Here is a 107868-nt window from a genome sequence, read left to right as displayed (position 1 = left end):
AGTAATTCAGAATAATCTGAAAGCTGCAGCTGATAGACATAAATCATATGTTGATTTAAAAAGGAAAGAGATTGAATCTCAAGTCGGAGATAAAGTGTTCTTGAAAGTGTCTCCGTGGAATAAAGTATTGAGGTTTGGACGGAAATGAAAGTTGAGTCCTCGATTCATTGGACCTTACGAGATTACTAAGAGAGTAGGACCAGTAGCATATCAACTAATTTTGCCACCTGAAATGGAAAAGATACACAATGTCTTTCATGTCTCAATGCTTAGAAAATATCAATCTGATCCATCCCACATTGTGACTCCTGAGAAATTGAAGTTCGACCAGATTTAACTTATGAGGAAGAACATGTTCAAATATTAGCTCACGAAGTCAAGCAACTAAGGAACAAGACTATTCTTGGTTAAGTCTTGTGGATGAATCACAAAGTAGAGGAAGCAACATGGGAACGTTAAGAGGACATGAGGATTAAGTACCCTACCTCTTTGCATAATGAAAATTCGAGGATGAATTTTTCTCAAGGGAGAGAGTTGTACATCCTCAATACCGGGTTAGTGACTAAATTGTAAATCTCAGATTTGGTGGTTAAAATAAATGAATGAATAGTATAAAGATTTATGTAAATTATGTGTAGGATGGAATTGAAAGGAAGAAGGAATAAAAGGACAATAGAGTAATTGCAAGGAAAAATAATTAAAGAAGAGATAAGTATGTATATAAGGATACACGTGGAGGAAGGGGAGAAAACACCCAAGACTTTCAGAGTTCTCTTCTTCTTTCTTCCTTGTGCGTGTGAACCAAGCAAAGGTAAGATTCTGATTATGAGTTTCTTGTTAAATTTAATATTGGGTTTTGATTATTAGATGATAACTAAGCTTAAGGAAAGCTTAAGTATCTTAACATCAAAGGATGATGGAGTTAGGAGAGATTTAAGATTTGAAGTTCTTAAATGAAATCTTGGAATAGAGTTCATAATAGAATGAAAGTTAAATTTGACTTGTCATCAATCTAGTTAAGATATACGAAGTGTTAAAAGTGGAATTCAAACATGTTGAATTATTGATAATTCTAAATTACATGAATGATAGAATTTGGAGGGTCAAGATGAAATAAATGAGTATAAATTGGTTTAAGGATGTGTACGAGAGTTAAGAATGAAAAAGGGGATTAAACATGAAGGATTTAATCCAAAATGAATGAATTTTCGGGTTCAAAAAAAGGATTCTGGAAGAGTGCATCGATGCATTTCATAGTTCATCGATTCATCAAGGTTAAAACCCAGAAATTGTTTGAAGGTGTATCGATGCAGGTAGTGCATCGATGCACTCTTTTAAATAAAAATATCGAATGCAATTAGTGCATATGCATCGATGCATCCCATTATAATAAAACATCGAATGCATTTTATGCAACGATGCACAAGTAGTGCATCGATGCATACCTTCATTAAAGAGGAAATCGGCATTTATCTTAATCTAAAGAGTGAACTATTAGACTTTATTATCTATAATACTGATATAGATCCATGTGTGATTATGTAGATACTAAAAGTAAGCTTATTCTGGAACGATCAAAGGATTAGAATCGAATCAAATCAAAGCTAAGGTGAGTGCATACTATAGTATAGTATAATGGAATAAGACTTGTGATAAGTCTAATTCCTATATTGATTTTCATAGTACAATAGTTGTGAACATGCATACGTGATAATTATTGTAATACATGCATAAGGCATATATATGTTCATATGATTGTATAAATGATGTATATATATGAATATATTCAATACACATGTGATATGATATGTGATATGAGAACATGACATGAGCTACATGATCCAAGAGAAATGACTGAACTACATGATCACAAGAGAAATGACATGAGTACATGAACATAAAATATAAGAATAATGCCCATAGTATACGATATGAGAGCTATAAGTGTAATTGGCATGCCAAGAGTCAAGGGTATAATAGTCCTTCGGGATGTAGTGGTCCTACGGGACATATATGACATCCTTCGGGACGAATACTGAACTAAGGTTCGGTGCCCATGAGGGAATTGATACGAGCTGTGGGGCAGCATTAGTGCATAACCTCGATGCACTCATACCTATTCTCAATAATATACATGGGCAATTGAAATACAAAGTGAAAGTGAAAGGGAACAAGAAGGTAAGTTTTGTACATGCATGATATGATTATATGTTATTGTGTAATAGATACATGCATATTGAAATGTCATGTAGAAATGGTAAGAATTATTCATGAAGATATTGTTGCATATTCATTATTGCCTCACTAAGTCTATGACTTAGCGTGTAAGTGATTTACACGTAGGTACCAAGAAATAAGAAGATTCAGAATAGCAGTGGCACAGACATCAACATACTAAGAATCAGATCAGAAGTTGACAAAGTAGGTATTTTGTTGTGTATAAAGTGTTGGTATGTAATAATTGGTTAACTATGAATGCTCTGATCGATTTTGTATTAAGTGGTCTCTTTATGTAAATTAAAAATTTTTTTTAATGAAAGTTTTAAATTCACAGGATTTTTCTTTAAGAATCAAAGTTGAAAGTCAATGTGACATCTCGGGCTTGTATTCGGGTCGAATATGAGTTAGGGGTGTTACAAATTTGTTCTTTCTTTTTGATAAAGAGATAATCTTATAACTCCCTATCTTTTGATTTGACTAAGATAGAACAAAAACCCTTTTACAAAAGGTGAAAAGAAGTAAACAAATAAACCTCTCAAAGGTAGGGTGTTTACAAGAATTTAACTTACAAGAAAAAAATATTTATAAGAGAATTGAAATAAAGAGTGAAAAACTCTTCTCTTATGTTTGAATGCTTGGATAGGTGTTCTAACCCTTCTTCAAGTGTCTTGAACTTGTATTTATCTGTTGGAATGAAGTTGTGGCCATTTCTAGTTGTTGGGGATGATTTCTAGCCGTTTGGGGATGAAATCTCTGCAAAATAAAACTGTCCAGAACAGAGGTTATCAATACTTTTAAAGGGAGTATCAGTACTACCTTTATTTATATTTAAATCAACTAGTTGTTACTAGCCGTTGGGGCCTGATGGTATGGATACTACTATATAAAGTAGTATCGGTACCCCTTCGGGTATCGGTATCATTTTTGCATTATGGAATTTAAGCAATGTTGTAGTATCGATACTACCTATTGAGTATCGATACTTCCCTTACTTTGATATTGGTACCATATGAACAATATCGGTACTGTTCATGAGGTATCGATACTGTAAGAACAATATCGATACTTCTTATACGTGAAAATCAGTTTGTGCTCAAATCCACTTTTAAGGACTTTGAATTATTTTTAAAAATTTTGAAAACTTTGAATAAATTTAATTTAAGTCCAAAAACATTTTGTCTTAAATTATTTTATCAAAACATAGTTCTACAAAATTATTAATGAATTGAATGCTAATTGTTGCACAAAATATATTTGGTCAACATAGTATATTTATATACAGTAATTATTTATGCTGGTAAAAAAAGTACAAATGAAATCAAAACATTGTTTGTGTTTTATTTGAATATGTTAACATTGGAAACCTATAGTTACAATCTAAATCTTACACTCTAAATCTAAGTACTAAATTTTAAATCTTACACTCTAAAATTTAAAGTCTTAAATTTTAAATGAGACATATGATAATATTAAAATAACGCTTGTGATTAAAAAATTTTAATGTTAATGTATTAAATATATTTTAATTTATATAATAGATAATTTTTAAGGAAATTTATTTTTTACTATGAATATATTTAATTATTTTTAAATTTTAGTTATTATAGTTATTTTATATTATTTTTTACAATAAATATAACAAAAGGGTATTTTATGATTTAATGATTAATATTTTCAAAGAAATAATAAATATTTTCGGTTTTCAAAAAAAGAACTAATAACAATAAGGGTAAAGTACACAAATGGTCCTCGACTATAAGATATTACTTTGTTGAGTCCCTCAACTATTAGAAGTTATAAAACCGACTATAGGAAATTGTTTTGTTGAGTCCTTCAACTATTACAAGTTACAAAATGATAATTTGACTATTTATTATGTTCCAATCTCATCCTTTCCGTTAAAATTAACAGTCGTCTCAGTTGGATTATTGCATGGTGATTGAGATATGATAGTTATTTGAGATTATGAGATCAATTTTTTTCATATATTAGCTAACATGTTAATGTCTAGCTCAGACTACAATTATTTTTTTAACGGAAAATGAAAAATTTAGAACATAATAAATAGTCGAGTGAATATTTTGTAACTTTTAATAGTCGAGAGACTCGACAAAGTAACTCCTATAGTCATTGGACTATTTTATAATTTTCAATAGTCAGATGACTTAATAAAATAATATACTATAATAGGGGACCATTTGTGTACTTTACTCTTAACAATAAATATCTGGAGATACAAAATATTAGTATTCCAAGTATCAAGTGGACGACAACAGAACCATGGCCACCGCAGTCCTCCACCTATCACCCAAACCACCAACAGCCTCCGCGCCAAGCTTCCCCTTCCCGACCTCACCGTTCTTGAAACCCAAACTTCTACCACTTGGCCCCATCAAAATTAATAATCCGATTGCCAAAACAATCTCATCTAACAAAAGTGGAAATGGCAGCAACACACCTCCGTTGCCCGAGACAGAGTGCCCTGTTCCTTACGAACAACAGCCCATAAACGAATACCAATCCCTCTCCACATCTTTCCCTTTTTCTTGGGCTTCGGGAGACCTTGTTGAATTCTGCTCTCGCTTGTTCGCTACCGGTGCCTCTTTCTCCCTTGTTGCTCTACCAGTAGTCTGGTTCGGTTCGGCGGGACCCATATCCGAGCCGCTGAAGCCGGTTCTTGCTGCCGTTTCGAGTGGGATTCTTTTGGTAACAATCGCTGTGTTAAGGGATGTACTTGGGTTGGGCTTATGTTGGGAATCGCTTGCTCAGTGCCACTGTCGAATGTAAGAAAAAATCCTCTGTTTTTTTTCTTTCTACGTTGTTGTTCCATGCAAAATCTTGTTACTACTTTGATCGTTTGCTTATGGGGTTTCTCTTTTGCATGGCTTGCAGATGAAGAAACAGGGGTGGTACGATGGGCAGGTATTGTTCATCTCGTTGAATCAATAGCCGCTTCGTTTTATGATAATCTTCTGTTTTCGTTTTCACCAATTAATAGCAATTTTATTCTAAGGCTGTTAGTAGCTATATTGCAATGGGATGGATACAGTATTTGGTACAGTCTTGGTCCTATAAATGTATAACCATTACTGTAGGAGGCTATTAGCAACTACGTTCATTGCCTGCATCCTTAATTACAAGTAACCTAGTAATTCACTCGTCCACTTTCATTCCTAAAGAGTTTAATTCAATGCCCCCTATGAAATTGAGCATGTTAATGTTAAAAGTTTATTACATTGAAATACCTTCATGTAATTTGGGACTTTGTGAAAACATGTTTTCAATCCTTACAAAAACCGATTTTGCATAAGCTTGTTGTCAATGACGCAGGATTTTATATTAGATGGTACAAATTTAGGAATTTATATTAGAAGTTTAGATGGTGCAAACTTATAAAATTTTACGGGTGTGAAATTAGATTATCAATAGAAAATACAAAAAAATACATTCATACATAAACTATATGAGAATTTGAAATCTCCAAGAGTGCGACTGCACCCTAGCACCCCTCAGTTCATCCCTGCAGTTGTTGTTTTGTTTGTTTCACAATAATGATTCTTAATGTGCAAACTCAGTTTCCTCACCATCATATTTCCTCCACAGATATGGGTGAAGACTACTGAAGTTTTGGCTCGTGATAGGCTTCTTGGTTCATTTACAGTATGTATGCTTATATTGGTTATCTGGACCAGACGTTTTTCACCTCTTACTGTATGCTGATTAGAACTCTGCAAATATCTAATGACATTTTTTCTAGAGCTTCGGATGATTTTATTATTTGGGATTTTTTCTTAAAGAATTGGAGAGATAATCCAATGATCTTTACACTTACACTATAAAAAGCAACCTCTTTTGTATCTGCTACTAGAACTAAAGCTGTGATATGTATTGCTTCTGCAGGTCAAGCCGGTGTTGATCAGATTAAAATACACTCTAGTTACCCTAGCAGTATCCTTACTTGTATGTGTTCTCCCCCTCGTAAACTTTGATCAGGGAGGCCAAGAGGGTTCCTACATGTCTAAAGATACTCGGGCAAGAGCTATACCGGGAGTTTACGACGATGATTCAGCAAGATCATTTGAGCCTGATGCATTCTGTGGTGAACCTGATCTTCCCTAGTTCAATCCTTGTATTTCTGGTTTTACTTTGTACAATCCAAGAGTATATATCCTGTCTCCTTTCAGATCTTTTTACCGTAGCTAATGTTCTTTGTTTATTCAGAAAAGAAATGGGAAATTCAATAAATATTTTTACTAGTAATTGTTCAATGAAAACATAACAATTTCAGATGTAGCAGTTGCTAAAAAATTCATTAAAAAGCAGAAATTACTTGGGTGGACAAACTCCCCCTCTCTCTCTTTTCTTCTTTCTTTTGAGAGAGAGAGAGAGTTGGGAGAACAATCTTAGACAACAAGTTCATCGGAAAAAAATGCACTCAATTCCAAATCTTTACTGTACACAACATTGTGAGCATATTTCTATAGAGTCTGGACTTCCATTTCTTCTAAAAGCTTTTGTATCCGACATATATTCGGATATGATCCCCAAAGCTAAGCTCAAACCCGGTTAGCATAGAAAGAGACTTGATCAAAATGATTTGGTTACCCTCACTTGCAGGCAGTACTTCAGGTTGGATACACTATATTAACTCATCTCCACCAATGGCACATGAACCTAAGCTTCTTGGAACCAGGATGATCCACTAAATCAATGGTTTTGTACCCTTGAATCGCATCAAATCATTGTAGCATTTTGGCCAGCATTACTTTGTGTTACTAGTCTTCGACTCCGGTGTTGTAAACAAAACTGGGAAATAAGGTAGTAACACACCTATAGATTGATGATCAAATAAACGATAGACACGATAAGTACAATCGAAGGAAAATAATCATCAGCGGGAGAGAAGGACTATTACGATGAATCAAAGAGAGATTAGCAAGGTGGCTAAGACAAATACAACTCAAAGCGTGCCAAACTAGAACGTAAGCGAAAAGGGAAAGATTATAAATGTGAAAACCAAAGGCAGCTAAGTGCCAAAGAGGTGAAGCAAACAAAATTAGATTGGGAGTGCAACGCTAAAAATAGGATTTCATCACCAACTTTAAATGAGAAAGAGTCATGTTCTTCAAGAGGCTAGGATGACGAAGCACAAATGCTTTCCATTCTTCTTTGTTGATCTGACCGTCCTTGTCGGCATCCGCGTCAGCAAATGTCTGCAGAAAGACGAAGATCCGGTAATCCATTGAATGCTTTACAAAAACCCACCAGCAAAAAGCAAAGAGTTTAAACTTCGGAGAGCTCACTTTGTCAATGATTTCCTCAAGAAGGTCATCCGACAATGTCGTTTCACATTCCATCAAAATGGCAATTACCATTTGCTTAACCTGCAATCAACCAAAAATTAATTAGTCCTACTATTGCAGGAAATGCATTGTCTCAGTCATTCACAGGACACTGAATTCAGGTTAGAACTGCTTACTCACTTCTTCTCGCTCGATAAAACCTGTTTGTCTCAGGTCATACAACCTAAATGCAACTGCAGACATTGACAAGGATGCAGATAAGCCAAAGACATACATTAATGGTACGAAGCAAAAGATTTCTCAACAACCCTTACAATCAATTTTATCTTCTACAGGGGAATACGGATGAAACACGTTGATTGCATGGACAAATTCATCGAATTCGATAACACCATTTCTCTTCTCATCGAAAAGATCAAAAACCTGCAATATAGAACACATCAAGACTTAAAAATTAACTCAACTGAGTACATTACAACGATAACAATTCCTGAAATCCAAGCTGAACAATTCATCTCCTCTTCATGCTGTACTCTGATTGATTTCCAGTGTCAATCATACCATATAGAAAGAAAGAAAAAACTGTTTTTGCAAACAAAAAAACTTACCCTGTCAAGAAAAAGATTGATGCCGTACGGTGCATGGAACAATGCTAATTGAAGCTCTTCCTATAAAGCAAAGAAAAAAAAACACTTAAATTTTACTAATATTTTGACATTTCAATTTAATGGCATTATAAACAAGTACCTGAAACATATACTTGAAGCAATGCAATCACATAAAATAAGCCATGAAAAGAAAAATCATAATCAAATTTGTGACTCCAAACTACCTTTGAATTTGAATTTTACCTTATGAATCGATCCGTCATCAATTATTGAGCTGCTCAACTTCTTGAACAGTTCGTACAACGCCTCTATTTCATTCACCGAAACTGCATCATAAGATTCACAAAGAAAAATTAAAAACTTGAGTTTGAATATCTGATACGTGTATGTATCAAATGTAAGCATACTTGATTTTTCATAAGATTTTTCCTATGTATGAAGAATCACATCATATACATTCCTGAGTTAAGTATCTCACACACAAGGAAATGAATGAATGAAAAGAAAGAATACATCGGGACTCATTGGCGAGCCGAGTAAAATCTGCGAACCCACACAGAAATTTCTTGGGTCGGGGCCGGAACCCAAAGCAATTTGTCGTTGCAAAAATCAAGAAATCGATCACTGCAACAATCGGAATCATAGTTGCCGCACAGATCGACTCTCCAATCGTCAGGGAACTCGACCGCTGTTCATCATAATCAAATGCACGAAAATAAGCAATGAATCAACCACATCTCAGAACCCATTACACACAATAACAAAATCATTAATAACAAAGAATTAAAAAAACTGCAATTTGAGAAGTTATTAAAATGACTAGAGAAAGAAGAAAGATGGGTTGTTGAGAAATACAAGGAACAAGCTTTTGCTGGTTGAACCCATGGCTTCAGAGAATCACATATCAGACACAGAGCTTATGTCCTTTCTCGTATTGCTGCGTCTTTAATTGAGAAAGGCCGTGAGAAGTATGAGGAATGCTGAATAGATCAAGTTTTCGACTTATACGAAACCCGTATAGCTTGTCGACTTCTCTTTTCTTCCTTATGGATTTTATCTTATCCCCCGCGGTTTACTTTTATGTATGCGTCTCGTTGAGTTGGATGAGGTTGAAACGCAATGGCCACGTGTCTTTTTTAAATGAAATAAATCATATTTTAAAGGGAAAACTAAGCGTTTAGTACCTAAATTATCATATTTGATCCATTTTATTGCCTAAACGTTCATTTTTTTTAAATCATACCTAATGTTTAGTTTTTAATTCATTTTAGTATATCGCTAACTTAATGAATAAACTGATGTGACATAACTTCGATGGACGTACGACAAATCTGAATGGTGGACAACGAGAAAACGACGAGTCGACCAACATAGTCTAGTTTCAAGTTCATCGATCGATGGACCACAAAGATCGAAGGATTAAGAAATCGAAGAGTCCATCATTGATTTGGGGAGATTGAGGTGTTTCCCGGTAAAATGGAGCCCGAAATCACATTTAGGGGGGTTGAAAATGTACTAGATGAAAAGCTTGAGCCTCATCGGTTGAAGGATACGACAGCCGGCGAGCCCATTCGTTGAGTTTTTAACGGCGAGGTACTAAAATGAAACAAAATTAAACGTTAGGCATGGTTTTGAAAAAAAATAAAAGTTTATGTATTAAAACAGACTAAAACTGATAGTTTAAGTACTAAACACATAATTTATCCTATTTTAAATTTAAAAATAATAACATTCTTTTAGAAAGTAATATATGACTGCCAGCTACTTAGGTTTTTTTTATTATTTTAGGTGAATAACACCCGGGTTGAATTAGAAAAAAGTAATTAAATAAAACATATAATGTTTATAATTAAGGGATACATACTTTTAAAAGGCATATTAAAAATTTAGGTAAGTGAAATTATATAAAATCATAGTATTAGAAAATAATTATCATAATTATACGAGAATTTAAAATTTATAAAGGTGTTTTTATCTCAAACATCTCTATAATTATATTTTATTCATAGCCTTCTTTATAAATATTTTTTTATATTTTAACTTTTGTACGTCGATCGTGGTATTCATAACAATTTTTACGTTATTACTATTTTTAACATTTAGGAGGACATAACTGAAAATTTAATATCATCTAGACCAATCATTTTTCCTTCTTTTTTTCAATGTTGAAACGTGAAAGGAATAAAAAAAATCAGCAAATCTTGTATATACCAAGTCTAAATACATATTTTATTAGAAATAATGCAACTGTTTAATAATCACTTCGATTAAATTAAGATAGAATTAATGATTCGATTTCGTGGACAATAATAACATGGTATATGCGTGTCGTTGTATCTTGTTAATCCTTTTGCCACATAATTAATTAATAGGCTAAACTACCATGTTATTCAGCCAACTATAGGATGTCCTCTATTTTGGTTATTGAATTAAAGACTTTATAAATTTTATCACTAAGGTTGAAAATTGTATCAATATGGGCACTCTAATTAATGGAATCGTTGATGTGATAGTTATATGATTGATATGATAATATGCTTTATCTTGAATATTTTTGTATTCTATCCAGTTAATCGTTATTCTAAATAATTCAACGCATTTAATCATTCAAATTGTAAATTTTATTAATTTTGGCCCCAAAAACTCTTTTCCTTTCTTAAAATATCATTTGTTAATTTCTCTCTTAAATGAAAACTTTAATTATCACTTCTTATTATCATTCGTCCATCGTTGTGGGTCAAATATTATTGATCGACCATGATTTCTAATCAAAACCTACCGTCAAATAAAAGTATTGTTTTCTTTTCTTTTGATTTAGTTTTCTTTGTCATCGTTTAATCTACTTTTATCTTTCTTCACTCTTACGATAAGGAATGATATCAAATGAAAGGTCTCATTTTCTCTTGTTTTCCATAGTTTAGTTTTCTTTTAAAATAGCCAAAAAGAATTCTCGAAAATGAACTTGGTTCTCGATTAGAATCAACTAATGAACCCAAAAGGATCCGAGGACTACTTTTCTTGTCTTATTCTTCTTTTGGACTTTGATGCTGCGTTTCTTTTGAGTTTGTAGACCCTTGTGGATTTATGTTGACCTGGCTTTGAGTGTTGGTTTTAGGTTTTACGATGATGCTTTAATTGATTTCGGAGGTTCTAGAAATGGAGACTTGGGTTGAGTAAAACTCGACTCGACTTGAATCGAAAAAATTCGATTTGAATTGATTTCAAGTAGTAATCTCATAAACTCGACTCGACTCGACTCACAAAAAATTCAAGTTCAAGTCGAGTTTTAAAATATAGCTCGAATAACTCGTATTCTTTAGTAATTAGTGAATTGATTTTCAAGTTTGAGTCGAATACCTCATCTTTGTATGTTTATATGTATATCACATATGAAAAATATGAATAAATATATATATGTATTGTATATGGTTATAAAAGACCATTTAAATTGCAATCAAATAGTATTATAAATATTTACAATTAAATTTAAACGAAAACTCGCATCGACTCGAAAAAATAAAGTTTGAGTCATAAAATATGGCCTTAAATTGAAGGAGACAGTTGAAAATTGATATGAGCAATGGTTTTGAGAAAGTGGTTTGATCTCGAGTGAAGTGATTATGAGCTGTGTGGTGGAGATTGGATTTGAAAGGTGAAGCTGATGGTGGTGTTTAATGATCAGTGACGTGGCGGAGGTTGGACCAAGTTGATAAATTTTAGAATGTAGAAGATCAAATTTATGGAATTATTTAAAATGGGGACTAAATTGATATAATATATAAATATTAAGAATTAAATATACTATTATACCAATTTAATAATTGACACATCAGCAATTCACAGTGACTATATTGATATAATTTTGTAACATTAACAACTAAATTTGTAAGATTTTTAATTTGGCGATCAAAATAGAATGTGCTAAATAATTGGATGGCTAATAGGGTATTTTTACCTTAATTAATATTATAGAGCTTGTGCATTTTCTATGCAATAAGCTCAAAGTCAAAGGCCAACCGTCATTGGGCAAAAACACCGAGAGTGATGATAATGACATTATTAACGTAAATAAATAAATAAAAGTGATTCTCTCTAGTTATAAATATTAAGTTCGTAATAAATTTGTGTGGCTCAAAATTACTTGGTCCATCTTTTACAATCAAAACCTCGAATACCTAAGGCAGCGTCATAATTCAATTATACGTACGCTGTTGGTACTTTCAAACGGACCTTCCAGACAGCCAATGTTAAAGAGAGAATCATGTTCAATTTATCATTCAAAAATGATAAGTACACCTCACCTACCCTTATGAAAGAATTGAGATAAAAAATGGGCCAGGCCCTGAAGTCGACAATGTTCAGCTGAACCATGTGATTACAAATTCTAAAATAGTTGACCATCTCAACTGGATTTCAATGGTTAAATTGCCTGAGCCAGCTGCACTAATCTTTTGCTGCCCAAGAGGCGTACGGTCGCGTTCTTCAGCAATAATGAACGTTATAAAAGCAGCAGGTAGTAGGAAATCCAAAGCATAAATTCACTACCCACCCTTGTTTATTATTATTGGCGGTTTCTCTAGTAAATAATTATTCCAATGATTTATACAGATGACTTCTCCTTGGCTAAAACCTTATGGCTATAAATAAATGAATTGACAATCTCTCCTCTCTCTTTTTTCTTCTTTTTATCTATTGCTTCTCTATCTACAACCCTAGTAATTCATGCTTTCTCTTTTTCCCTCACCAACATGAAAGATGTTACAAATCGCCTTATATAGATTACAAAACGTTGATCTTGCCCTTAAACTTCCAAAGAAATCCGGGTTTTAATCGGTTTCAACTTCAACCCCATGCTTTCCGGCGAAAGAAGCTCCGGAGAGATGCAACACGGACTCAAAGGGCTTCTAGGACTAACACTTAGAGTCGCTCTGTATAAGCCGAATCCTGTAAGAAAGTACTCTATTGGTATCAACATGGCATGGGGCTGCTCCTCTGTCACCATTGACCCACATGCTTGAACCTGTACGTTCCACCGTTTTCATCTCGTTAGCTCAATGCCATATGTTTTTTTGCAAGCTATAGATGTACATGATATTAGAACATGGGTTAGGCAATTAACTGTTTGCATATATACCTCCACTAAGGCACTATATCTTCTATCTAATTTCGATGTCATGTGAAGCGCCTCGGAATGGAAAGGAGAGTTCTCGCCAACAAATATTAATGAACGGCAATGCAGTTTTCTTAGACCTTCGCTAAGGTCGGGTCTCCTGAAAGATGGTAAGTAAGAGATTAATGCCGGACCAAAAGCAGTGACTGCATGCATGCATTGGAAATTTTTCTTTTTCTTTTTCATTTTCCCTGATAAAACCTAACTAACCACGTGTATCTACCATGGAGATAGGCTTACCCGTTCATTGCTTCGAGAAATTGCCAAATATTTATAGTCTGCCTTTCATCTAGCAACTGCAGGGGGAAAACACGATTCGAGTCAGAAAAATGCCATGCGACAAAATAAACTTATTTTATAATCCCAGTTGAATAGTAAATAATAGGTAAATATAAGGAGTTCAAGAACCAACTCTTCTGCATGACTTAACTACATCTGATTCTGGTACTTGAACACCAGCACGAACTTCCTGCCATAGTCATTCAGAACCTCATCACTCAACAAGTCAATTCTAGAAAGCAAAACGGCATATGTTTTTGGAGCCGAAAACTACCTTACTGAAGTATCGCTTAAGCAACAACTCCTTTACCACACCACACATGCCATAGAAATATAGCAAATTTGACATCACCTGCAATAATATGACAATGCATCAAAGAACATAACTATTTAACCACCAAAGAGGAAATAAAAAGGTCCAGAAGAGGAACCTTATTTAACAACCACTCTGTCCATGAGGGTTCTCTGCAGAGGGGTGAAACAAGTATTAACCCAAGCACACGTTGCCGGTATTTCATCTATTAAGACAATACAGAATAATTATTTCCAAGATTACAACAGAATATTTTGTTCTTTATCTGGACTGGGAAATGGAAAAAGATAATTTTTGTTTTCTTGGCTACTTGACTTACAGCAAATAGGGTAAGAATATATGCTCCAGCTGTAACCCCCATACACATTACAGCACCAAGCCTGCAATTAAAAAGAAGATGAAGAATGGAAGAGTTAAATAAGGAATAAGCTTGCTTGCCTTTTTTTCTTTTCCATATAAATAATTAATGATAGTAACATATTGAAGAAAATGACAGCTTAAGAACTTATGCAAGGGCAGTAGGTGCATCGATTTATATCATTTTCAGACAACTACTACAATAATTACCCACCAACAAAATAAACTAAAATGTTGGAAAAGATTACAGTAAAGTAAAATTCTAACCAGATGACACTTAGAAAGAGAGAAAATAAAGAAACTGTGGAATTATATGATTACCCGAAAAAGTTGAGAACCTCAACAATTTGATCTGCCAAGTCATCAACAGAAAGCATAAGGTCATCAGGACCGATGGGGGCAGCTCCCAACTGCAATATTTCTTGAAGGAAGTACCGGATAAGAAAAGTGTGAATTATAGAATTCAACCAATATTTTTTTATTATTAAAGCATGAATAGAACTGACCTCATGCCCTGGAGGACTTATATGATATATGCAAAAGTTGTGGAGGAGTAACGAACTAGCTTCTGGACAAAAGAACAACCCATGAAAACAGGAGGTATCTGCAAAATCCCACAACCAAAGTTTAGGTAAGAAACATGAAGTATCCTTGGATAAATGGTCTTGCTCATTACGGAAACCAAGAAATTATAATGTTATGAACTTCAACATATTACATTGACATGTAAAACTTTAGCTCAAAGCATAGAAATAGTAACCGTTTTTACCCAAAACTACGTATATGTTTAGGGGGAATAATTCAAGCATAGAAAGAGCAACCGTTTTTACCCAAAGCTGTTGGCAAAAAGATCAAATTCCATAGACTCTGAAAACAGATATGTTGTCCTAAGAGGAAGGCATAAGGAAAAGAAGCAGTACAATGAGGTTTCTTGCATTACTTACGATTTAGAGCTAAATCAGGATAGGTAACAAGAGCCGGCTTATCTTGGTCTCCAAACACAGCAACTGAAACAGCACCATGGTGAGTTCTCACAAGGTACTCCTGCAGATAGATTTTACAACGCATTGTTATTCGTTTAAGAAACCTCCTCGAAAGCGAAAAAAGATCAAATCAAATTAACATATAACATATGATCAAGTAAGGCAATGATAGTCTAATTGACATGAATTTCATTCACTTTAAAAGGAGACGTATTCAAGCATAGCCCAAGCTAAGTATATTCTAGCAAGATAGAGTTAGCATGTATAGCGGAACATTTTCAGGAGACGTAACTGTTTTGCTCATTTAGGCATATTCTGCATAATCCAAACTCCTAATTTGACAAGACGTTGACATAACACTATTGAAATTACCAGTCTCAAGAAATTTCCCCAGAACATAAAGCAAATAAATAAACATTACGAGTTTCAAAACATCATCGAGTGTAGTTTATTATTATTGTAACTAAATTTAATTTATCTGGGTGTTTCTAAAATGAGAAAAGTTTAAGAAGCCATTAAGCAATTGACCATAAAGAACAAATTATGTTATCATTCAAAATTAATTGTAGCCAAAACGAAAATAAAATTGACTGTTACTGTAGAAAATGAATGAATAATTTCAATATATGCTTTAGGACGAAAAGAAATATATTAGAAATAAACATTGAATCCAGCTTAGCTAAGCAAAAGACTAATAGGCGCGCATTCAAGCTTTAAGAAGGAAAGCATTTCTCCCACTTTTTTCACCTCCATCCCCGCATTTTCCCGGTAAACAAACAAGAAGATAAATAGAAATGCAGGTTACCTTACTGCCGAGAGAGAACGTTTCCATATCAATGGAAACCGAGTCGCTAGAATCTGCCATCTCTCTCACTCAAAATGAAGACGCATTTTTAGAATTGGCTTCCATGCCTTTTATACCAAATCTTTCAATTTGTCCCTCCTTTTATAAAATAAATTTTGATTTTTTTAAACCATATTAAAATTAAAATTTTTGATATCAAATATTCGAAAGTATATATTTTAAACTGAAAGTTTTAGCTCGACCGAGTCACCGACGCTTGATTTATCACTATTAGAGACAGAAACTCGCAAGGGTACCGTACAATACAACCGGACCTTAACCAGTAACTCGGGTTAATTTAACCGCAGTCAAGAGGCGGACAGTTTCTTCAAGATTACAATAGTACCCCATTTTTAAGTTCCATATAAAAATTATAGTATTTATTTTTTAGAAAATAAAATTATATCATCTTTTAAGAAATAAAAAATGTATTTATAAAATTTTGTTCAAATAAATAATTATATTTGGAATGGTAAAAAAATCTCCATGTAAATCTGTATTAATCTGTGATTTATCATTTAATACTTTTGAGTTAATTGTATTAAACATTTTAAAAAACTCTAATTTTATATATTATTTTTAAAATATTTTAGTTATATCCTTGAATTTTTTATTTGTATTAACCATATCTTTTTATTATTAGAATTATTAATTTAATTAATAAATGCCACATCATTACAATACATGTTATATAATAATTGACATGATATTGTTTAGTATTCAATAAATATTCTACACGCGTAGTATTTTTAGTTTCTTTAATAATAATATTTAATTTATTTATCGATTAATTTAAGTCAAATTTTAATTTTTCAATGGTGAAAAAACATTTTTTTTAAAACAAGTTTGAGAAACGTAGTGGAAATCAATGAAAATCTTATATAGGGTTACGTTTTTGGTAATAGAACTGCAATCGACATCACCGGTGATTTTCCTGTGTTGAAAGCAACATCAAAACGCTCGTCTTGTTTCCTTCCATTAAGCTCGAATGACCCTTTTTATTGGCTACACTATATCAGATTAGATTATAATAATACCCATAAAATATGATGTGATATTTAACAATGAGATTAATTATTTTAATAACATAGTGTTTTAATTGGTATATATTGATAGTTTAAACTTGTAATTATAATATTTTAAAGTTTGAAAATTAATATAAAATTAAAGTTATTATTTGAGAATATTTAGTACAATTAACTTCTTAGTTTATTACTTAAATTTCATGAACAAGTAAAAAATATTATAATGATATTTATTACTACCTTAAAATTGATTTTAAATTTTTAAAACTAAATTAGTCTCTTTTCAACTCGTGTCATTAATTTAATCAAATATTATACACATATACCATATATATAATATAAGTAATAATTCAAAGGCATTTATAATTTAATTTTAAAAAGATTTTTGACATTCTGAAATGAATGTATCTATTTTTTTATAAAAAAAAAACTCAACTTGAATACTCGAAAAGAATTTGGAGATATGATGAATTCATGACATAAGAAGTTATTAAAAAAAATGCTTAATTCGAAATTTAGCCCTGTAAGTATATCTTTTATTTTATACTCTAAACTACTTTTTTCTTGATTAACTCCTAAACTATCATTTTTGTCCCAAATTACTCAAAAAATTAAAGCAAGCAGTAAGAACTGGCATGTGAAAACATTACTTTTTGACAACGACATAAATTATTAAAGGTGAAAAAATGTATATTATAAGGGTTAAATTTGATAATATTCACTGGCAATTTATATTCATCCAATAATTTCAAATCAAAATAAAACCTTTTATTTTTATAATGTGTATAATCCACTTACACATTATATATTTTATCGAATAGTTAAAATTAATTAAATTTAAAAACTATAATCGAATTTTTAAATTAAAGATAATATATATATATATATATAAATTTATGCATATATATATATAAAAGAGATAAACATATATAACTCATAAATTAAAAAAATATATAAGTTACCCTAGTTTTCTCTTATTTTTCTTTGATTATTGTTAGTTTCTTTCTACCTTATTTTTGAGACCGAAGATGACATCAATTTTAGTGTTGATCTTCGACGGTTGATATTTATTTATTTTTTATTTTATTACATTGCATCTTTGCTTTTTTTTCTTCTTTTTTTAATTTTTAAAAACTATGCTCTTATGGCTCGTTTTCCTCTGTCTTTATAGTTTGTTTTTTCTACCTTTTGACATCTTTTCGATCATTTAGTTGTTGTTTAGTTTATCATTTTTCTTAGTGTTGGATTTAACATCACCACGAATGATCAAATAGCATTTTTTGTTCTCATGTTGATATGCCATGGTTTGGACCTTCAGATTGAATTTGGATACTCGATTTGCGATTGTGGATAGTTTTATAATGTCACTCTACTTTGATTTGCGGTTTATCAATTTTCTTTCAATAGCTTGATCCTTTTTTATGATTTATTTACCAATACAATCAAATATGTTCATACGTTCGAGTTTATTTGATTATATTTTTTACATTTTCCTTGTACGATCTTAAGTAAATAGTTTAGTTTACGATTACAATTGTAAATATTTATTGTAATTTAAATATTTTTAATAAAATTACCGTCTTCTATAAAATAAATATATATGTATATATAATTCATATAAAGAGGCATGATTCCCAAACGTTATAAAACTTTAAAAAATATTTCAGCTATTAAATTCAATTAATCAATGATCTAAAACATATGTAAAAGTTTTAAATTATATAATACGTTAGTGGATTACAAACTATATATATATATATATTCATGAGAAGAAGAAGAAACCATAGAAAACTAGAAACAATGGGCTATAACTAAATTGCAGCTAATATCCTTCGTATGTCATCGCAGATAGAATATCGCCATCCCATTCAATTTTGCTAAAGATATTTTATTTGTTCTTTAAGTAACGAGTGAGTTAAAGAACATTGTCACCAAGACTATGACATTTTCTTCTAGTTTTCCAAGCCATGTACTCTTTAGTATATAATTTTGTATTGTTTAAAATACGATATGTACAAATGTTATAAAAGTTTAATATTTTCAAATTAAATAAACAAGTGGTAGATTTTTATATTTTAGAGTGGTCTAATTAAAATATTGTTCAGTTTAAAACGCAATTCTATTCAAAATAAAAGTAATCTAAAAATAAAATAATTTTTATGTATGATTTAAGACTCAGTAGGAGTCATGCTATATATAAACTAAAGAAACTCACCTATAAATGGTCAAATTTACGAATTGTCAAAATATTCGAGTCTAACGGGTTATAACTTAATTTTATATGATTAGGTTTTTTAAAAAAATTAAAATTCATTTCAGATTTAATGAAGGAGAGAGTCAAATCCTAACTAGTGATTGACCTAGAAAAGGTGGGTGGGTGAGGTTAACCTTCCTAAAAATTTCAAATTCTCATATATTTTATATTAAAAATATGTTTTGGTCTCCTCTAATTTTGTTTTATAATTTTGTTTGTATCTGATCAGAATAAAATCAATTTACAATAAAAATTCTTGACTTACCATATTAAAATAATTATTATAACATCCCTTATATATAATTATTACAAAATCATTATATATATTCAATTAACTCTCTATCTTATTAAATACAAAAGCAGTTATATTGAATTGAGTAAAAAAAATGGACACCCAGTGCCATCTTAATTTAAGTCTATGGTAAGAAAAATATATTAAATACATCATAGTAATAATGAAGTTAATAGTCAAAATAATTCATATCTCGGATCTATAAAATTAGTATTAATTTCAACCCATAAAGACCAAATAGATCAAACATTAATAGTATGGCTTTTATGTTATTGATATTTATTATCATCAGCGTTACTCATTGATTGATTTATTTTTAATGCAATTATAAATGAAAATGTTTTACAAACAAATGAAGGTAAATATATATACATTTATGATCAACATATTTATTATAGGAAAAATTCACCAATCTTGGTATATAACCAATTAAACTTATAATATATCGGTAAAGAACTTAATTTTAATCTTAATCGATATTAAGTTTTGATATTGATCTCGATCAACTTCATTTTCGTCGTATAAAAATTGTTATTGTTAGTAGTATCTCATAATATATATATTCACATTGTGTCATTATTATGTCATTATTTATAGAATCTTTAGAATTAATTAGAGCAGGTTGTATAAGAAAATCAAATTAGGTCAAGGGTATATTTCAGCATTGTTGCTTGATGACAGAACTTAATCTCGAATCTTTGACTTAGAAAATGGCCAAGTTAGTGTATTTATATTCATATGTATGTTACAATGTCATTTTTATCATTTAACCCAACAATCTCGTTTATTTTAATTTGCAAAACATACTCGAAATATATTTTGTTACATAAAATATTATAAAAATTTAGGACTCTGTGTGTGCCTCTGATGTGATCAGTATTGATAGCTTTCTGGTTTTCGGAGCCTTTCAGTTTCATGCTTTTTGTGTTTTCTTCAATCTGGTATTGATTCAAGGGGTGAATTATTGTGATGTTAGGGTTTTAATTAAAGCTTTGAAAACAAAGCAGGAGTTCTCTTCTCAATGGTGTTTTTCATGGAAATACTCTCTTTAATCAAATCTGGAAGCCTATTAGATTTTCCATATTCACGACTACATGAAACCAACGGACTGCCTTTTGTAAGCTATAGATTAGAGATTTTTTTTGAATTAATCACTGGTATCCGATCTATTGACCGACTAATTCAGACTGGGTAATGCAGAGATGAGGGCGGCCCTCCCAAACTAGTTTACTACATTGGCAAACGCCAATATTCGAACACCTGATATTGTTTAAGGGACCTAGTACTTCATCCCACTAAACCAACTCGTTGTTGGTGATGCAATTAGAGATTTTAATTAGATAAATACATTATATTAGAAAACCTTTTTAAAAAATAGCTTATATAAATATAATAGTTTATATTATATAATATATTTTTATTTATAAACCAAAGTAGGTTCCTTTTAATAACTTTTTTAATATTATTAACCCAATTAGAATATTTTTTTTCTCTGCCACTCATGATCATTTCTCTCCCCTTTTCTATTTTTTCTTCTTCTTTTTGTTGTATAAGAGAATAACGTTGTCACCTATAGTCAAATAGTTATCATCTATATTTTATTATAATTTTTATTGTATTTTTCTTATATTATTTTATTTATTTATTAAAATTTTACTTTTATGTGTTTAAATTTTAATGTCAGAATATTTAACGGATCTTCTTCTTTTTTTCACTGAAAATGATAAATATTTTTTATGTTTTTAATTTATTTTATACTTTTTTCAGAAATAATTTTAAAATTATATTTTCCGTTAGTATTTGAACTCTCGATTGATTCTCTCACATTGACAAGTGTTTCCAATTGTCTCATATAAATTGCGTTTGAATTGTGATAAAATCATTTCTCAACATGTCGCCATCATTATTATATTTATTTTTATGTTAGTATTGATAATGCTTATATTTCGTATCGACAATCGTGTTTGTTTATATTTTATACATTTTCAAATTATTTGACTGAAATTTTTTAATCCTGTTCAATATATGATCTTATTTTTATTATTAAGTGCTTAGTTTATGTGCTTTAATGATTATAAAATATAATTGATAAATTTAGTATTTTTATTAATTTTAAAATAAAATAATATTTAAATATATTATTATGTAAAACTTATCATGTAATTTATATATAATATAATTATATTGATAATACCTATTGAGGAATTAAATTATTTGAAAAATGAAAGAAAATGAAAAAAAAAATAAACGATGCATCATTCAGATGGTGAGAATTGTTATAAAAATTAAAATAACTCCGCAAAACCGTCATATAAGGATAGATTAGTAAATAATAAATTTAATATCATTTTATAAATTAGTAAAATATTGTCGGTGAAATTATAAGTGGAATGGAGTGTAGAGAAAATATTGTCGGCGAAATCATAAGTGGAATGGAGTCTAAGATGCTAGACCAGGGTAGAGCTTAGCTTGGCTTAGCAAAACTGTACGAATTTTGACACCACGTGGCGCCTACGTAATGAAAAGAAAAAGTTGGGTGATATTTCAGGCTAAATTACATAATTGACACCGTTTGTTTTTAATTTTACTTTTCTAACACCGTTCGACCAATATTTTCAAAACTAGCACCCTTTCTGCTGAGTTGGCAAAGGCGCGTCCCCGGGGACGCGCTTTACCCGTGTTTTCGCTGAGTTGGATGCCACGTGTGAAAGGCGCGTCCCCGGGGACGCGCCTTTGCCATATCAGCAGACACGTGTGGAAGGCGCATCCCCGGGACGCACCTTCCATTAAATGTCATAAATGCCCCCATCCGTTTTTCCTAACTACCCTCCTCCTCCCCTATATAAACCCCCTCAACCCTCACTCATTCTTCACACCAAAATCATCTTCTCCTCTTATATAACTCAAATTCTCCAACTATATGAGTTTTAAATTTGTTATTAGTGGTAAGAAATTTATTTTTATGTTAGTATTTTTTTAAATAGTTATTATTTTTTATATTATATATTTATGTAAATATTTTTTTTTATTAAAATAATATTTATATATTATTATTTATTTAGAATTATTAATTTTTTTGCTAATTATATTGTTTTGTCTACAGTTATAATGGAAAACGAAATGCTGTTGCGATTGGATATTGATCATATCTCCAGACATTTTAGCGATATGGTAATATTTTTATAATTAATGTTAATATTTAAATTTATTTTTATTTTAAAGTTATTATGAATTTATATTAATTTTTACTTTTTATAATATATATTATTTAGGATGCTGATCGTATTTTAGAAACTTTTATTAAAAATCCACGTATACCGACACCGGAACGTATTTTGCCATATTTGGCTTCTGTTGGGTTCGGGTATATTGCAACAATTATAGGCGGTTGCAAACTCGAACCTGTCCTAATTTCTGCACTGATTGAGAGGTGGAGGCCCGAGACACACACTTTTCACCTTCCATATGGAGAGGCAACAATTACATTGGAGGATGTCTCTATGCATCTGGGGCTTCCCGTCGACGGAAATATGATGTGTGGTATGGCGGATGGTGATTGGCAATCAATGTGCATTGATTATCTTGGAGCTGCTCCGCCAGAGTTTAATGGAGGTAGAATAGCTTTATCTTGGTTGAAAGCTAATTTTGAGGTTTTAAATGAAAATGCTTCAGAGGATCAAGCAAAGGCATGTGCTCGGGCATATATTCTACGAATAATTGGAGGAATATTGATGCCCGACAAATCTCGCAACCAGGTGCATTGTATGTGGTTGCGGCATCTGATCGATTTTGATGAAGCTGGAAGATATAGTTGGGGTGCTGCAGTTTTGGCATTTCTCTTTAGAGAAATGTGTCGGGCGACGAATTATAAGAAAACTGCTATCGGTGGATGTCTTCTGCTTCTACAATCATGGGCGTGGTTCCGCATGCCTTTCTTATGCCCGATCGTGAATGAACCATACGTATTCCCTTATTGTTGAGGTAATTTTCGAACTAAATTTTGATTTAAATATTTTCAATTAAATAGGGTGATATTTAGTTTTATATTATATTTCATAGGTGGTCGATGAAAAAAAGGACCATAAAAGTATACCTACTGGGTTAGAGGAAATTCGTTTACTTATTGATACGAAAGCTGGGTCTGAGGTATGTTTTTAAATTTGTTTAATTATTAATATTTTAATTTAAAATATTAGATATAATTAGAATATTTATTTATTTGAATTGTATATTTATATTTCAGTTTCAGTGGATACCTTATGCGAGCGATGAAGTGAAAGCTTGCATCCCACCCCACCTTAGTGGGTCATTAGAGGTATGGATATCGGTTATACCTCTTATATGTTATGCTATTATTGAGTGGCATCCAGTTGATCGCGTGCTCCGTCAGTATGGTTGTACGCAATATATTCCTGGAGCTCCTAGAAATTTAGACGACGTGCATAACATAGATAGACGGGGAAAGAAAGATGTTAACTGGGTGGTGAGACACAGAGATTGGATTGCGCTTTGGGAGAACCGATATACACTGTTGGCCCCTCGACAATATTACGCTGAAACTGGTCATATGGTTACGGATAACTATATGGACTGGTTTAATGAAAATGGGAAGCCGTTTCTACTTTCGGCGGAAGCACGAGGGGTTAACATTCCTAGGCGCCGAGAAAGACGTCAACCGTCTCAATATCATCGTCCCCCGACGCGTGGACGGAGAGAAGGCGCTACCGGTTCTGCATCAGTCCCACCACAACATCCTTATTCGTCGATGCCGCAGGGGTACATGCCCAGCCCTCCACTTCATATGCCAAGCCCACCAGTTTATATGCCATCTCCGCAGGGTTACATTCCGAGCCCGCAGGGTTACATTCCTAGCCCGCCAGGTTACATGCCTAGCCCGCAGGGTTTTATACCATATGGAGGTGCATATACGACTATGTTTAATGATCCAGCATATGCTTCATATGCATCTTATTTGGCTGGTGGTGCTTCTCCGCAGACACCTCAATCTTCATCTGGATCACATACATCGATGCCAATGTTTCCACAGTTTCCACAGTTCCCGGGGAGCGGTGGGATTGTTACTAGAACTCCTCCAGGGTCGTTATTTATACAGGCCCTTCAGCCCCTTCAGCGTCATCTACACCAAATGAAGAAAATGCTGCTGATGATGATAGTGAAGATGAGGAGACTGAAGAACAAGTTCCACGAAGAAATCCTCCACGAAATAGGCAACCACCGCCATGTGGAACTCATTCGAGAAGACGACATCGGTGATCCAGTTATATTTAATGTTATTTAAATAATTAAATTTCAGAATTTTATGTAATTTGGTTATGTTATTTAAATGTTTCATGGTTGTTACATACATATTTTTTAATGTTATTTTTTATTCACGTTTAACATTAAATGTTTGATAAATGTTTTTAAAATACAAATTATATTATTCGAAATTTAAAATAAAAATAAAAATAATATTATTCAAATTTAAATTTAAAATATAAATTATAGTATTCGAAATTTAACATTAAATTTCAACTTAATATTCCAATTGTATTCGAAATTAAAAGTTATATTCCAATTATAGTTCACAATACTTAAATTGAAATTAAATTTATCCATACATATGATTTTATCATTAACATATATATTAAAACGTATACATTAAAATCAACTTATGTTGAGTTCATCGATCGACGAAATCAAGTTCAATAGGAAGGCATTCATCTGCAAATGCTTATGATCTCAACCCACGTGGCTTCACCAATAATCCATATGGCAACATCTCTTCTACTTCAAGGGGCAGACATTCATCTGCCAATGTTTTCGACTTACATATGGAAATGCCAACGAGACGACAGTCTATTCACATCCCACATGATACAATGGCCTCAAGTTCAAGGGGAGGACACGCAAGCGGGAACTTATTTGACCTCAACATTGGATTATCGGAGGAACCCTCATCTCCACCAGAAGAACCTCTTCGGGAGCCAGGTGCAGATGGTGCTGAAACGGGATTATTCGTTGAACCTGACTCACCACAGTTTAACGTACATTCTGATGATGACGAGGATGACGTTCCGATAAATACAACACCAGCCGAACTTCCTGCACATATGTATGAGGCTGATTATGATGCAATGTATGAGCCTGAATTTCCAGATCTTCATGATGTTGGCAACTATGGACTTCAATCATCAGTCAATGACGGTAATTTACATATTGGAATGGAGTTCGCATCGAAGGAGGAAGCAATGATGGCAATAAAGAGTTACAATATTCGTAACTCAGTTCAGTCCCGAGTTGATCGATCTAACACGGAGAAATATGTCTGCTACTGCGTCCAACGTCACAATGGATGTCAATGGATGGTCCGTGTATCAAAGAGGAAGAGGAATAACAACTTATGGGAACTAACCAGATACAACGGTCCTCATACATGTTGTGCAACAGGTATAAACCAGGATCATCCCAACTTGGACTCCAACATTATTTGTCAAGCAATCATGCCCATTGTGAAGCAAAGCTCTCATATAGCTGTTGCAGTGTTGATTTCTGCTATACAGTCACAATATGGGTACACTGTCTCATATAAAAAAGCGTGGTTGGCAAAACAGAATGCCATTTGCAAACTTCATGGCGAATGGGATTCCTCTTACAACGAGCTGCCCAGTTGGTTTCATGTTGTGCAAAGACTTAATCCCGGGACAATTGTTGAGTTCGAAACTCAACATCATTACGTGAATGATCGAATGGTTCGCGATCGCTGCCAATTTTACCGAGTCTTTTGGACTTACCCTCAGTGTATTAATGCAGTCAAGTACTGTAAACCAATTGTCCAAATTGATGGTACTTTCTTGTATGGGAAATACAAGCAAGTTTTATTATTGGCTGTGGTCCAAGATGGAAACCGCAATATTCTTCCTGTTGCGTTTGCCCTCGTTCAAGGAGAAGACACTGAGTCTTGGGCTTTTTTCCTTAAAAATTTACGTTTACATGTTGTCACCAAGGAACGACTATGCATTATTTCAGACCGAGGAGCCAGGATAAAAGCAGCAATGGACTCTTTGGGTACAATGTATAGACCTCCACATGTTCAACATCGTTATTGTGTCCGTCATATTGCTGCAAACTATTACGGAAAATACAAGAAGAACGATGAACGTCAGTTAGTCGTGCGGATGGGTATGTTACTTTTTTCCAATTTTTCTATCAATTTTATTACTTATTTATACTTCATATTAATATTACATATTCCTAATGGCTTAGGTTACGAACTCTTACCTCAAAGGTTTGAGTCGATGCTACAAGAGCTGTTTGGCAAAAATAAGAAGGGGTGCGAGTACATTATGGACATCAGCAAAGAATGTGGACAATGCATATGACGGGGGTATCGCTATGGTCATATGACAACAAACTTGGCTGAAGCAATAAATTCAACCTTAAGGGGGCGCGTCATTTACCAGTCACGGCGTTGGTCAAAACGACTTATTTTCGTTTGGGTCAACTCTTTGCAAAACTCGGTGGACAAGCTCTTACTTGGATGCAAAACGGACATATTTACCACCCAAGACTATAGCCGTTTACAGAAAAAAGTGGCTACATCAATGGGATGTTAGTTACAAATTTTTCTCGCACCCGTGAATTGTTTCGTGTAACCGAAATGCCACGTCCGCTGCAAGGGATTGAAGCTAACTCTTTCAGAGTTAATCTGCAAGAGAGGTGGTGCGATTGTGGTTTCTTCAAGCACTCAATATCCATGCTCTCATGTCATTGATGCTTGCTCACATTCGCATTTGGACTACAAAAATTATGTTGATCCCGTATACCAACTTTCACAAGTTTTCAAGGTATATGAATTGAGTTTCCGCCCATAGGAAACGAAAGAGACCCAAATGAGATTCAAACTTGGCTTACAATTGTACCAGATCCATTGCTATTGAGGGACTCAGGTCGTCCAAAATCTACTAGAATACATTGTGATATGGATATTCGGGAGAAGTCACAGAACAAAAACGATGTGGGCATTGTAGAAACATCGGGCACAATAGAAAAAAATGTCCAGCTCTGTTATCATCATATAACCGTTAACTCTTATGTAATTAAAGTTTTTAAATGAATGTTTTTATTTCTAATAATTTAATGTTATTGCATTTATATAATTTGTCAATGTATGTACACCTAAATAATTTTTTTTAACTTTTAAATACATAAATATATTTAATATATTTATTTAATATAATATTTAATATATTAGTTATAATTTTTTTTAAAATATAATAATTCCACCTTCTAAGTAGAGAAAAATATTAAATTAAACAAATTAAAAGTTATTAAAAAATTTATGTATACGATGACACATTTCATGTTCTGATTAGAGGATTAAATTTATTAAATTAAATTTTCAATAAGACTAATTTTATAAAATATGTAAGTCTTGAAGATTAAATATGTAATTATACTAATTTATTAACTTATGCATCAATATTTTCGTTAAATATTGATATGAGATGACTAGATTGATTGATAACATTTAATAATTAACTGATAAAATTAATAGATCGATAATCAAAATCAAAATACTCGAAACTTGATAATTCTTACATTATAATCGAACATTTTACATAATATATTATTAATTTTATAATAATAAAAATAAACTATTTATTATATAATAAAATACGTGTCTGCTGAGTTGGCAAAGGCGCGTCCCCAGGGACGCGCCTTTCACACGTGGCATCCAACTCAGCGAAAAACACGGGTAAAGCGCGCCCCCGGGGACGCGCATTTGCCAACTCAGCAGAAAGGGTGCTAGTTCTGGAAATATTGATCAAACGGTGTCAGAAAAGTAAAAACCCGATATTTCATGTTACTTTTTATTTTAACGGTTTAAAGTTCCACCGTTACAACTGATCACATCACGGGGTGAGAGACCACGTGTCGGTTTCTCAAAGGCAGAGAGCTACAGCTGACACATTATTGAACTACAATGACATTGGGTTGGAGTGATTTCTAGACCATAATAATGTGTATGTGTATCATATTTTCTAAAGTATTCGGCCTTCTTAAAATATATATTTAATGGATGGAGGGAGAGCGTTTTGGGGTTGGGAGTCGGGACCTACAATTAATTACTTAGTCTTCTAACCTCTTTTCTTTTTTTACTTTTATTTTAATTCATGCAAGCCCATATCCAGAATATCAGTGTCGGTGATTAGATTTTGGATAGGGTCGTCAAGTTATTTAAAATTGATCTAATTGGGTTTTATAAGATCAATTTCAATTTTTCAAAGAAACAAAATTTAGGTCAAGTTTTGTAAATAATAAATTAAGTAGGGGTTAGAAACTATAGCAGTTCAGTTACTGCATGATTACTCTGTGTAGATCATACTACAATGAACTCAGATTATTCTTCTACAATGCCATATTATGAAAGATTACTTTGTGATAAGCCATCATCCAATGGTAAAATGCTGACTTCTTCAGCCACAAAAGCCTTCCAAGACCCAACATTGATAAAACGACGACAGATATCGCGTGTGCAATAAGGCTGTGTTAGTAAATTACAACCGCAAATTGAAAGAAAGGTCACAAGCTGCTTCTCTATGCGGTTAAATAGAGTTATCACTCCAGTCATAAACTGTGGTCAAGCTGCTGGCTTAATAAAAAAAATTATTGTTCCATGTCTCTCATATATGCATCCAAACTCGGACTGTCTACCTCATTCCCACAACTAAAGCCATCACCGCCAAAGGAAAAAGCTTCTCCCTTCCCAAGTTTTCACACAAGTCATACTTGATAAATTTAACAGGTATTTCCCCTTCAGCGGTGCTCCCTTCTTTGCGTTTTCTTACACCATCTGTTGCTGTTGATTTCATCAAGCAAGGAGCAGACAAGTGGAACAGTATCCATTGAATCAATCATTTCTAGATCACTATCAGCTTTCTTGTCTTCTTTCCTCTCATGAACCATGCAAGAAAGATTTTCACCCAAACATTTGCCGCTTGTCTTATCAACTCGGATCTCATGTTCAACTCGACTTGCAAAGCAGAGCCTTGGCATAAACCTTTGAAATGTCACAGTCAAATATTCTCACTCCTTGATCCTCGACAATGAGTAGCCACTCTGCAAATGAGACCACCTGATTAGACATTTAAGAAACCAAAATCAAAAGAGTATAAGAAAGAAGAATTACAAATCATGAGCGACACATCCAATGCCAGGGTTTGCTGGTCTAGTGATTAGTGATTACATACGCTCCACTTTGGACAATGGTAAGAACAAAATATCTTCTCATCATCACATAGCATGTTGACATTCTTATCCAGACCATCCATTGAAACAAGTGCTGAAGCCCCGACAAGAGAGAAGAAATGACGAGCATAGAGATAGCAGGCAACTCACTGAGAAGAACTAAAGGAGTGGAAACATTCAGGCTCCTTGCTTTGTCACTCATCCCAGTCTGACTGGTAACCCACTTGATCAACTGAGAGGGCAGCCAAGATTCAGAGAAAGCATTAAAGTAAGAGATAGCTTTGGTCTGGTTACCATTCTCCCTGTGGCCTTAGATCATGGCTTGTGAGATTTGTTGGATGGGATATTCTAATAAAAAGCAATTGCACCAAGCCTTGATCTCCACATTCAGAATCATACATCAGTGACCGTATGGCATTGTCAGCAACAAAGGACCATGTCAAAACAAGATCTTTTAGTTGTTTGCCAGGTAGCAGAATTCCTCCTCGTGGACCGAGGAATGTATGGTCCATCTTTATAACAGCATCATACAGAGTCTCTCTTAAAATAACTTCATTTCCATGGCCCTATAAGAAAATGGAGGTTAATTCAAGTATCTAACAAGCACAATCAAATATTCACCATACATGCTAAATAACTGAGAAGCTCATAGCGCAAAGAGATAGTTTGAACATTTCAAATGTCCAAGGATTTAAAAACAACAAAAAGACAACTAGCTTGGAAGGTTTTGTTTGGTCCTAAAACTAATATTGAGGGAACTTTTTTTGAGGGAAATTATGTTGATGGAAAACAAGCTATTTTCGGTGTTAGATATAATGCAATTCTAAACAACCACTCATAGGCACAAATAATGCTAGGTGATGATGTCAATATTCAAATATCAGTTTAATGCAGGTCTTTGCCAGCAGGGAATGCCTACTGCTGATTGGATTGTCAAAGACAACTTTTTGCTGATTTGCAGCATTGAGATGGTCAAGTGGCCTGCTCATGAAATATGAAAAATAGGAACATCTTTCTGGTCTGGTCCTCTTTCATAAGACATGCAGGCAACTGGCATAACAAATAGCTATAGATCTTTCCAGTTTTATTTCAACACATTGCCATTGTACTCTCTATACTTAATCTTCTACTGTTCAATCTTCATGTAAAGGAGAAAATTGCCTAGTTCTACAATTTGAAACCAAGAAGTTGCCCTGTTGAATAGCAACAGGCTTTTTCCGAAGCTTAATTTTGAATAGTAAGTACAGATGCAATAAAAATCAAAGAGAGGAAAAAAGAAGTGACAGGTGAAACCGGTTCCAACAACATCCTGAGAAAGATATCTGTTACACAACAATGAATTGGAACTAGTAACATCAGCATCAAACAGGGGAAGGATAAAAACAAAACCTTATCACAAAAAGGAGTACCTTGCTAGCAGTAGGCTTGGAATAAAAAGCCTTGTCAAACAGAAGAAAACATCAGATTCCATATTGTGGCTTTATATGAAACGTATCAATCAAATGTTTGTCCACAAGGGAACAGAAGAAAAATGATTGACACTCATTCTTGATAGAAAATTTCTATTGTCACTCGTTGCATTTCAACACATGCATGCACAGAGATGGACCGAGGGAGGGGCGTGCGAGGGCAGCCGTCTCCTTGAAATTTTCAAATTATCATATATTTTAGATATTTCTTTGTATTTTCTATTGATAATATGTTTTTGACTTCTAGAATTTTATAAATTCACTCCCTAAAATTTTAAAAGTTCAGCCCCTTAACGTAAAATCTTTCGTCCGGCCCTTCACCTGCAATGCTGACATACTCGTACAAGCATGCATACGCAGGGCATGAAACTATGTAACCTATATGTGCATATATACGCCATACATGGGTCAATGTTGTATATCTACTTAACTGATCGTACGTTTAACAACATGAGCTCGATATTTAGATTTTTGCTTTATAAAAGAAACAAGGAAAGTGTAATAAGTAGTGTCGAGTGTCGCGACAATGATATAATTAGATATCAAAGTCAAATTTGGTGACCTAATAAATGATATGAGAAAGACAAGCCAATTCATCCGTAATCCCTATCGAACTAGAAAATTTACTTACCACTGGTAGAATTAAATGACGTTTAAACTAGTTCAGAATAATTAAGAAGAAAAAGCTTCAATTATACATGTAGACATTCATTTTCGTCTATATATTTTTATTTTTTTTTATTATGTATATATATATATAGTTTGCAAACGGTTTTTATATATTATATACAACGGTTTTTGAATATATATATATAGTTTCTAATTTTTTATAATATATAGTTTTTAAAACATTTTAGAAAATATATATATATAGTTTTTAAAATCATTTTGAAAACTTATATATATATTTTTTAAAAATATTTTTTAAATAAACTTATATAATATATAGTTTTTGAAAATATTATTTTTAAAACTTATATATATATAATTTTTTTAAAAACATTTTGGAAAATTATATAGTTTTCAAAACAATTTTTTTGAAAATTATATAGTTTAAAAAACATTTTTGAAAATCTATATATAATATTGTTTTTTAAAACGTTTTTAAAAAAGTTTATATTATATAATTTAAAAAAATATTTTTATTTTTTTATTTTTTTATTTTTTATACTTATATATAGATATATATATATAATATTATCTTCAGGTTCGAATAAAGGGTCCAATGCAACGGGTCCAGACAATCCAAGTGGGCCTGACCCAGCCTAACCAACATCCAAAGTCAGCTAGGGTTCCCACGCAATGTTCAGTCAACAGCGCCGCACGCAACAGTCATGCCAAACAACACAAGTGTCCGGCCGAGATCCTCGGGACTGAACTATCTCGGGGTACTCGGCAACAACCCACCACGATCCCAAGAACTTCGAAACCCAAACGGCCAAAACCGAGCTATAAAAGCCTCGGTGAGGCCAACAGTACGGGACACGGTCGGACCACACAGAAATGATCATCTTGAACTCACAATACCAAGAACAACCATCACACGATAGTACCAACACAAAACAATTGAGGACCACCGGTGAAAAACAGGACCATCGAATCAACAGTGGATCATCGAGCCACCACGGACTCAAAAACAACACACAACAAAATAAACCCAAAGGCCGAAGCCCCACAGCAGAAAAATCCAAGCAAACATATACAGTAAGCAAGACAAGGGAAGAAAACCAACAGTCACCGTGAAACGGTGAAACAACGACGAAAAGGTAAAGCGTCTCGGCTTAGATCTACTCCGATCTAGTGGCTCTTTTATGGTTTTGAGGACGGATTCGGCTTCGGGTTGACGGGAAGAAGCTTCTAGGTGAGTGTGGGTTGCGGCCGGAGCGATTTCTGGTGCGGTGGAGAGGCCACCAGATGGTGGCCGGCGTTCGACCAGAGGATGAGAAGTTGAGAGCATCTGAAGAGAGGGGGAGAAATTGAACACAACAATACCCACGGTGAAAGACCGGGGACAAACATCAAGCCATCACAAACCATCATTGAGCCATGATAGACCCAAAAATAACCAACAAGATATCACAGAGGGAGGCCAAATACAGCACCCACATCAACAACAAACAAATCGACCATCGAGCAAACACAAAACCATCAGATAACACAACGAAAGTCAAGCAAAAAAACCAAGAACAAACCAAAACAACCAAGCGTCGAAGCAAAACCAAGTTCAAAGCAATATATAGCAAGAAAAAACCAAAGCATCTACCGAAGAGTCACGGGGAAAGCGAAGAGTTTTCGCCGAAGAGGGTAAGAACCGAGACTTTCAAGGCTAGATCTACTCCGATATAGTGGTTTTTCCTTGCTTTGAAGACAGATTCAGCTTTGGGGTGGAGGGAAGAATATTCTAGGTGAGTTTGGTTTTTTTCGGCCGCCATGAGCGGCGGAGCGACAGCAGACTTGAAATCGGTGAATTGGCCGACCCGGGAGAGTTGGGAGAACTCTTTCTTTTTGTTTGTGTTTTGCAAATGAAACAAAAAGCTTTTTTTTGGTTGGTATATAGATGAAATTTATGGGTAAATCGCGTCTTAAACCATCCCATCTTAGCCGTGTTTTCATCTTGGTCCCTTTGGGGGCCAAAATTGATATTATGCCAATTTGTTAAGCATGTTTTAATAATTTGATTAATATACCGTTTCAGTCCCTCAAACTTATCTGTTTCTTTACACTTTGGTCATTGGACCATTCATTTTAGTTTATCTTAATTTTATTATTAAATCTTATTCTATTTTAATTTAGCCACTTTTATTCCTTATTAGCCATTTCTATTTTAATTTTCACGTTTTGATCCTTTTTGGTTTTTAAACTCTTTTGTTCCCTTTTAAAATTTAATATTTATTTATTTTATTTTTATTTTATTTCGTTTATTTTCCTTTTTTTATTATTTTCATTTATTAAATTTTAGCTATCTTATTTAATTATTATATTTATTTTTTTCCTTTTTATTTTTTGTTCTTACAATCTAACAATATTTTTGACATTTTAGGGAAACTTTCAATTAATCGAAGGTAAGAAATTCGAATCGGTTTTTTTTTTAAATTCTAATTTAAATTCTAATTTTTGCAATTAAGACAACCGACAAATTAATGGTACCGAAAGGGCGGTTCAAGGGTGCTAATCTTTCCTTGACCGTAACCGACTCTCGAACCCGACACGTTTCTGGTACAACGCAGATCAGGTAAGATGGTGTCCAACCCACCTAAATTTGTTTTAAAATGGTCGGTGGTGAGTCTAACCCAATCAATCCAAGTCGAAGCCCAATTCCGGACCCAACCGAAAGAAAGTTCCGACAATACAAATTTTGAAATAAAACTTATCCGCTGAAAATGAGAAATAAATGAAGATAAAAACCGCAGAAAAAAGGGGGAAATACCTAGAAAGTGAAATTTTCGAAACCCAGTTATCATTTTATCGAAGCAATCATGCACATCCTTCTCCAACTCCAATTTTTGAATCCCATTTCCAAATTTCAAACACAATATCAGCAGAAAAGCCTGACACATAACAACACCAGCCAAATAGCGAGTCCCGCATCCTGCACTGATTACTTGCGAGTTTTTCATTAACAAGTGGAAAAAACACCTTCAAGTCATCTCTCTTTTCACATTCCTTTCCAACTCTATCTACCATCCAGACACGCAACAAATCACCGAGATGCGAACTCAAATGTCGTTTCCATCATCGTCCATACCGCGGCATATGCTAATAGCTCGCAATCCCTTATAACGAACTCTCCACTTCCCTTCTTAACTCTTTTTGACCAAAAGCTAAGGGGTAAAGCTCATAAATAACGGGAGCGAGTACGGCGATTCTTTTGACGGAGTTGCAGGAAGTGGAGCAGGAAACTAGAAGCTGGAAAAGGTCTTTGGAACTGGAGATTGAGCTCGGAGAGTTAAATTTGTTTTGTTTTTTTTTACAATCAAAGCGTCCATGTATTTTAAGTTGAAAGAGAAGAATATGGTTAGATAATTAAGTTTAATTCTACATAAGTCATGACATTAAACCATTACCTTTTTGTCATTTAATTTATATTATATTAGATAAATAATTGAAACGCAACATTTTTATTAGCAAACGATAATATAGAGAGTTATGATTCTTACACTTAGTGTAAAATTTTAGTTTTACATTTTTTAGGATTGTTGGAGGAAGTGAAATCAAATGTTGAATCAATAGTAGAAAATGTGAAGATATTCACAGAGAAAAAAATAATGAGTTAATCTCAACATTTGATTTCCCCTAATCCAATTATCCTAAAAATGTAAAATTTAAAAGTTTTCAATTATTTTAATAGAAATAATATTGAGTTAAGATACATTAATATTGTTCAACATTAACAAATTTCTAATAAAATGATTAAATTAAAAATAAATTATATTTTTTTGTTTTGTTTCTATTTTGGTTACTTAATCATTATTTTTGTAAATCATATTTAACGTTATATTTCATTCTATTTTAGTTATTTGTCTTTAATTGGAAATAGTAACGTGACATGATATAGTAATAGTTTTAATCCTTAAAATCTACACATTATAGCAACTCAATCTTACTTCAAAATAATTAAAATTCTCTAATTTTCATAAAAAAATTAATTTGATCCAACCTAAAATTTCAAAATCTCCCCCTAAAAATCGATCGATCGTCGTCACTCGTTTGTTTAATTATCATAGTCGCCTCTTCATGTCAGTTGCACACCCCTTCTCAACTCCCTAGAACGTGACGATAAACGAACCTCTATGAGGTCGGTTGTGTGTCTAAACATCGTTGCACGCCCCTTTATAGATTTTCAATGAATGATTGGAAGTTGAGGCTAGCGGACGTCGAACAACTAATGTGGAGAGATAAACTTACGGGCACAATCGAAGGATTATGTATGGAGGGTGTGTGTTTTTGCAGACAGAAAAACGACGATAATGGCGAACAAATTTACGGGCACATTGTAGGAAAATACATCCGGTTCTAAAGTTGGTCGAATCCAACTCTTCGAAATGACACATACGAGAAGGATGACACTCCTATGACTGTTGACGCTTGCAGAAATTATGGTACGTTTTTTGGGTTGATGTTTTAAATTTGCCTGACTTTATTTATATTGTAGAATGACATTTTTATTTTAATTAATTATTCACTTTATTAGGAAAAATTGAGGGAAAAAAGATGGAGTATCATGTTACTGCTTCGAGTCAAGGTATTGTTAATGATGATGACATTGAAAACCAAGCTATTAATGACGTTTTGGGTCCTGAAAGATATGGTCGGGTGCGCTGTCAAGGATCATTCATTACTCCCACCAAATATTTTGGATCCAGTTCATCACAGTACATGTCATCACAGTCTCGATCTTCCCACAAGAAGTTTGTCGTTTAAAAGAAAGTTGGCTGAGATGGATCAACAAATGGCTAACTTGAAAGCGGAAAGAAGCAAGGGAAGCAGAGAGCAGCAGCAGAAGCAGCCAGAGCAGCAGCGGAAGTAGAGAAAGAAGCACACAACAAAAGAGAAAAGGCGCGGCAGCACAGAGAGAAAACATATCAACAAGATGTGAAGAATTTGAAAACGACTCAATGATATGATGCTGATGATTCAAAAAACGAAACCTCAGAATCCACCATCGTAGTTCATTTATGTTATGAGCATTCTAATGAACCTTGTTTAACTGAACTTATATTACGTTAATGAAAACTTTTATTTATATATTGGATTTGATGTGTTTGTTATGGATATAGAGTTTGATGTTATATTGTTTTGTTGTTGGATAATGGAACATGATAAAAAACAGTTTTGGGGTAATCAAGCATAATTTTTAGGAATGTTAATTATGTGTTATTTAGCGGCGTTTGTAACAAAAAACGTCGCAATATACCATACATTCAGCGGCGTTTGTATCCTAGAAATGCCGCTATATACAGAACTTTACCAGCGTTTTTAGCAAAAATGCCGCAAAAATCAATACATACTGCGGCGTTTGTGAAAAAACGCTGCAAAACATCAAAACTACTGCGGCTTTGTGGAAAAAACGCCGCAAAAATGCAAAAAATCAACACCTATTGCGGCATTTTTGAAAAAACGCCGCTAAATATCATAACCGCGACGTTATCGAAAAACACCGCTAAATATCAACACCTATTGCGGCGTTTTTGTTTAAAAATGCCGCGAACTTTAGCGGCGCTTTTTAACGGCGGTTTTCGCGGCGTTTGTCTTAATGCCGCATGTTTTTTAGCGGCGCTTATAAACGCCGCTAAAAGTAAAAAAACCCGAAAAAACCTGTTTTGTTGTAGTGAAATGGAGATGTTACAATACAGTGGTGAGAAAAACAATCATAGGAGTTTGGGGGATCGTCGGATGAGTGCGACGATGATGCGATTGTAATAGTGAGCAAAGCTACAATGAGAGTCCAAGGGAATCGTCGAATGACGAATAAATGATGAACTACGACGTGAAAACAGTGTTTGCAGCTATGGAGAACACGGGTGATTGTCAAAGATGAAATTAAAATAAAAAGGGATATCCACATAATAAGTCCCCAAGCTTCAAAAGTTAAAAAAACCCTTCCAAGCTTCAAAAGTTAAAAAAACCCTTAAATTATTATTAGATTATTAATCAATTATATATAATGATGAACTACGACGTGAAAACAGTGTTTGCAGCTATGGAGAACACGGGGTGATTGTCAAAGATGAAATTAAAATAAAAAGGGATATCCAATAATAAGTCCCCAAGCTTCAAAAGTTAAAAAAACCCTTCCAAGCTTCAAAAGTTAAAAAAAACCCTTAAATTATTATTAGATTATTAATCAATTATATATATATTACTAAAATATTATTGAGTTATTAATAAATTAATAAATCATTTCAAATTAAACTGATATAATTTTTAAATTAAGTACTTTTTTGAATCATGATCAATTTGATAGAATATGAAAGTTTTTAATACTGAAACTGTTACTATACAAATTTCATGTCACTAGTTCTGTTAAGTCAACGATTAAACCTAATGATGAGTGACCAAAACAGAAATGAATCATAATGTTAAATATGAAGTTAAGAAAAATAATAATTATGTTACCAAACAGAAATAAGTTAATTGGTGGGTGACTAAATAGATAATTTAGGCTTAAATTTCTGGCTTGTTAAAAATAAATGATTTAATTATAATAATTTTGTTTGGTGATAAAATTATAAATCCTTAAAAATTGAGTGACTGTTTAGTAGTTTAAACTAAAAAAATGAGAGGAGAGGAACAAAGAGAACATAGTAATCTACGCAAACATGGCCTTAACGTCATTCCCCAATGTTTCAAAACCGGACCGAACATTGAACCGGTGAAGGTACTGATTTACTGATTTAATCGGGTTCAACCGCAGTTGAACCGGATTTTATATATAATATTTTTTTATTTTTATATAATATCAAGCAATATTAATATATATGTAACACTTTTTTTAAGTTTACAATATTAAAAGATAAAATATTACAAGTCGTAACATGGTATAAATGAAAAAACCATAAAATCAAATGAAACAAAATGATTCAAATCAACTACAACATAATATTTAAGGTAAAACTATTAAATAATAAATATAATTATATAACTATAATAAAAAAATAAAATTGAGGTTTAAAAAAATCATAACAAATGATGTCATTTGGTTTAATTAAACAATCCCACATGGTTAAAAAACATAGAAGAGTATCCCAAAAGTTTAAAGAGTAAAAATATGAGAACAAACAATCACACATGGCTAAGAAACATAGAAGAGCATCCAACTTACTTCTATAAATAATATAGGTAATTTGACATTCAAAATCATGGAGCCTTTTGGTGAGCACAAAGCGAATATTCTTTCGTTCAATTGAGCTCAAATTTTAGGCTTCAATCGAACTTCTAATTTTTTTTTGAGTTTGAGCCTTTTTGATTTCAAGTTTAATATTATATTTCGAGTTGATAATTTTTAGCTCGTGAGTTTTGAGTCGAGTTGAGCTTACTTTAAGTTTTCGAGTTCGAGTCGAGCTCAACAATACTCGAATTGACTCGGCTCGTGAACAAACGATCGTTGGTGGTTTAATTTTTTTAAAAAAAAGTGAACATGCGATTCAAACCGGTTTTACGGTTTTCAACCGATTCACCCCGATTTTCCCGATTTTCAACCGGTTCTGTGCTAATCCGATTTTGAGAGTTAACCAACCGACAGGCCACCGATTTACGGTTCAACCGATCGAACCAACCGATCCGATCCGATTTAATAACATTGCATTCCCCATATTAGAGACGGGAAGGGCAGGTCATTAAAATTGAAAGAGAGAAAAGTCGACGTCGTTTAGCATCAGGTAGCGGTCCCACGGAACATGAGTTAACTATTTTATAAATAAACAAATAAGAAAGAAATAAAGAAGAAAGAGGGAGAGTGTGGGGAGATACATCCAACAATCCTTCAAAAAAGCTACGTTGCATTTCCTGCTTTGTCGTTATCTTTTAATCTCCAATTTTTTATTCTCCCGAACTAGAAAAAAAATTGTGAAAGTTTTCAATCTATGGAGAGACTAGCGAGATGATGGCAATAAAGAGTGAAACCTCGTCGCTGTTCATTTTCTGTAAAGTTTATTTTCCTTAAAAACATATATATAATCTATGTTCATTATTTGTAAAAAAGGGAGAAAAGGAAGACATGGATAATTTATCAGTGCGGAAGCTGTTGTTTCTTATCTATGTGATCGATTGAGAGCTTGCATTTTTGAACGAAGATTGCTTCGAATCGACGAAGTGTTTCGATTTTTTTGTGAATAAGTGTCAGATCGGCACGTTGATGCTTGAGTTTTCTTTATTTCATTTCTTGAGCAGGAATCTGTTTAATTTTATTCCTTATTTATTTGGTGGGGGAAAACAAGAGCAACGGTGGTGCCAAAGCAGCCGTGGCTCCGGTTGGAGGACCACAACAGCTGGACTGGAAATTCTCGCAGGTATTCGGAGAACGGATGGCCGAGAGGAAGTACAGGAAGGTGTAATATTTGGATTATTCAATTCGATTTCTCTTAGGGTTAATTATGCCAAGTTATTTATTAATTATAATTTTAGTAATTTTTTATTATATAATCGCTTTTCCACATTGCTATTTTTTTTCCATTGTTTAGTCGGTTATACCGGAGTTCAATTTGATATAATTCGGTTGGATGAAAGTAGAATGTTTGGATTTAGGTCTAGCTTCATCACTAGCTTCTCAAAGTGTGATGTGAAGCAATGGCGTCTAAATCATGTTTTAACGATTGTTCGATCAATATTGAAGTATGCTTGCTGAGTATTCCATTGTTGTAGTAATTTCTTTCACATTGGAGGTATTATAGAAAATGGAAAAAAATTCTAAGTGAACTAATCAATGATCTGGCTTAGATCTGGCAGTGCGTGTCGCTTGATCTATGAGTTACTGTTGTTTGAGCCAGTGGGAAGTACATTGTGATGTAAACTGTTTTGGCTGGGTTTTTATTTTTCAATGATGTTGTCCTTTAACTATCCCCATGTTAAGAGGAAAAGAATTGGAACATTTTGAGTAAGTATTACTTTCCATGATTCTAACAGTGGGTATAATGTTCTCAGTACTTGTTTGTCTTCATGTTATGCTTCATCTGCTCAGTTCATTTTTTCCTTCTTTTCCAGTTGATATCATATCTGCTATGAATTTGATAGAACTGGCGATCACCTTGCTACTGGAGATCGTGGGGGTCGGGTGGTTTTGTTTGAAAGGACTGACACTAGACATGTATGTCTGCTCACTGCTTTCCTGTTTATATTTCTGAAACTATATGTTGGTTCGTGCTCCAGTGTTATATTGCATTCGTGATACATTTCTTTGACAAAAAATGTAGCATGTTGGACAACGGAAAGAACTTGAAAGATGGATTATCCAATGAATAGGCATCCTGAATTTCGGTATAAAACAGAGTTTCAGAGCCATGAACCAGAGGTATTATTGCATAAACATAGGGATTATTTTAGTTTACATGCTAAAATATTCTGGACTTGAATTCCATTGAAATAATTAACTTTATTGGTTTGACTCAGTTTGACTATCTCAAGAGCTTGGAAATTGAGGAGAAAATTAACAAAATTAGGTGGTGCCAGTCAGCTAATGGTGCTCTTTTTCTTTTGTCTACAAATGACAAAACAATAAAGTTCTGGAAGGTAGGTAAAGACATTTTTTATTGAAGTTGTACACAGATTAGTACCCCGACAATCACTCTGTATAACACCAGTATCCCAAAAGCAGCAATGCAGCAAACCTACGAATCAAACCTTGTGATATATTTGTTTCTCTACTGTCATTTCAAATCTGGACAGGTACAAGAAAGAAGGTAAAAAAAGTATGTGACTGAATGTGGACTCCACGAAAGCCATGGTAAATGGTTCTATTGTTGGTTCAAGTATATCAACAAGCTCCAAGCAATACATGAGAATGGAGGATGCATAGGCAATGACTTGTCATTCCCAACTACGGGTTTCCCATCTTTGCGGTTGCCAGTGGTAGTGTCAACCAAGAATGCTTATTTCTAGGAATGATAATAAAATATAACATATTTTATTTTGTTAAACTGCAATGGTTTGGCCATGTTCGATTTATCAACGATATTGTATAAATGATTGCTAATCTAACATTTAATGCTTCTGCTTTAGGTAACCAGTATTGAATCTTATGGCGAGATGTCAAGAATTATGCATGCCCATGACTCATATAATTCCATTTCCAGTAATAGGTCTGTGTACTTATTTTATTTAATCTAGCTACAGTCTTTTGTCTCCCTCTGATCCTTATATAGGGTACATTCTTTTTGGTTTCCATCGAGTTTCAGCTTTCTTGGGGTTTAATCTTTTTTGTTGTTGTGGTCTAGGGCTGGTGCTTGACTTTTGAACCTGACAACTTGATCTTCTAAGCTTCTTCACGATTTTTCCAATTTAATTGTTCCTTTCTTCTTGATTTGTAGTGATGGTGAAACTTTTATTTCGGCTGATGATCTACGAATTAATCTCTGGAACCTGGAAATTAGCAACCAAAGTTTTAACATGTGGATGTCAAACCTGCAAACATGGAGGATTTGACTGGTGGGGATTCCCTTTTTGATTGGCAATTTTGGATCCTTTTGGATTTATTATTCTTTTATATTGCATATGGTTTATTGGTAAAAGATCAATTCTTTCTGGTTTCCCTATTCATCTTGCTTTCTTTTATTTATCTGCAAGTTTTTCTTCCCCATTTCACCATCCATCTTCTTCCTTTTTTTTTTTTGAGAGGGTTGATGTGGGGCTGACGGGTGGTAGGGCCCATCTCACTCTTTGGGGTTTTTCAATCGTCTTTCCTATCAATTTTATGATGTTTTCCTGTAAACAATTTCTACTATATGTATCTGTCATGTTTGCATAATTCATTGCTTCACTTCATATTGCAGAGGTGATAACCTCAGCAGAGTTTCCTAAGCATTGTAATATGTTAGCTACAGTAGTTCAAAGGGTTCAAATCGTCTTATTGATATGCGACAGTCTGCACTCTGTGATTCTCACAGCAAATTGTAAGTGGCCTTTGCAATTTCAGTTTTGATTGGTTTATTTATTATGGTGGATCGGGGAATCATCATTAGCTTTAACCACTTATTGTATTTTCTTAATGTTACAGGTTTGAGGAACAAGTTGCTCCTGGCACCAGGTCCTTTTTCACGGAGATCATAGCATCAATCGTATTAAGTTTGCCAAGGATGGGAGACATATTCTAAGTCGTGACTACATGACCCTTAAGGTTGATAAGTTTCTATGAAATCAATTCCTTCTCTTTCAAGCAGCCATTGCTGTTTGTCATGCCTTTCGGATATGATGCTTGTATAATAGCTGAATCTCTACATTTATATATCCTCCCATCTCTTCTATTGTTCATAACAAGGTTTGATTTGGCTGTCAGTTGTGGGACATAAATATGGATCTGGTCCAGTTGCAACTTTCCATGTTCATGAACATCTTAGACCTAAGGTAAACATATTCTTGTGAGATTCTTCTGTTGGCTTTAGATGGGGGCACTATATTTATTTCCTCATGATGGATTTGTTTTTATTTTGGGATCTTGAGCAGCTTTGTGATCTCTATGAAAACGATTCCATCTTTGACAAATTTGAATGTTGTCTTAGTGGTGATGGACTTCGAGTGGCTACTGGGTCGTACAGGTATTGTGTGTGTTGGGGGGGGGGGTTGTATAAATATTAATGGTAGTATGTTTTAATCATCTTAAATTAAACATCCACTACGCTAGGATCTGGACATTATTATATATTGTAGCATCTTTTGTGATTTCAGCAATCTGTTCCGGGTCTTTGGTTGTTCTGAAGGTAGCAGAAGCAAACAACACTGGAAGCCAGCAAAAACCCCATGAGGTATGTTCTGATGTTCTTGGGTACTTATTTATCCATGAGAAGCAAAGAAGGAATATGTTTTTGGCCGCTTGGCTATTGGTAAATATAATAATTTGCGTAGTTTTGTTGGGACTTGTTTGACCTTTCTTGGTTTGGAAAGTCCTTTATCAAAAGAATGTCTCGTCGATTGTCAGAAATCACCATTTAAGTTATTGAATTTTCAGGAGACAAGGTGAGACGTCATCAAGGCCTTTGAGATCCCTTGGTAGTCTCTCTGGTGTTGTTAGACGAGGTACATGTTTCACATCCTTCTTACAGAGTTCAAAATTTGGAGATGTCTTGATTTGTGTTCCATCAGTTTAATCTAGTTTTTTTTGCATAAAAATCCATAAATCCCTGATTTGTGCTTTTGCTTCATTATTAGTGGATTGGGATAATACTAATTTTTTTCTAACTAGTTTTTGAACAATAACTGATTCGGGAAAGCATTTTATATTTTTTTACTTTCATAATGTGAGGTTTATCTATCACCTATTTACGATGCATCTCTTTCTCTTCAACCCCATTTCCAGTAAAAGGAGCAGAAACTCGGGAGTTGATGCAAACGGAAACGCATTTGATTTCACAACAAAATTGCTACACCTAGCATGGCATCCAACTGAAAACTCTCTTGCATGTGCTGCATCGAACAGTCTTTACATGTATTATGCATGAAGATAACCCAACAAAGCTTGTGATTATTTTGCCAGAGATATCGCTCCAAATTCTTCTCTAATTAATGATGCAGAAGAGGCTGCAAGCATGGTTATCAGACAGTCTTGGTGATTTATTGAAATTTTAGATCTTGTCGTTCAACACCAGAGTTCGATGTATCTGTTGCTGATTTGTCCACTGATTAAAATATTCTTTGTAGGGATAGATGCAGTGTTATCCCCATTCTGTTTTGTTTAGGTGGAAGAAAAGTATGATTAGAACTTCCTCCAACTTTTGAACTCAAGTCTTTAATCAAAAAACTTCTCTAGTTAGGGCTGTGATGCAATGTCGCCTTGCTGGGTTTGAGAGACTAATGGGATCTTTAACCCCAAAATCGAAGGTAACCAAAAAAAAAGGAGCTATATACTGTTGCATCAAGTCTCGGTGATATTATTATTATGTGTTTAAATCTTGTTCCATTTCAACTTCAATTGTTTAAAGATTTCAATTTTTACGATATTTAATTTAACTATTCTGTTTCATCAATTTCAAAGAAAAGCTAGTTTATCATTTCTATTGTGTGCAACAGATTAGTTCGGACCAATTAAAATTACTAGTATGACCTGATGGAAGTTTCAAATTTTATTATTTAATATGAATTTTAACTCAAGAAAAATTATATAAATATATATTGTTTTTAATATCAAATGTTATTTTTACTGATGATATAATATATTTCAGAGGAATAAACTGGTTAAAATGATTGTTCTTAAAAATGTGTTTTTCAATTTGATTTTTTTTTTGGATAATTAGATTATTACCCATGAAAGCAGTAACTGCTTCAAATCCAATACAATCAAACAAGCATAAAAAAAGGGGTGTCAAGAAACACAAAAAATCATACTATACCCCAAGAATTACAAAGAGAAAGATTAGTTATATCCAATCTATGACAACCCTATTGCTAAGTTGTATTCCTACAGTCTTTTTGATTGAGGCCAGAATCTCGTCTTCGGATCTGTAGGTTCTTCGAAAAAGTCTTCGATTTTCTTCTCATATTGTATAATTGAGAGTGCACCAAGAAAGCTTCAATATACTAGTAAGCAAGGACTTTCCTTTCCATGTGTTATATGCCCAAGTAAGCAAATTAGTCCAGGTAAGAAGAGGTTTATGAATACATGTGAGCTGAAGAATAGAATTCCAGATTGAAGCAGTTGTTTTACATTCAGCAAAGAGATGGTTTCTGGATTCCCTTGCTTCGGAACAGAGGATGCACATATCATTAGTTCCAATTCCAAACCGTAGCAGCCTATCCTTTGTAGGAAGGCGATCCAAGATAATCCAAGAGATTAAGCTATACTTGGGAATGTGTAATGAAAACCAAAGCGTTTATGCCATGGGACTTTACCGTTTTTCTGTCGAACCTCTTCCCAAATCAGTTTGGTAGTCATAGCTCCGGATGCAAGAAGAGGTCGAGCAGCTGCTCGGAGTTTCATGATTTTCCTTAGGATCCAACTTGAGTTCTTCGGTTCTTCCATGTGCCAGAAATCATGATCCTTGATGAGATAGTTGAGGATCCAAGCTACCTAAAGGGAACCCTCCCCTGCAAGTAATTTCTTTATGAGTAGAAGCATGCATGATTTGTTCCATGACTTGATGTCCTTAAGACCAAGTCCGCCTTCCGACTTTGGGTGCAAATTTTACCCCAGCTAACTCTAGCTCCCACTGCTGAAATGTCGGAACCTTTCCAAAATATCTAGAATAAATTTGTTCGATTTGTTAATAACAGATTGTGGCAAGACAAGTTGCCTACACCAGAAGTTTACCACACTAAATAGAACTTTTGATCAACTCCAATCTGCCAGCGTAACTTAGCTTCTTCCTGGACCATTGATGGAGTTTGACCTTGATATTGTCTATGAGAGGCTGACAGTCTTTGACCGAAAGCTTCCTTGTGACCAGATGTATCCCCAGATATCTGACTGGTAGTTTTCCAAGCTTAAAACCAGAAGAATTAATAATAGTGTCAAGAGAGTAAGCTGAAATTCCAGCAGTAAAGATTTCACATTTCGCAACATTAAGCTTGAGGCCAGAAATTTCATAGAAGTAGTTAAGAACAGTGATGACTCCCATGACAGATTCCAGATTTCCCTTGCAGAAAATTAGGAGATCATCAGCAAAAATAAGGTGGGTGAGATGAATTTTCTTGCATTTAGGATGGAAATTAAAGTCCCTTTTGCAGCATCATTGTTGAGTAAATTAGATAAAATTCATTACCATGACAAAAAGATAGGGGAAATGGGATCCCCTTGTCTAAGACCCTTAGTACCTTTAAAATACCCAATCAAGCTTCCATTGAAAGCTATGGAGTAAGTTGCAGCAGAGTAGTAGGCCACTATCCATTCTATAAAAATTTGGGAATTGAAGAGCCTTTAGAATGCTAGGAATGAATTTCCAGTGAATTGAATCAAAAGCTTTTTGAAGATCAATTTTCAAGGCATACCTTGGGGAAATTGATTTCCTCCCATAACCTTTCACAATTTCTTGGGCAATGAGGGTATTGTCTATAATACTCTTCCTTAACAAAAGCGGATTGATTAGAGGAAATAATCTTTGGCAGGAATTGAGTCATCCTAGTAACAATGATCTTTGTGATGACCTTATAAATTACTGAACAACATGAAATAGAGCGAAAATCAGAGACTTTGCTAGGGTTCAATATCTTTGGAACCAAGGCAATTGTAGTGGCATTAAAAGCTGGGAAGATATAAGATTCCTTGAAGAAAAAGGTAATAGCTTCAATCACTTTTTTTCCAACCATTGGTCAGGTTTTCTTGAAGAAAAGAGAGGAATATTCATCTGGGCCTGGGGCCTTATGATTTCCTTGGCTGAAAATGGCCTCCTTGATCTCTTCTGGAGAAACTTCCTTAGTAAGGCCATCATAATCTTCAAAGAGAGGAATAGGATGAATGAGGTCTTTAAGAAGCCTGGTGGGATTCTTTAATATTAGGGTCTTGAGAGCCTAGAAGTTTTTGGAAAAAGTTTACTACTTCTGAGGATGTCATCAAAAGTTTCCAACTTCCTTGATCATCCATAACCACTATAATGGTGTCTTTCTTCCTTTTAGGACTGAGTGGAAAAATCTGGTACATTTGTCACCTTCTTTTAGCCAGTGAATTTTTGCTTTTTGTTTGAGAACCATTTGTAACATCCTCAATACCGGGTTAGTGACCAAATTGTAAAGTTTTAGAAATTGGTGATTAAAGTAGGATAATTGAATAGTTTAATGATTATTGGAAATATGATGAAGGTTATTTAGTAATTATGGAATGAATTAAAGGGTAAAATGGTCAATTGACAAGTAAGATTTTTATATTTCTTTTATAAGATAAGGAACCACGTGAAAAGAAGAATTATCCAGAGTTTTCTTTCTTTTTCTTCCTTCTCCCGTATCTCCAAGCTCAAAGGTGAGTTTCTTTGTTTTATGGATTAATTGTCGATTTTAAGGTTAGGTTTTGATTATTAGATGATAACTAAGCTTAAGGAAAACTTAAGTTATCTTAAAATCAAAGTATGATGGAGTTAGGAGGGATTAAAGACTTGGGGTTCTTGGGTGAAATCTTAAAATAGAGTTCATTACTCAAATTGGAAGATAAATTTGACTTTTCAAGGGTTAAATTAAGAGATATGAAGTGATAAAATGAGTTTTGAAACATGTTGGAAATCTGGTATAATTCTTGAAGTTAATAAAGAGGAGAGGATATTAAGGTTCAAGACGAGATAAATGAATATAAATGAGTTTGAATAGGAGTAAGTATGTTAAGAATACGAAATGGAATGATATATGAAGTAATTAAGTTGAAAAGAGGGGATTTTCGGGCATAAATTGGATTTCTGGGCTATGTGCATCGATGCACATTCAAGGTGCACCGATGCATCAAGGGTAAATTTCCAGAAATTGTTCAGTGTGCATCGATGCACAGGAAGTGCATCGATGCACCCTTAAAAATGGAAACATCGAATGCAATTTATACATCGATGCATAAGGAATGCATCGATGCACTTCAAGGAAAATAGAATTATACCGTTCTTTTGGTCTACGAAATGATAGATTGGAGTATATCAATTGGATACTGATATGTATCAATGTATGATCATATAGATATCGAGCACGAACAAGTCCCGGAACGATTATCAAGTCAAGATTCGATCGAAAGAGATGAAAGCATAAAAGTGGATTGGAACTTAGTGAGGCTCAGGTGAGTGCATACAAGCTAGTTGATGATGTTTAATGGAAATAAGACTTGCGACGAGTCTATTTCCTATATTAGAATGCATTAATTTATGATCATATGCATATGTTTGATTTGGGTATATGTGATATATATTACAATATGTGTTAATGATTGTGTGATACATGTATTATGATAAGTATAGGAATTAATATGAATGGTCTATATGATTATATGGGAGTGTGAAATAGGTTATATGATAGGTGACCATACATGTTATTAGTATACGTGATCAATTATAAGAATCAATATAATAGATTTATATGACTACATGAGAAAGGTGATGAGTTAAATAAGATTAGACTATAGAGTAATATGAGAATAATATTAGTGAAGGGAATTGAGTATAAATGATAATACCAAACCATAAGATAAGTATTTACTTATAGGATAATATGATATTATATGAATATAAAATATAACTTTATGAGGAAGATTGAGTGTTATATGATTTAGGTATGGAAATGATCTATGTGTAAGTAAATTACGTGATTATGTGACCATGTGTGAAATAGGGTAAACTAGGTAAGTATAAGGTATGTAAATATATGGTTATGGAACAAAGTATGTAATAATACAATGTTATTTGAGTTATTTAACAATACGTCATAAGATTACATGCATATGTAACGTAAGTTATAAGATAAGAAAATATGGGCTTACATGTATTTGCGGATATATGTTTTTGTAAAACCATGCAAAGTGATATGAGAAGGGAAATACATGATTATGTGATCATATGAATGAAATAAAGAGCCATGTGATATATGCCATGAGATATATGAAAGAAAAAGTATATGTGATAAGTGAAAGTGAATATGATTATATAAGATGTTCTACGTGCAAGTGATCTACGTATATGTGTGATTTATATGGAAATGAACTGCTTGACTATGTGTGATCTTATAAAAATGTAGTAAAAAGACTGTGTATATGCGAATGCGTGATAACATAAAGATTAATGCCCATGTTATGTGTCATGAGAGCTAGAGGTATAGTTGGCATGCCAAGAGTCGAGGGTCTACGCGGTCTTTCGGGACATATGTATTCTTTGGAACATGTGTGAGGTCTTCTGAGATACATACTTGATCCTTGGCATATGTATGATTCTTAAGGAATGATATGTGGTCCTTAGGGACAACCTTATATGGCACTTCGGTGCATTTCTACGCGGCACTACGGTGCAATTCTACGTGGCACTTCGGTGCATTTATACGAGCTGTGGTGAAAACATTAGTGCACAACCTCTATAAACTCACATATCTATAGTTCTCAGAAATGTACATGGGCTAGACAAAGATATAACAATAAATATATTATGTGAAAAATATGCTTTTGTGATATATGTTGATATGTGTATTGCACGAGTCATATGATGATATGTGTATGTTTGGTTACACGAAGCATATGTTTGTTAACAAGGTTAAGTTCAAGAGGATAATCACACTATAAATGATAAATGGATAGTGAAATAAAGCTAATGATTGAAATGATGAGTGAGGAATATATGTGTATATGTTTTTATATGTAATGATATATATATATATATATATATATATATATTGCATATGTGTGACAGGGATTTGTTACATGAATAAGGGTATGAGTGATAGTAGTAATGGTTCATACATGATTACAAGCTATAGTTTATATTTTATGTTATTGTCTCACTAAGTCATCGACTTAGCGTGATTGTTTCACACGTAGGTTACCAAAGTGAGAAGAGTAAAGAGCAATGTGGAGCAAGACAGGTCAGTTCTTCTTACCAAAGGTCAGATCAGAAGAAAGGTGAATAATATATATTTTAATACATAAATTTCTAGTTGGCATGCATTCAAGATAATATATTGTATAAGCTATAAATAGTTTGATAAAGGTTTTGAATAAGTTATATGTAATAATAAATTTTAAATTACTCACTATTTTATACAAGTAAAGGTTTTTGAAAAGTCAATGTGACACTTCAGACTCGAATCCGGGTCGGATACGGGTTGAGGGTGTTACATTTAATGGTATCAGAGCTACGGTTTAGCCGATTCTCGGCATAAACTAAACTCTAAAGTTTCATAAAATGTGTACATGCCAACACAGAGTGAAAATTTCTGATCTGATAGGGTAAGGAGTATTTGTCTTGCCAATAGAACAAGATTTGTATAATATAGTAGAAATTGATTATAGAAATTGTCGAAGTTAATCGATAGCTGACAAATCTGATGGTGATAGCAATTCACTTGCCCTGGCCAGGCAGGATGAAGAGCATAAACCTCAGAAAGTGTCTTATAAGATTAAAGGTTGATTTCAGAAAGTTGAAATCATATTAGAATAATGAAAGAAGATCTTTATTGTTTTGAATTAGAAAAGCGATAGGGATTAGTTTTGTTAGTATGTGGATAAGATAGAATATGGTGAACACGTGTCACCATAAGAACGTTAAAAAGATCGAATGACGTGGTGAGTACTTATAGAAGAACTCAAGGATAAGTGCATCAGTGACAAGCGTATAAGATGTATAAAGTCAGAGCTTATGATTTTGAAACAAGTGATAGTATTGAGCATAAAGAGTATGTTTATGATAAGGGTTGCAGTTAAGATGGAAAGAGTTAGATTTGGCTAACCAGAGTATGTGATAAAAATATCCTGGAATTATAAGATTATAAGATATTGTCAGGATATGATAACCAAATATGAAATGGATCTGGATACAGTTGCATATTTGGATCATAGTAATGTTGTATAGTAAAGGAAAAAGGAAGTAATGATTTGTATATTTGAGTAAAGAGAGGATTGATAAGAATCAATGATCAGTTTATAAGACAAAGGAAGTTATAATGTTGAGTTTGAATAACGAAAATTTCAGGATGTATGAGAATGAGGTGAAATTGACAAGTTAAGTAAATGAATTTTGAGATATTTCGATTGGAAATGATGTATGTGATTGGTTGACTAGGGTTGTGCCCTTGATTGGAAAAATGTTATTGATTAATTGTCAGAGTAAAAGTTATAAGATTAGAAGAAAAGGTAAAGTTGAGTTAATCAATTATGATATGAAATGAATGTAGTTGTGTATTATGATCAGATAGTTATGATGTAGAAAAGAAGATAAGTATTTGCATGGAACCTTAAGGAAAGAAAATACAAGTATAAGAAATGATAAAGAATGAAGTTTTGTATAAGTAAATGGGTTATCAAAGTTATGAGGATGCCATAAAGATTGATACATAGAGAGTATAAGTGATAAGACAAGAGTATGAACATGAAGGGAAAGATATGATTTGGGGTATAAGGAGTAAATAAATGATTACTGGAGTAAAGAAATGAAAAAGAATTTAGTTAAAGGATCAGATACGATAAGGGTTATATGGAAGTGTAGATGATAATTTTGATATAAAGTAAGAAAAGTGTGCAAGGTGATGTAAAAAGATTCTTTAAAGTGTATGTTGAATCATATTTAAAGAAGATATAATGTTGTTCTCGGTCAAATGATGTTGGAAAACGAGTTGGTTATTGTTATAAGATAATTAAAGAGGGATTTATGAGGTTAAGTGATGAAAATTGATGTTACTGTCTACATGATTATTGATATTATATGAAGTCGCAGAAATGGTCAAAGGAAAATGCTTAATGGAAAGAGAAAAGACAGAAAGGGATTAAAGTTACTAGTTACTGTTTATGATCAGTGACAGTAGATAATGTATAAAGGAAAAAGTAGTTGAAGAAATAAGGAATAAAGATTAAGAAAGGAGGTAATATGAGAACAATAGAATATGTTCTTATTGATTTGTTCAGTGAAAATTCGAGGACGAATTTTCTTTAAAGAATGGGAGATTTGTAACATCCTCAATACATGGGTTAGTGACCAAATTGTAAAGTTTTAGAAATTGGTGATTAAAGTAGGATAATTGAATAGTTCAAAGATTTATTGGAAATATGATGAAGGTTATTTAGTAATTATGGAATGAATTAAAGGGTAAAATGGTCAATTGACAAGTAAGATTTTTATATTTCTTTTATAAGATAAGGAACCACGTGGAAAAGGAGAATTATCCAGAGTTTTCTTTCTTCTTCTTCCTTCTCCCGTATCTCCAAGCTCAAAGGTGAGTTTCTTTGTTTATGGATTAATTGTTGATTTTAAGGTTAGGTTTTGATTATTAGATGATAACTAAGCTTAAGGAAAGCTTAAGTTATCTTAAAATCAAAGTATGAGAGTTAGAAGGGATTAAAGATTTGGGGTTCTTGGGTAAAATCTTGAAATAGAGTTCATTACTCAAATTGGAAGATAAATTTGACTTGTCAAGGGTTAAATTAAGAGATATGAAGTGATAAATGAGTTTTGAAACATGTTGAAATCTGTTATAATTCTTGAAGTTAATAAAGATGAGAGGATATTAAGGTTCAAGACGAGATAATGAAATAAATGAGTTTGAATAGGAGTAAGTATGTTAAGAATACAAAATGGAATGATATGTTATAGTTTTAGAGGAATAGAAAGGATAAAAGAAGAAGAAATTAGAATTGAGAGATTACAGAAAAGAGATACTTCATTCATTACTTGAGAAATCAATTCTTCTCAGCCATTGTTTTATTTAGTTACAGGGCTATAATTGTAATTTAAAAAGTGCCAGCTGTCAGTACTCTATAACAACTATAACTAACTCATTCTCTTCTCTCCTCAGGTCCTGGGCCACCGAACTTGGGCTCATTCCTCTCTTGCTGGACTGCAACTCGGACGGTCCAACTCCCTCTTGACTCCAACGTTTAATCTGCTCCACATCAGAAGGTAAATATCTCATTCCCTCTTCTTTTACTTTAATCCCTAAATCCCCAATTTCAAATCCCTCTCTTCCCTTGATCCCCAATTCTCCCTCATCAAACCCTAACCCTTGACCTCCTCTTCCCTCAATTCCTTCATCATTTCCACGCTCTTCTCCTCCTCCTGTAACAGATATATGAAGTAATTAAGTAAAAGAGGGGATTTTCGGGCATAAAATTGGATTTTTGGGCTATGTGCATCGATGCACATTCAAGGTGCATCGATGCAAGGGTAAATTTCTAGAAATTGTTCAGTGTGCATCGATGCACAGGAAGTGCATCGATGCACCCTTAAAAATGGAAACATCGAATGCAATTTATGCATCGATGCATAAGGAATGCATCGATGCACTTCAAGGGAAATAGAATTATACCTTTCTTTTAGCCTACGAAATGATAGATTGAGTATATCAATTGGATACTGATATGTATCAATGTATGATCATATATATCGAGCACAACAAGTCCCGGAACGATTATCAAGTCAAGATTCGATCGAAAGAGATGAAAGCATAAAAGTGGATTGGAACTTAGTGAGGCTCAGGTGAGTGCATACAAGTTAGTTGATGATGTTTAATGGAAATAAGACTTGCGATGAGTCTATTTCCTATATTAGAATGCATTAATTTATGATAATAGGCATATGTTTGATTTGGGTATATGTGATATATATTACAATATGTGTTAAATGATTTGTGTGAATACATGTATTGTGATAAGTATAAGAATTAATATGAATGGTCTATATGATTACATGGGAGTGTGAAATAGGTTATATGATAGGTGACCATACATGTTAATAGTATACGTGATCAATTATAAGAATCAATATAGATTATATGACTAGAGAAAGGTGATGAGTTAAATAAGATAGACTATAGAGTAATATGAGAATAATATATTAGTGAAGGGAATTGAGATAATACCAAACCATAAGATAATATTTACTTATAGGATAATATGATATTATATGAATAAAAATATACTTTATGAGGAAGAATTGAGTGTTATATGATTTAGGTATGGAAATGATCTATGTGTAAGTAAATTACGTGATTATGTGACTATGTGTGAAATAAGGTAAACTAGGTAAGTATAAGGTATGTAAATATATGGTTATGGAACAAAGTACGTAATAATACAATGTTTTTGAGTTATTTAACAATACGTCAAAGATTACATGCATATGTAACGTAAGTTATAAGATAAGAAAATATGGGCTTACATGTATTTGCGGATATATGTTTATGTAAAACCATGCAAAGTGATATGAGAAAGGAACTACATGATTTGTGATCATATGAGAATGAAATAAAGAGCCAAGTGATATGATGAAAAAAATATATGTGATAAGTGATAAGTGAAAGTGAATCATATGATTATATAAAGATGTTCTACGTGCAAGTGATCTACGTGTATGTGTGATTTATGGAAATGAACTACTTGACTACGTGTGATCTTATAAAAAATAAAAAACGACTGTGTATGCGAATGCGTGATAACATAAAGATTAATGCCCATGTTATGTGTCATGAGAGCTAGAGGTACAGTTGGCATGCCAAGAGTCGAGGGTCTACGCGGTCCTTCGGGACATATGTATTCTTTGGAACATGTGTGAGGTCTTCTGAGATACATACTTGATCCTTGGCATACATATATGATTCTTAAGGAATGATATGTGGTCCTTAGGGACAACCTTATATGGCACTTCGGTGCATTTCTACACGGCACTACGGTGCAATTCTACGTGGCACTTCGGTGCATTTACGAGCTGGTGATAGCATTAGTTCACAACCTCTATAAACTCACATATCTATAGTTCTCAGAAATGTACATGGGCTAGACAAAGATATAACAATAAATATATTACATGTGAAAAATTGCTTTTGTGATATGTTGATATGTGTATTGCACGAGTCATATGATATGTGTATTGTTTGGTTACACGAAGCATATGTTGGTTAACAAGGTTAAGTTCAAGATCAAGATATGATCAACACATATAAATGATAATATGGATAGTGAAATAAGGCTAATGATAGAAATGATGAGTGAGGAATATGTGTATGTTTTTATATGTAATGATATATATATTGCATATGTGTGACAAGGATTTGTTACATGAATAAGGGTATGAGTGATAGTAGTAATGGTTCATACATGATTACATGCTATAGTTTTTATTTTATGTTTATTGCCTCACTAAGTCATCGACTTAGCGTGTGATTATTTCACACGTAGGTTACCAAAGTGAGAAGAGTAAAGAGCAATGTGGAGCAAGACAGGTTAGTTCTTCTTACCAAAGGTCAGATCAGAAGAAAGATGAATAATATATATTTTAATACATAAATTTCTAGTTGGCATGTATTCAAGATAATATATTGTATAAGCTCTGAATAGTTTGATAAAGGTTTTGAATAAGTTATATGTAATAAATTTTAAATTACCACTATTTTATACAAGTAAAGGTTTTTAAAAAGTCAATGTGACACTTCGGACTCGAATCCGGGTCGGATACGGGTTGGGGGTGTTACACCATTGCTTCGGCTTCCTTAAGGAGGTCAGGTCATTTTGCAGTTCAAGCTCCTTGTCAACAGACTCAACGCCTCTTAAGGTAAGGATTTGTTGTTTTTCAATTTCTTCTCTCTTTAGTCTAACCCGAGCAGAAATGTCACTGTAGTAGTCATTATTGAGGTTTTTGAGACTGACTTTAAGGCGTTTGAGGTTAATAAAAAGTTTCTTCATAGGATTTCCTTGGATTTGAATGAACCAAGAGTGGCTGACAATATTAAGAAAATTTGGGTGCAAGGTCCAGCAGTTAAAAAATTTAAATGGCTTTGGTCTATTGGATTGAACCTCTTTGTGAAGAGACACCAAAGCCATACAATGGTCAGAGGGTCCAGGGTCCAGAAATTCCACAAAGGAGTGAGAAAAAAATTCAGACCAATGAGGGTTGATGAGAACTCTGACAAGCTTTCGGGCAAGGAAAATTTCTTTTTGTTTGTTACTCCAAGAGTAAGTTGGGCCAAAAAATGGATGGTCAAGGAGGTGAAGATCATGAGAGATTTCCTTGAATTCAATCATTTCAGGGGAAGTGACCATACTAAGTTGCTCATGAGTAGAAGATTCATGAGGATGAAGGATGACATTAAAGTCTCCTCCCAAAATCCAAGGAAGATACCAAAATCAGAATCAATATTTCGAAGGTCTTGCCAAAGATTCCTTCGTGTGGTCCCATCGTTACACCCATTTATTGTAGTAAAAAAGAAGGGACTGTTATTGAAGTTACTTTTAACAGTAATGCTCTGATCCGAAGCATGGCATAAAGAAATGTTAAGATTGTTACTCAACAGAAGCCAAATTCTTCCATTTATGGCAAAGTCATAATTGGAATAAATATTCCAATTTTTAAAAGTGGAGACTAGAATGTCAGTGGATTTGTCCTTCTTAATCTGGTTTCTAGCAAACAAAGAATATAAACTTTGTAAAGAGTAACTCTTATGAGGACCTTGGTTTGTTTTAGAGGACTGTTTAATCCTCTATTGTTCCAAAATGAGATGATCATTAGGCTTGAGTTGAGGATTTAGTTCCCCTCCTTTACTGCCAACAGTAGAAAGTTTTGATTTCTCAAGATTGTGTTTCTTCTTTGTTTTGAGTTCTTTGATCAAGATGGCAACACCAGAAGTAGCTTTTCTGGGCTGTTTACCAGGAAGAATAGGTATTGACTGAGTATCTTCAACCGAGTTGAGAATTTCAAACATGTTTACTAGATGCTGTTAGAGCTCTGCTTGGATTATTCTTAGGAGGTCGAACTCTGCTTCATTTAGAAAGAGAAGAAAGAGGTTTGAAAAACTGTTTGCAGAGCTTTGTAAAGCTGGAACATAAGTATCATTTGAATCTTGAAGAAAGAGTTCCATTGGAATGAATAACATCCAGAGACGGAGGGGAATTTTTAGAGGATTGAAAATCAGATGCTGGTTGATCACTTGTTTTGAGTTCCTTAGAATTAATATCCTCTGCGCAGTTAAAAGTAAGCTTAGAATCCACCTTGTCTTCAACGATTTTTGAATTTTGAGTATTAGTGGAGGTAGAAGCTTCTTTCTTCCTCCAGACTTGGGTGGTCGTGTGGGAGGTTAAAGGAAGAGCTTTGCAACTTTTAGCACTATGACCAAAAGTATTGCAAGATTTGCAGCATGGTGGGAGCCAAGGGACTTCCACAAAAACAGAAGCAGTTTGTCCATTATTAAGAATAACATCAACTTGCTTAGGAATCTCGTCTGGGGCCCCAATTTCAATACAAACTTTTGGAAATTCCAGACGAGATTTAGAAACTGTTATAAAATCCATTGAGAGAGAGAATCCTATAGCACTAGAGATGTAACTTAAGCCTTCATTAGAACAATTCAAGCGGGACATTGTATAAATAAACCCACAGAGGAATTCTAGATAAGTCAAAATGCAGTTTTTTCATGTTCGTTTCCCACTTCCTAAGGATTAGAGGCTTGTTAAAAATATGCCAAGGGCCATTTTCCAATACCCATTCACGAGATTCAGAATCAAAATTAAATAGGTAAAGATTAGGTCCGGCGTAACTACCTGAATTTTGGCACCTTGCAAGGGTTTTTTCCACAAGCTTTCAATGATCTTCTGAAGAGAAGAGAAGTTCGGAGTAACAAGAGAGATTTTCCACTCGGCAGTTCCTTCTCCAAAAACTTCTGGCGGAGGACGAACAATCGGGTACCATCTTTAACATTTGGGGGAAAATAGCGAAGCTGCTGTCCAGTAGAACAAGAGAAAAGTTTACGCCAATCCATCGATTAAACCAGAGAAATATAAAACTTGAAGAACAGCAGAGAAACAGAGAGAAATCGGTGATGAATCTATGAGATTGCTGGCAAAATGGATGGGTTTTTCAGATTCCATTAGACCCCTAATGTACGCCGAGAGAAACCATAAACTGCGCCATCTGATAAGGGTTTTTCTACTTACACCTTGAATTTAATTTAGTCTGTTAATGAATGATATTAATAGTTGTACAAAAAAATACAACATTATAAATTAAGTTTTTTAGTGAAGAATTTATAAGATGAAATTGAGATTTCATTTTTCTTATGATTCGCACATTCTTGATTGAGAAACATCGCTGCCACATACATACAATTACTGGAATTTACCTTGAACAGGTCATCCGTGCAAATTATGGGTTTGGGAGAAGAGAATTTCCCTTTCCCCTCTTCTTTTTGCCTCACGTCACGCGGGCTTGCTATTGTTAACGAACTAGCGACTTATTTATTTATAACCGCCGCCAAGAACGAATAAATCGAGAGTGAGAGAATTGTCACCTCTCTCGGCTGGAAAATGGCGCTAATCAGCGGAAACACCAACCGTCAATCGCCTGCCTGTCCACCTCTGCGCACGTCGAGCCCTCTCTCTTACACACTCTCCATTCTCCATCGTCTATCCCCCTCCCCCAAACCACTTATGCTCGCCCTGCTTCTCCCTCAACCCACGTCCCTACCGCGGGCCTTTCCAAAACTGTTGAGTACGTGATCTCCAAGGTCGATGACCTCTTGAACTGGGCACGTCGCGGCTCCTTCTGGCCCATGATCTTCGGCCTCGCTTGCTGCGTCGAAATTATGCAAACATGTGCTTCTCGCTACGATTTCGATTGCTTCGGTGTCATTTAGGCCTAGTCCTCGCCTATCCGAATGCGATTCTCGCTGGCACTCTCAACAACAAAATGGCACCTGCTCTCCGCAAGTATGTTTTCTATAGCATTTTTTAGGGTTTTATTTAATTAATTTAGTAATCCCTTCATTTTCATCAGAATTCACGAGTCATGAGAATGTTAATGTTGCTGTCCCAAAACGTTTTTAACTTCTTGTTGCTTTTTTGGGGGGGGTGATTAATGCATAATACTGTTTGACTAATTACGGTCAAAATTAATCTGCATGTGTACAAATATCAATCAATTAATTAATTAATTTAATCTGCAAGATGTACAAATTAATCTGCATTTACTCTTCCAATGTCTATAATATATATACATTTATTTTTAATTAAATTAATTCATAAAACGAAATGTTAGACATACATAATAAATTATTGTCAATTAAGTTCATAGTTTAAATTTTTCTAACGTATTTCTTTGTTCTTAGAGATACGGTGACTATGTAATTTTAGTATTTCTTTTAACAATTACTACTTAACGGAGGAAAAAATGAAATTTTGCTCCTAATAGTATTGAACCCATAATCTATATAAAATGTCAATCGAGAACTTTTAAACACTTACTCTAGACTATAATTATAGTATTTGGGTTTGATTTCGATTTATACTCTAATGTTTAAAATTTTTTAATCTAATTTTATGTTATATATGATAATGTAACCAACATACGAATTGTATCCAAAATTTTCCATTTGTAAAAAAGAAAAAAAAAAAAGTATGGGTTGTCTAATAAAACTCCTCTTGTCCTACCGTAGTTGATAAGTTAAGGAAGTTTTACCTGGAATAAAAGAAAAAAATGATTTATGGAGGTTTAATTAGTTAACTGCTTTCATTCAAGATTCTTTTAAATAAAGAAGATCTGATTCTAAATTATGTTTCAGGAGAGTTTTATTCGTATATCAACGTGAGATAGAGCCAACAAAAGTGAAGTAAGTGCTTATCATTCAATCATGGGGTGTATAACTTAAAGACCCCATAACAAGAATTCAAATAATTAAGTAGTTTTCTCAACTTCAAGATTCCTTTGGGAGATACAATTAAAGTTCAAAAATTTCAAGAAATTTGTTTTTCTTCCAATAAGTGGATTCAAATTTTTTTAAGGAATAACAACTATGAAAATAAAGGTTTCCGTTTGTAAAATTTGTGAAAAATGTTGACTAATTCGTAGAAGGGATGAATTGTCATAATTTGTTTTAACCCGAGACATAAATAAAGAAAGTGATGATCTTTCTAGTCTAAAAAGAACTCCTTAAAAAATAGATAAACAAATAAAGTTAGAAGATCAATCTTGACTTTTAAATTCCATTTCATATTTACTATTTTTATGATTAGTTTAATTTGATTTTTAGACGATTTTTTAGAATGTAGACAATGGTTATGATCGATTCGATAGACAAGAGGGAATAATATGTATTTTTCTTTGTTTTTTTTTTTGGAAAAATCATCACATCTTTCTACAATTCCTTATGAAAGATATTCAATCCATCAGAATATAAGTCAAAGAGGGTATTTATGCTCGTCGTGTTCTTTATATGGAAATCATAGGCCAGGGAGCCACCCTTGACTTGCAATGATGAGAATTTGACTGCGCGAGAAATTGAGCAAAAAGCTGTTGAATTGTCCTATTTTTTGTGTATACCGATTGAAGTCTTTATTTTCATTTCATATTTACTATTTTTGTTTTATTAATATATATATATATATATTATTTAAATACGTTTAAATAAATATTTATAGTAAATGTTAAATTTAAAAAATTTAAGTTATTGTTAAAGCACGGACCAAATGATTTCAGTAGTAAAATATTTGTTGTTATTTTTTAAAGTTTCAGACTCGAGCACCATGTTTTTTAGGAGTATGAGTGTTCAATGTCAAATAATTGAGAATTTTTAAACAAATACTACATTGTATTCCCTCCAAATTAATAAAAAAAAGTTCAAATATCCATTTAAAATGATATAAGTTAAATTTAAATATGAATTGGATAAAAATAAATAATTTAAAGTAAATTTCAATTATTTATTTGAAAAAATAAATTAAATTTAAAAGCAAATTTAATTACTAAAATATATATTTAACTAAAAATTAGTTAATTTTCATTATATATGATTTGCTTTTTAAATTGATTGGTCCAAGTCAAGCCATGGTAGCGCACGTTGAACCAATGATCAATAGGGGATTTTTTTTCCTTCTTTTTACCCTCAGGCCTCAGATAATAAAAATATAAATCGATTTCACATGCACAAGAGGAAAAATAAATTCATATCCAAGATACATATACACACACACACCAAATAAAATCCACCGGCTAAGTTTTACTTGTTAGATATTCCCCCACTCAAACTCTCTCTACTCCTCTAGGGTTTCATCTCTTTCCTCACAAACTATGTCTGACGAAGGACATTACTCTACAGGTCCCGATTCAGGCAGCCACAAGCGCAATACGAGGACCAGGGACCGCCGTCTTCCTTTGGTCGGAGGCCTACGGGGTTCTCGTCCCCGGATTCGGCTCCCCCTCCTTCCTACAATAGCGTGCCTCCACCGCTTGACGGAATCGAGATGGCCAAGCAGCGAGCTCAGGAGATTGCCGCTCGCCTTACTGCCTCCGCCTCTCTGTTGGCGCTGAGGCTAAGCGCCCTCGTGTCGAAACGGCTCTGGCGGTGGTTTTGATAACGATAAGGGATATATGTCCGCTTCTTCTGGTATAGCTCTATTTCCTTTATCTTTGTTCCTCGTAACACGTTTTCGTGAATAGCAGAAGCTTCATTGTTTTATATTTAGGGTTTAGAACTTTCAAGTATATTATCTTTTGCGGCTGATAGTATATATCTGATTTTTGGAAGTTGATGCGAAGTCTAATGAAAAATTAATGAATACAGATATAAAACATATGCCAAACTCTGCTTCTTCTGCTATACCGGTTTCATATGGTAGCTACCATGGCGCAAGCAAAAAGATTGACATTCCACAGAATAGGGTTGGTGTTATTATTGGGAAAGCTGGAGAAACCATTAAATCTTCAAATGCAATCTGGGGCAAAGATTCAGATCCAGCGAGATATGGATGCCGATCCTAATTCTGTGACTAGACCTGTGGAACTCACGGGTAATGATGAGGAAATAGCCAAGGCTGAGCAGTTGATAAATGATGTTCTTGCTGAGGTTTTTCGTCTTACATTTTTTTTTATCTATGTGAAATTGATGTATTTCATTGATGCGGATTATAAGGAACAAAATATACCCTTTATGCTTTGTCCAGGCTGAGGCAGGAGGCTCTGGCATAGTTTCTCGAAGATTGACAGGACATGCTGGAAGTGAACATTTTGAAATGAAGATACCGAATAACAAAGTATATCAGAGTAAATCATTACTCGCTTTGTTAATTGACTTTGTTTTAAAATAATATTTTATGTGTGCATTATCTCAGGTTGGTCTGGTGATTGGTAAAGGTGGTGAAACAATTAAAATATGCAAGCTAGAACTGGAGCTCGTATTCAGGTTTGAATCATGATTCATGATTGTCATCTTTACTTTGAAGTTTACTATTGTTTTTTTTCACTTCATATTTACTGATGTGTATTTGTTTGTATTCAGCTAATTTGGACCATCTTTTATGTATTTTTAAGCAGTTTCTTCACTATGATTTTCAGAACCTTGTTGTAATTGTACATGCAAATACAGTTTATAACAACATTTTATCTGTTATTCTTGTGCAGGTGATCCCGCTGCACTTACCACCAGGTGATCCATCAACAGAAAGGACATTACATATAGATGGGACTAGTGAACAGATTAAAAATGCAAGAGAATTGGTTGATGAGGTCATAAGTGAGGTATGCTTGGACATGGTGTTGGGAGGAAATGTTTCCTCAAGTTAAATATTTTGTCCCTCTTCTTTTACCTGAATCATTTGTGCTTGTTTTGAAACTTCATTATTTTTGCCACTCCTTTAGTTCTATCCATGTAACTGTTCTTACAATTTAATTTTACTACGAGTGTTGATACTTTTTTGTGTGTGATCTTCGGAAGTATCATGCTAGTCTATACTTCATTAGAAGTGATAGGATCCTTTGAAATTTCTCTTTTATTGAGACTTCCTCATAAAAGTTGCGTAAGAAACTTGAATATATTGTAGTGATATTCCTTATATTGTTCATTGCAGGGCAAAATCATAGTGGTATGTTTGGGTAAAGTAGGGATTAAATTTATACTCTGTTTTTATTTTTTTTTCCCTCTATAGTCAGTCATTGTCTCTGGTAAATGTTCTGAAATTCACCCCTTTCTTGTAACAAATTTGACATTTTCTTATACTTCTATATACCTATCAAGGGAGTAGATGATTCTCCCAACAGGTTAAACATTTCTTCCAAGTACTCCGCTGCATAATTCTAGGTGCTTTTACATCCCCATTTTTGACGTAGTTATTCAGCCACTTTGAGATATTGATTAGATTATACTTTATATCAATATCTTCTCTTCCCTTTTCCACTTGTTAAATCATGAGAGTTGCAGACAGCTTTTGCTGGCGATCCTTCTTGTTTCTATGACAGCTGATTGAGAAATTTTTGTAAGTGTCAAGATGGCTAGTGGAAGATGAGCCGATCCTCTACTTTGTAAGAGATTCAAAGACTTTGTTATCATAATTTTATGGTTCTTGGGGATGTTAGGTGCTGGATAACATGGTTATTGGCAGTTTGGCACTGGTTGGTATACCTCTTGAAATCTTATGAGTAGAGTCATAGTTTTACATGCCAAATTCAAATTGTCAAGGTCTTATCTGCTGTTAGTTTCTTATATATCAAGGTATCTGCTGTTGGTTTCTTATATATTATTAAGGTAAATTGTGTTTAGGATTCAAATGGAAGTCAATCTCAGATGGTTATATTCTTCACTTTTACTTTTTCATCCTCCTTTGTTTCTATGGCAAAGTGGCTTGTCGACATTTTGGAATAATAGATGCCATGTGTTTATCATTGTAAATATTGAGACTGATATAGCTATTGGGAACTGTTGAGGGTTAATATGTATTGAACAGTCGGTGATACCAGCACACACACATATATTTGTTAGTGCTTCCCCTGCATTGTGTAGTTATGGTCTGAAGATCCTGTGTAATATTTTCTGATCTTATACTGGAGAGGGCTTGAAGTTGTTGGATATAAAAATTGCTAGATATTGGACCCTTTTATCATATGACACTTTAGGATAAGTTAGTTTAATATTTATTTACATAATGTTTCTATTTCTGTTGATCTATCCACTTATTCAATAATAAATAGGGATGCTATGGTTCTTGGTTCTTAATTTGTCTTATTGTTTGAATATTTAATCCTTTCAATATTATTTTACCTTTTGAACTATCCCTGATTTCTTCTTGAGTATCATTTAACTGTGTGTCTGCTGGGGCCACATATCTCTAAATTTTCTACTAATACGTTGTAAATTACACTTTCTAAAACTGGTTAAAGATTGTTTTCTACTGTGTTAGTATCAGAACTTCCCCATATTTCCAGATATCATCTTTATGTTTTGTAGCTTGTTGCCAGATTTTCTTTAACCCTATCATTTTTTTTCGCTTTGGATATGACCTTGGTCATTATTAAGTTGTATTTTTAACCCCATTTATCTGGCTCATTGTTTATCTGATTTATTCCTGTATTAAAGTTGTTTGGTTAAAATAACTGGTTATTCTAATCACATTTTTTCCCAGAAACTTGTCTACAATTAACCCAGCTCTAATATTTCATGTCAGAATTCTACACTATATATGGCAAGGGTTCATGTATTTAGTAAAATCCATTTTTATCATACAGGTTATATATTCTAAATGCTCTGATTGTCGCTTGTAAATGTTTGATATAATGAATTTTCCCCTTTCTTGGTATAGAGAAATTTAGGGTCTGTTCTAAGATAAGTGACATCTTTCACTTAATGCGTGTTGATTGATGTTTTTTAGGATTATCAGAAAGATAATATGTAGTGTACTTTTAACTATGGGTTTCTTGCCTGTATGCGGCAATGTAGTTCGTAGTTATTTTTCCTTTGATATGTATGCTTCTGTTAGTATTCTGGGGTTCTCTTTTTCTTTTTGCACCCATTCAATTTGATTAAGGGGAGGATGGGCTTCTGCTGGAGTAATACTCAATATTCTCTCCGACCATACGGTATGTAGGCATTTAAACCCTTCAAACTATTGTACAAACTCCATTAAATCCACTGGTCATATTTTGCTTATTTTTGCAGTTTTATGCTGATTTTGATACTTGCTATTTAGGGTTTTTTGTTGTTGTAAATCTTATTTGCATATAGGTGCTTATCCTGTTCTGCTGTTATGTGTTTATGTGCCAGCATCATTTTAAAGCGAACTTAAGTTATTTGCGGAAATGTGCAGAATCGTATGAGAAATTCGTCAATGTCTGGAGGCTATCAACAGCAAGTTTATCAAGCACGATCACCTGCAAGCTGGGGCCAAGGGGCTCCTCCAATGCAGCAACCTGGATATGACTATATGCAACCTGGGGGATATCCTGGCCCATCACCACAGTATAGCATGTCTCAGCCACCTTATGGGGGCTATCCTTCCCACCATCATCTGGTGGATATTCCTCTGGTTGGGACCAGTCATCTATTCCACCAACCCACAAAGTTCTTCTGCAGGTGGTTATGATTACTATAATCAACAATCTTCTTCACAGCAGCAGCAAGCATCTGGTGGTTCAGCCGCTCCTTCCGATAACAGTGGTTACCATTACAGTCAACCTCCAGCGTCTGGCTACGTGCAACCAGGACAAGGCTATGGTCAGGATGGGTATGGTGGGTACCATGCACCTCCACAATCAGGTTATGGGCAGCCGTCATCATATGACCAACAAGGTTATGGCTCTGTAACGAGCTATGGTACTGAAACGGACCCAATTCAAGAGGGTCAGACTCCTTCCTATGCCAATCAAGGGATTCTGGCCAAGCACAGCAAGGGTATAATACTAGTCAGACGCCTAGCCCAAATCCTGGCAGTTATCCACCTCAAGGAAGTACTCAAGCTGGTTACGGAATGCCTCCAACTTCCCAGGCTGGATATGGGAGTCAACCACCAGCTCAATCTGGATATGGACCACACAAGGGAAGAAACCATTGTTAATCACCCTGCCTATGGACAGACACAGCAGTCGCCCACCACACCAGGAAGCTATGGCCAGCCGGGATATCATTCACAGCCACCCTCATCTGGTTATGGTCAAACAGAATCAGGCTCACAACGGACTCAATCATCTACTTATGGTTCTGCATTAGCTCAGCCAGGATACGCTGCCCCACCTTATGGAGCGCCTTATAACACCTCTTATGGTGGTGGTTACTCACAGCCTCCAGCATATCCCGCTGAAGGGAATGTGAGTGGGAGCACTCATGGAACTTATGAGGCAGCGCCAGCTTCTCAAACTGGGAAACAAGGTGGAGCTGGAAAAGCATCGCCTCAATCTTGATTAGGAGTGAGTTTGCTCAAAGACAATTTTACATTCTGGTACTTGATACAAACGGGTTTACTGTATTCCATGTGTTACTAAGATATGCTAGTGTTTTACTCGGATGTTTCGGATGCTCTCTCTCTCGCTCATCTATGCCTTCGTTATAATTTGAGTACTATAATTGCTTGCTTGTTTCTTAGATGTAATATTGTTCAATTATATATTTGATGTTCTCGTGAAGTGGCTGCTGGAAGTTGGTTATAATGTTACATCAGACGCAATCTGCATTTTTATATCGATGATTGATCCTTTTTTCTTGGAACTTCATCCGTTATTAATAGTATAACAATTAAATTTTTTAAATATTACTCTCAAATCATCAAGTTTACCTAATACACTCGAATTTAAGTATATGAAGAATTGATACAATATAAGTGATTATCATTATTAATAATAATTAAAATATTGCGAGAATTAACTTTTATTTAAAGTATTCCGTTCGAAGTCACCCTAACAAGATAGTTAAAAGTCCATCAATTTCTTAGCAGGTCAGCAGTGCCTAAAGACCTCGTATAAAACACAACCCCCCCCCCTTAATGTGACACCATTTCTCTTTATACCTAAATAATACTAAATGATAATGGCAGGAAAGTCTGATTAAAGTATTATCTTCTTATCGAATTGTCCCCTTTTTTTTTGGCTAGTAACGGCATTTAAATTCAAAAAATAATTGAAAAGAGTATAAGAATTACTATTAAATTAGAATCCCATAGAACTATCAATTATTCAATATATGGTTCTTTTCATTTCATTGGCTTGAACTTATTAAAAAGCTTAGCATCAATGTCAGGTCTAAAAATCTATGTTTGATTTCACCCTGCTCTGATGTTTCTTATAACTTAGTAAAGTGAACCTGTGTCATTCATACACCAGGAATGGGAAATTGGGTTGTAAGGGCTTCGACTCTACTACGGAGATTCAACACCTTGTCCATCAACGGAAACTCCGGAGCTACCACAAACTTCAAGAATTCTTGAAGCTTTGACGACCCAGAAACCAATCCTTTAGCACCAATAGTAATTTGCACACCCTCATGGATAAAGTCCGCAATAGCTATAAATTCCTTTTCTTTAATCCTCGAGTGGTCATAGCAGGTGATCCAATGCGAATGCCACCTGGAACAAGCGCACTCTTATCCCCTGCAAAGCAATATTTTAAGACGTATAAGCACTGGTCAGATATCCACACATGTACATATATATATATATATATATATATATATCAAATAAGCAAGAACATACCAGGCACTGAATTTTTGTTCAAGGTGATAGAGGCCATGTCAAGTATTTTCTCGACCCGAGCACCATCAACCCCCTATGAAAGAGACATTAATTTAATAAAAGGGAAGAGGCAAAGGGAGCATAGGGTGTCAAGAAAATAATCAGAAAAAAGAATGTGAAGAGAGATGATAACTGACCAGTGGCCTTAGGTCCACAAGTACAATGATTATCACTGCCACCAGAAACCAGTGTATAGCCAAGTTCAACTAATCGACTTGCAAGAGCTCTACAATTCGACACTACCTGCACGATGAAGTAACCATATTAGACTTGATCAACATGAAAGAACTTCATCCGATTTTTTTATATTTAAATGAGAGTACCTGATTCTGGTAAGCCTTGAATTCAGGCGACTGTGCATGTTTTAAGCAAACTGCTAGCCCACCAATTGTGTGGTTATGAGGACCTCCCTGCATAGACAACCTTCAGGCATCTCATGGCATCGCTAGTTGAAACATGAAATCTCAGCTTGTACTTCAAAGCCAGAAGAAGGTTGGAATAGTGGAATTCAGATTGAAGATGGGAACCAATGAGCCGAGTCAAACTAACCTGTAACCCTGGAAAAACAGCATTATTGATGGCAGATTCTAGATCAACTCCATGAGCAGGATCCTTCTTGAAGAAGATCATGCCACCTCTAGGACCTCTCAGAGACTGGAAATAAGTAAGAAGTAAATATTCTTGGCTAGCCGAGGGAAAGGATCAAAAGAAATAGGGGGAAAAATGAAGTGAAATTTGTCATCCAAGAAGTATATATTCTTGAGTACACTAGTTATAAATATTTCAACAAGCAAAATTAGCCACATTCTATGTGAATTTGACATAAATAGACGTCAACACAGCAGTTGAATATATCCATTCCGAACCTTGTGTGTGGTTGTTGTCACAATATCACAATATTCAAATGGGTCAGCAACTACAGAAGCAGCAACAAGTCCACTTATATGAGCCATATCCATCATGAGAAATGCACCAACAGCATCTGCAATCTTCCAACAGATATCAACTCCAATAAGTTACAAGCTAAAAGAAGGATGCAAAGCATACATTAAAAAATGTGTTTTCCTTAAATGATAGCTAAACAATGGTAGGCATAATATAGCACAACCAGCAAGCGTCCTACTTACTTTCCTCATACGAGGATAGTCAAAATCACGAGGATATGCACTGGCACCAGCAATTATGAGTTTTGGTCGAAACAGGGTAGCTGTTTTTTCAAGCATGTCATAATCAACAAGACCTGTTTGAGATTTAAAACAAATTGATATCAACCACCAGGCAAACATACCAACCACTAAAGCTCAGTAAGTCAAACAATAAGGAATAACCTGTGGATTCATTGAGACGGTAAGGCATTGACTCAAAATAGATTGACGTGCCAGATACTCGTCTTTTCGGGGTCATAAATCCATGTGACAAATGTCCCCCGTGAGGTAAGTCAAGACCCTGTACAGGTTATATTAGGAAACCACTGATTTGAGCACTATCCAATGGGAGCAACAACAACTAAATTAAAGCAGCTAAAACAGGCCAAAGTAGCTTACCATTATCCGATCATGTGGATTTAGAATAGCTGTATAAACCTCAAAATTAGCAGGAGAACCTGACAATGGTTGAACATTGACGCCCCACTTCTTTTCATCCAAGTGAAATGCTGCCAAAGCCCTCTTCTGGCAAAGTATTTCAAGTTCATCAATGTACTCATTGCCACCATAGTACCTGCAATAAACAAAAAAGATCATTGGTTGCAATTAATTAAGTCAATACCAAATAACGCATTAAATCTCTATGCACTTTGCTCAATTAGATATACCTTTTACCAGGCAGTCCTTCAGAATACTTGTTTGTGAGACATGACCCAACTGCCTCCATCACTGCACGGGATGTAAAATTCTCAGAGGCAATAAGCTCAAGGCTTTTGAACTGCCTCTCCTTCTCCTTACTAATAATTGAGCATACCTCAGGATCAGCATCACCGAGGCCATGGTCCACAAAGCTGTTTTCAAGCACAGGGACAGAGAGTGAAGAGCTGGGCCTCCCGGTAATTAAGCTGCCTTCGAGTTGAGCTCTACAGGGTTTCACTGAGTTAAGCTTAATCTGAAGCGGGTATCCAGTAATCCGAGATCCTTTTAAAGGAAATGCTGGTTGATTAACCCTCATGGGCTGATGCAAAGAGCCCGTCATTGCAGCTCCACCACAAGCCTGCATTCTTCCTTTACAATAATATTCCTCTCAAATTTCCTACGAATTCACCAGGGAAAAACAAAGAATTAAAATAAAAAATTCATTCCAACATCAATTTTTCCTAGAGAAAAAAATGAACAGCCTTTAAGACTTGATACGATATGAGAAAGGAAAGAGAAAAAATGAATTTTTGCTTTGAAAATGTGAAGTTCTAGCAGGAGACTGGCACTTAAAAAATTCTTAAGTCTACATTAAGCATGTATTAACTAAAGACAAACAGCGAATCTTAAAACACAAATAAAAGAGAAAAACAAAAGAGTAATTTTTAGACTCTGTTGAATCGTACAGGATAGTAGAAATAATGAAGCAATAAAATCTAATAATAATATGAATAGCAGGCTAAAGCAAAGACGTGGGAAAAACCAATAAGTAAATACTCAAGAGTAGAGTTCAATAAGTGGATATGAAAACAAGGATTAAAGCGAAGTAGAAAATGAAGAAACCATGCTTACGTGAAGAGTTCTGTTTGTTCTTGGTTTCTCACTGTAAAGCGAAGCAGCAAGTGGCTTCAACTTTAAAACCCTAAAACTTTATTGGAGTAATACAGCCGTCCGAGTGAAAGAAAATAATACTTCAGAAAGAGAAGAAAAAGCCAAGCGGCTGAACCGGATATATTTTTTGTTATTTTACTCGTGACTGGGAAGGGAAAGGAGTTGAAGCATCTATGGCTATGCCAAGGATAAGGCCTAGAAAACGAATTAAGTATAAAATGACAGATAGATATACTTGCCATTCCGCTTCTTTACATTCAATAACTTGCCAAAATCATATATTTGGGATAGTTATTTTATTTTAATTCAATGAATTTTGATTTGGTTTAATTTTATATATTAACTTTTTTATTAAAAAATTATATTTAGATTAGGTTGAACAGCTTTAGTGATAAATCAAATCGGATTTGAATTTAAATTTAATTTAAAAATATTTAATTCTAATCGATCTAAAAATAATAATATAATAAATATTTTTATATTAAAAACAATTGTTATAATATTTCTATATCTATATTTTTTAATTAAATTTATATTTTATCTAATAAAAATAAAAATTGCAGCGTTTTATTAAACTCTCGAATAATTTAACCAAATTACCCGAGTTTGTATGAAAAACGCATCGTTACACATTGAATAAAAAAATATATCTCTCCCCAAGGAAGGAACTCGAGGGAAAATGAAAATGGAAGGAATCGAAGGAGACGCCTCGGTGGGCGGAGCAGGGCGTTACACATTGAATCCGATGCGGATAAACAGCGAGGACATACTATTTTGCGTGGATGTGGACGCAGAGTCGATTGTGGAAATGAAAACAGCGGGAATAACCAGATTGGATTCCATAAAGCAAGCCATCCTTCTCTTCGTCAACTCCAAGCTCTCTATCAACCCCGATCACCGCTTTGCTTTCGCCACTCTCTCCAAATCCGCCTCTTGGGTACATTCCTCTCATTCTTTTTATTTTCTAGTTTTTCCAGATTTGATTATTATCTTGGCCTTAATTGATTTGAAAATTAGAGTTTTTGAATTTTAAATTTATATTTAAATTTAATTTTCATAGCTTAGAAAAGAATTCAGCAGTGATGTTGAGTCTACCATTGCTGCGGTTCGAGCTCTCTCGGCTGCCTCTGTCTATTCTGGTCAAGCAGATCTCACTAATTTGTTCCGCTTAGCAGCTCATGAAGCCAAGAAATCTCATTCCCAGAACCGCATTTTCAGAGTGGTCAGTGCCCATTACGTTTCCTTTTTTCTCACCATTTCTCATCATTGGTTAAGTGGGGGAATTTATTCATACACGACGCCCCTTTTCTCTCGGCTGGTTTAGCAGTGCTGTTACGGTTTAAAAGTAGCACATAGCAGCCAGTTTTTTCATTCGGTTCCGAAAGCACTTTTAGAGTGTTTTGGATGGCAAAAACCCTTTTGTTTAGTATTGCATTTGCTGTCAATAAATACTCAAGGATAGCTAAGAAGCAGTTCTAAACACACCCTAAGTGTAGTTAGTTTTTCTTATAAACGGGCTTAAATGATCTTGTTTATATTTTCATGTCTTCCTTTATCGAATGAATTCTCAGGGATAGTGAAATCTCTTCCATTTGTGTTAAAGTCATGAAGTAATGAACCGTTGTTATTTGAATCCTGAAGTAGTTTAGAGACTGGAGATCAATTTGTGGTTTACATGTCTCGCTATGTTCCTCTAAAATCTGATCACATGTTTTTTTTTGCTGCTTTTTAGATTCTGATATACTGCAGATCATCGACACAACCCCATCATCAATGGCCTGTAAACCAGAAGCTTTTCACTTTGGATGTAATGTACCTCCATGACAAGCCTGGACCGGATAATTGTCCCCAGGCAGTCTATGATGCATTAGTTGATGTGCTTGAACATGTTAGTGAGTACGAAGGTTACATCCATGAGAGTGGGCATGGGCTACCACGTACCTTCTTCCGTTTCATGTCTATGTTGTTGTGTCACCCTCAGCAACGTTGTCCTCAAGATGACTGTGATATTCCCAAGCCTCTTATGAAGAAGTCAGCTGAACTTGCAAATGGCAAAGATAATGTTCACGTATCCACCACCAGCTGGTGAGAACATCAATAACCTGATATTCGTGTGGCTTCTGGCCCTTGGGTAAATTTATCAGTATGATTTCTGCATGCGATCTGAAATTACAATACATGAACAAGATGGCCTATTTAATCTTCTGCCAACATTCTGTAAATATCGAGCTCTTTTCTCCGTGTTTGTCAAACTGTTCCGTTTTATTTAAGATGCAGTATTTTCTTCATTAACTTTAGCTTTTATGGAGCTTTCTTAACATGTTGAAAGCAACTGCAGTAGCATCCCTTTTAGTACTAATTTAGTTATGAGCTGTCTTGTATCCTTAGACATACATACCACACAAGGCATGCCAAAGATGTAGAAACCTTAGCTCCAAGCCAACATATTTTTGCAGCCTGCAACAACATACCACATGAGAGGTGCATATTGAAGCTTTTGTATTCCATAATTCTATCATGCTTTAGTATTGCATTGGTTTTTGATTGTGTACTGGATTCTAAACTTATCTCTAAGGCTTTGCTTGATAGAGTGGAAAGAAACGTAGATAGAAAACAAACGAGGATGAAAAATGATCACTCTCCCCCTCACTTTTCTTCCTACGCATTTCATATTGGATTAGAAATAGATACCCATTAAAGAATTATATGTGTATGTAATGGAGCTTATGGTCTTTGTTCATCTGATAAGATGTCCGGGTTATCCAAACACGTGTTATTTGACTAAAGAAACAATCAAGCGTGCTTATACAAAGTGCAGGGATCAAATTGTTGGGATAATGTTCATCCTTGTCATCACTCACCCCTGTCCCCTCTTCATTCTTTTTTTTTTTTTGATTTTGTTTGATTTTATTCGAATACTGATTTGGAATCAATTATTAATTAGAATCGGATAGATTCAACGCTCTATTAAGTATTTAAGAAAAGGAAATAATTAGTGAATATAACTGGAGTCAATGGTTTCGGGCTGACAAGTCGGCAAGATTATCTGTTTATTTTAATTGACTTGGACGAACCGAGCAAGGGTCTCGGTTCGAGCATAAACGAATTACTAAGAGTGTTTGAGCGTTAATTATCAAATTATCGAACCTTCAAACAAATGTTATCTTGTATTCACTTTAAACTAATAAAAAATATTTTAGTATTTGTGACATGAAATAATAGTCTGTTTTCTTCACCCAATATTTATTTATGAATGAAAATAAAAATTATCGTTAATTAAATTTGAATAATTTGTAAAGAAAAATAATTTATTTAAACTTATGAATACGTAGAGGGATCAGATATCATTATTTTAATAAATTACGAAAATGTTTGAAACAAAAACAATTTATCATCATCGATTCAGTTATGAATATTCAATCCTTCGTTCTCACCGCCTAATAATAATATTATGACATCCGTACATTAATCATCTTTCTTAGCTTAATAAGAATTTTTCTTCTTCTTAATTTCGGATTTTTAATAAACAAAAACCTGACGACATTTTTGTTCAATTATGCTTATTTTCAATGGCACAGGCGCACAGCATAAAAAATTACAACCAATTGGAAGAGAGGCCCAATTTATTTGAAATAGTTTAATATTTAATATTTAATATTTAAAGAAAGGTCGATATATTTTGATATATATACTTAACTTTAATGTTCAATTTGGTATCTAAATTTTTATTTAAATATTTGAATTTGATTTTTTAGTTTAAATTAGTATTTGAACTTAATTTTTTTTATTTGAATTGACACTTATAGTTTTCTAATCAATGTGAATCAATATATCAATGAGCATACAATACTTTAGATAATTCAATGGCTAAATGATAAAAACTCAAAAAGTACAAATCATGTGATTATAATGAATGTTTACAACCATAATCGTAAACTAAACATATAATTAGGACATTTTCTTAAAATCATTGACACAAGAAATTAGCCACTTGAGATCATATAATGACTATACGAAGAAAATGTTAAAAATCCAATCAAAAGCTTGAATAAAAAATAAATAATAATAAATCTGACTGCATCGATAAATGAATCATAAGAGGAGATCAAACTATTAAAAGACCACTGACAAATCTTAAATCAGAGTTTAGCGACATGAAAAAACTATCCACGAATGCACATCGTATTTCAAAATTCAATTCGATTGTCCAAAACATAGAAGTTCAACAAGATAACAAATAAACGTCATTTTGATTAGTCGAGATGATGTCAAATTCAACCATAAAAAATAAACGAAAATAACCTCAAATGAACGATAACGTGCCAAAAAAGTGTAATAAAGGTAAATTTTTTAAAAATAAAAAATAAAAATCTGATAAAAATTAAAAAATAATAATAAATACAGACAATCGACGACCATTATTTAAGCTAGTGTCGCTGCCTACTAATAGAAAATGTAAAATAACAAACTTTTGATTTATCTGAACCGATATTATATTATACTTATCTTTGAATAATAAAAAAATAAAACAAATATTTATAATCTGAATTTTCAAATATCATCCTTTGAGTACATGGTAAAAATGTCAGAAGCATAAATAACCTATAATCTGGAATTTTAATTGATTAAATGACGAATATTCACATTCATGAAATAAAAATAATTTTACATCCGTACATCAATAATCGACATTTCCTTTTCCTTTTTTACGTAATACATCCGTACATCGATAAGTAGCCTTTACTTTTCATATAAGAATATTTGTTGCGTTTATTGACTTTCAGTGTCGCAACATAAAAAAAATCCTACAAATTGGGGGAGAGATCCAATTTATTTGAAAACATTAAAAATCAACTTCATCGTCCACCAAGTTTGTTTTATGATCATTTTATTTTACTTATTTATTGGGGCAGAGTTTTATGATCTAACGGTTATAAAGAAAGTCCACGGGATCAAAGGCTGCGATGGTTTGTCTACATGTGCATGTTTGGTTGATTAACCATCTCTTAACTATTTAAGATGCGTTTGGTTCACGGAATGTAAGATTACCAATAGGAATAAAAGATTACCAGGGAATAAGATTACTGGGAATGTTAAACTATTGTGTTTGGTTGGTTTGACAGGAATGTAAGATTACAATATTTGGTCGGAGGAATAAAAGATTATTGAATGTATATTTTACCAAATTGTCCTTGTTCTATATTGTTTTTTAACAAGTAAAATTCTAAATATTAAATAAAATTATTTATATAAAAATTCTATTTGTTGAAATATTACTTGAGTATTTAAATATATCATGTATTATTTTAATTTTAATTAATATTAATTTTACACAATTTATGTAAAATATATTAAAATTTTACATCAACATTTAACTAAATGGTTTACATTGTGCAAATTCTTCATAGATATTCATAATAATAAAACAATGTAAATTTTTTTGTTATCTAAGTATATATTTATTATATCTTCTATATACATATTTATTTATTATTTATTATTTTCTTTTATATTTATACTTAATTCTGCATACTTTATCATTATTATTTTATCTCATTAATTTATATTACCAAAAACATAATTCAAATAAGTAAGAAAATATAACACTAAAAATCATATTGTCTAATTTTATATTTACCGTCATCATTCATATCTTTGCTAATATTTTAATAAATTATTATACTCAGTCCTAATCTGATTTGTACTTAACTCTTGATTACGAAAAGCAAGCAACCCAATAATACTCAGTCCTAATCTGATTTGTACTTAACGGCCATAAAATAACTTGTTCATCCGTCTTTTTTTATTTCAATTTTTGATTTTTAAGTACAGTTCTTTGGATTTCCAATTTTATAACCACTAGATCAGCCGACTCTCAATTGAATTGGTTCGATTGATCGAATTAAAGACCCTATTAACAAAGAACCTAAAATGAACTTGCTCATCCGGTTTTTCATATTTCAATGTTTGGTTTTGGTTTTAAAGTTGCTCACAACAATTCTTCCAAAATAGATCTAACCCACTGATTGAACCCACGGCAGGGGCAAAAAACTTTTTTTTCATTTAACATTCAAAAGTGAACTAAATTAGGCAAAAGCAAAAAATTATAAGAAATGAAGCAGATTCATGATACTGTGATTGACATCTTTGCTGCAAGGTTAACATTCATAAAATGTAACATTAAAGGATAAATTAAAGAAATGAAAATGAATGGGAACGAGAAATTTGAAATGCTTCTACGTGCATGATTTGCATGGATTGGGAACTATTGCAAAACCCATTGATTCTTCTTGGCTAGTTCTCCACTCAAACAAATGATTTAATTGATGGATTCAAGGTTCTCTTCTCAGTTAGTTGGCGGAGGAGGAAATCAAGAGGTTCGATTCAGGGAGATTATTGGTTTTACTAGATTGCTTCCTGCAAATGCAGCTCAACAACTCTTACTTTACTATTTATCATTCACAAAAAATAATATAATGTTCTTAATAATCCTCAATTTTCGGTCTGCAACTCATGTAATCAATTGTAAAATTACAAATCTCCTGAAAGATAAGGAAATACTGGAGCAGAAGGAAATATATCAACATGTCGAGCAACCATTTTGTGTACTAACAATCAGACTCATCCATGACCAAACACATCTTTTATGCTGATAAAATAATAAGTAAAATTTATTCACAGACTCATGCCAATCTACAAGGGAAGTATTCGGCTAAAAAAGTAGCAGCACTGCAGTAGGTCATGTTATGAGAATCACCGTTTAATATAAAAATGTTACAGACCCATCATTAGCACCTCCAACTCTTTCAAATAGATCTACCCACTCAGAGTCCTGATCACCAGCAAGAGCAACACTGTTTCATTTATAGAATACGGACAATGCCTGTATTCTCCAAGACTTCTAATATTCACTACCGATAAGTTGTGACACAAGAAAGCGATAACTCTTACTATCAAAGAAAGGTTTTTAAACATAACAAAAACTATCAAAGTAATTAACATATTCGAAAACTAGCACATTACTTGCAACTCATATATATATACAAAAAGAAGTATAACATTAACCATCAAAGATTGTACAATGTTCAGACTTACAAAAGATAATAGCCATGACATTCTAAACGTAATCATATATGTTGGCTATATTATATACACACAAAATTCTTCAAGTCAAAAGATTGACATATACTTGGCTAAGCTACACAAAAAGTTAGGACCATATTCTAAAGTCATAATCAAAAAGAGATCGACATAATTGTAGAATGACGACAGTCAATTGATGGTCTAAATTGACGACATTCAACCAATTGCTTAATCACATAATCTTGCTTGAATTCTTTTGGCAAAGAAAAGAAGAAATCTACCTTGTGCATCTTTGCTAATATACTCTCCTGCAGTAAGCATTTCATCAGTGGACAGTCCTTCAATTTTCATGATTTCAGTGAAAATCGACATTCTTCGATCATTTCCTTCTGCCTCCTTTTTCAATAAAACAATAATATCCTTAATTTCTTTAGCAGTTTCTCGGTATGCAGCACCGAACTTACTTATCTCCTGTACAAGCTCGGTTAACCCATCATCACTTCGAGACCTTTTCTTACTAGCTACTTTTTTCATTGTAGGGGTAGATGCAGTAGCATCCGATGTTTGGCAAGTTGAAGCACCAATATCCTCTCTTGATTCAGAATCTCTTACTCCATCTTCTTCAAGTAATGCATCTATAAATGCATTGTCTTCAACATCAATATGTTCCACTACATCAGCTGCTGTCCCGCTTCTTCCTGTAGCTCTTTTTTTCCAAATATATGAACAAAGTCATCAAAGAATGGAAATAACTTGTTTCTCAATCCAGCAGCAGTTGGATGACTCTACAATATAATAAAATCGCAAATTTAATAAATCTTACAAAGCTAAGTAGATAACAAAGAGTATATAAAGAAGATAAATGCAATTAACATACTTACTCTAACCCAATCATCAAACGCATCTTTTGGTGCAGTTAAACATTTTTAAAACTCTACTAATTGTTTCACCATCTATCGTCTGTTGAATTATTTTGTATCGGTTCTGGTTTTCTAAAAAGGATCGGATGCAGTTTCAAGACTGAAGCTAACATTGTATGAAGAACTCTACTAATTGTTTCACCAGATCTTACTGTTTGACATTTTAAAACTCTAATCTTAATATGGTGGGATATAATTTGAAGGAAAGTAATAACCATTTCTTCTATAGACATATATCGACTCTCTTTTAACCCACCTTGATTTGTAATAGGTGACACAATTTGATAAATGCTCTCCTATCCATTTTACAATTATCAACACTTTTTCGATCACTTTCAAATACAATTTTATGTAAATTAAGTGATCTAATATTATGTCTATGAAGTTTCACGTGCATAAGTTATTTTAGGTCGATTTTTATATTTTTTTAAGAATAACTGAAATAACCATAAGCATATGACATATAATCTCCATCATTTGCAGTTGTAAAATAAGAATTGTGGTGATATGCGTATTCTTTCGCATTGGTAAACGAGCCATAACTGTTATTATGAACAAATATTTTAATATTAGAAAATAATAATATTTAACAAGAACAATTGTTTGTCATCACAATAAAAATAATTGAACACAATAAAAATGATATTAAACAAATAAAATGACTATTGAAACGTGAATATTTTAATGACTATTCTTAAGACAAAATCATGGAGAAATTGAATGTCTTACAAAATATGTTTATAGATAAAATGCAATCTTATAACGTAACTTTTCATGATTTAGCCTTCCATAAAGATGCCAGACTGAAACTTTCAACTGACCATTAGAACTGCAAAAAAATCCTCACATCCTATATGTGTTACCTAGACTCTTCATTTACCTAAAGCACCTAAGTGATCTCTTAAATGAAATATATGTAGAAACTTCAAAAATATTGAAAACCCATGTTAGATTAATACCAATGAGTAGCACTTGACCCAGAGTTACAGGACCCTACCCCCAACAGTTGTTACTGAAAAAATAGTTCAAGGAGTTACTAGCCTTGGCAGGTCACTTGATTCTTTTCATCTACAACCTATTGAAACGTGAATATTTTAATGACTATTCTTAAGACGAAATCAGGGAGAAATTGAATGTCTTACAAAATATGTTTACGGATAAAATGCAATCTTATAACGTAACTTTTCATGATTTAGCCTTTCATAAAGATGCCAGACTGAAACTTTCAACTGACCATTAGAACTGCAAAAAAATCCTCACATCCTATTTGTGTTACCTGGACTCTTCATTTACCTAAAGCACCTAAGTGATCTCTTAAATGAAATATATGTAGAAACTTCAAAAATATTGAAAACCCATATTAGATTAATACCAATGAGTAGCACTTGACCCAGAGTTATAGGACCTTACCCCCAACAGTTGTTACTGAAAAAATAGTTCAAGGAGTTACTAGCCTTGGCAGGTCACTTGATTCTGCATAGCACATAGAATGCATGCTAATACCGACAATGATTATTCACATTCTACAATTGCCTTTAACATATTATGGAAAAAAATATGGGTGGGAACTGGGAAGCCATATCTCTTGAACAAAGCATGAAACCCATAATAAAATCTAAAAGCAAAAGTTGACACTTAATCTACTGAACAAGAACAATCGGGACTTCGAACAACTCTGCAAAATGTGCAATGAAGAACTAGTTTTTACAGACAAATAAGGATAAATCTAGAAAATAGAACTCATCTGTGATCTGAATAACGTTGGTAACACATGCAGGAAAGAAGTAGAATATTACATAAAATGCTAAATGTTAGTTGGTTCAAGAAAACCTTATGAGAGAGAAAAGAACTTTTGGCCACTGTAAACTGATCTCAACAAAATTATCTACCTTGGAACTCATTCACATTTCAGCACCAAAAGAAGCAAAAGGTTGGCCACTGTAAACTGATTTCTACAAAACAATCTACCTTGGAACTCATTCACATTTCAGCACCAAAAGAAGCAAAAGGGGGAAAATGATATTAAACCTTTCCCCTGAAAATAGCTTGACCAACAAAAAGCGTATAACAGAGAGTAAATAATTCAACAAAGAAAACCTTCTGATTTGTGAAAATGACCCTCCAAAGGGTCCTTATAACCATCAGGGTTGGTTGAATTCTACATAGAAGAGGAAGCATCACTTAAGAAATGGAAGAAAAAATTAAAAATAATATAGCCTATAACCAATTAGGACATTTGGACAGAACCAAAAAAAAAATCTTCCACAAAGTAGAACACTGACAAGTTTCAATCATAATTAGTGAAAAAGGAATTGGATCAACAAATTCCTTAATAGAATCTCCTATTCGTACACGAAACAGAAAAACAAAAAAAAAACAGAGATGAAAACAAAAAAAATCAGATTCAAATCAGCAAAACAGCAGTCGATGGATTTTCCATCAGAAACAAACAAAAACAACAACAACAAACAAAGATGAAAATGGCACCCAAACGGAGATAAAGTCGATGGAATTTCAAAAAAGCATGTTGCTGCGAAAATGGCACACAAATGAATGGTTTTGGATCACGAAAATGGCAGAGTGTGAAGGAGAAGAGAGACATACATGTTGGTGTCTGGAAACAGGCGTGATGCTTCGCTTGTGATGATGATTGCAGAGGCAAAAACAAAGATATCGCGATGGAAACGGGAAAACAAGGGTATTTTAACCCTTCACACACAAAATGAAAGAATACCTAATGGGTGTGGAGGAATAACATTCCGAGGAATGTTCACGATTGGGAAATAAATATTACCTTCACTTGGGAAAGAATACTCAACCAAATATGGGTATCTTTAGTCAGGAAAAAAATATTCCTGTCAGGAATCCTCCATCCTCCATCCAAACGCACCCTTAAAGGGTAAGATTAAACCTTGTTAATAGCTATAATAATTATTTGTTTTTTATATCTAAGTTTTGACCAACATTTTTACGCACCTTTTCATGATTTTGAGTCAAATTTTTATAATAATGGTAAAAATATTAAATATATAGCACGCTAATAATATGATTTTTTTATCACAAATGGTTGATTTTGCTAATTGTATTTTTAGGTACTTGTAAGGTTAATTAATTGGTTAATTTTATTTGTAATAAAAATAATTGATTAATTGGTTGGTCTTTGGTGGGGGGGGGATTAGTAGCAGCACACCTCACACATGCCTTTTGAAGTAAATCTTAGAGTAGCCCATTACAATACTCAACCATTTGTATGCCTAACCAGCGCATTATGGAGTCTTTAAATACATGATTGAGAAGGAGAATATTTACAAAGTCATTGGAACTTAACTATTATTTGGAGTTGAGATGGGAGTCTGCATATCCGTTGCATCTTCAGAGATTCAAGAGGCCGATGTCTGTCATCAGGACAGCGTTCTTTTCTTGGCTGAAAATGTTGCTTCTCTTGGAATCCAAGGACTCGGCTCTCTTTATACTAAGCAAGGAAGCAAAGGACTGAACCAGGATGCTGCCATCCTTTATCAGGTTTCCCACTGCAACTCTATGCTTTTTATATATATTCATGATCAAATACTGCCTTTTTTTTTGTTAATTAAAGCTCTGGGTTTTTATTTTGGATCTTCAAGGATTATGGAATGGAAGGTGGAGCATTTTGTGGAGTTTTTGATGGTCATGGGAACAATGGTCACGTGGTGAGCAATATGGTGAGAAATAGGTTGCCATCACTGTTGCTAAGCCAAAAGAATGCTCTGGAAATGAATTATCAACATAAGGTGGCAAAAACAGACATGAAATCATTACCAAGCAGAGTTTCCTTAATTGGCAAGAGGCTTGTATCAGTGCTTTCAAGGTGTTGGACATGGAGATTATGCTTCAACAGAATTTGGATTGTTCCACCAGTGGAACCACCGCTGCAGTTGTAGTCAGACAGGTAAAAATTCCTTTTCAGTTAAAGTTCATAAAATTGATTTAACAAAATTATATGAGTTTGCCATATTACAAAGTTTCATCCTTTTTTTTTCCTGTTGGTTTTTTCCCCTTTCAAAAGAGTGAAGATCTTGTTATTGCAAACCTCAGCGATTCGAGAGCAGTGTTGGGGACAATGACCGAGGACGGGATCAAGGCTGTTGAATTAACTACTGATTTAAAACCTGGTTTACCATGTACGAAGAGAGCATTTACCGTATGGTTACCTTCCCCCCCCCCCCCATGCAGGTGAAGCAGAGAGAATAAGAAATTGCAAAGGAACCACATATCCAGCGTGCGTGTATGGCTGACCCATGAAGATTCCCCAGGCCTAGCCATGTCTCGTGCTTTTGGAGATTTCCTATTCAAGAGCCATGGAATAATTGCAGTACCTGACGTCTTCCATCATCACTTAACCCCAAATGATCAGTTCATTGTTCTCGCAACAGATGGGGTAAGCTAACCCCATTTCAATGAAATGACAATGCTTTTGTCTCAAGATTAGAGTGAAACTTAGAATTTCCTCCCTTCTTTTGGCCTGTTTATTATAGGTATGGGACGTGCTCAATAACCACCAAGTTGCCACCATAGTAACGGAGGCAGAAAACGAACAGGTGGCAGCGAGGGCAGTGGTGGATGTGGCTAGGGCCTCATGGAAAAATAAGTTTCCATCTTCAAAAGTAGATGACTGCAACGTGGTTTGCCTCTTCCTCCAAAAGAAGCAAAAGCCAAGCACCTTGCCTGCAGCGACTTAGTTGGTTGTTAACCAGCGTTAACTATTCTAAAACATGATCACATCTGTAGCTTCCCAAATAATATAAAACCCCTTGTATCAACAAATCTATACATGCAAAATTGATGCCAAGCAAAGTTTCAATGTTTTCAAAACGATCAGGTCCATTAAACGTCTTTTGGATCCTCTCCTAGAAGGTCTTCATATGAAACAGGGACCCTAGTTCTATCATGAATTGATTTACGTGTTCCTTTGGCACTCAACTCTTCCGTAAGGTTATTGGTAACTGGTCCAGAATCCTCTGGAACACTTGTAGTAGTTCCATTCATAGCATAGAGGCAGTTTTTTGAGAAGAGCTCTCTTTGCTCTGAGGCTGTGCTTGTCTGATATTTTGTTGCTTGAATTGCTTCTGCAAAATTATAAATACCAATCAGGCATCTATTCTAAATTAGTATTTGAATAATAACACCACATGATACATGAACCAAAAGCTATTATATGAAAATCAAAAGTTGCTTCAATATTACGAAATGTTAAAAATATCACTGCTGCAATTAGATTACAAAGCCATAATACCAGAACGTATAAAAAGTGACACAGAATGATGGAAATTAATGTAAGAAAATAAGCAAAGCATACAAATAGATGGGCAACTGATTCCTAACGATGTTATTTAGACATCCAATTGACAGATCAATTTGAAAGTTCTCACACACGTCTATATTAAACTGACAAATATAAAAAGACAGCAGTTAATGTGCCAATAAGTACACACCTCAAATTCCTTGGTTTTTTCATTATTTCTTGATAAGCAGCCGGTTCTCGTTCTTTTATGATATTCCATAAAATGCCACCACCTGTCCTGCAACGCCTGCCATCAGCAGTCATCTGTCCTCCACAAGATTGAATTGCATCCATCTGAGAACTCTAGGTTTCATCATACATCCCAAGAGAGAAAATGGCAGGGATAAGGAACGAAAAAACTTAGGGTGGGGACAGAATTACATCAAAGGGAGGGACTGAGGGAGTGATAGTACAGTACCATATATGAGAATATTGTTATATCAAAGTTTAAACTATAAAAATAACAAATCAAGCAATTACTAAACATATAATAAAACAACGTGCAACAGATATTAAAGGACAAAAGAAGAAAAAACAAGTCATGAATTTCTACTAATTATTTCCAGTATATATCTCAAGCAACAGTAGCCAAGGTGAAAACTTTTTAACACATTATTTTATGAGGCATGAAAAATGAATAACTCCGTTGGCCAAAAACTAACGAAAATGTTTGAAAAAAAATCTCAAATCAAACAAAAAGTTCAACGAATGAGTCTTACCTATTCTACGCATTTCTCACATATGAGCAGCCAAAATTTTCAGCCAAGAAGTCAAGTATTATGTCATAATTAGTTTGCCTTTCTCATTAGTTCCAATGAGATACTTATCATTTTTCCATTTACACAGCAATGATACAAGCGAACTTAATTGCATTAATCCTAAAAGAGGCTTCAATCTTTTGCTATTATCCTATCATCTAGGTGAATGACATCTTATAAATCTTGAAAATATTCATTCTTAATTTCGGATAATTAGCTTTTGATATGTGAACCTACTTGATATTTTGTTTTACATCACCACAGAATGGACCATGTCCAAGAAAAAAACATGGTAACAACCTATATCAAAAGGGAACTAAAGAAGTGGGTCATCTCACAGCTCAGAGCAGAGGATTTGAAGTAACAAGTGGGATCTGTAATGGTAGGAAAACAATGTAGAATATCAGATGCCAAAATGGAATCTGCAACGTTAGGGAAAACAATCTAGATAATCGGATGCTAAGAGTGGAATTACTGGTTAAACTGAAAAAGGGATATGCCCAAATCACTTAGAAGCTACTGGTAGCAGTTTAGATGCTATCAAGTAAAAAACACACAAGCCTAAAATTACCTAGGACGGCTCAACAAGGTATAGGGAAGAAAAGCAACCAAGAGACAAAACTTGTAAGAAGGGATTAACCCATCAACAAGATTCAAGACAAGGCGAGCTACTGACAGGGATGGACATGGACCGAGGGGGGCTGCTGGTGGAGAAAATCCTATGTCAGTCCCTGGCTACTAAGCTTGTAAGAGAGCATCCTAATTCCTAGGACAGTCAACACTAACTCGAGGATATCTAACATACAGACTTCTTGAAGAAGACTAAAAGCAAAATCTACCAGCAATAAATTAAACAACTAATTTATGGTACATTCAGCATTGAGTTGCATATTTTGCACAGAGATTTCTAGAAAAATATAAGTCTTGAAAGATATGAAGTTAAAAATACCTCTTTAACAAGATCACTCAATGCAGAAATCCCCAAACATCCCACAGCAGTATACACCATGTATGATTTCTTCTCTTTTAACCTTCTGCAGGTATCTAACACAAACCTGCAAAAAGAAAAAAAAATCAACAAAGATTCAAAAACAAATTTTCACAAAAAAAAAAAATCTTTTTTACCATGCGAACCTGTCTATATCCAAAGTTTTAGGTCCTGAACCACCCTTTTTTTTCTTGCTCTTCCTCTTATTTCCTCCGCGCTTCTTATTTTTACTCTGTGAACGTTGATTTTCACCATCAACATCTGCAACTCCGGTTTTTCCTGAATCATTTACTGGGTCATTATCCACGAGCTCTCCTTCTTCTACATCAAGCATCTCAACATCTTCTCCGTCTCCTAAATCATTCTCTTCGTAGATTGCTTCCAATATGATCTCACCTTTCTCCATAAAAAATCTCAACAAAAATAAATTACTCTACAAGCCTTTTGAATAGAAAAACTATGAAGTTGGTCGGCGGAAAATGGGAAACTATGAAGTAGGAGTTTATGGGGGTGTGGGGTGCGAGACTTGAGAGTGTACGAGAAGCGGTTACGTTGGCTGTGTAGATAGAATTTAAATTGGGCATTAACAAGTTCATGGGCTTAGTTTTGTTGGAATATGATGGATTTAGCTCAAATGGTTTAATACATTATAAAGGATTATGGGTCAAGTTTTGGTGAAAATTTAAAAGTGGTGGAACGAATTTATGAAGCTGTTACGAAGTAATTAGATGGATGTTAGATTGTCTCCAACAGAGGCCAGGCCACAATATTGAAAGATGCGCTTCACTGAATGGGTCACTGAGTTTTGCATGTGACCAACCAAATTGGACCCTACGCATCATCATTATTGCTCCATTCATGCAACTCGCTTTTCCAAATCAACTTTATCTTGAATTCAAACTCAAATTGAAATTCATTTGCAGAGTTAAAACTGAAAAAGAAAAAAGAGAGTTTAAGGAATGTTTCAGAGCAGCAAAACTGGTTCAAACGCTTGGATTTCTGTGTTTTTTTTCCCACGATAATAGCTAAAACTATAACGGTATAACATGATTTGCAGGACTTTGTTTGTTGACAGTAGTTTCCAGAAACTAAAAGCAAAACCAGAAACATCATGAATCAGATAGAAGAAACAAGAGTAAAATAGTTACTCTTTGAGCATCTTCTATTGTAATAATGATTATATGATGCCTATAAAGCTTAAAACAACACTGATTATCTTTTGAATGAAGCTCAAGAAATCTTCTTAAGCAATTACTTTTACTGTTTGTTATGGAGTCATTTCCAGTTCCACCATAATTATGGATAAGAACCTAAGCCCAAAACAAAAACAAGACAAGAAAATCATTAGCAACTCAAGGAAGGTTGCTTCATATGTGTAAAAGCAAGAAACTAAATGTTCATTAATATTTTAAATATGTGTCATGAACGCTTCACTAACACACTGAGGGGGAATGGGGACTATGGATTTGCTTAACGATGACGATAAATAATCCAGACCTCACAACAAAAAAGGGGTTCAATCTCAATTGCAAGAATCTTCTCTTAATCTCTGGAGAATGCTTACGACTTTCAAGAGTGCCTTGAAAGCATGGATTTAGAACAAAGAAGCAGTAAATTATTGAATGTGACCTATTTGATTCCTGGTAATTGCAGCAACCCCTATCTACCGTCCATGAACACCCCAAACAATGCCATCAAACACAAGAACAGAGAGGGTGCTTTGGTCAAGAATAAGCACGGGAACATTAAAGTTTTACACTAAAACAGATGCAGAAAGATAATTTAGTAATGATATGATGCAAATGCTACACGACAAGAGCCCTTAATAATTGCATGATTTGGTGAGAGTTGAATTAAGCTAAAAAGTCACAATTTGCCTGTCGATATAGGATTGTTAGTTAATAACCCAATATGAGGCTCAAAGTAAAAAATAAAAAACAATGGTGGTGGAGAGTGATGATAATAGGGAAAGAGAGAAGGAAAATAAAGTTACAAACAACAAAAAAGAGTTAAGACACCCCACAAGCCACGGTGTCTTTTGGCTAAAGATTGTTTGAATAAAGCTGACTTCATTGACCAAAACCCTAAAACTAAATTAGCTATGGAAGATCCTTATCCTGATATTTCCACCGTTGGAATCATGGATATTCCTTTTAGATATTGATATTTTGAGGGATCAACGGTGGAAACATGGGGAGGAAGCAAAAGCTAAAAACTGGACCCCTTTTGGGACTACTACTTTAATACGCATGAAGGTTGAACCAGAAGACTCGAGAAGTAGCTAAAGAAGAGAGATAAAACATGTAGAGATCAATGTCAGAGACGGAACTCGCAGAAAAAGAAAATGAAGAATTTTGTTTATTTGAAATTTCGACGCTCCAATTCTTTCAATTATACTTCACCAAATTCCAAGAAATTGTAAACCCAGCTTTGAAATTCTTGACTTTCCAATACCCAGATCTCAGTTTTCTTCAATTTGATTCAGTTTGAAACATTTAGTTCATTTCCCCTGTTCTTGTTCAACCAGGGTATCCCTCTTATAGCTTAAAAACAGTGCTTTTCATCCATCTTTCTTTATTATTAGTTTCACTCCCATCTTCGACTGCTCTTTTCATCCATCTTAAATTATCTCTGCCTTGGGGTGTTTTTTTTTTTTTGCCAAACGCTAAATTTTGATATCAAAATCCAAAATTTCCCCTTTTTTTCAATCCAGGATTCTTTAGTTTTTGAGAAAAAATCGAGTCATGGGAATCCAAAAAGACATAGTCAAATTCAACGTAGGAGGCAGAATCTTTCAAACGACGGCTACAACACTCGCAAACGCAGGCAGGGATTCTTTTTTCGGTGCATTATTTGATGACAATTGGGACTTACTACAACAACAACCAAACGGCCGCCAAGAATACTTTATCGATCGAAACCCCGACTGTTTCGCTGTCCTCCTCGATCTCCTCCGAACAGGCGATCTCTGCATTCCTTCCAATGTCCCCGAAAGGCTTCTTTACCGAGAAGCCGTGTTTTACGGCTTAATTGACCATGTCCGTTCGGCCAAATGGGGTCCTTTTGATGGTAACAGGTTAAGGCTATCAAGGTCAGTAACAGGGCGAGCCCCAGGGGATGGAACTGCCATCCGAGCCGGTCCGGACGGCGGCTGCTGCGTAGCTCATGGTAGCATGGTTCATGTTTTTGACTGGATGTTAGAAGAACACCCGCCAATCAATCTCGATTACCAGAGAGTCAACGACATAGGTTGGGTCAACGCTGAGAATGTATTGATAAGTGCTTGCGGAAGGCTAGGGAAAGGAGATGGCGGGATGGGGTTGTTCAATTCATCAACTGGAGATTTGAGAAACAAGTTTAACGTTGTTCATGATAATCAAATCAAGAGTTTCACTGCTGGGGCTTTGAGTTTCAGTCCAGATTATAAGATTTTTGCAAGCTGTAAAGGAAGAAGCAATGAGTATGGGATTGGAGTTTGGGACCCAAGTTACTGGTAAAACAAATGGATTTCTTTTATGAGAGCCCTGGCTGGTCTCTTGGTGATGCTGATAAACTACAATGGTTGAATGGTAGTAATTGTTTATTAGTTGCCACATTGTTTCCCAGAAAAGATAACTGTTACATCAGTTTACTTGATTTCAGAGAGAAGAGAATGGTTTGGTCTTGGTCTGATATCCGTACTCCGTTGACGGTTGATGAGAAGAGAGTTAGAGATGCCATTGCAATGGAGAAATGTAATTCTATTTGTGTAGTGAATGAGTATGATGATTTGGGGTTCATAGATTTAAGGATCAATGGAGGAGGCGTGAGATGGAGTTCCAGAAGTAGGTTGCTCAGGGGGGAAATGCCTGATGAGCCTTGCTACCCCAAATTGGCATTGCATAATGGACAGTTGTTTTCATCGACGAACGATTGCATCTCAGTGTTTTGTGGTCCTGATTGGGTGCTAACATCTAGGCTTCGAAGAAGTTACGGCGGTTCCATCTGTGATTTCTCGGTCGGGGGTGATCGTCTCTTTGCACTTCATAGTGAGGAAAATGTGTTTGATGTATGGGAAACTCCACCTCCGCCGGTCATATGATTCAACTCCTGGTGTGATCAATGTAGCAGTCTTTTTTATTCTTTCCTTTTCTAGTAACATAGAGGATGAACTTACAATTAAAACCAAAATCATAGGTTAGCAAAGATTAAAAGCCTTGTGTTGTACAGAGTTTGCTTGCTGTTTCAAAGAAATGAAAACTGAGATTGTAAAGTGTTTTGCTCAATCATTATGGATGAATGAGGAATTGGTTGTTCAACAATCATACATCAAAGTTCACTTCCTTCCGGAGTTGCATATGTAATAATGTTCAGCAGTAAGTGTTGGATTGTGCATATTGTTATTTTTCCTCTTTTTCTTTTTAGAACAGACCACTTTTTCATCTTTTTACCTAGCCGTCATCAAAGTTCCATTGCAATTGTTTTCAGGTCTGGGGAAAAAAGACCTCATTACATGTGAGCAGTTGCAACTGCTTTACTATCTTATTCTGATTTGGAATGGCATATGACATAATCGTGAACTGGTTCTTTGCATAAAGTTGGGCAAGTGGCTAACAACTTTAGTTGCAGATTCCACAAATCTACTTTGATCTCAAGGGGCTCATTTTTCTGCTAAACCAAATCCAACTAAATGATAAACTGGGGATAGATTCCAGTTCAAATAGCCCCATAGAGGAGAATATAATCTCCTTTCTCTCTCGTATACGTAAATGAATAAAAATGTGGCAACTAAGATTTAGGTTTGCAGTTGGTTGGCAAACCTAAAGCTCAAACGTCAGCCATAACGACTATCAGGTGTAACCAGTGTCACCCTGCCAATCATTGATGTTTTTAGGTCTAGTACTGACAGATTTGGTCAATCTAACCAAAAATGATGGGGGAATTTCAACGTTTACATTGCTGCAACTTAAAATATAATATTCAGGTCATTTGGTCAATCTAAGCTCTCCAGTGTTTCCATTCATCTGAGCCTGGTTTGAAATCCATTCGTCTGAAGATTTGAAAGGGTACATTAGGAGGTGTGTGATGCGACTTTATGAAAAGTACTCATCTGTCAAATTCTTTTATGATACTAAAACTTAATCTATCCTATGATTCATGACTTTTAGGTTGATCGATCGCCTTAAACGTGAAAACTCTGGCCAAACCAAACTGATCTTTGCCTTTTTGACTTGGTTTGATCCGGACTTTTTTCACATCCAAGAGCCAGATCAACTTATGCTGCGAGCATTTGTATGTCAAATTAAGGGGAAGATAGTTTGGGACGTGTTATAACTCACTAATGATAAATGTGGGCACTAAGAGTTCTCAAAAAAAAGGGGAAATGGGCTACATACCACTGAGCTATGCACATCCATGGCCAAAATCGGCGATAAAGATAATTCCATCGGGGATGAAAGATGTGTCAAACTCTCAACCGCCAAGCAATAATTTCAGGTAGCCAACAACATTTCATTAAAGAACAAGCATAACTAATAAAAGAAGTATGATTCGGTGGTAGTTAAGAACCAGCATAACTACAGTGTATGAAATAATTGGATGCATGATGAAGCAAGCATATAAAAATAACATGTTTCAGAAGGCTGTCTATATAACATCATTTGATGTAACATTATCAGGGATTGGTTCTTCAATTTGCCTGAAGCCATATGTTTTCTTCTAACTGTTTTCTGTACTTGGAAGTCAGGGACTGTCTGCTGAAGCTGGTGTTACTGCAACCACCGTAGCTTCTCTGACTTCAGTCTTTTTAATGAAATTTGATCACTTTCCATGATTTTATTTCCTGATGTGAAGGCTGTACCACTTCAAATCACATATACTCGCCAGCATACCCACTTCTCATAGATATAGATACAAAGAAGAGATGAATTTAACCAATTTTAAAAGTGAAAATAAATTATTAATAAAAAATATTTAAATTATATATATAAATTTAAAATTTTCAGATACGATCGTCCCGGATAATGCTTGAGTCCATCCTTGGATATAGATATCACTTACCCAAATGAAGTTGGGTCAAACGAACATTGCTATGCACTCTGTAATGCATATTTTTGCTCGTAATGCGTGTGAATACAATTTCAATACATGCATTTTGACCTACAAATTTAACAATGACCGTTCCCAAAGCTACTAGCATTAATCCCAATATCAGAATTTGATGAAATTTTTGGAAGATAAAGTAAGATTGGTGTTCTTAACTAAACCAACTTTATTGTTATAAATAGTAGATAGTTTATTAATTTTGCAATACCAAGATGTTGGCAATAGTTGACGCTGGTTGGTCAATGTCCATCAATTTTAAATACTTAATGGGTAAAGTTCAAAAAGTCACTAAGGTATCTTAAAAATAATCCTTTTAGGTATTAAACTTTTAAAAGTTATAAAATGAACATTAAACTTTTGTTTTTATTATAAAATGGACACCATGTCACCACTGTCTTTATCTGAAGTGAAGTGGCATATTAAAATTAGTGTATAGCATTTCATTTGACATATTAAAATGAGCATTAAAATTTTGTTTTTACTCCAAAATTTTAGTTATAATTGAGGGCCAATTAAGATATTACCTATTAATTTTTAATGTGTCATGTGATCCTAATTAAGGGTAATAATGGCACAATGCCCATTTTATAATAGAATCTAAAATTTAATGTTCAGTTTACAATATTTGTAAATTTAGTGTCTAAAAAATTATTTTGAAATAATTTATTACCATATTTGAACTTTACCCATATGTTATTATATAAATTAACGTGCTGGGGTCAGCAGAGTCACGTGCCTTCAACGGACAATAATTGGGACAGCATCCCAACCCTACACGTTTTAGATTTTATACCTGCGAAGGTTGGGTTATGGATCCGGTACAGTAGACCCAACGAATCTTAGATTAAAGAACAAAATATCGGGTCGGGTCTACTCTATCACTGCTTAAATTATTATTACTCCAAAATCCACAAATTGGAATCCCAAGAAATTGACTCCATATTTTAGTTGCTCCTCCGTTCAATTTCAGAAGACTTTCCATCCTCTTGTAACTTTAAATAATAATAATATAATTAATATGAAATTAAAAGATTTACTGAAAGCTTAACCAATCTAGAAATTGAAAAATAATTTAAAATTTTAATATTTTATTCTAATTGAAATATACAATTTCCTTTTTTTTCTTTTTTTCATTAACAAATTAAACTAAATTTTATATTTTTTTCTCAAATAATAAAGGTACAATTGCTTCTTAGGTAGCCACGTACATGCTCACCAAACATCTAAATATAATCAACACTAACCAGTCCACCAAACCAAAACATGGCCTAACAGTGACAATCTTTGTATGAACAATCTGCTTGCATGAACAATCTTTGTTTTTACTTGTTTTTTTTTCTCTACGTAACTCTGGTTTTGTGAGCATAAAAATAAGTTCAATTGGTTGCATACATTGAATTCTCAGTTTCTCAGATATCCCTCTCACATAGAAAAATAAAATAAAGAGGAAAAGAGAGAACTTTAATAACCCCCTAATCATATAGCCCCACTATCTCAGACTTCCCATGAACACCCGAACTCCTCATTAAAAGAAAAGTAAAGAAACCAAAATAAGAGAGAGAGAAAGCAAAAATAAAGTAAAGAAACCGATTCCGCTTCCTTTGCAATGCTATTTCAAAGGGGAAGATAACGTCGCATCCCACCAACCTCCATTGCTTCATCTTAAAGACTCCCGTTATCCAATTATTGACATCCATGTCGCACTAGTACTCAATTACAGTGATTAAGGCTTAAACAACGCTAGATAAATTAGAGAGAGAGGTAAAGATGGATTTGAGCTTTAGAAGAGGAGAAGCTAATAGCAGTGTTGTTGTTGCAGGGTCAGTGTGGGAAACTAGAATGAAGAATGATGGAGTTAAAGGTGGAATTAAGGTTTTCAATGGTGTAGAAAACGGCAACATTACTCAAGAAAATGGCAATGCTGGTGGTACTGGTAGTAAAAGATTGAGCTTGAAGAAAGGCCAAACCGTTGGCGGCGGTGTGGGCAAGAGGAAGACTTGGAAAAATGAAAGCTTTGAAGGGTTAGAGAAGAACCCAAATCAGGTTGCCAAAGGCAACAAAACCCAAAATCAGGTTGCTGAAGGGAGATCTCTGGAGCATTGCAAATACTTGAGCTTGTCTGTTGATGGGATTAATAAGAAAAATCCTGTTCAGGTCAAGAAAGGAAGATCTGAAGGGACGAGGGAGCTAAGTAAGTCTGTTGATGGAATTGAGAGAAGCCCAATTCATATGAAGAAGCCAAGATCTGAAGTCCCCAAAAAGTCTGCTGAGCTGAGCAAAGATGGAAATGAAGCTGGTGAGAGAATAGAGGGGAATTCAGTTCAATTAAGGAAGGCAGAATCAGATCAGTCCGCAAGTAAAGGGAAGATAAATGAAGGGAATGGAAAAGTTTTGGTTTTGGATGACCAAAAGGGGGGAAATAATGTTTCCATCGAAGAAAATGAGAAGAATGGATCTGAGTCTGAGGAGAATTGTAAAGAGTTTGGTGTGTGCCAAGAAAATGTCATTACAAGCGGTACAAGCAATGGGGAGTTAGTAGGATCATCGTCTCCAGATGTATCAGTTGATGATGATGATGGTGTTGAAGATGATGAAGAATCTTCTGCAGAAGAAGAAGAGGAGGAAATTGAGGTTGTTGGGAATGAAAAGAAGAGTTTTGATGACATCAAGGAAATGAATGTACAAGAGAAGAAGCCTGACAAAGTGGCTGATGAGGCGAAGAAATTACCAGAAACAAAACCTGAAAAAGCTGTAAATGAAGTGAAGAAAATTAGTCAATTCCATAAAAGAACTGCACCATTTTCTTCAGTAGTGAATAAACAGTCTACACCAGTTGTAAAACGTGCCACACCACTTTACACAACTCCTACAAAAGTTGCAAAATCCACTCCTTGTAAGTATTTGTATCTATTTGATGCTTTACTTACTGAGATGAATATTGTTTACCTCTCTGAATGTTTCTGACCATATTGTTATATCCTTCATTTTCAGCCTCAGATGACTATCATTACCAAAGCTTCCCGCAAACTCAGAACAAATTGCAGAATCTAGGTGGGAAGTCACTTCATTTCCTGCAAAGATGAACGAGTTTCCTGTCCACAACTTGTTTAATTCTTCTCGTCTTTCTGTGTTAATCTTTCAGTTGATTTAGTAATGTGGAGAGATGTATCGAAATCAACATTGGTGTTTGGGATGGGAACATTTATCATTATCTCCTCTTCTTACACCCAAGACCTCCACATCAGGTCTCTAAACTGTCACTAAAACACAAGTTTCAAATTTGGAAATTTACCCACTTTTTTTTCATTTTTTATCTAAAATACTGAAACTGTGTGTTTATCAATGCCTTCTGCAGCTGTATTTCTGCAATTTCCTATATGTGTCTTGTTTACCTAGCTGTCATATTCTTTTACAGATCAGTAATCTGCAGGTAAAAAGCCTTTCATCATATGCCATTAACTGTGTTGTAACTGAAATTTACACCATTTTTGGTAACCTTGTGTTTTGTTTCTCTGACATTGCAGGGGAATTGTGGATACAGATGAATCAAGCTATGTGGTTGGAGAAGAAGAAGTCTATGGGGTACTTAAATTGGTCCTTCCTTACTTGAATGAGTTCCTAATAAAGCTGAGAGCACTCTTTTCTGGTGATCCTGCAACAACCATGAAGGTCATAAATTTCCAACCATTTGTTTTTATTTTAATTTTTTTTTAAAAAAAAAAAGAGAAGTTGATCAATTGGTACAATGTGCAGTTGGCAGTGCTTCTGTTTGTTTTGGCCAGGTGTGGCAGCTCTATAACCATCTGGAAAATGACCAAACTGGGTAAGTTTATTTGGTTAAAAACCATATACTTTACCTTACATTTTAACAAATTACATAAAACAAGGGTTGTGTGGTTTTACCCAGAGAATACACTGTTGGCTTTTACAATAAATGTCTCAACTTTTTTACCGCCCTGAGCCTAAAGAGTAAAGACACGAACTGTTAAATTCTTACAGTGAATGAAATATGAAAGCTTCCTTCTTTTTTTTCAACTGACACTTGGTTGTGCTCACTGCCTCAGGTTTTTTTGGCGTTTTCACGGCTCCAAAAGTCTGCTCTTCTTATTCCCAGCAATTAACTGCCTACGGTAAAAATCCCATCCCCCACAATAACTTGTTTTTGTACAGTTCCTTCTACCGTTAACAAAATATTAATGCGATGCCCTCACACTACCACATCTGACATTATCTTTACATCTTGTTCGTATGATTGATTTTAAACGGCTCATTTTGTTTGTGCGGTTGATCTGTTGATGTCCCCATGGATTTAGATTTCATGGGTCCTAAAGTAGCCCAGCATGATCCCATCATTACCTTTATCATCCCCTTTTCATAAAGTCTGGAAAAAAATATTTTTTAAAGTTATTTTTAATGTTTAATCAAACATTAATCTTTCACGTTTTATTTTTAATCCTTAACATTTTATTTTACGATAAAATAAGATATTTCTATAGATAAAAATAATCAGTTAACAAAAGGTAAATGCTATAAATTATAGATTTGTTTACTTAAAAAAATATTTGGGGTCAAAATGTTTCAAAAAAATAAGAATATATACTAAAATGACTATTTACTCAACGTTACAATCAAAATTCTCAATATATATATATAGATTCAAATGACAATTTAATCAAACATTAATTGTATTTTCTAGTATTATGCCTAGTTTTTAACCCAAAGCTTGAAATGTGAAGGGAAATTTTGGATTAGAAGGTTTCGAGATGCGTGGGAGTCGTGCACACACAAGAAAGCCGTGGCGATGGCCATCTTCACTCTGGTTTGGAACCTATGTTCCGTCGTGGCTCGAATTTGGGCAGGTAAAAAGAAGAGAAGAAAACCTTCACTTTTCAACAAATGTTGTTAGCAAAACTGTTTTAATTGATAGCTTTTTGTTTAATTGTGCAGCGTTCATGCTGTTTGTGGCCCTGCGATATTATCAGCAAAAAATTGTGGCAGATGATTGGGTGGAGGATGAGGATGGGCCTAGTTGCCATGGGAACACAAAGACATGGGCTTGCTCCTTCTAGAATTGATGTAGTCAAGGGAGCCTAAGATTGTTTGTCGGCCCATACTTACGTAGGTGTCCGTTCTTTTATTTTTACTTCATATTCAAGATATCGTTTGTCAGTAGTACATATATTGGGTTGTAGATAAACATGTTTGGTTTATGCGACTTTACTAGCTAACAAGGCCAGCCTGAAAATAAACAATTGATATGGAATGTTGATTACACTCTAAATAGTTCTTCGAAGTATTTTTTATGTTTATTTAACTGAACATATTTTTAAACTTTCTTAATCACACATGATCTGTTTACACTCTCCAAACTTCAAGCTTATCTATATAGAACTTGTTCGTTTTATCTGGATTGAGGTCAGTTCTTCTTACAACCTTTAACTGGCGTATGAGATAAAGTTTGTGGAAAATACAACTGTATCCAACTCAATCGAATATATGAGATTTTATCGTGCTTGCTTGACTTTTAATTTTTTTTTAAAAAAAGTTGATTAATATAGTGTTTTTGATGTTTATCTTTAATTCTTAGATAAAAAAACGAATGAAAGATATATATTGAACAAAAAATTTATATATTGATCAAATAATCAACTGGTCTAATACGAAAAAGTATTATATTTTTTAGTTAAAAATAAGAATTTTAATTTTAATATTATAAATAAATTAAATTAAATTAAAAAAGTTATCTCGTAATAATTTTTTACTATATTTAATTCTAATTAATCTATCAAATAATAAAATACCGATGATTAATTTGAAGAGTTATGCATTTACAATGAAAAATAGAAAAAAGATGAAGCATGAACCATTATCCAAGATGACTTGGCACGCTTTCGAATCAATCCATATTACAAATTGAGTTAATTTCATTTGTTTGGCTTTTTGTTCATTCTAGTTAAACAAGAATGTGATATTTAATTTGTCTGGAAATTATACTGTTATCAATCAAATAAGAGTTTTTGTTTCAATGTAAAAAACACTTTAGATAAGATCATTAAACTTTATCTTATGTGATCATTATCCATTTCCAAACACACCCCTTTTCCTAAATTTTAAAACTAAACATAATTATAATTTGAAAAATCCAACATATAAATACATTAATTATGGATTTTATTTTTCCTTTTCCACCAGCTTTTATTCCTTTCTTCTTATTATTCTTCTTGAATTTTCTACATTTATTTTGGTTTGTTGGTTAATTAGCAAGAGAGAAACAGCCTTGCTTAAATTAATGTTGTCAGTTATAAGCAACGCAAAACATGGCTGCAATCGGTAAGTTGTGTTTAAGACAAGTAATAATTGTAGTAATCAGGATTGGTCTTTGCGACAATGAATGAATCTGGAGGAGTGGCAAGTCATTTTCGGTGGGCGTGGCCGCCATTGACCAAATTACGTGATTCATACATTTGACTGATCTCATGGATGATGCACCCATTTTCCACCCTTCAGCTGCCTATTGTTCAATGGCTGCACCATACCCGTTCGCGCTTCCCAACGGAAAATAACGTATTTTTTCTTCAAATAATAATAAATATATGTTATTAAAAGAGTTAATTGCATCACATTTCCTCAAAATATAACACTCATTTTAAATTGTTCCTTAAACTTATAAATGTTTCAATTTCATTCCTAAACTATGACTATGATTCTAAATTAGTCCTCAAACTTTTGAACATTTCAATTTCATCCCCAAACCATGACTTTCATTCCAAATGGATCCCTAAACTTTTTGAACATTACAATGTCATCCCAAACTATTTGTACATACTAATCACATCCATTGTTAATAAAATCGTTAGGCCAAGTTATATTATTATATGTTTGAAAAAACAAAATTTAGGTTAAACTATGGCTGAAACTAATTACATATATGGATGAATTTGGGGATGAAATTGGAATATTCAAAAGTTTGGGAACCAATTACAAAGAGAAACATAGTTTAGGGATGAAATTGAAATGTTCAAAAGTTTAAGGACTAATTTAGAACAAGAGTCATAAATTGAGGATAAAATTAAAATATTTAAAAGTTTATAGACTATTTTAAAATGAGGATCATAGTTTGAGGACATATGATGCAATTAACTCTTACTAAAATGACAATTCTGATGATTTTTTATAAACATATTAATTTATATCATATTTTAATCATAAAAATATTACACTTATCATACTATCTCATCAATTTGTGAATAATCATTCCAGATGAATGATCTAAATTTAATGATATATAAACTCGTAATCATAAAAATAAAAAGGCTAAACTACACATTTAGAACTTAAACTATTACTTTTATTCAAATGTTTTGGTATCTAAATTTTATTTTATTTTTTAAATGTATCTAACGTTTAGTTTAAGTTTCATTTTGGTATTTCGCTATTAAAAACTTTATGATAATGTTGATATGTCACACCATAAGATAATGCAACTTTCATCATTGAAATAAACCCGAAAAACGACATGTTAGCAGTTCTGTTAAGTTTTTAACAACAGGGTACCAAAATGAAATATAAATAAATGTTATATATGATTTTTGAAGAAAATAAAATTTAGATACTAAAACAGAACAAAATTAATATTTTAGATATTAAACTTATAATTTATCCTAAACGTATAGTTTATCTAAATAAAAAATGGGTGAAGAACTCAAATGGTTTCCTAACTATATGACACTACTTTGTTGAGTCCCTTGATTATTAAAAGTTACAAAATGATCCCTTGATTATATGTTGTTGCTTTGTTAAGCCTCTTGACTATTAAAAGTTATAAAATTATCATCCGATTATTCATATGTTTCAAACTTGTCCTTTTATGTTAAAAAATTAAAGGTCGTCTGAGCTAAAAGTTAACCTGCTGACCGGGATATGATAACATCTGACCCCATAATCTTAAACGACTATACAATTCAAACGATTTTGATATCATATTTTATCATATCTCAGTCAACATGTTAACGTCAAACTTAGACAACTATCAATTTTTTTAACAGAAAATGACGAGTTTGAAATATATGAATAGTCGGGTGATCATTTTGTAATTTTTAGTTCTAGAGACTCAACAAAGCATCATCATATAGTCAGATGACCATTTTATAACTTTTAGTAGTCGAAGGACTCAACAAAACAATATCATATAGTCGGGGACTATTTGTGTACTTTGCCCGTAAAAAATCTACACCGAGAGATCAGACATGCCGTCTCTTATTGCTTTCCTCTGGTTTGATTTTAGAGCGACTAAAATTATAATTAATTAATTAAAACTTCTTATTTATCAGTAAAAGATAAAACAGTGAATTTGGATTTTTTAATCGAACCGAACTAGATGCGGGCCCAAGTTAGAATAGAAAAAAAAATCCAATTGCGTCTGTTGGACTCAGCCGGTGAACAATACAAATAAACACTGGTTAGGGAACCAAATATTACTTTTCAAGAGTAATACATTACGACTGGAAACGATAACCGTCAGTTCGTATAGTTATTAGTTAGTTGTCCAAAATACGTTGGTTCTTGAGACAGACTTGGACTTCAAATTTCAATTGCAGTTATCAAGTCATCATCTTACTCATCTTCAGTCGGGAAATATTCATTGATTCATTAACCACATGCCAAAACTGACATCAAACAGACAGATACATGAGTTGAATTCTATTATTTAATAATTAGATATGTTATCTTTAAAAATGGTAATGAAATAATCTTCAATCGATGCCTACTAAGCAGGAACCTTTTTGTGACGAATGATATGTATTGTTTATTAGTTTGTTTTAATAATTAGTTACTTATTATTCAACACTAATTCAACATCAAACTAATTTCGTTTTTTATCATATTTAATACAACTTTTTTTCATAATAATCTAGATGATTATAAGTTTGTATCTGTTTAAAATTTATTTAATCAATCGATAATATACTTACCATAAAAATACAACTACTCAAACTCAACTAAGAAAACAACATTTTATTTTATAATTGGAATCACTTAATGAATTTTACTCAATATAATCTTATAGTAATTTTTATTTTATCTTAATAATAAATAAATTTACACATATAAATTACCTATATATATATATATATATATATATATATATATATATCCCTTTTAATATTGAAACTATCCCTGAAATGCTAAACTAGTTTAATTTTACTATTCCCATGCATCACTTATGACAAAGACATCACTTTCGTTAAAATATATTGTTGATAAATCGGGCAAAGTAAACGAAAGAAGATAAGAATTTTAACGAGGTTCGGCAATGTGCTTACGTCCTCGGTGCCTAGGCGGCGCTAGAAAATTTTTATTCACTGTAGACACTCATTTTCGTCCATTTTTTTTATTTGTTTTTTTATTTATATATTATATAATTTTGAAAACATTTTGAAAATATATGATATATAATTTTTAAAACATTTTAAAAACATTTATATATTATATAGTTTTAAAACGTTTTTGAAAAGAAATATAATATATAGTTTTCAAAACATTTTTGAATATATATATATTATATAGTTTTTAAAACGTTTTGAAAATAAATATATAATATATAATTTTTTGAAAAAACATTTTGAAAGCATATATAATATGTAATTTTTAAAACATTTTTAAAAAATATATGGTTTAAAAAAAACATTTTTGAAAATTATATATTTTTTAAAATGTTTTTTTTAAATTTATATAACAGTTTTAAAAATGTATATTATATAGTTTTATATTTATTATTATTATTATTATTATCATTATTTATTATTATTTTTTATTACTTATTTTATTTTATTTTTTCCCGTTTCAGGTCCAAATGGGTCAACTGTCCAGTCAAACAAGTCACGGTCAGAGTCCAAACACATATGGGCCTGATCCAGTCTGGTAAGTTTAGGGTTTGGAAACCCTGAATGATATCAGTCTCAACGACGTCGCAAAACCAGGGAGATGAACGGTCAACAGTGCCAACGACCGGCCGAAATCCCCGGGACTGACCCATCCCGGGGTGACCGGCCACAACGACCACGAGCACCCTTATTTCGGAACCGACAGGCCTCCGATGGGGGTATAAATACCCCCACCAAGCCACTGCCATGGGGACGATCACAGAGCACAGGAACAAAACACGAGAATCATCAACAACCGAGAGCAAAACAGTGAGTCCACAACCATCAACACAAACAACATCAACCAACAGAGCCACAAAAAAACCGAAGCAAAGTACAACAGAAATATCAAAGCAAAACACAAAGCATAACATACACCAACAAAAATGACAAAGGCCGAAGCCTTTCTCTTGTCCATAAGAGCGAAGAGCGGTACCGGAGAGGACGGAACCACTGGAAGACGAACCATACGACGAAAGAGGGGTAAAAATAGAAACCTTATTTTTTAGATCTACGTCGGAGAAAGCAATTTTAAGTGGTTTTGGGTTCGGATCCGGGCTCTCATGGGTAAGGAGAGCGCTTTGGGTGTTTTAGGTTTGCTCGGCCACTGTCGGCGACAGCCGGCGCGGTGGCCGAAATCGCCTAGGGAGAGGAGGCGATAGTGTTCTCTAGTTGAGAGAAATGAGAGCTTGGAGAGAATTGTGAAAATGAAGGGGAGAAGAGTGATTTCGGGTATTTATATACCGAGGACTAATGTGCAATTATAGGATTGTTAAACTCTCTCCGTCGTCCCTGGTGTTTTGAATCGATTTACAATATGGTCACTGTATACAGTTTGGCCTTTGACTTTTCAATTTATTCAATTCAGTCCCTACTTTTAGTTTACATTTTTTTGTAATTTGGCCCTCTATTTTGTTTTTATTTTAATTCAGTTACTTTTGTTTATTTTATTTTTTTCCCTCTTTCACGATTTTTAGTTTAAACTTTTTATTTCATTTTTTTATTTTATTCTCATTTTTATCTCTTAACTAACCCTTTACCTTTTGTTTTATTCCTCTTATTTTCTTTATTTTCTTTATTTTTGTTTATTATTATTTTTTTTACTAACCTTTAATTATTTTAGCTTTTTTTCCGTATTTTTTTTTACCATCTAACATTTTTTATATTTCAGTTGAACTTTCAATTGATCAAAGGTAAACAATTCGAATTGAATGCTTTTAAATTCTAATTTAAGTTTTGAATTTTCGCAATTAAGACAACCAGAAAATTAATTGGTACCGAAAGGGCGGTTCAAGGGTACTAATCCTTCCTTGACCGTAACCGACTCCCGAACCCGACACGTTTCTGGTACAACGCAGATCAGGTAAGATGGTGTCCGACCCACCTAAATCCGTTTTAAAATGGTCGGTGGCGACTCTAACCCAATCAATCCAAGTCGAAGCCCAATTCCGGGCCCACCCGAAAGACGGTTCCAACAGCTTGGCGACTCTGCTGGGGACAGGTAAATGAGTCAGGCCAGAATTAATTTTCGGTTGTCTTTTTATGCGAAAATGGTAAATTTAAATTTAAATTTATTTATTCGATTCCATTTATTTACCTTTGATTATCTTTCAAGTAAATAGTTGTACTAACGTTTGTTCAATAATTTCAGATTTTTCAAAATTTTCATCTTTGGCTCTATACCCGAGCTCCAAACCCTTTTAAGTGGGGGTGAAAGCGACGCATTCGTGTGAATTTATTCACTGCATATGCCTAGCAAGTAGCCTTCGGGATTCATGTACCTTATGTCTTCGTGTGAATTTATTCTCCGCATAGACATAAGGGAATGTGTCCTCTCGAGTTTAACTTAGTCCACACAAGCCTGTGATGGGTTTAGGACTAAGGGTCTGGCAAGCCCGAGGGGGCACCGACAAGGAGAACTCGAGTACCTTTTTAGAACCTAAACCAGTAGAGTACAGAGAATTAGAGCCCACCCCAAAACCTCATTCCAAACCCTAGGCTGCTTTGTTTCCTGCTTTATTTTCTGTTCAAAGCATGCGAACTAGACAAATATGTGGTTAGGATTTGTTTGAAATTAGCATGCGGGATAGAGATCATGTCCGGGTATGAATAATAAGCATGTGGGTTAGATATCATGTGGGGTAGGACTTTTTATTTTTATCATTTTTTTATCATTATCTCACTAACTTTTTTTCCTCCCTTTCATTTTTATTCTTTGTCATTTTTTTTATCATTCGCATCATTAAAACGAGGTGTTGATCCACCAAAAATGTGTTCGTAAATAATCTGCATTAACGGACAAAGGGGTTATAATACAAAGAGATAAAAATCTCAGAAGTCCAACCGCGGTCAAAGAATACTCAAAGACAAAGTTGCAGGGGCAAGACGAGGAAAAGGTCACTGACCCGGTCGCTCCTTTCGAAAACTACAAGAACAAGATGGTGAAACCCTAGCTGAGCTGGATGCCATTGCTGATGAATTCAAGAAGCAAGCTTTGGATAGTTTCTCTCGCTCCAATGGCATTTTCGTTAGAAACAAGCTCGACATAGAGTGAAAGCTGGAGATGCAGTCATTCAAGACCCCTTTTGGGGTAAGCAACCCATCACCTGCACAAGTTTAGCCAAAGGAGCCGGAATGGTTCTACAAGATATTCAACCAGTGAAAAAGACGAATCAACTTGTCAGAAGCTGTGCAGAATTTGTGCCATCAAAAAAGTTTTTGTCTCTTCAGACGTAACACTTTTGTCACCAATAAGGGTTATTCAGAATAACAGTCACATTTTTTGGATCAATGCCTCGGACATTTCATGCATCATATATTTAGACATTTTGCATTTTTTATTTTCTTTGCATTTTGTTATTTTATTTGCATTCACATTAACTAACATAAACATGTCTCAAAGGGGGAGAAAATACTGGATACACCGCCTCAAGTACCCCATCCGCATAACACTCGTTTGAAGAAGAAGAGGATGGAAGCCAAATTACACAAATCGAAGAGAATATGTTGAAACTACAGAAAGAGCTAGAAGATAAGATAGACCAAAATAGTCGAAATACTCTAGAAACAATCATAAAGAACCAAGAGTCCTTGGTTGATCAGATCGTTGCCAAGTTAGTTGGCCTACAACAGACCAGTGCGCCTGGGGCAGGTTCATCGGAAGAGGTAACTATACAACCTACCCCGCAAGTGGTTATCTCACCTGAAATCTTACCAGAACTTTGAGGGGACTCATCTGCTGCAAAAGCAAAGCCCTCGTCCTCTGTATTTAACCCTAAGAACAATCTGGGTTATTACCATGTACCGGATTTGGACGAAGAGGAAAAAGCGATGAAGATTGAGGAAAAAATCAAACAATTGGAGGACCAAATGAATATAGTCAAAGGAGACCGTGACTACCATGAAATCGATGCAGCGGAACTTAGTCTAGTCCCGGACTTGGTTCTTCCCCCGAAATTTAAGTCCCCGGAGTTCGAGAAGTTTGACGGGAACAGTTGCCCATCCGCTTACATCACCATGTTCTGCCGAAAGATGACAGGATATGAAGGAAACGACCAACTCCTGATCCACTGTTTTTAGGATAGTCTGTCGGGCTCAGCCATTCGGTGGTACAACCAGCTCAGCCGATCAAATATCAAGACCTGGAAGGACCTGGCCAAGTCATTTCTGGAACAATACAAGCATAACAATGACATAAGGCCAGATCGAGTTATGCTACAAAACATGGAAAAGAAGCATAACGAGAGTTTCAGGCATTATGCACAAAAATGGAGGGACTTGGCTGTGCAAGTTCATCCACCGTTAGATGAAAAGGAAACCCGGAAACTTTTCGTGCAGACCCTGAAGGCTCCATACTTCGGGCACCTGGTGGCGATCACATCAGGAAGCTTTTCAGACTTGGTTATGGCCGGAGAAATGATTGAGTCGGCCATAAAGCAAGGAAATATTAAGGATGGGGAAGCCAATAAGAAGCCTCCTATGAGGGAGAGGGATGGAGAGGTTAACAACATCAAACACTTCAGCAAAGGTGTTACAATCTCCAGCCCAAAATCAATTGCAGCTGTACCGTCAGGTACTTCTAAACAAGATTCCAGGAGGGAAAGGAAACATTTCGACCCTATTCCCATGACCTACAAAGAGCTTTACCAGCAACTTCTTGACACCTATGTAGTGTCACCATATCCAGTAGAACCCATGAAGCCCCCCATACCCCAAGTGGTATGATGAGAATGCGTATTGTGAATATCACAGCGGAGTCCCAGGGCACACAATTGAGAACTGTTACGCATTCAAGAGGGTCGTACAAAAGATGCGTAACCAGAACTGGATCGACTTCAACAACTTGGGGGCATCCAAGTGAGGGAGATCATTTTATCATTTGAGGCATTCTGTTTGAACTTGTTTTTTTTTCCACTTTTTCAAGTTTTTGTAAGAACATTTGAATAAATTTATGTTACTTTAATGATGTTAAGCAACGAATCACATTTGCAAACTCGCAATTCTTTGAATATCATCTGAATTAAGAAACTCTGTAAATGGTTCAAAGTTACAGATCTTTGACGAAGTAACATAATTTAAAAACTAGGACTTTGAACTTACCCAGAATATACACTCAAACACCATACCCTGCTCTTACAGATGAAATAGTCAAGTAAGTGAATCTGGTTTAGGTTAGTTGCTTGAAAATTGAACTTTAAAGATGAGATTTCTTGACTTTCAAAAAACACCTAGACTATAACAGGTTCTTCTTGGCAATCTTAAGAAATTAAATTCGTAAAACTGAGCTATTCCGCTAAGGCAATTGGTTATAGAGGAAACTCGAAAGCCCTAGTTTTATGAATAGATTGCGTTCAAACCATGACATTGCTCGGACACTTGGCAACTCGGTGTTTGCTCCACTGCTATTGTCAAGCTGAAGACTTTGTGATGAGATGAACCCTTCAGTTAAACCTGATAAAAGTGATTATAATATTAAGCTATCCCTCTAAAGCAATTGGTTGAACGCCCTGGCTTTATGGATTCAGCTAGCCAGATCACGGCAGATTAAATCAAATTTATCTAAGCAAAAAATTTTCGGTAATGATGGACTAAGGGAGTTAAGGAATACCTGTTATAGTCAATTTCACACGAGCACTCAAGAATTTCATTTTTAGACCGATATTTTTTACACTGCCTTCGTTAGAGGAGCTTGCAAAGCTTGAACAAATGGAAGATTTCAAAGGACCGGAATAAAAGGTCTAGTAATTGATTATGTTAGTTGCATCATTTTGTCCGCGCCTAATTGAAATGCCAAAGCATGGTTCGATATTTCAAAAAATGACATCTTTGGTTACCAAAACCTTATAAATGAGGCCAACCTAAAGCCAACCCATCCATTTGAACATTTGTCAAAGAGATGTAACTCTGAAAGCGTTAAAAGAGCTATTGATTCCTTTGATATTCTTTGAACTCACGTTTATAATATTGATTCAATTGCGAATAATATTTTACAACATTTTTATCATTTTCCCTCCTAAAACAAGAAAAAAGAAAAAAAAACATTTTCAAACAGGACAGTCTCAGATATGAAAGGTCTGTAAAGCCAAAGCCCAGAAAAGAGAATGGGGCACGATCGATTCCAAGGACCAGATTGGCAGACAAAGCACGAGACTCCATCCAAGAAATAACACATAATTTATTCATGTTGCATGCATCTTAGACATACTTAGGTGCATCACATTCATCATTTTAGCATACATAATTTTGCAGCTTTCAGAGTCAAGCTTCGACTTCAGGATGAAGGCTACTCGACTTGCAAGCACCTTTAAAGAACGATGGTGTAACTCAGCAGCAAGAAGCTACACCTCAATCGACTTTACATATCTAAAGATCTCAGAACCAATTTCAGATGGGTTCAAGAACCAATTCAGATCAAATTCAGTTCAGCTCAACT

General features: G+C 34.1%; 6 protein-coding genes, 2 long non-coding RNA genes and 6 pseudogenes across 12 annotated transcripts; 8 read left to right on the top strand and 6 right to left on the bottom strand.

Moving 5' to 3' along the window:
* Positions 1-4474: 4474 nt before the first annotated feature.
* Positions 4475-6397, top strand: LOC120218720 (annotated as a pseudogene).
* Positions 6398-6451: 54 nt separating this feature from the next.
* On the bottom strand, positions 6452-9130 carry LOC120218721 (calcineurin B-like protein 10). Of its 3 annotated transcripts, none has more exons than XM_039215622.1 (9): positions 8987-9120; positions 8645-8819; positions 8375-8457; positions 8132-8191; positions 7838-7946; positions 7704-7756; positions 7524-7604; positions 7317-7433; positions 6452-7050 (listed from the first exon to the last, which is right to left on the bottom strand). In XM_039215622.1, exons 1-9 carry the CDS (start codon positions 9014-9016, stop codon positions 6955-6957), a joined length of 804 nt encoding a protein of 267 aa, XP_039071553.1. In that variant the 5' UTR covers positions 9017-9120; the 3' UTR covers positions 6452-6954. The 3 variants fall into 3 exon arrangements, 2 of the variants coding, with proteins under 2 accessions (XP_039071553.1, XP_039071554.1); XM_039215623.1 differs by having other exon boundaries at positions 6940-7050; positions 7321-7433; XR_005525264.1 differs by lacking the exon at positions 6452-7050 and having other exon boundaries at positions 7411-7433; positions 7700-7756; positions 8987-9130.
* A 3528-nt stretch (positions 9131-12658) lies between these two features.
* On the bottom strand, positions 12659-16115 carry LOC120218719 (protein NDL2-like). Of its 2 annotated transcripts, none has more exons than XM_039215621.1 (11): positions 16039-16115; positions 15195-15294; positions 14757-14854; positions 14572-14660; positions 14213-14273; positions 14012-14098; positions 13855-13932; positions 13732-13770; positions 13542-13597; positions 13266-13401; positions 12659-13151 (listed from the first exon to the last, which is right to left on the bottom strand). In XM_039215621.1, the coding sequence occupies exons 1-11, from the start codon at positions 16096-16098 to the stop codon at positions 12933-12935; spliced, it is 1023 nt and encodes a 340-aa protein (XP_039071552.1). In that variant the 5' UTR covers positions 16099-16115; the 3' UTR covers positions 12659-12932. The 2 variants fall into 2 exon arrangements, with proteins under 2 accessions (XP_039071552.1, XP_039071551.1); XM_039215620.1 differs by having other exon boundaries at positions 13714-13770; positions 16039-16098.
* Positions 16116-30038: 13923 nt separating this feature from the next.
* LOC120218684 lies at positions 30039-34829 on the bottom strand. The gene is made up of 3 exons (XR_005525261.1): positions 34796-34829; positions 30299-30465; positions 30039-30201 (listed from the first exon to the last, which is right to left on the bottom strand). It is a non-coding gene; the product is annotated as an uncharacterized LOC120218684 (long non-coding RNA).
* Positions 34830-36579: 1750 nt separating this feature from the next.
* LOC120218889 lies at positions 36580-44988 on the top strand (annotated as a pseudogene).
* Positions 44989-58951: 13963 nt separating this feature from the next.
* Positions 58952-59378, top strand: LOC120218888 (annotated as a pseudogene).
* Positions 59379-61630: 2252 nt separating this feature from the next.
* LOC120218709 lies at positions 61631-66952 on the top strand (annotated as a pseudogene).
* Positions 62044-90138, top strand: LOC120218712 (annotated as a pseudogene).
* LOC120218718 lies at positions 64127-77723 on the bottom strand. Its single transcript, XR_005525263.1, has 3 exons — positions 77714-77723; positions 77458-77468; positions 64127-64219 (listed from the first exon to the last, which is right to left on the bottom strand). It is a non-coding gene; the product is annotated as an uncharacterized LOC120218718 (long non-coding RNA).
* On the bottom strand, positions 67586-70927 carry LOC120218711 (serine hydroxymethyltransferase 3, chloroplastic-like). The gene is given in 13 exon segments (XM_039215615.1): positions 67586-67919; positions 67922-67984; positions 68087-68159; positions 68263-68287; positions 68289-68368; positions 68449-68535; positions 68675-68779; positions 68992-69114; positions 69253-69365; positions 69454-69571; positions 69670-69844; positions 69939-70366; positions 70822-70927. Coding segments are annotated over 12 exon segments (1569 nt in total). The 5' UTR covers positions 70334-70366; positions 70822-70927; the 3' UTR covers positions 67586-67707.
* LOC120218716 lies at positions 71487-73152 on the top strand. Its single transcript, XM_039215616.1, has 3 exons — positions 71487-71797; positions 71921-72082; positions 72593-73152. The coding sequence occupies exons 1-3, from the start codon at positions 71540-71542 to the stop codon at positions 72947-72949; spliced, it is 777 nt and encodes a 258-aa protein (XP_039071547.1). The 5' UTR covers positions 71487-71539; the 3' UTR covers positions 72950-73152.
* LOC120218715 lies at positions 82198-83581 on the top strand (annotated as a pseudogene).
* LOC120218717 lies at positions 83597-86476 on the bottom strand. 2 transcript variants are annotated; one of them, XM_039215618.1, is made up of 4 exons: positions 86076-86476; positions 85891-85996; positions 84335-84486; positions 83597-83968 (listed from the first exon to the last, which is right to left on the bottom strand). In XM_039215618.1, the coding sequence occupies exons 1-4, from the start codon at positions 86333-86335 to the stop codon at positions 83836-83838; spliced, it is 651 nt and encodes a 216-aa protein (XP_039071549.1). In that variant the 5' UTR covers positions 86336-86476; the 3' UTR covers positions 83597-83835. The 2 variants fall into 2 exon arrangements, with proteins under 2 accessions (XP_039071549.1, XP_039071550.1); XM_039215619.1 differs by having other exon boundaries at positions 83598-83968; positions 84335-84477; positions 86076-86475.
* A 3337-nt stretch (positions 90139-93475) lies between the features above and the next one.
* On the top strand, positions 93476-97261 carry LOC120218710 (reticulon-like protein B21). The gene is made up of 9 exons (XM_039215614.1): positions 93476-94906; positions 95005-95064; positions 95156-95258; positions 95369-95443; positions 95538-95682; positions 95767-95836; positions 96078-96143; positions 96750-96872; positions 96961-97261. Exons 1-9 carry the CDS (start codon positions 93781-93783, stop codon positions 97080-97082), a joined length of 1890 nt encoding a protein of 629 aa, XP_039071545.1. The 5' UTR covers positions 93476-93780; the 3' UTR covers positions 97083-97261.
* Positions 97262-107868: the final 10607 nt, after the last annotated feature.

The sequence above is a fragment of the Hibiscus syriacus genome, unplaced genomic scaffold, assembly GCF_006381635.1.
Source record: "Hibiscus syriacus cultivar Baekdansim isolate YM2019G1 unplaced genomic scaffold, ASM638163v2 tig00110201_pilon, whole genome shotgun sequence".
Taxonomy (NCBI): Eukaryota; Viridiplantae; Streptophyta; class Magnoliopsida; order Malvales; family Malvaceae; genus Hibiscus; species Hibiscus syriacus.
Note: the sequence above shows the minus strand (reverse complement) of the source record. Positions and strands in the feature narration are given on the sequence as shown.

Excerpts from the sequence above, each read along its gene's own strand:
- LOC120218721 (XM_039215622.1), bottom strand. The coding sequence starts at position 9,016 with ATGGGTTCAACCAGCAAAAGCTTGTTCCTT. Across the intron at positions 8,192-8,374 it reads ATGACGGATCGATTCATAAG|GAAGAGCTTCAATTAGCATT; the intron begins GTAAAATTCAAA and ends TTTGCTTTATAG. Across the intron at positions 7,757-7,837 it reads TGTAGAAGATAAAATTGATT|TTGCATTTAGGTTGTATGAC; the intron begins GTAAGGGTTGTT and ends CAATGTCTGCAG.
- LOC120218719 (XM_039215620.1), bottom strand. The coding sequence starts at position 16,098 with ATGGCAGATTCTAGCGACTCGGTTTCCATTGATATGGAAACGTTCTCT. Across the intron at positions 14,099-14,212 it reads ATATTCTTACCCTATTTGCT|ATGAAATACCGGCAACGTGT; the intron begins GTAAGTCAAGTA and ends TTGTCTTAATAG. Across the intron at positions 13,152-13,265 it reads GATATAGTGCCTTAGTGGAG|GTTCAAGCATGTGGGTCAAT; the intron begins GTATATATGCAA and ends TGGAACGTACAG.
- LOC120218716 (XM_039215616.1), top strand. The coding sequence starts at position 71,540 with ATGAAAATGGAAGGAATCGAAGGAGACGCCTCGGTGGGCGGAGCAGGG. Across the intron at positions 71,798-71,920 it reads TCTCCAAATCCGCCTCTTGG|CTTAGAAAAGAATTCAGCAG; the intron begins GTACATTCCTCT and ends TAATTTTCATAG. Across the intron at positions 72,083-72,592 it reads AGAACCGCATTTTCAGAGTG|ATTCTGATATACTGCAGATC; the intron begins GTCAGTGCCCAT and ends GCTGCTTTTTAG.
- LOC120218717 (XM_039215618.1), bottom strand. The coding sequence starts at position 86,335 with ATGGAGAAAGGTGAGATCATATTGGAAGCAATCTACGAAGAGAATGAT. Across the intron at positions 85,997-86,075 it reads AAAACTTTGGATATAGACAG|GTTTGTGTTAGATACCTGCA; the intron begins GTTCGCATGGTA and ends TTCTTTTTGCAG. Across the intron at positions 83,969-84,334 it reads AAAAAACCAAGGAATTTGAG|AAGCAATTCAAGCAACAAAA; the intron begins GTGTGTACTTAT and ends ATAATTTTGCAG.
- LOC120218710 (XM_039215614.1), top strand. The coding sequence starts at position 93,781 with ATGGATTTGAGCTTTAGAAGAGGAGAAGCTAATAGCAGTGTTGTTGTT. Across the intron at positions 95,444-95,537 it reads TACAGATCAGTAATCTGCAG|GGGAATTGTGGATACAGATG; the intron begins GTAAAAAGCCTT and ends CTGACATTGCAG. Across the intron at positions 95,837-96,077 it reads CTGGAAAATGACCAAACTGG|GTTTTTTTGGCGTTTTCACG; the intron begins GTAAGTTTATTT and ends TCACTGCCTCAG.